The 144179-nt window shown below is 35.2% G+C and overlaps 1 protein-coding gene and 1 pseudogene across 1 annotated transcript; both read left to right on the top strand.

Annotated features, from left to right (window-relative positions):
• Positions 1–33447: 33447 nt before the first annotated feature.
• On the top strand, positions 33448–34471 carry LOC112928107 (L-lactate dehydrogenase B chain-like). Its single transcript, XM_072760434.1, has one exon. It carries the CDS (start codon positions 33458–33460, stop codon positions 34433–34435), a length of 978 nt encoding a protein of 325 aa, XP_072616535.1. The 5' UTR covers positions 33448–33457; the 3' UTR covers positions 34436–34471.
• Positions 34472–50840: 16369 nt separating this feature from the next.
• Positions 50841–142211, top strand: LOC112928098 (ubiquitin-conjugating enzyme E2 E2 pseudogene; annotated as a pseudogene).
• Positions 142212–144179: the final 1968 nt, after the last annotated feature.

Raw genomic sequence — 144179 nt, 5'->3', positions numbered from 1 at the left:
TTTTTTTTAATATTTGTCTTTTTTTTAATGATTTTATTTATTTATTCATGAGAGATACAGAAAGAGAGGCAGAGACACAGGCAGAGGGAGAAGCAGGCTCCATGCAGAGAGCCCAACGTGGGACTTGATCCTGGGTCTCCAGGATCACACCCTGGGCTGAAGGTGGCACTAAACCACTGAGCCACTTGGGCTGCCCTCCCAGGCAAATTCTTAAAGGAGTGAAGTATCGACAGCTACTTGATTTGGCTACTTTATAGTATTTATCTCAATCTTAGCTGCTTCTTGGAATCATGGGATGCTTGATTTCTGCCTCCACAGATTCTGATACAACTGGCCGGAGCAGACTGGAAATTTTTTTAAGTTCCCTTGTTCATATTCATACAGCCATGGTTAAGAACCACTGCTTTTTTGGAAAGGAGAGAGAGAAACACACACACATTCATTCTCTCTCTCTCTCTTTCTCTTTCTTTCTCTCTCTCTCTCTCACACACACACACACACACACACACACACACACACACACAAAGCATGCACACACAGACTTCTATCATTTTCTCAAAGCCCCTTATCCCTCTCTGGCAATGAACATACCAAAATCCTTTTTATTTCTGAGATTCTCTTCATTCTGATAGACTTGGAAAGATCAAGTGAGAAAGCAAGGGTATGAGACACAAAAACAAAGGGAAAAAGACAGATTATCACTGTCTTGCTGTGTCTATTTCTTTGTATTCTATTATTTTCACATTCCATGGTTTAACAGGGTAAGAATCAGAATACTAAAAGGTTCCATAAGCTCCAAATATGTTGTATTTGGTTTCTCTTAAATTTTATACATTTTTTTTTCTCAAATGTGATCTCATAAAGTTTACATATCCTTCTTTTCCTGTCACTAATCTACATTTTGTCAGCTTGTATACTTTTTCAAAATGCAAAGTGTTCTCAGCCATGTACTTTTCAAAAGTACTTTGGGCTACCTGTTGTGAGTTTAACTCTTCGCCCCCAAACACTTTATCAATAAATAGCACATTCTTTCCTTCAGGTCTTTAATATGCAAAGTGGAGAGAAGAGTTTCTTCTGCCTCGTAATTCTCAGCTATGGAGTCCTCTCACTTTAGCTAAATATTTAATTGTCTTCTAGTCTCTTATTTTTAGTACAGCAATCATAAAGGCCACCCATTATAATTCGCTTCCTATAATTGAATGTTTCAATTTAGGCATTTTTAATCTCTAAATTTTTAAAGAAAGAAACAGAGTTTTACTAGAAAATAATTCATCAGTATCAAAAGATAACAGTTCAACTGGCAGTCTCTATGGAGCTTTGAAATTACGGGAGCCAGTTCATGACTATTTTCTTACCTCTTAAATGTGCTTTCTTAAAATGTTGGCTATGATCTCTTTTCTCTGATTTCATCCTGACTGTCCCTAATTAGATTATAAGTGGCTGGGGCTTTCCCCAGAGTATCCTTTGATTAGCAATTACACTTGTGTTTTCTCTCAATTGTCAAAATTAATTTGTTGACTGCGGAGTTTTCCCAAAAAATTCTTCAATGATTCCCAATTACAGGTCTTATAGTCAATAAGAATAGTTGTTTTCAAAGATACCAAGTATATATATTTGTGGATCTTTAACCACTTTCTTCCAACCTTCAAATCTCAGTTTTTAAATCACTTTTATATCCTATCTTTGTTGAAATTAATTAGTGAAAAGTTTAAGGAATCAGACATCAGGCAACTACAGACTCTTACCCCATAATTAGCCATCACATCTTTGAAAATTTGCACAATTTCTTCAAAAGTTATGGTAACTTCCTTAATCTTATAGTCATTGATAAAATCTTAAGGAAAATACACAGGTTAAAGCATTTTGTAAGCTATAAAATACTATATAAGTAATATGTATTTTATTATCTACTTTGTTATTGGTACTGATCTTTCCTTCAAAACAAACAGGTATTTTTAAGATTCTACAATTTGAGAAGTATTTTTAAAAGACTGTTCCAACCCCACTGCCCCTTCAAAAACAATTTTTTCTCATTAACTTGAACACATGGTCAAAATCCTACCGTAAGAGGTCATTACTTGATTAAAATATGTATGTCTCCAGAGTGATGACATATATTGTGATAGTGCCATTTTGAGGTTAAGTACATGGGTACTAGGCCAATAATGCCTGGATGTAAGTCCCAGCTCTATCATTTATTAGGTTTATGGCCTTGAGCAAATTTGTTAATTCCCTACATCCTAATTTCTTTATGTCCAAAATGGGAACAATTCTTGTATGTACCTCATAGGGTTGCTATAACGATTAAATGAATTAATGCACATTAAGTGTTTAGAACAGAGCCTGGCACATAGCAGAAATTAAATAAATGTTGTAACTAACTTTGTTATTGCTGTTATCATTATTAGTTCACCGATCTCCCTTACATTAGCTGTTTCTTTTCTTCTAACTGCTGTCCACATAATGTATCCTGTTCTCCAACTATTATTATATTCAAATGTCATTATTTTCAGAGGCCTTCCCTGACTTTTCACCTCCCTTGTCCTGGAGTAAATACAAGAGACAAGTAAAATGAAAGAGGAGATTTGGATGGTCACTAAAGAAAAATTTATTTTCCATAATTTACTTTAAAAATTGCTTTACCTATGGGAAATATAAAATGCCTAAGAAAAGCACAGTACATCTCTTTGTCTATTCCTAACCCAATGTGACTCCAAGAACAGGGGATGAAGAATTACTTTCATCTATGAAATTACTCTCCACTGTTGGTGGGTTGTATCAAATCTAAAATTTCACTGGACAAAATTAAATAGATTAGGAAGATTTTCTTCAAGGCACTGTGGACTGAATCGTGTCTTCCCCCAAATTTATATGTTGAAACTCTAGTCCTCAATGTGATGGCACATAGAAATGGGTTCTTTGAGAGGTAATTTGGTCTAAATAAAGTTGTAAGAGTGGGACACTAATGATATTGCCCTTAAAAAAAGAAAACTCAGAGAGCCTACTTGACCTCTCCTCTCCACCCACCTGCTCTGGCCATGTGAGGACACTGAAAAGGCCACCATCTGCGAGCCAGTACAAAACCACTCATGTAAACTCCACCATGTTAACACCCTGGTCTTAGGCTTCTCGATCTCCATACCATGAAAAATAAAGTTCTACTGTATAAGCTACCCAGTCTGTGGTATTTTGTTATGGTGGCATAAACTGAGTAACACACATGACTACTGCAATAGAGAAAAGAGGCCAGAACTCAGAGTAAGTCTGACTCCACTCACATGTAAGATAAGAAGGATCTTAAGTGCTAGAGTAGCTAGTGGAAAAGTAATTGGAGGATGCTGAAGTAGGGTGGGAAGGGAGTTCATTAAAGGGATATGTTGAACACATTGAGTTATTCTGAGTTTGCAGTTTTCTCTATGATTTGGTCATCTGTGTTTTCTAATTAGCTCCCACCGAAGTTAGACTGGGAGACAGGGGCACTTATCTTCCTTGATGATTACACTTCAAAGGGGCGGCTCCCAGGTCCTGGAGAAAGACCTCCTGGGTTGTAAAATTAGCATGAGTCTTTTAAGAAAATTTGCATATATATATAAAAAATGGCCAGAAAAAGATTTTACCGTCCCAAGTTTTCTAAGTAAATGCTCTAAGAAAAAGGAGGTCAGGGGTCTGTCAAAGTTTAGTAAGGCTGAGGGGAAAGATAAAGTATTCTTGGTCAGTTGCTATTATCATCCCTAAGTCATCAGTCTCCCCCTTTAGCTGACTATACAGAAATGAAAATACTAGCCCTATCAAATCCACTGTGTCATTCTAAGTCTTTAAAAGTTCCTATTTATTAGAGAGAGAGAGAGAAAGAGAGAGAGAGAAAGAAAGCATGAGCAGAGGGAAGGGCAGAGGGAAAGGGAGCGGCAAACTCCCCACTGAGAAGACAGCTCAACTCGGGATCAACCCCAGGGTCCTAGGATCATGACCTGAGCCAAAGGCAGATGCTTAATCAACTGAGCATGCCTGTGTCATCCTAATTTTATTCTCAACTTCAATTTGTCTTATCATATTGGAATTTCACAATTTTAGTTTCATTCAAATTTTGATTCCAGAGTCCTCCTGCACAGAGGAGTTCCCAGGCATAGCAATGAACTGAAACATAAGATCATTGACTTACAGGAATAATATGAAAGTAATAATATAATATGCCTGTGTTTCCATGGTTGTATATAGGTAATTGTGTATAATAGACATTTTACTGTTGGAAAGAAAAAAAATGTTCATAAACAGAAATTAACAGTTTTTTGATAATTTGTCCTACTGATATCTTGTTAACATTTATTACATCAAGTAAGGAAAGATCTCTTATTACATGGACCAAATTTTTTAAAGTAGGTTCAAGTTTACTAAACAGTTAAGTCTGTGGCTCTGATACTCATTTGAGAAATTGTTTCTTTTGTCTGTTTGAATCATGAAAACTGGCGCCTTTGTTCATATGTATCAGCTTTTGCAAATAAACTGCTAATAAATAGAACAAAAATTCATGCCGCATGCATTTGTAAAAGTCAACTAAATCTTTCTTGATTTTTATCAAATCATATAGAAACTAGTGCATCAAGTTCACAAACAGCAATTGAGGACTAAGCCATCTTTGAAATGAATGAATGAATAAAGAAGCTTTTGAAAAATCCTAGAAATTAACATTAATTCTATTTATAGGGAAACAACTTTTCACAAGGTGACTTTTTTCCTTAAAAGTACATATTAAGTTCACTCAAGCGATGTGTTGCCAGAAAGTCTAAACATTACTAATTTTCTTTGCCTGGAAAGAAAAAAGGAAAGGATGTTGACTTTAAAATAGTCAGTAAGAAGCAATGTTACCAAGGTTAAAATACTGACCTTATAAGCCCATATTAAATCTATGAATGGAGGAAAGCCTATATTATTTAAATACAAAACCTAATAAAGTCAAAACTTCCATAAAAAATTAAAAAGGAAGAGAGCTTAGTGAAAAACATGCTGAAACTGAATACATCCAATAATTCTAAAGTGGTAAAGATGTAAATTACTTTCATTTTTAAGATGCTGTATAAGGTTATTTTCTAATTTTAAAGACAAATCCTTTTCCTCCTCCCTATTGGAGGACACGCTGGTGAGGGAAAAAGTGTACTGTAGGGTAACATTTATTTGCAATAATCAGAATCTCCTAAGAGAACCTAAGAGGATGAAAAACTCATTAGCAAGTTGTCTTTCGTAGTTTTGCTTTTTTTTATTATTCCAATAATGTGAAAGGGAAGACAAGTTAAATCCAAAAGAACTGATGTTCTACTAGGCTCAGAAGGAAAAGAATACCAAACCTATACCAGAAGGGAAACATTGCTCCTACCTTACTGGCTAGAATACACCCTAATTCTCTTCACACCACAACTTATTCTGAATATTGCTCCTCACTCTAGTTACACTGAAGTGCAGAATCATCTTAAAGACCATGTGACTGTCTAAATTATGCTTATTCAAAAAAAAAAGTTTACGTTGCTTCTTTTCGTCTTTAAAAACTAGTTGTTCCTTAAGATAAATGAATCTCTATTATAGATTCAAATTCATGGAAGAGAAAAAATGAAAGTACTCATTTATGGTCCTACAGGGTCTACAAGATACAAAGCCAATCTTGTCTTAGTCCAAACACTGGATAACAGAAAATAAAATGTCATTAATTCTATTCTGGTTGGATTGAAGAATGGAAATAAAAAGCATCTGTAGTGGAAAAAAGGGTGAGGGGAAACAAAAAGATTTGGCAGACAGATGAAGATGTTCTCCTTACAAAGCTCTTCTCTACATGAAAACCTAAAACTCTTGATCTTTGGGGAGCTAATCCAAACTAAATTCTACTTCATTTGTATATAAATGCCTGGAATAAACCCATGAACTTCATCCTTACCTAAATAGGATTAAAAAGGAATAATTATTGTCCTCAGGGATGAAATAGAAATAGAATCTTATCAGTGTAACTTCACTCTATTAGCTTGAACATGTCAGGAAACACAGTACCTTTTCTATAGTGTGCAAACCTTGCTAATTACTTGCATTATCTTGTTATCCAGGTTCCACAACAGGTACTGGATAAATTATAATTGGCACATCCTTAAAGATGGTAGATTAAGGAATAAACATACCAGAAAAAAATGTGTATTCCTACTTATTGCTGGCAAAATCCTCAATAAATGTGTTTAAGAAATGGCTTAAAAAGTTTCCCTTTGACAATATGGATCATTTGTCAATTGCTATTGTAAAGTGACAACAGAGTTATTATGTACTAAGTCTTTAGCACCCAATGCTGTTTTCTGACAAACATTGGAGATAAGAATGGGACTTGGTGCTGAAACAGATTCTTAATTCCGTCAGGAAAAGGCTATTTTGTTCCGAAATATTTTTCACTGACTAGCACATATCCAACAATAAATACTAGAGGTTGACAATTCTGTGACAAAATTTCATATCTAAAAATCTAAAACCTGGACCAATTCCTGCTGGTTTCCTTTCAGGAACCACAACAAAGTAAAAGCCATCAAAGGATACTAAGATTCTTAATTTTCAAAGCATTTTGGTTCTTTTTTGTTTGTTTGTTTTTTTAGCATTTTGTATTCCACATAATATTGTACTTGTTTTTCAAATATTGACACATGAACCCTTAAAATTGTGAATAAAGTTTCTTTCACAAATCTGATGGTATTCAAAGTTTGTCCATTGGTAAGGAAACTCATTATTTCTTATAAATATAGAATTTGTAATAGAGAAAAATGGGTTAAGTTCTTTTATATTATTTTCTTCTAATATTTCTTTAATAATTTTATACATGCATAATGAAACTTTAATTTTGTAAATTTAATTCTTATATCTATAACATACCCCCTATATTATCTGACAGCTAACACCTTGATTTTTTTCTCATGACGTAATGACCTAGTTTTGCAGGTTTGAGGTGCACCTCCCAAAACAGAAGGATCAAAGGATCAAAACACATTTAAGTATGACATCCATGGATACTTTTGGAACTCCTAAGAAAAGAGGAAATGCCCATTACAAACAGGACACAAGGCCCTCTATCTCTGAATTGAATCTAAGTATCAGTGTTTTAAAGTGGCTTCAGTTAAATGGCAGAATCAATCCTAATCAACACCTGTGTAAGCATTCATTTCAACTAAACATTCCTATTAATTCATGGAAGATATTTCAATGAATATTCTACATTTCACCTGATTCTTAAACACTGAAATCATACTCATTATAAAGAAACAAGGCATTTATTCCTCAACGCCTAAAATTATTTTTTAAAAAGTACAGGCAAAATGAAATTCCTTTCAGGAATTCTCCATATCAAATAGATTTTAAATTGCAGTATCTAAAAACTTAATATTTAGCTTTAGGGGAAAAACCACAAACAAAACAGCCTGCCTCTGATATATAGATGTTATTCAGAGACAGAATCTACAAATAACATATTAAAGTAACTTTGTTAAACAAAAGGTGGAAAACTCCCCCAATCAGGTTATAAAATTAATATAGCTTTGATACTCATACTTTGAAAATATAGCACAAGAAAGAAAATTAGTAGTAATTTCATTAAAAAATAAAGACACAAATGCCCAATAAAATATCATACAACTCTCATCTGAAAGTTTACTGAATTGACAACATATCATAACCTAAGAGATTTAAAAATATAGATGCCTCAATATTCTGAGGAAATCAATTCAGAGAACACATTATCAATAGTTCCAAAGTTAAAAAATACATAATTATCTCAATAAATGTTATTAAATAAATACATATTTCAATAAATTATTCAGGCTAAACATCAACCCTGGTTATTTTTTAAATCCTTAATAGGATTTTTAAAAATAAAATTCTTTAAAATTATTATGATATGTATGTGACCAAAATCTAATAGCAGTCTTCACAAATAAATAATAAAGTAGTTAAAACAAATGGAACAAAGCAAGGCTGCTATCACCACTGTGACTGAAAATACTCTAGCTAAAGCAATATATAAAAAAGGGGGAGACATGAGGCACCTGGGTGGCTCAGCTGGATAAGCATCTGACTCTTAACTTCAGCTCGGGTCCTGATCTCAGGGTAGTGACACCCAGCCCTGGCCCAGGCTCCATTCTGAGTATGGAGCCTGCTTAAGATTCCCTCTCCCGGGATCCCTGGGTGGCGCAGCGGTTTGGCGCCTGCCTTTGGCCCAGGGCGCGATCCTGGAGACCCGGGATCGAATCCCACGTCGGGCTCCCGGTGCATGGAGCCTGCTTCTCCCTCTGCCTGTGTCTCTGCCTCTCTCTCTCTCTCTCTGTGTGTGACTATCATAAAAAAAAAAAAAAAAAGATTCCCTCTCCCTTTCCCTCTACTCCTCCTCTCACCTCCACCTCCCTTGCCACCCTCCCACACATACCCACTCTCTCTCACTCTCTCTCAAAAAAAAAAAAAAAAAAAAAGGCATGGGCATGGAGGGAGGTATAACAGAAACTATATCCAAAAAGAAGACAAAATTCTCAATATTTGTACATAATACTATTATTAAAAAAATCCCACAAAAGAAATAACTGATGAAACATATGAGTTTAATGTGTCTAATATTTTTAGACATAGGAATTATAAACCTTGAAGAGTCCATTAGAAATACATTTTTAAAAATCAATCACAAAAAAATAATAACAAAATTATTTGCAGTAACTTCAAGAAAAAAAGAAAAATTTAATCAGAAACATAAAAGAAGGGGATCCTTGGGTGGCTCAGTGGTTTAGCACTTGCCTTCAGCCCAGGGTATGATCCTGGAGTCCAGGGATCTAGTCCCACATTGGGCTCCCTGCATGGAGCCTGTTTCTCCCTCTGTCTGTGTGTCTGTCTGTCTCTCTCTCTCTGTGTGTCTCTCATGAATAAATAATAAAATAAAATATTTAAAAAAAAAAAGAAACAGAAAAGAAAAAAATAGAGAAATAGTATTCCTGAATAGAAGTATAGGATACTTTAAGACTGTAATTCTCATCAAAATAATTTATAGGGAATTTTAGAAGTATTTCATTTAACAAAAACTAAAACTTATGTGGTATGTAGAGCAGAATGACCAGAATATTTCTGAAACAGAAAACTGATGCTTGGCTTCTGTATTTCAAGTGCCAAAAAACTAATTTTAAACATGAACAAGAAAAAAATGCCTACTACTAATACTACTACCCAACAGCCTATTGTCACCCCTAGTCAATGCAGGAAGAACAAAAAATGAGAAATAAACATTGGAAATAAAGAGTAAAATATCTCACTGTTTGTGTTTGTTACGGTTATTTAGCTATAAAATCCAAAAGAATCATCTGGAAAACTATTAAGATTGTTTAGTACACTAGTAAGACACAAAATTGACAGAAAAAGTTTAATAGTTTCCTATATACAAAAGAATAACTGATAAAATATTATATAATAAGAAAATGCCACAAAAGCAAAGAAAACCCACAAATAATGAAAAATAATCCTTTCAAGATGAGGGAAAATAGTAACATTCTTTTTCTGTTAAAAATGAAATGTTTCATAAAACTCAAGTAAATAAAAGAGTAGCTTATAAACTAGGAATGGAAAAACAAATACTAAAAATAGTGGTATCAGAAATAAATGCACACTTTAGGAGAATATATTCTATAAAAAGATGGAATTCCAAATCAATGTAATAATATGTAATTAATAAACAGTATTGAATCATTTGGAAAAAAATTAAGTAGAGCTCTACTGAATATATGCACTCAAGAAAATTATAGCTGTATCAAAAATTTCAATGTAAAACATATCAAATACTGGAAAAATTATAGAACAATATTTGTATAATCTTACAGAGGGAAAGATATAAAACCCAGGAATAACAAAAAAATGAGATTTAATAAAATTGTAACCAACTATATGATAAAATATACCATAAATAAAGTTAAAAGACAAGCAATATTCAAGGACAGTTTGGCAAACTTATAGCCCGTGGACTGGCTGCCAGTTTCTATAAATAAAGTTTTATTGGAATACAGCCACATAGTTGCTGTCCTACACAGGCAGACTTGAATATTGTGACCAGACCCATATAGCCCACAATTCCTAAAATATTTGCCAAGCCCTGGTCTAGGAGAAAACATTTGTAATGTACCTAACATATAAAAAGATTTTTTACTCAAAACGACCACCAAAATAAGCTATCCACCACACAAAGCTTAGTTTACTAATTATAGCACCAAAGGAAAATATTACTTTGAAAGAGTCTTAGTATCAGAAGTGGAATGAAGGGAAAATATTTACAGGGTTTTGAAGTCTGGTTTCTAGTGGTTAAGCTTAAGTCTTTCAATGAAGAGATCTGATTGTAATTGAAAAAAAGAAATGATAAAATAACAATAAAGTATAATTGGCTTAAGATAAACTACACATATCTGAAATATACAATTTGATGTTTTGACATATGTATAAACCTCTGAAACCAAAACCACAACCAAACTGAATATATACATCACCCCCAGAAGATCCCTTATGTCCCTCCCCCAAAAAACCCTCTCCCCAGGCAGCCACAAGGGATGTCACTACATTAGCTTAGATCTACTTTAATTTGTCTTGGCAACATTTTGTAGTTTCAGAAAGCAGTCTTTTGTCATTATCTATTATGTTAGCTGTATTGTTTTCATAGATACCACTTATCTCACAGTAGAAAGTGCCTTTTCTCCTAATTTGCTCATAGTTTCTTATCACGAATTAGATGTTGGATTTTATAAATCTATTTTTTTCTGTATCTACTTAGATGATCGGATGCTACATATCTGAAAGAGCAATCCTATTGACCATGATCATCACAAAAGTGGTTTAAATGATTTTTATTTTTTAATTATTTATTTATTTATTCATGAGAGAGAGAGAGAGAGAGAGAGAGGCAGAGACACAGGCAAAGGAAGAAGCAGGCTCCAATGCAGGGAGCCCAATGTGGGACTCGATCCCAGGTCTCCAGGAACACAGCCTGGGCCTAAGGTAGGCACCAAACTGCTGAGCCATCCGGGCTGCCCACAAAAGTGGTTTAATGTAGATTTCCTATATGTGTCAGTAATTGAGAGTCTTAAAAAGTTCTTACAATTTAAATATGACAGTGTCTGTCCACGTAGAGTCTAATCCACAGAAATACTACACTATAAATTATTTTCTCCCTCCTTATTTGAATCATTCACTCCTGTTACATTTTTTATTGAAGAGAGATAAGGGAAGAGAGAGAGAAAGAGAAGGGGACAAGGAGATCAGTTAAGAGGATAAAAACAATCTAATGAAATATAAGCAATGCACAGAAAAATTCAAATATCCCATTAACATATGAAAATATACTCATCCTAAATAACTACTTGTTGGAGTCTCTTATTTTATTATGTTTCATAAATCTATTTGTTCTCCTGCCAACACTACATTGCTGTATTTATTGTATCTCTAAATCATTTATTTTATTTTCTTAAAAATTTTTTTTTATTTATTTGAGATAGCATGTGAGGAGGGAGGGGTGCAGAAAGAAGGAGATAGAATCTTTAGCAGGCTCCATGCTGGGACCCCAATGCGGGGCTCAATTTCACAATTCTATGATTATGACGAGCAGAAATCAAGAGTCAATCACTTAGTGGAATGAGCCACTCAGGCACCCCATTAAATTATATATTTTAATAAAAGGTAAAATAAATTCCCTTTCATTATTTTTCCTGTTTTGGCTTGAGGTACCTGGTGGCTCAGTGGTTGAGCATCTGCCTTTGGCTCAGGTTGTGATCTCAGGGTCATAGATCAAGTCCCACATCTGACTCCCCCAGGGAGCCTGCTTTTCCCTCTGCTATGTCTCTGCCTCTTTCTGTCTCTCATGAATAAATAAAATCTTAAAAAAAAAATGAAAGAAAAGTTTTGGCTATTTTCCTTGTATATTTTTGTAAACAGGGTTTAAAATTTTCAAGGATGTCTTTTACTATATTTTATACTTTAAATTCCAAAATGTGGATGTACATCCTAAAACATGTTTATTATTTTTGCCAGAGTGGAAATTAAGCATCCACTAATGGTGGTGAATTAGGTATCTAATCACATGGGTCACTTTCATTCACTAAGAGTTTCTTTCCCTACTTCTCAGCTTTATTTAATAGTTCAATGATGATATTACCGGGTACTGGTTTTTAGTATGAGCAGAAGAGGTAAAGCAACCCATTGAATCAGCTAAACAGCACAGAGCATAACACACTTGCAACCTAAAGACAAGTTCATCTGGGCAAGAGAATTCAGTAAACAGTAGCCAGGAATGTATAAAATAAAATCAAAGTTAATTATACAAACCATTTTATAATTCACAGACCTAATATATCTTAAATATCAAATAAATACAAGACAAAAAGAATTAACATCAAAACTTACAGAGAGATAGTCTAAACACTTGAAAGAGATTTGGAAATTTCTGAACAGTAGACTTATTAATTCCCAAAGAATGTCAATGACTCCACTCTATACACTCTTTCCTTGGAAGATACCAGGAAAAACCATGTTTCAGTCTTACCAATTAAATGGTTTCTAAATCTCCCTCTCTTTCTCTCTCTCTCTCTCTCCACACACACACACACACACACACACACACACACACACACACACACACATAGTCTCATATTTCCTGGAATATGCAGGTCATAATCTACAGAACCTAAAAATCATTTTATCATCAAACCATTTCTTCCAACTTTCCTGATACGCTTACTCCTACTCTGTTACTCCTTTTACATGGGATAATAATATTTTTTTTAACCACTTCTTTCATTGTCCTTACCTTTCTCAAATCTTTACCTTCTGTCATTCCAAAGCCATAAAATAAATTCTGAGCTGCCTTTAATTATAAAATACTTACCATTGAATGAGCATCTAATATGTATCAAGTTGTAAACCACATTTTAAAAAGTAGATATTATCCTCCATTTAAACAGATTAAGATACTGAAACACATGGAAGTTGTTGTTTCCCCCAAAAAAACCCTTTGGCTAGTAAATGGCTTAGTTGGGATTTGGATCAAGGCCTGTACAATGCCACAGCTCCCAGTGTATCCATTTTAACTACACTCAATGCTTCCAGACTCTTTTTCAAGCATAAAGAAATCAGTAACAAAAGTCACTTTCTCTAAATGTTCTTGAAATGATCATTCCCCATAAATGAAGTCCAGCTTAGTTTTCAATCATCATTTATTCGTAAATTATGCTTTCCCTAAATTGCCCTGCTCTTACTTAAGTGTATTTATGTGAATTTTGTGATCTCCACTGTTCCCAAGCAAATATGCATCATCAATTGATTTAACAATATGTGTTGATTTATGTGCTGAGTTCATGTTACTATTCTCAGTCTCTTTAATTCACAACTCTATTATTTATCTCTTTTATGAAAGTTTTCTTAACATCCTAAAATAAGCCTCAAGCTCAACTATACCAAGCAGTCCAAAAATCACTTGGAATTCAGGAATATCATCTCTGTACAGTTGCAGTTCTTGAATGCATGTACTAAATTTATAGAGGTGTGTCCATCTGCTCACTTGTGTTTATTTGGCCTCCCTCTTCCACTAGTACCGCTACTCTCATCCTTTGGAATTCTCCATCATACCTGAATGTTTATACTTCACTCATCATCACTGAAAAAAAAGGTGAGATTCAGGGCATTCATAAATGCAGAGGATGGTGAAGCACAGGAAAAAAATGTTTTATCTTAATTACTCTGGTAAATGAAGCCAGAAGGTGGTATATTAGAATGTAAAAGGATACAGGATCTCAAATACATTAATTGTCTATCTATAGTCAAGCCTGATATTTTGATCACCAAAATTGTACTACACTCAGGGTATGGTAGGAGGACTACAATACGCAAATTAAAAATAGCAATACCCTACAATACACACTAAGACATAATCAGGATTGGCATAGAGTTAAAATATGATTAAGGTGGTTAGCTCTTGGGAGGCTTTCAACAAATGCTTATTGATTGAATAAGTGCCTAAAAGATTGTTGCTTTTTACTTTCAATGTTGTGATTCTGTCTATACAGAAATGGGAGGATAGAGAGTTGAAGGGAATTTTGTTTCCTGTACATCATCCACAAACTTTATCTCAGAGTTACACTATCTAAAAGACTCAGAAATCCAAATTTCACAATTTGGTCATATATAACCCAATAAAAATCCTAATGTCATGTAATAAAATAGCATATTATAAATAATCATTAATGTTTGATTTATAAGGAAAATATAAAATTCTAGTCTTATTATTAAATGTAAGTAAATTCACCAAAATATCAATACAGTATGTAATTAAAAGAAATAGCTGGCTCACTTGATTTTATGTTAAACAATAAAAATAAAAATAGGAACAAGGTCTTGTTCTAAGAAATATTAAAATCCTAATATCATGTGGTATTTTGCTCACGTTCCCACATATCCTCTCAGAACTTTACTTTTCAGCAAAAAAAAGCAATTTCCAAAGACAAAAATCTAATTGCATATTGTTAAATCTGTTTCCTGCAAAAAACATCAAAAAATGAAAATAAATGAAAGTCACTTTAGTGTACATAACTGAAAAGTAGCTACTTTTGCAGTTATCACAAGGCACTATTAATTTCAAACAAAAGTTTTATCCCTTTCTGTTGCTAAACCACCAGCATTTTATTTTGTATTTAATTTACTTTCTTTAATGTACTTTTTGAAATTCAGCATAACATTTTAAAAATAGTAATCATTTTTCCTTATGGTGACTAAAGTTAAAAGCTGCTCAACTGTTATACTAATTCTTTTGTTTTTCTCCTCAACAAGCATTAATGAGCACTGGGCACCAAGCACTGGTTATGAAAATCACAGTCACCAAAGATCCCATTTATTAAACAATGATTCTAGATTGCAAAGTATCTTCTGATTGCAAATATTGATTTGCCTGAATATGTATTACTTTTAGTTATGATAGTTTTACATCATAATTTGTAAAAGTCAAATAAGAATCTATTTGAAATTCTCTTTACTAGACTTACCAGCTTGAGTGGTTATTAATTCATCCATTTTCACTATACTGAAAAGTCATATTAATATTTTTCTTAAAAAGTGAAAATGATGACTGAGATCCTAAATTGTAAGGGTCCAACAGCCCTGATAATACATTTCTTTCCTTTTGTTTTAATTGAGATATAATTGATATATGATATTAGTTTCAGTTCCACAATATAAAGTTTCAGTGTTTATATATACTGCAAAATAATCACCAGAATTCTAATTAATACCCATCACCACACAGAGTTTACGAGTTTTTTTTCTCATAAGAATTTTTAAGATACACTCTCTTAGTAACTCTCAAATATACAATACAGTATTATTAACCATACATTTTGTTCAGAAGAGACATGTACCCTGAGTGTGTGGTTGAAATAAGGGATACATCAATAACTGAAGGGGAACAACTGGGAAAGCAATGCTTTAAGGGTCCAGCTAATGACCACTGAGGAAATTTATCACAACAGTAGACAGATCATGAACAGCCCAGGCCAACAGACTCACACATATCAAGTGCTCTACTGGAGCACAGGCTTTAAGCAAATCAGGAAGTGAAGAGGCAAATGAGAGGAGTGAGATTGGACCCAGGAGAATAGGGTAAATACATTCTTTTCCAGTTCCAGCATTCCATAACTCATTTGTTTCTCCGAATGTTTTGCCCCAACCTTATTTGTGCCGCAGGCATTCAATCCTAAAATGTGCATTTGGTTTCTTCAAATATCCCCAGGGCCACTCTCACCTTCATTCCATTTCATCTTTCTACCTGAAAATTCAAAGTATATCAGAAATATAACCTAAACATATCAAAAAATTGTCTCCTAATTTCTATCTTGCATTTTTTTAACCTCAATAATCTACACCTGAAAACAGTTACATAATACATTCACTCTAAAGTACTAATTGCAGGGGGAGGGAGTGTGAAAGATTATTCCACTCAGGAATATTTACATTTTTAAAGCTCTCTAGTAACTTAATCAATGCTTTAATGTGAGATTTTAGGTGGCACAGTGGTTAAAAATGAGGATGATTTATTTTAGTTTATCTTATTTTTTTACCATTCCAGAGCCATTGCGACATTTTCTATTGAGACTATTATTTTTCCATCTAGCTATCAAGGACTGATTCTTCTACTGAAAGTAACTGTAATCATAAACCAAATATAATTTCTATACAGACACATATGTTGTATGTTATTAGGAGAGACTATTAATAATTTGCCTGTTGTTTTCAGACACATCGAAATGCAAATGTAAAAATATTTGTGTATGTTTCCTAATATCATATTTCTCAATGGGATGGTCAATCCTTAAGTACAAAATCATCCATTTGGGATTTACTGAGGAACCTGCAACTCCTACAGGGTTATGTTCCCCAGGATCCATTTTTTTTTAAGTGATCTAACATAAGGACCTTAGAAAATTTTGGTGAAGAAAAAAATGTAAAGGAAAACATCTCACTGAAATGTTGACTGAAGTCATAACAAATATGAATATGTAAGCTTCTATGGCCTAAATAAGGATGAATCTACACAGATTTTCTCTTGCATGCTATAGTATTCTTGATGGCTTATTACTGACCTTAGGAAAGTTAGAAATTCTAGGGTCATGAGGAAGCCTACTTCTTCAATGATCAATCTTTTCCAATTGGCATAACTATTACTTTTTTAAAAAAAGATTTTATTTATTAATTCATGAAAAACAGAGAGAGAAGGCAGAGACACAGGCAGAGGGAGAAGCAGACTCCATGCAAGGAGCCTGATGTGGGACTCAATCCAGGACTCCAGGATCACACCCTTAGCCAATGGCAGACGCTCAACCACTGAGCCACCCAGGCATCCCGCATAATTATTTCTTTATCTTATCCCCAGAAAAAGCAACTACTCTTAATTATTTTCAAATGTAGAACAAAACCTAGGAAAATGTGAGCATCAAGATAAACAATAACATAATGGGTCCCCATTCATTAAATAAGAATCTGAGTCCATAGAGACTTTAATTAAAAGAAATGTACTTCTTCACAGTAAATGCTAATTACTGTAAAACAGGTGAAGTTAGAAAATCATCTATGATTGTCAAAGCTAACAGGTAAAATTTTCATGAGGAACTGCATATTTACATGGTCTCAAAATGTTTCCAATAAAGTTAGAAACGGAAAATTACTAGCTTTACAGTAAAGAACCTGGGCAACTTAATTATGTGATCAGAGTCAGCATCACGAATATTGGGACAAACCAACATCATACACCCTCTGATATACACTGAAAACAACATAATATCTTTTAACTAATACTTCTGACAAGAATACATACCTGAATCTAATCATGGGAAAAGATTAAAACAAACCTAATAACAAAATAACTGGCACTATTCAAAAATATCAAGGTCAAGTGGGCAAAGAACAAATGTGAAACTCTCCCAATTTATGAGAACTAAAGGGACATAAAAATAAATGCAATGCATGATTGAATCCTGCATAAGGAACATTACTAGGACAACTGACAAAATTTAAGTACAGACTTTGGATCAGATAATAGTACTGTATCATTGTTAAGTTTTCTGATTTTGATAATTGTACCTTTGTTTTTTAAGAGAATGCCCATGTTCTCAGCAAATACACACTGAAGTATTTAGGAAAAAAAGACACTGTGCCTACAACTTATTCTCACACGGTTTATTTAAACTATCATATAATACAGTGATTATTACATATAATACATATAATAAAGACAAAATGTAAACAATTAGTAAATCTGGGTAAAGGGTATGTGGGAAACCCTGGTACTATTCTTTCAAGTTATATGTAAGTTTTATATTGAATAAAAATATATATGTATTAAATTTCCACCAATAAACATCCTGGCCCAGTTGATATCATGAGTTAATTATATCAAACATTTAGAAAGAACATAGTAAATAAAATAAACAGTACCAGTCTTACAGAAACTCAGAAACAGAACTTATTTTACTAGGTTAATGTAATCATGATATTAAAACATGAAAAAGATATTATAAGAAATTTACTGACCTAGAGCCATCATAAACATAGACATACAAGCTCTTACCAAAATAGAAGAAATTGAATCCATCAATATAAAAAGGATAATACAACATGAGCAAGTGGATTTTATATTAGGAATGCAAAATTAATTTAACATTCAAAAATCAATGTAATTCACCATGTTAGAATAATTTTTTTAAAAAATATGTTCATCTCAACAGGTGCAGGGAACATGTTTGACAAGATTCAACACACATATGACAGGAAAACTTTTAGCAATCTATCTGTCAAAGAGAAATTCACTGATCTGATAAAGGTATCTACAAATAAAAACCTATAACTTCATACTTTATTTTATGATAAAATACAAATCAATCTCAGTGTGTAGGTTGAACAAAAACCCTTGGCAGTATTAAATTTCTTAGTAATATTTTGAAGTTCCTAAGTATTTCCCACCAGTTAAAAGTGTGACATCTGCTGTATCATTTGACGCAATTAAAGCCAACAGACATAAGAAAATTCAAATTCTGCCTCAGTTCACTGTTGCCTCTTTCCATGAAGCCTTAGAAAAAATACGTACAAAGAGCATTCAAAAAGGAAAGGAAAGTAGCATTTTATTAATTATAACTGCTTACTAGATTTAGAATTAAAAACAAAAGAATTTTGGTTAACTGAGATGGTATACACCTTTCTCATAAGAAAATTAAGTCTAAAAGTCTTCAAACCAAATCAGACAATGAGGTCTTCTCATTTATCCATATTCCCTTCCTACCTCAGTCCCCACCACTACCCTTTCCATGCTTGAAACAATATAGATACAGATATATAGATATATAGATATATAGATATATAAATATATGTCTGATCTGATTTATTACTCCTAGAAAATCTCATTTGACTGGACTTAAAGGGAGAAGTTCTCAGGGAGGACAGCCTCCCATCTCTTGGCAATCTATTCCTGGTCTTTTTCTTCGGTCTCCTTCATTCTCTTGGCCAAAAATTGCATATTCTGCAGCCTCTTCTTTATTTTTTTAGTACATTTTTTCTTCAGAGCAGTATGCTGACGTTTGTGTTGGAAGAACAACGAGACTTGGGTGTTTTGGTTCTAGGTTTCTTACCTACTTTGTTTAAAGGCTTTCTCACAACATACTGATAGACATAAGCTTCTTTAGAGAGATTGAAAAGTTTGTGGATTCTGCTAGTTCTTTTGGGCCACAGGCAACAATGCACAATAGTTATCAGTGACTCCAGGAATAGCCTCCAGCCCCCACTCCTTTTTTTTACAGTAACCAAGTTAAGAACACTGAGATTGATATCCACAATGCAACCTCAAATAGATTTGTGCTTTCTTTCTCCAGTCCTCCTTGGTCTGTAGCAGGAATGCCCCTTACTCAATAGCAGGTGGACACAGCCATGGGTCAAGACTCCCTGCTTCATGGCGGGGGTGGGGGAGGGCTTGTTTGTCATTGCCACCACTGATTTGAACCACATAACCCTTCCATTCTCTACCCAGAGCATCAACAGCAACTTCTGTGGCCATATGCTTCTCATAAAATATATGAAGTTAGTGTTCATTCATGGTCCACTTCAATGAGTTTCTGACAGGTAGTATCCAGAAGAGAAATGTTCAGTTTCATCCTAAAGCAGCCAACTATCTCTGAAGTGGCATAAAAAAGACTCATCTTTTTTTTTTTTTAAGTAAACTTTACCCTCAACATGGGACTCAAACTCAGGACCCCAAGATCAAGCGTTACATGTGTTACCTACTGAGCCAGCCAGGTACCCCTAGGAAATTGTTCTTTACATTTTTTTCAACACTCGATAGCCTAAAATGTATTGTGATGGTTTCTCTTTCCCAACTGGCTTTCTCTCAACTTTACAAAAAGACCTACCTCTCATGCAACCAGAACCTTGCTATAGTAAATTGCCCCAAGTTCTAAGAACTACCAAAGCAGCTGTTGGACAATTCCAAAAATGGATGCTAAGACAGTAAAGTAATATTAATGGAAACAATTCCATTTCCAAGGCAGGTAGTTACTGATTATTTGCTTAAAACAAAAAAGAAAAAAAGTGACCTATAACTATCAACTGGTAAATCATTAAAAATAATTTTTGATGATATTCACTCTGTGATGCTTAGCAGATATGGAAGAAGTTCAAGGTAACATTCATTTTTTATGTAGTGTCTTCAACACTACATTAATAAAAAAATAGAACTGATATTGAATTATCTCATTCTAACCATATATTATTATTATTCATTAAGGGATACATAAATTAACTGAAAAGAAGTCCAATTTATAATTCAAGTAGATTTTGATTATGAAAATTTTTAAGTTTATGTTCTTTTGATTATTTTGAACTTGTAATCAATGCAATGATAATTCAAGAAAATTTTGATGATTTACAGTTACTGATCATAAGAAATACAATTTTAATTTATATACACAGTTTTACTGCATAAAATGTATTAATGTGATCAATCAAGCATAAATATAACATTAAGGAAAATTCTCTAAGAGGAATAAAAATAACATTACAGGGAAAAATAAAGTAAAATTTCTGACTGTTAAAGAATACTCATGTTTATTTTTTTAACAGATGAGGAATATCAAATTACTACTGCATTTACTTTCTATTAGACACTTTTTAAGGGTTTTTTATTTATGTATTTATTTAAGAGTGACAGAGCAGAGCAAGGGAGAGAGAACATGAGGGGGGACAACGGCAGAGGGAAAAGCAGACTCCCCACTGAGCAGGGAGCCTGGTGTGGGGCTGGAGCCCAGGACCTCAAGACCTGAGCCAAAGGCAGCCACTTAACTGACTGAGCCACCCAGGTCCCTGTCCGTTGGACACTTTTAAAAGGATAATGTGACAGTTTTATTTTTAAATGTCAATATTTGCAATATGCTGAAAATTACATTTTTTTAAAAAAACAAACATATTAATACCCATCACCTATTTCCCAATCCCCCCACCCATACCCTCTCTATAACTACCAGTCTGTTCTCTACAGTTAATAGAGACTCTTACAGTTAACTCTTAAAGTTAATAGTTTGATTCTTAGTTGGTCTCTCTTCCCCTTAGCTTGCTTATTTCTTAAATCCCACACATGAGTGAAATCTTTCCCTGACTTATTTCCCACCACTGATTTGAACCACATAACCCTTCCCTGGTATTTATCTTTCCCTGACTTATTTCACTTAGCATTATATTCTCTAGATACCTCCATGTTATTGCAAATGGAAAGTTTTCATTCTTTTTTATGGCTGAACAATATTCAGTGCCTATATACATATATATGTATACCTATATATATATATATAGGTATACATATATATACATATACATATACGTATACATATATACCTATATATATAGGTACATACATATACATATACATATATATATACCTATATATATATAGGTATATATATATGGTACCTTTATGTATAGATATACATATATACAGGTATCTACATATCTATGTGTAGATATAGATATAGATATGGAAGCAGCCTATATATATATACGTATACATACATATACATAAACATATATACACATATATATACATACATACACACACACACACATATATAGGCTGCTTCCATATCTTGACTACTGTAAATAATGCTGCTATAAATATAGGGAGGCATATATCAATTAGTGTTTTTGTACTGTTTGGAATACAAAACAGTAGTGGAATTGCTGGACCATATATATTTCTATTTTGAACTTTCTGTGGAAACTCTGTACTGTCTTCCAGAGTGGCTATACCAGTTTGCATTCTCACCAATAGTGCAAAGAGGGTTCCCCTTTCTCTACAACCTCGCCAACACCTATTATCTCTTGTGTTGTTGATTTTAGCCATTCTGACAGCTGTGAGGTGGTATCTCATTGTAGTTTTGATTTGCATTTCCCTGGTGACGAGTGATAATGACCATCGTTTCATATGTCTGTTGGCCATCTGGATGTCTTCTTTGGTGAAATGTCTGTTCATGTCTTCTGCCCATTTTTTAACTGGATTACTTGTTTTCTTGGTGTTGAGCTATAGTTCTTTATATATTTTGGATTCTAACCCTTTATGTTATTTGCAAATATCTTCTTCCATTTGGTAGGTTGCCTTTTGGGCTTTTTTTTTTTTCTCCAAATTTTTATTTAAATTCCAGGTAGTTAACATACAGTGTAACCTAGTTTCAGGTATAGAATTTAGTGATTCACTACTTACACACAACACCCAGTGCTCATCCCAACAAGCCCTCCTTAATACCAGTCACCTAGTTTTTTTTTTTTTTTTTTTACCAGTCACCTATTTTAATCATCCTCCCACCTTCTCCATTCCAGTAACCTTCAGATTTGTTCTCTATAGTTAAGAGTTTGTTTCTTGGTTTTCCTCTATTTCCCCCCACTCTATTCATTTGTTTCCACTTATGAGTGGAATTATATGGTATTTTGTCTTTCTCTGACTGACTCATTTTGTTTAGCATTATACTCTCTAGCTCCATCCATGTTGTTGCAAATGGCAAGATTCCATTCTTCTTTATGGCTGAGTCATATTCGTGTGTGTGTGTGTGTGTGTGTGTGTACACCACCTCTTCTTTATTCATTCATCAGTCAATGGGCATTTGGGCTCTTTCCATAATTTGGCTATTGTTGATAATGCTGCTATAAACATCAGCATGAAATCAGCAACACAGGAAACAATAGGTGTTGGCAAGGATATGGAGAAAGGGGAACTCTTACACTGTTCGTGGGAATGCAAACTGGTGCAGCCTCTCTGAAAAAGAGTTAGGAAATTCCTGAAAAGGTTGAAAATAGAACTACCCTATAATCCAACAATTGCACTACTAGGTATTTACCCAAAGGATACAAAAATACTTAACCAAAGGGATACATGCCTTTTAGTTTTGCCGATTACTTACCGTGCAGCTTTTTATTTTGATGTAGTCCCAATAATTTAGTTTTGCTTTTGTTTCCCTTGCTTCAAGGAACTTCTCTAGAAAAAAGTTGTTAGAGCTGATGTCAGAGAGACTACTGCCTGTGCTCTCTTCTAGGATTTTTATGGTTTTGGGTCTCACATTTAGATATTTAATCCATCTTGATTTTATTTTTGTGTATGGTGTAAGAAAGTGGTCCAGCTTCATTCTTTTGCATGAAGCTGTCCTGTTTTCCCAACACCATTTGTTGAAGAGACTATCTTTTTCCCACTGGATATTCTTTCCTGCTTTGCCTATATAATTGTGGGTATATTTCTAGATTTCCTATTCCATTCTATGTGTCTATGTGTCTCTCATGAGACACAGAGAGAGAGAGAGAATGGCAGGCAGAGGGAGAAGCAGGCTCCATGCAGAAGCCCAACATGGGACTCAATCCCAGGACTCCAGGATCACACCCTGGGCCGAAGGCAGGCGTTAAACCTCTGAGCCACCCAGGGATCCTTATGTGTGTCTATTTTTGTATCAGTACTGTAGTGTTTTGATCACTACAGCTTTGTAATATAACCTGAAATCAGGGATTTTGATGCCTACAGTTTTGCTTTCCTCTTTCAAGATGGCTATTTGGGGTCTTTTGTGATTCCATACAAATTTGATTGTTGTTCTAACTCTGTGAAAAATGCTGTTGGTATTTTGATAGAGATTGCATTAAATGTATAGATTGCTTTGGGTAGTGAAAGTTGCATCTTAAATGACAACCTATGTTTGTGAGTATACGTTTTTTCAAAATTCTTATAATGGCTACCCAAAAAAAGTTTTAGAATCATTAGTCCAAAAAGTAAGGCTTTTTGTAGGCTGAAATTTGGAGACACAGATTTTCCTTTTTAAATATGGGATAACCTGTAGCATAAGCTTATCCATAGAAACTTTCTGTGGAATTAACTGTGAGAATTTAAAGCATTTGTACTTACTAATCAGACCACTATAAAGAGAATTTTACAGCATTTTTTGGTCTGGTGTGATTGTTCAAGTGTTTAAAAATAGAGAGAACTGCACTAAACAACCAGAGAGGGAATATTTTAATATCCATAAAATATAGGGGAAATCTTAAAGATTTGCAAAGATGAGTAAGCAACTTCCCAGTCATCAATATAGATTAATTTGATATCTTTTGTACAAACGGTACAAAAGAAATAGAAACACTGTCTCCACACCTCTATTCATCATTCACTATGATCACTGATCTACAACCTCTCAATGAATTCATTAGAATTCCTGCTTTAAAAAAAAAAAGAATGGAGGTGTATAAATAATTTACACTGCTTTACTTTTCTGATCATTACATAAACAAGAAACAGGATATCTAGATTGGTAGTCTCCTTAGGTAGAAAAATGATAAAGGCAGATCACAATCTATTAGTGTTCTACTAGAATACTTCCCAGAAAATGTAATAATTTGGGTACAATTAGATGTACACACCATAAAGTCACATACAGAATTGTTAAGATTCTTTTTCCAATTTAACCTTATATTAATAAAATCTAATTTTTAATTACATGTATGATCAATTCCTGGCAAACTAATATTGAGGGGCAAATTAAAATGAAGAGTGGAGAGGACTTCTTAAACTTAGTCTAAAACATTTCCTTGTGATTTTCTAGTTACCTATTTGAGTAAGTATTATTTCCTTAGGCTTAACCCTTTTTTATTTAACATTATTATGTTGTGAAGATAAATTTTGAAAGTGACTTTTTTTCTTTTAGTTCAAATAGTGTTCATGAGAGACAATCCATATGGAAAGAATGTCTTGAGCACACATTTATTATGAATAAACTTTGTAAGAAGACTTTGTAAGAAGTATACCATGAATATTCAATTTCCCTAAATTAGTAAGTTATCTATTATTAAGTCAGATACTAAAAAAAAAAAAAAAAAAAAAAGCTGCTGAATGCTATCAAATTGGTGCCATCAGCCTGAAGGACCAAAATTAACTTATATATCACAACACATATAGAAAGATGTCTAGTTTAAATTGTCAAGAAGATGACTATTAACAAAATACAATTTCATTATGCATATAAGGTAGATCAATAAATCTTTGATATTGAGATACTAGTAAGGTTATTCTACCTTTGCCTTTGCAAAATTGCTTTGCTGGAAAACTAAATAAAGGAAGGATGTAGAGCACTAGAAAATGAGGGCGCTTATTTTTTTGTAAGATTTTATTTATTCATGAGAGACAGAGATAGAGAGAAGTGGAGACACAGGCAGAGGGAGAAGCAGGCTCCATGTAGGGAGCCCCAAGCGGGACTCGATCCCGGATCTCCAGGACCACACCCTGGGCTGAAGGCAGCGCTAAACCGCTGAGCCACCTGGGCTGGAGGGCACTTATTTCTTAAAATTCAACTCTTCTTCAATCAAATGCCAGTAAGTTCTGACAGTAATGTTGGGTGGGAGGATCTCTGTATACACTTCTCAAAACAATCCCCCTTTTGTTATTCTCTTAGTACAATTCAACATTTTCATGGGTGATTTGCTTCAGAGGCTAAAAGGATCTCTTCAGAAGCAAAAGTTGCCTTGAAAAGCAGGCTTCTACCTGGACTGCCTCTCCTAAACTGGAGATTTTTTTTCCTCTTTATAGAGGAAAAAAGTTAGTGAATTATTGGCCAATATTATTAAAAATAGTAATATACTCAAATAATATAAAATATATATTATATATAAATATATAATATAAAATGTATTTTATATATTTTTCATTTATACTTCCCCCAATTCTAGAGTGTCCTTAATGTGAATTATGTTTGATTTCTTGTTCCCATTGGAGTGAATTCTTTTAAGCTTCACAAATGCCCTTTCCTTCTCTGGGAGGGAGCCTACTGCCTTATACACTCTATTCTTGGTGACTTTTCACCTGCTCCTTCTGTCACTGTTAACATTGACTTCTTTCTCCTAAGTAAAATCAAGAAGAGTTCACTCTCCCATAAATTTAGGGATCCATAGGATAGTCTTAATCATTCAGTTGTTTTATGGCCACTATGTTAAATAATTGATCAGGGATTAACTGGACTTGGTTGGGTTAGACTAGAATTGATTGGCACTTCTCAGTCTCCCACTCTGACAATTACAAAGTTGTTTCTCAGGATGAAACTTAGACATTTTGATTCTCTCCTCAGTCAGGTCAGGCTCAGTGGGGCTCACCCATCTTTAATCTCAGACAGCTATCATTTCTCCTTTTGATTCAAGTATTTTAATCCCTGTGTCCCAAAACCCAGAGAAAAATTGCACAGTTCTCCTCATTGTCTCCTGCAAGAGATCTCTGATCAAATAGAGTTTCCATTGGTCATTCCAGAATTTCAGAGTTTCTCCAGTAGCCATACAACTGAAGAAATCCTAAGATTCTTAATATCTTAAAAATATATGCATTTTCCAGATAGTTTAGCAACCCAGAGCTTTTTCACTTTGGCAAATTCAGCCAGTCTCCTAAAATTAGTATTATTTTTCCATTTTGCTTGTGGTCTTTAAAAGTTTGTAGAGAAATCAGGGGATCCTGGGTGGCTCAGCAGTTTGGCGCCTGCCTTTGGCCCAGGGCATGATCCTGGAGTCCCGGGATCGAGTCCCGCATTGGGCTCCCAGCATGGAGCCTGCTTCTCCCTCTGCCTGTGTCTCTGCCTCTCTCTCTCTCTCTCCATGCCTATCATGAATAAATAAATAAATAAATAAATCTTTAAAAAAAAAGTTTGTAGAGAAATCAATGTTTTAAAAATAGTATTATTACTCTCTATGAGGTAGATTTATTTAGATATAAATGTAAATAATAAAATAATCCTCAGAATTAGATTATCTTCTCAATATTTTTTCTTCATTAAAGATTGTAAAAACATAAAAGGAATTTTGATTTTCTTAGAGAACTGGGATAGATAATTCAACATAAATTCTATGAAACTAAATTTAATCCTACAAAATTTCCATTTTACTCAGCAAATGTGAGCACTTACCACTGTGCCTTGCCCTACTGCCTGACAGTAATACTTTGATTGGAAGAGTTACACACTAAGGTCCCTAGGTCATGGAAAAACAACTAATGCTACCATGAATATTGATCTGCCCGGACCTGAAGGCAATGAAATTTATTTTGCCTATACCAGAAACTTGATCTCCTCTGTGTTCTGGTGCTTGCCCTGGAAATAGCCACCAAGTGTACTACCTTAAAGACTTTTATCTCAACCCTACCTAAAAAAAGTTCTTTCTTGTATTTCATCTCACACTCTAAAGTCTTGTTTGGGTACACTTTGGTCACTCAATACCCCAGAGAAGGTTAAAATGACTGCATACTTGTGTTGGTCAGTTGAAATAAACTTCATGAGAAATTATTCCTTGTAAGTAAATAAACAATAAAGTTAACAAATAAAGAACAACTCTGGAAATGGTTAATCCCAATGCTTCTAATCAGATGAATAGATCAATGTGACAGGTAATAGAGCTGGAAGTCAATCTTTAGGATTTGTGTAAGTAGGGCAGTTAAGACCTGGAGAATTTGAGAATAGCAAGCTCCTAATAAAAGAGGATTAATTAAGAGTATTCAGGAAAAGAGAAAGAGGGCATTACCCATGGTTATATTTTAGAGTGGAAAGCAAGGCAGAAACCTAGTCATTTGATCATGTCAAATGGCAAGCTGTATTAACAAAATGTGTAGCTGCAGATAACAGATATTCTAATTAATAGAAAAATAAATAAGAGTTGCTGTTTCTCATATGAAAATTAAGAGATGGGCAGTTGCTGGAATTACTTCTCCATTCATTGAAACTACCCTTAATCCAGTGTGTTATTGCTCTGTTGCACTATCTTATGTTGGCTCTCATTCATATATGTGCTACCAATGACTGACTGCAAGATGCCACTGCAACTCCAGACAACATGGCCACATTCAAAGCCAGATAAGTGAGGTAAGTGTAGAACCATGTTCATAAATCACTTTGGACTACAAAAACTTTCCCAGAAAACCCTAGCAGAAATCCACTTATATCTCATTGGACAGAACTACCATATGGCAACTATCTTAGCTATAAGGAAACCTGGAAAAGTTAGCACATTCTACTTTGCTATGTATTTTTGTAACATAAACTACTCAATTTGTGCTTGGTAAATAAGGCAATAATGTCATTATGAAGGAATAAATACATTGTTTCATGTAGAACTTTTTCTATGCAAAGGAATCCAGAACAGCAGCAGTAATGCATATTATATTAATTGAAAGATGCAGTTTTTCACATTTTAACACTTCTGAAACCAGTGAAATCTATCATTGTGTAGAACAGGTGAAAGCCATTACAAGTTGTCATCGTCTGTGCATGCATATGCAAACTTGGTCATAGTAACATATATTATCATACATCCAAAAGAATACTATTCCGTTGCTCCATATGTCAAGCAATATAACTAAAGGCATGACAAAGTGCAAAATTCCTCAAAATCAATGAAAGACATTTCAAAACAAGCAGGGACTGGTATGACTGATATATCTATTAATCTTGTAAACCTATAAGATAGAAAACATCAGTTTGTCAGAAATTTAATACTGATTTTGAACAGAAGCTGTTTAACAACTAGTAATGCATGATTCAGTGAAGATAAAATAAAACTATAAATTAGTCAAAGAGAAAAACATGAGCCTCAAAAGTCGTAAGTTAGTAACTTGGAAGAAAATCTCCACATTTTTAAGGAATGCTACAATACTCTTAATGGCATAAACTATATGTGCAAAAATATGGAGGATTTTGCTAAGTTGAAAACTGATACAGAAGAGCTGGCCTCCAAATGTAAAGAAGTCATAGCAATCTTACCCATTCTCTTTAACTATAATTTTTAATTTTAGGTATGTACAGAGTGATTTTTTTTACAGTCCATGATCAAGTAAGTCTTTCAATGAGTAAACACCCTTCTAACTTTGAAAATAAAACATTGTCTCATTGCTTAATTAGCATATGTGACTCTTATTAGCACATAAAATAGAGTGCTTTACCTTACAATAAAAGCATTTTAATAAATTTGATATAATCAGTAGGAAAGTGGGAGAAAACAACCTTTAGATTGAGAACTATTGTAGAATCAGGAACCTTCTCTGGATAATTTTAAGAAAATTAAAAATGAGCTCATCATTTTCAGAGAAATTCACCCAAGATTTAAATGACTCTAGGCTCAATGCAGGATGTACTACCTAACTTCCTTACTTTTGCAAATAGTAGCCTCACTAGCTCAAAGCACCATTTCCATGTGCATTATTCTATATCTGCTATTCCTGGCCTGGCTAGAGTGTTGCCAGTATCTTGTCTTTTGTTTTCGTAAAATTTTAATATTCCCTATGGTAGCTTCTGTTTGTTTCTGGTTTTCAGAAATACAGTTGTTTTGTGACTACTGACCTTATACCACAATCCTACAAAATTCCCTTATTGTTTGTCATAATTCATTTAAACAATAACAAAATTTGAATTATTTTGGAATTTCTCTGTAAACCAATCACTTAATCTGCAATAGTGAAAGTTTTATTTCTTCCATCCCAACCTTTAATAATGGTTGTTTCTTTCATTACTATAATAAATAAGACTAAACATAATTATAATTAAAAGCAGTAAAAGTGTAAAATTAGGTATCTTTGCCTTGTTCCTAAACTCAATGAGACAATTTTCATTATTTTACCATCTATAAAGTTTTACTTGTGCAGTAGTTTTCAATTTATGTAATTTCTTCAATAACTACAAGAAAATTCTCTTCTATTTTAACTGTCTATAAGTTTATTTCATCTAAATTTTCAATTTTATGACATAAAAGTATTTTGAATTCCTTTGTTATCTTTCTAGTGTTTCAGTATCTATAACAATATTATTTTTTTCATTTCTAGTGTTGCTAATTTGCTCCTATTTTTCCTGGTTTGGTTTCACTGAAAGTTTGTCAACTCCTTTAGCCTTTCCAAAGAACAACATTTTTTATCCTTATTAATTCCCTCTAGTGCAAGTTGTCATTTGATTAATTTCTGCTCTTCTTTCCCTCTGCTTTCTTCAGACTTGTTTTCTTGTTCTTTTCTCCAAATTCTTTAAACGGATGCTCAGCTAATTACTTTTAGCTATTTTTCTTTTTTAAAAGTTTTTATTTATTTCATTCATGAGAGACACAGAGAGAGAGGCAGACAGAGAAGGAGGGAGGCAGAGGGAAAAGTAGGCTCCCTCTGGGGAGCCAAATGTAGGACTGGATCCCAGGACCATGACCTGAGTTTAAGGCAGTTGCTCAACCACTGAGCCACCCAGGTGCCCCTTGTAAGCTCAGCTTTAACTATATAATCTATGGAGACAAATGAAAATACAGAGAAGGAGGGCTTTTGTCTCCAACATCCCTGAGGACTTGTTTTTTTTTTTTTTTTCTTTTTGACATCAAAGTCTGCAAAATGACCTTGGCTCCATACAATACTAACTTCTCTTTATATTTCCTTGACCTCTGAAGTTTTGGAAATACTTTTTATATACTTCCTTTCTGTGAATGTTGTGATGGTGTCTCCTGGTTTTCTGACTCACTTCTCTGCCTCCTTTGGGAATTCTCAAGTCACTTCTACTTGACTTCTAAATTTCAGAGTGCCCGGTGCTTATTTTTAGACTCTTAATTTAGTTTTTAAAAATATTTTGTCCCTAGGTTACCTTCTCTAGTTTCATGGTTTGGAATATTATCTCTATCCTCATGAATCCCACACTTTTCTCCCCTATAATCCCATACTTATTTTTTTTCTTCTAGTTGGATATGTAATAGACATGACCCAAACAAATATCTTGATTTTTTTCCTGCCTACCTCCACTAAGCCTGTTTCTCCCTCATATTAGTAAATGATGCCGCCAGTCTCAAAATTGCTCAGGCTTAAAGTTCATGAATTATCTTTGTTCATCTCTTAACTTTTCATCCCAAAGTATGTATGCTCTCACATATGTGTGCACACAAACACACACACTGTGTAATACATTGACAAATCCTATCAATTCAACTTCAAAGGCATACCCAGAACTCATATATATTCCATTGGTTCCTACAAATATCATCACTCAAGCCATCGTTACCTATTGGTAAAACATTGAAGAGCCTCTTTCTTAACTGATTTATATGCTCACTTGTTTGCTTCTCTACCGTACAACCTAGAATTACAGTGATTTTTTAAAAAGAATAACATAAGTTAAATATTATTGCTCTATTTACAACCTTACAGGCAATTCCCATTGTACCAGAATAAAATTTAAATTCCCTCCCCTGATTGGTAGACACTACCAAACACTAGAAAGATAACGAAGGAAACACAATCCGGGCCCTGCCTACGTATATGACTCATCTGGCTTCATACTTCATTCTCACCAACTGTGCTCCAGACTTCTAACTGTTCCTTGAACACAACCAGTTATTTCTACTCTAGTGCCTTGTATTAGCTTTTTCCTCTGCCTGAATGCTTTTACCCCAGGTCCTTGTGGGGCTGGTCCCTTCTCTTCTTTAAGCCCTCAATTTATGCTACCCATTCAGAGCAGGATGCCAACCTAATTTAACCATGGAGTCATCTAATCACATTAGTCAATTATAAGTTTGTGAAAACACTTTATGTCTATCTTTTATTATATACCTGTCGGCTCGTCCCTTCCAGAATTTAAGCTTTTTGCAAATAAAGATATTGTCTATCTTTATTTACTGCTTTCCCCCTGGCATCTAGAAAAGTGCCTGTTACATAAGAACTTAATAAACAATTAAAAAAGTGAATCCTCACAACAAAAACAAAAAACATTTAGATTGGTTCCTAAAGTAGCTCAGAAGAACTACTGTACTAATACAGTTATTTCCATTCCAGTGTGATTTGAAGACTCAGGGAAAAAATCAGAAAGCCAAAACTTGTGGCCCCTGACACAAAATCATCTTTAGTGACCATTTTTCTGAGAGCACTCCAAAGGCAATTTAGAAGAGACCTTGAATCAAGTGGTGGGCTCAGTCTCCATTATGAAAAATCAATAAATGCCCCTCATCTTCTCCTTTAATTCTTATAAAACATATAAATAATAATACTTAGCTCTTTTTTGGGGAAACTGTTAAAAATTGCTTCCTCTGGAAATTTTTTTCTTTCTCTTTTAAAACCCTGGTTTTTGCTCTTTCTCTTACTCTCTAATAATACTTTTCAGTGGCTGATCACTTTCCTCTGAAAGGTTAAAGTTCTGCTAGTGCTGGGCTGGGGAAAATTAGGGGGGACAAAGGCATCTAGACAAGATGTCAGGTGACTTCTGCCCTGAATCTTCAGGGTGTGAAGGTATCATCACATTTCATTTGATCTCATTGCAGAGAACAGCAGGTGGGGCATAGAAAAGTTCTGGAAGCTGCCTTTGGCCAGAATGACCACTATGGACTGGCCACCTGCAGTGATGGGCAGAGTGGGAACAGAGGAAGCCCAACCTCTGTGACCACTGCCGTTTCTGCTTGTCCTTTCCCTTGAAAGGGAAACTTTAAGAAACCTTTGGCTGGAAATGAATAAAGGTTAAGAATTAAAATACTGATTATGTAAAATTTGTATTTTACTTCTGGACCTAATAAAAAAAGTTAGGACTAAGAAAAATCTGTCTGAGCCTTCCTACTAGGCCTACTGAGTCCTGTCCCCAAAATGGCCATTGCCAGATGTAAAAGCAAGTCAGCCAGGTATTTTATTAAGGAAGCCACTTCCATTTACCATCAGTGCTTAGTTAGCAAGAATCTCTTAAGGTGTTTCAACAGACAGGCTTTATGCCAATTGATATTATGTTCAAATGATTTTGCCTCCAAAAAAACCTCTTTATTAAACGGAATCTCCTCTTTTAGAAGTAGAAATTAAAAAAAAAAAATCTTACATATGTGAAGGTATAACCAGTTCTTTTTTTTCTTACAGAACTGAAAAACTAAAATTATCAACTGTGACCTTTCCAGAGCAGAGTCATTTCTGCTCTTGTTAAATTTCCTCTTTTTACAAGGTCAGGGCTCAGAGTGAGTGACCTGCTACAATCTCCAAAGGGCCATAAATTGTAGAAAGTGCCCATTGTCCTCCCTCATGCTCTTTGGTTAGAAGTACTAGAAGCCCATTCAAACTAGCTTAAGCTTGGGCAGCCTGGGTGGCTCAGCAGTTTAGCGCCACCTTCAGCCCAGAGATCCTGGAGACCCGGGATCTAGTCCCACATCAGGCTCCCTGCATGGAGCCTGCTTCTCCCTTGGCCTGTGTCTCTGCCTCTCTCTCTCTCTCTCTCTCTCTCTCTCTCTCTCTCTCTGTGTCTCTCATGAATAAATAAATAAAATCTTAAAAAAAAAAAAAAAACTAGATTAGCTCCTTGCGGATCCTGCGCCAGAGGAGACACACGCAGCTAACCTGGTCTCATTCTGGTCTCATTCACGCGACTCTTACAGCCACTAGTCTCGGGGCACAATGGCAACTCTTAAGGAAAAACTGATTGCACCAGTTGCAGAAGAAGAGGCTGTGATCCCAAACAATAAGATCACTGTAGTGGGTGTTGGACAAGTTGGTATGGCATGTGCCATCAGCATTCTGGGAAAGTCTCTGGCTGATGAACTTGCCCTTGTGGATGTTTTAGAAGATAAACTCAAAGGAGAAATGATGGATCTACAGCATGGGAGCTTATTTCTACAGACACCTAAAATTGTGGCAAATAAAGATTACTCTGTGACTGCAGGAGTCCACCAGCAGGAGGGAGAGAGCCACCTCAATCTGGTGCAAAGGAATGTTAATGTCTTCAAATTCATTATTCCTCAGATAGTCAAGTACAGTCCTGATTGTATCATAATTGTGGTTTCCAACCCAATGGATATTCTTACATATGTTACCTGGAAACTAAGTGGACTACCCAAGCACCGTGTGATTGGAAGTGGGTGTAATCTGGATTCTGCTAGATTTCGCTATTTTATGGCTGAAAAATTTAGCATTCATCCCAGCAGCTGCCATGGATGGATTTTGGGAGAACATAGCGACTCAAGTGTGGCTGTGTGGAGCAGAGTGAATGTGGCAGGTGTTTCTCTTCAGGAACTGAATCCAGAAATGGGAACAGATAACAACAGTGAAAATTGGAAGGAAGTGCATAAGATGGTGGTTGAAAGTGCCTATGAAGTCATCAAGCTAAAAGGATATACCAACTGGGCTATTGGATTAAGTGTGGCTGATCTCATTGAATCCATGTTGAAAAATCTCTCCAGGATTCATCCAGTATCAACAATGGTGAAGGGTATGTATGGTATTGAGAACGAAGTCTTCCTGAGTCTTCCGTGTATCCTGAATGCTCGGGGCTTAATCAGTGTGATCAATCAGAAGCTGAAGGATGATGAGGTTGCCCAGCTCAAGAAAAGTGCAGATACCTTGTGGGATATCCAGAAAGACCTAAAAGATCTGTGACTTCTGGCTTCTAGACTGTAGAAATTTAAAACCAAGATGTGATTAACTGTGAGCCTTTAGTTTTTCATCCATATACATGGATGACAGTTTGCTTTTATCTTCCTAAATATGTGAATCTGGGCTCACAGAATCAAAGCCCATGTTTGGTTTAATGCTTGCAATATGAGCCTTGAACAAATAAAATTAACTATTGTAGTGTGAAAAAAAAACTAGATTAAACTCAAAAATTTGATATAATGGTACAGGACTTTATTATAAACCTAAAAACAGAACACATCTGGACCTCAGAATAACTAGAACCAGGAACTTACTAGGCTGGCTCCCTGTCTCTTCACTCCATTCCACTTTTTTTTCTGCTGAATTCTCTCTCTTTCTCTGTATGGAAACTGACTTCCTCTGCTTCTCCAGTCACCTGGGTGGAAATAGAGGCATATACTTTTCTTTTTTTTCTTTTTACATTTAGGTGTTACATATATTAAAGTTTTTACAACAGCCACCTTTTAGAAACAAACAAAAAGAGTAATTATGAACCTGAGCTCAGCCATATAATAACAAATGTGGGATCTCTCCAGATCATCTAAACTACTACAAAGTTGAGCTAGTGGATCAGAAGCAGTGGCCTGTAAAATGGGGTTCAATCGCCTTAGGGATTTTCAAGATGATGCATTGAGATGCTGAAAAAAAGAGTTGGAACTTTAACTTTTATCTCTAACCTATCAATACTTCTAGGTTTTTTATATTGTATTATGTACATAAGACCATTTTAAATAGTTCATTTTGTTTTTCAGACTAAGGAGTTATCTTTTTATTGCATCTACAGCTTTAATGATAAAGAGCTAGAAATTGGACTAACATCTGGCCTGTCCCAAACCACAATGAACAAAGAATCAAGTTCTAAAAATAAAGTACCAACAGTTAATTTTAAAGCAAATATTTTATGGAACACTGACCACTAGTCCTATTATGGATTATTATGCAGAATGCTCAGTGTTCCAAAATATCTTTAGAAACTTTATTTTGTAACTTTTCAATCTGTTAATGATCTTCAGTTCCACATTGTTGAACTGGAGACATTCAGTTCTACTGACTTTGAATATTGCCTGTTGTTCCTCTGACATTAAATGCAGACCTGGGACCCCCAACACAATTTTACAGAAGAGCTGCCAATGGTAAATGTCTATAACTTATCTATAAAGAGAAAGAATTTGAGGAAGACAATAACTGCTATTTATTAATCTCTTCATAATTTATCTTTGTTTTTTTTTTTCATAATTTATCTTTGAATTAAAAGTTGTTATGATTCACATTAAGGTGACAAATTTGAATGGGAAAATCAAGGTTATTTTTTGTAATGTAAAAGAGGGTTCACTTTCAAAATGGGCCTAGAGTAGTTTTGTTGATTAGCATAATAATAGGAAGGCTATGCAGTCTCAACTCTCATATTAACCTTCAAGAATAAAATTGGAAACCAAAGCATTGCCAGTTTCTATACTTTGCAAGAAAAAAGGTGAGGCACAGATTATATGGAATCAATGAGCAAATTAGTGTTCCTACAGAACATTCATAGTTTGTGTACATGAGTGTGTGTGAGTTTTTCTTCTTCATTTCTGGACCACAATCCATGTGAAATGGATCTGTGAGTACATCTGTAACGATATTGCGGTACTTCAGTAAATATAAATAAGACAAATTAAATCAGGTAAAATCAAAATTAATACAAAAAATGGAATTTGCCCTGCATCCTGAAGGCTTAGCACTCTGTGGGAACTCAATAAATATTAAATTAGGGTCACAAGATTCAAAGCCTACTGAATCATAAGTAAAAACTATTTTCAAAGTCCTAGGCTATCTATAAAGCACCCCCTACTTCCAGGCTCTGTATTCCAATTTTAAGGTCCTAGCAGGTATGCTTTAACAGATAATGCTTACAGCAGCCTGCATAGGGAGAGATACTATTTGTGAAGTAAAGAAGCATAAAACCTTATAGAATACAATGAATGAAACTCTTGCATTGTACCTGGAAGCAAATAAATGGAGCAGATTGAAGACCCCAGGAACAAAATAACTCATCGGGTCAATTGTTGAATAATTTTCTTTACTCTCAAATTGCAAAAATTATTTGAAAACTAATCAAATCTTAAGCCAAGTTCCAATAATTTAAGAGGTGAATTGAGGCCTATGTGGCTAGAATTTCTAGAAGCAAAACCAGTGAGAACAGAAAGCTCAGGATAATCTTTCTCCACACCTTTCTGGAGCTTCCCATGGGAAAAACAGGTTTACTTAATAAACCTAGCTTTTATAATTAGCATTTTTATGTGTAAAGGTGCTCAAGAACATCTTGTATACTTTCAAGTTGCTTCTAGGTAAGTTCCATAAGAATCTTAAATAAGACCAGGCTCCTATTAAAGAATAGGTAACTAATGATATGGTGTAAAGAAACAAAGTCAAAATCCTAGCCTAGTCATTTAGTTGATATGTAATTTGAGCATGTCATTTAACTTCTTTGGTCCTCAAATCCATCACCAGTAACATGGGAATCATAGCACCGATGCCAAATCAATGCAGATTATAGAGGGAAAGTAAATGAGGAAACTGTATTCCAGAAGCATGGGATAAGGAATTATTAAATCTAAAAGAAACCTATATGGTTCACAAGATAGAACAAAATGGGCCCTGTAAGTATTGGCTGGCTACAGAATGCTGGAATGTAGCTCTAAATGCTGGATAAAAATAATCTCAAATCTCAATGGCTTATAACCATAACCACTGATTTAGCTCCTTTGTGTGTTTTTAACATTCTCCTATGACCAGGAGCTTGCAGGTGCACATCTCTTTCCTAGTGGATCACAGTAGTACAAGGCAAGCCAACACACAAACACACGTGAAGCCACCTCTGTTGCTTCATGCCCACTGACATTCCAGTGGCCCAAGTAGTCACACAGTCAAACCCACTCAGTGGGGCCATGTTATATATTTCACATATACTAGTGGAAGGCATAACAATGGCATAAGACAAAGGAGTGAAAACTTAGGATCAATTACCTAGTGTCCTATTATGCATAGTATAGGACCAATACTTTCTGCGGTCACAAAAGATCGGATTCCAAAACCCAAGTCAATAGCATTTCAATGCCCTAAAACTGCGGAATGTGAACACCAGCTACTGTCTGGAGTCATTAAAAAGCAGATTATTACCCTCAAGGTCTCTATTGAATGTACTACAGTTTAGTCATTAATTCTTGGATTTATTATACAGAGTAACACATTACATAAAGAAGTGAGACATTATTTAGTTTTACCTTTTCTATAAATGGATCTTGGCACCAAGCCAGATCTACTCCTCTAGAGATCATTTGCTTTTGCTTTTCCCATTTTTTAAACTTCCTTTAGGCATTAATCTACAATATCTGAAAACCTGATTATTTTTGTGAGGAGAAAATAAACTGTTGATTCCTCACTTGCTGACCGTGGAAAAAAGAAGTCTTCCATGGAAAAAAGAAGTTTTACTGAATTTCTCAGAGCATTTAGATGATGCACTCTAAGGCTATATCAACACAATGTAAAACTTACTCCTCTATCTCTTGCCTATATAAACAGTGAAGTTTCAACTAAAAGGTGCCTCAAGGCCCAGTGATTATTTAATTATCTCCTGGAAAATAATTTCCAAATGTGACAAGGGCATCAACAATCTTCTTGAGTCTGCTAAATTTACTTCTTCCTTCACCTTGTCTATTGTCTCCTCATATTACTCCCCTGCAGGAGCAAATTCAGGCTTTGAGGAGCTTAAGATTGATATAATTGGGGAGAAGAAAAAAACTATACAATTATAACATTAGATAAAAATGTTTCTGTAAGTAAGGGACCCTGAAAACTTAAGATTCACTAGCTTCAGGATTAATTGATCTATGTTTCTCTTACATAGGATTTCCAGATAAAATATAGGATGTTCAGTTAAATTTAACTTTGAATTTAAAGAACACATAATCTTTATCATACATATACAATCCTTGAGACATATTAATATTAAAAATGATTTATTGTTTATATGAAATTCATATTTAACTGGACATCCTGTATTTGTTCACTAAATCTGGTACCTCTGTTTAAAAGATGGAGAGTAAAGGCATATACCTAAGTCCCAAAAATAAATCCATAAATACTGACATGAATCTCTTAGGCCTTCTCTGATTTCCCAAGATAATTAGCCCCATGCTCCTTATATTAATACATATTTTAGAATTGAATTTTTACTTCATTTATTCATGAAATTAATTTCAAATGAATCCCTCAATTTAAAAAAAATTTTTTTTTAATTTAAATTTTTTTTGAAATTTAAAAATTTTTTTTAAATTCTTTCTGGAAAGGATATGGCATGAATGCATGTTTCTCATTCAAAGATAACTTCCTTTGTAGACTATGATTTGAAATAAATGCCATCAGATTTTCAAACTGAGGAAAAGTAACTTATTCACACTGAAATCCCTGAAATCCCCCAGTAATGGATTCTAGCCTTTCATAGCCTTTACAGACAAGATGCCCTTCATAATTTGTTACCCAAACCCTCCTACTTGAGTCTAATCCTCTTGCCCTTTCCTTAATTAAATGGGAAATTGCACTTATTACTATATGGCTTTCTAACCTGAATATACTAAGTCCTTCTTCTCAGGCTACTTTTCTCCAAATAAAATAATCTCTGTAGTATTTGCTCCAGGATATGTGTCTCAACACTGATAGAGCTAACTTTTTCATATGCAAAGTCCCAAATACAGATCAATACCATGAGATACCATCTTAAACAAAATGTATTAGGTCTTAAAATGGCTAAAATCAGAAAGACAAGAAATAGCAAGTGTTGGTAAGGACATAGAGAAAAGGAACTCTTGTATACTATTGGTGAGAATGTAAATTGGTGTAGCCACTATGGAAAATCATAAGGAGATTCCCCAAAAAATTAAAAATGAAAGTCTCATATGATCAAATAATTCCAACAATGGGTATCTACCCAAAGAAAACAAAAACACTAACTTGAAAAGATATATACACTCCTATATTTACTGCAACATTATTTACAACAGACAAAATATGGAAGTAACCTGAGTATCCAGTGACAGATGAATTGATAAGAAAGATGCAGTACACACACACACACACACACACACACAGGAATATTAGGCAGCCATAAAAGGCAGGAGATTGTGCCATTTATGACTACATGGATAGTACTAAAGGATATTATGCTAAGTGAAATAAGTCAGAGAAGCAAAAATATCATATGATTTTACTCGTATATGGAATCTAAAAAACAAAAAACAGAATTAGACTTACAAATACAGAGAACAAATATGGTTGCCAGAAGGATGTGGGTACCGGGATGGGCAAAATGGATAAAGGAAAGTGGGAGACATGGGTTTCCAGTTATGGAATAAATAAATCGTGGGAATAAAAGGCACAGCAAAGGGAATACAGTCAATGATATTGTAATAGTGTTGTCCAGTAACAGATGGTAGCTACACTTGTGGTGAGCATAGCATAATGTATAGAGAAGGTGAATCATTACTCTGTACACCAGAGACTAATGTAACATTGCATGTCAACTATACTAAAAAAAAAAAAAAAAAAAAAAAGCCCCTTCCCTACATATCAAGGTTCTTTAGTCTTGAGGTTATTATTTACTAAGGAAGACCTAAAGTCAATATCAAATATGATTTGAGAATAATCTTATAATCTGAATTTGTATGCTATTTTTGACAATGTTTTGGGAAATTCAAAGTGTTTTGGGATTTGTTCTCATACTGACCAGATTTGTTCTCATACTGTTCAATAAATTAATTATTGGAATTAAAAGATGTGACCTCCAAAGTGACAACTTTGAAGGAAATACACACTTTATAAACTCTAATGAAGTTTATAAAATGAAAATGCATTTTTAAAGCACAGCATAATGATGGTAATACAATAAACATTCAGTAGATGTTTCCTATTATTTTCACTACACCAAAAGTTACCAAATATATATAAAAAGGAAATATTATTTTTTCCTTTCCCTTAGTTTTATTTTTCTTCTGTCTCTATCCACATGCTTTATTTTTAGTTATTTAATAGTTGCTAGTATAAATTTAGACAACTTTAGAGAAACCATAAATTTATATTTCATCAGTATTTTTATGTAGCTCACAAATTTATATAACATATCCTAGAATCCTAATAATATTGTAGCTACATTTCTATTATACAATACTTTCATTTCAATGTGAAACAAGAGGATTTCAAAAATTATTGGTGCTAGGGCACCTAGGTGGCTAAACTGGTTAAGCATCTGCCTTCATTCAGTTCAGGCCATGATCCCAGAATCCTGGGATTGAGCCCTATATTAGGCTTCCTGCTGAGTGGGAAGTGTTTTTCTCCTTCTCTCTCTGCCCATCCTCCTGTTCGTGCTTTCTCTTTCTCTCAAAAATAAATAAATAAAATCTTTTTTAAAATTACTGGTGCTAAATAAGTAAGATAATGTTTAAAAGTCTGACCTTAAAATGAAGTGAAATATAGGCCTCCATAACTCATTGCTATTAGCTCTGCCCTCTGAAGAAGCACCCCTTCTCTCTTCCATGGAATAATCTAATATCATCTTCCTTTTGGCAGCTCTTCAAGTATCTAAAAATGTCTCTTCAGTAACTGTCCATATCAAGTCACTTTTTTTCTAGTTTAGCTCACTTTACTTTATAAAACATTGAGAATCTGGAATATACCAGGAGCTACTCTTCAAAAAAAGTTTAAAATATAACATAATCCCTGACTGCCAACAATTCAGTTTAATGGAAAGACGGATTTTAAAAAAGAGAAAAATATAAAGCAAAATAGAATTATAGAATTAATGGAGTCCTTAGAATGCCTTTCTTCATAATTATACCTTCTCAGCCCTTCACTTTCCTTAGGACTTTCCTTTCAATATCCTCCAGCACAGTGGTTCTCAACCAGGGGTGATTTTGCACCCCTGGGGACATTTGGCAATGTCTACAGATATTTTTTTGTTGTCATGCTGGGGATGCTGGAGATTTTATTGGCATCTAGCAGGTAGGAACCAGACAGGTTGCTAAACATTTGCAATGCAGAGGATAGCTGCCCCCTCAATGAAGAATTATCCAAAATGTCAATAGTGCCAAAGTTGAGAAACTTTGCCTAGCCTTTTTATGTCCTTGCTAAAATGTGGAATCCTGGTAAAAACACAAAATTCCACATTGGTCTAACAAATTTGAATACAGAGCAACCTTTATGTTCCTTAATTCATAGTTTACACCTGAATTGATTAGCGTAAAATAAAGTATTTTTTTAATAGCCTATCACATGGTTGGCTCATAAGAAAATGAGAGTCATAGGACATCTAGCTGGCTCAGTCAGTAAAGCATGCCACTCTTGATCTCAGGATCTTGAGTTCAAGACCACCTTGGACATAGTGCCTACTTAAAAAATAAAAAAAAATTATAGAAAATGAGAATCAACTAAAACTATTACACTGATCAGTTTTTCTCTATAAATTTTATTTTGTTGGTTTTAACCTATAATCCTAGCCTACTGAGAACTTTCTGGTCTAAACTTAGCTATTTTCAAGCTTTATACACCTGTCTGTTATATCTATCAAAATACTGGCAAAAATATCACAACAACTAAGCCCTATATCATTAAACTGCAAAAATAACTTGAGCGATTGAAACTGGTCAATTAAACTACATGACTAGGAATAGATTTTCAATTAAGTTATTAGGAGTCACGATATACTGAAACATTGAAACTAGCTCCCCAAAACAATGCTGAAGGAGTAGGTAGTATTAGACCCATTTAGGAGCCAAGGACACTAGGAGTACTGTTGAGATTGAGGGATGTGCTCAGGGACATAGAGCAGTAAATGGGCAAGAGAGATTTTTATAACTCCTCCCTATGTCTACAAACTTCATGAATATGCTTCCTGTTATATTATTTCAAAAAACAACATCAACTAGCTGCCATTCCTAAGTACTTACAACAAATTTTTACCTATTGTAGCTAATCCTCAAAACAATTCTATGAGGAAAAAAGAAAACACAATTCTATGAGGTAAACATTATAACATTCAACATTACAGATGTGGAGATACCCGTGGCTTAGCAAAACTGTAATTTGCCCAAAGGCAAATCACTGCTTAAGAATCAGACCCAGAATTCATACCTCATCCACATGGCCCTAACACTGCCATGTTGCCCTTCACCAGAGCCCATAAATCCACTCTGTCATCTAGTCAGCCCTTACTTCCCTGTATACACAGAAGTCTCTGGGAGTATCTTTGCCAAATGCTTTCTTTGAATAACAGTATACCTTGCTTCTCCTTACTGAGATTCTCATACTCACCTATTTGGGAAGAATTTTCATTTATGGGTAAGTGATTAGAGAAAACAAGCAAATCAAGTTCCTCACAAATCATTAAAGATTATGGTTAGGGCAACTAATTTCCATACATTGCTTAACTTTGGTAATAAGCCTTTACTTCGTTCCAGAAAAAAAAAAGAAGTTAAAATATTTTTTGCCTTTAAATGACCTATACTTACAGCTATCCATTAGAAAAAGGTAAAAATTTTTAATGTCTAAATAAAATGATGCCTTAAAAATGCAGAGCAAATTTAAAATTGAAGTTTAAAAAGTAGGTGAGGCAAATATTGCAAAATACTAATATATTTTAATATAGGTGTCAGAAATATTTTTATTTCTACCTTTGTATGGCTGAAACTCCATAATGAAAAGTAAAACAAAATATAAAGTTTATGATTTGATAATGCTTATTTTCCTTCGACAAAGTAATTTTCCTTTGAAGTATTTTCATCATTTATTAATGTAGTTCAATATAATTTACTTCAAAATGTATTTCTCACATGTAATTCTTAAAAATCATTAGATTTCAACCTTTAAAAGATAATCAGAATCCCAATTGAATCCTCACCACAAACCATAAAATCTGTCATTTTTACTTTCCAGCCTTACTAACCATGCTGCCTTTGAGTAGAGTATTAAATTCATACTTGATTTATTATCAAAGGCAGGGTGCTTCAATTTCATTTTAAATCCCTCACATTTAAACAACATTTAACAGAGCTGAAAGCTGTTGCTGAGGTTGACAAGTGTTGGCGTAACAAGTAAATGAGACAACTGCCATTTTTACATGTATGAATTATTTGGCAGTATTATGAGCCAGTCTTACCCTGAAATGATAATTATTGAGTGAGCTGTAAGTAAAGTGAACTAATGCAGTGAGTGCAGAAAAGAGGAAAAAAAAAAAGAAAAAGAAAAAGAAAAACCTACCTTTTAGTCTTTCTTTCTTTAAACCTATCCAATCTCATAATATTTTCTCTAAAAAGAAAGCCCTGCTAAAAAATATTGAAAGAATCAGACACCTTCATAACTATTTCATCACTGTAGGCTTGTCCAGATGGCAGCAAGATGTCTGTCGCTGATTCCCTTGCCTCAAATATGTGAGGCAGAGAGTAAGCTATCACAGAGCCTTGACAAAGGCACCAGCAAAGAAGTAATTATTAGCCAACCATATACTATGTGAACTTGATTCTTTCCTAAGACCAAATTGCAAATGAATCTCATTCCAGTAGAGTGTCAAAATTACTGTGTGAGCATTAGAGAGCAATGATTCCATTCTTAAGACAGAAGAGGTGGTTTGAAAAAAGTACTTCATGCAAATAATAACCATCACTTCGTAAGTGCTTACTCGGCTAAACCCTTTATGTACAGTAACTGCTATAATCCTCATCACCATCTATAATAGCTAATTTTATATCGACTGGACAAGGTATCCAGATATTAGTCAGACATTATTCTACATGTATCTGTGGGGAAATGTTGGGATAATATTAACATTTAAATTGACAGTAAAAACATTTAAATTGACAGTAAAGCAGATTGCTCTCTATCACGTGGGAGGGCCCCACCCAATCAAAGGCTTAAATAGAACAAAAAGACACAGTGCTAAGTAAGAGAGAATTCCTCTTGCCCGACAGCCTTCAAATTGGCACATTAGTTTTTCTCTTACTTTGGACTCAAATTGGAACTTTGGTGTTTCCTGGGTTTCGAGCCTGTTAGCCTTCCAAATGGAACTACACTATCAGCTCTCCAGCGTTCCTCACTTGCTGACTGTGGATTTGGGGACTTGTTAACCTCCATAATCACTGAGCCAATTAATCATACTAAATCACGAAACTTTTAAGTGTATACATATATCCTACTTATGCTATTTTTCTGGACAACCCTGATGAATATACCATTTTATGAAGAAGTATATTTATCTCCATCTTTTAGTTAAGAAAATTTAGGTTTAGAGAGTATATATATTACTTTTCCAAGGTTTTTCTCCTGCTAAACTATAAGCTCCTGAAAAATAAATGTGTTTGTCTGTTACATTTACTAATCTGTCCTATGTGCCTAGGATGCTGTGTTACATCGCTCAAATTGTTAACTAAGTGTATTGAGATGGAAAGTTAATGCAGTGAATTCAGCTGCAAAGTGGCAGAGTAGGGCTTGAAATCAGGCCACCCAGATCCATTCTTTTAATCTCTATAATGAACCATCTTTTAAAACTCCTTCATAGTTTCAGAAGGCAGTTTTTGAAAGAACAGGTTTTTTTTTAATATTTTATTTATTTATTCATGAGAGACACAAAAAGAGAGACATAGGCAGAGGAAGAAGCAGGCTCCCTGCAGGGAGCCTGACTTGGGACTGGATCCCAGGACCCTGGGATCACGCCCTGAGCCAAAGGCAGACACTCAACCACTGAGCCACCCAGGTGTCCCGAAAGAATGGTTCTTAAAAGAACATTACTAGAGTATTTGAGCTCAGTTCTGAAACTATTAATTCCTGAAAGATGATAGAATCGGGATCCAAAAGAGATTCCAAAAAGTGGAATAATGGACCTACAAGATGAAATTGAATTAGAAAAAAATGTAGAATACTTTGTTTTATTCTAAACAGCAACTAAACTTATATGGATGTCAGAGGCATAGCTTAGCAAGAGTATACATTTTTTTTAAAAAAAGTCCCAGTAGGATTAATTGACAGGGAGCTTGATATAAATCAACACTGAGTAGTGGGTGCCAAAAGAGCTAATGCAGTTCTTGGCTGCATTAATAGAATATTTTGTCCAGATCAAGAGAAATAATAATTCCATTCTATCACCTCTATATCAAACCACATACAGGCCACACACTTCAAGAAGAGTGGTAAACTGGAATATATTCAAAGGGAGTCATCAAAAAGATGAGAAGAATCAAAGCCATGTTATACAAAGATTAGCTGAAGGAAGCAAAAGATGTTTGTCAAAAGAGAAAATTCTGCAAATATCTCAGATGGCTTCAAAATTTGCAAGGCTGCTTGACGGGATGAGCACTGGGTGTTATGCTATGTGTTGGCAAATTGAACTCCAATAAAAAAATATACAAACAAATTTGTAAGGCTGTAACATCTAAGATACTAGATTTTTTTCCTCTGGCCCTAGAAGATTGACTTTGACGTAATAAATGCAAAGTTAATAATGCTCAATATGCTATTCGATTTTCCCAAAGTGAGATGTATAATATCATGGAAGTACACAAGTTCTCAATCTCTAGTGTTGTTCAAAACTGACAAATCTATAATTTATGTTTAGTTGGCAGCTAAGCTTTAGATGGATTGTTGCCGAAGACCTTTATGCTTCCTTCCAGACATAAATGCCATGATACCCAAGTAGCATATAAAAAGAGAAGAGTCAAGGTGGCCAAGAAGAATGAAATAGGAGAAAATATTTGCAAACCACATACCTGATAAATGGTTAGTATCCAAAATATATAAGGGACTTATATAACTCAATAGCAAATAAACAAATAATCCAATTTAAAAATTGGCAAAGGATCTGAATAGATATTTTTCCAAAGAAGATATTCCAATGGTCAAGAGGTACATAGAAAGATGCACAATATCACTAACCATGTGGGAAAAGCAAATAAAAACCACAATGAGATATTGCTTTATACCAATTAGAATAGCATCATCAAAAAGAAGAGATAACACATATTGGTGAGGATATGAAAAAAAGGGAACTCTACACTGTTGGTAGGAAAGCAAATGGGTATAACTATGGAAAACAGTATGAAGTCCTTCAAAAAACTAAAAATAGAACTACCATATGAGCCAACAAATTCAACTCCTAGGGATATATTTAAAGGTAACAGAAACACTAACTCAAAAAGATATCTACACCTTCACGTTCAGAGCAACATTATTTTGTAATAGTCAAGACATGAAAGCAACCTAGGTGTCCATGAATAGATGAATGAATAAAGAAGTTATGGTATGTATGGAATATTATTCAATCATTAAAAATGAGAAAATCCTGGCAACAACATAAATGGAATCTGAAGGCATTATGCTAAGTGAAATAAGTCAGACAGAAAAAGACAAATACTGTATGATCTCACTTATACATGGAATCTAAAAGGAGAAAAAAATGCTTAGAAAAAGAGATCAGACTTGTGGTTGCCAGAGACAGGTGGTGAGGAAGGGAAAGTCAGAGAAAGATGGTCAAAAGGTACAAACTTTCAGTTAGATAAATACATACAGGAGATATAATGTACAGTGTGATGACTGTGTGTATATGTGTGTATACATATACACACATACACAACGAAATATATATATAAATATGTCACATGTACTTTTGTGTGTACCTATACATATATACATATAAATACAAAGAGTATTATGGGCCATATAAAACAAGGAAATCCTGCCAATCCAACAACATGGATAGACCCTGAGGGCATTATGATAAATGAAATAAATCAGAGAAAGACAAATACTGTGTGCTATTACTTATGTGTGAAATCTTTAAAAATCAAACTCCTAGAAACAGAGAACAGATAGGTGATTGCCAGGGGTGGGGGTGCAGCATGGGGGAAATGGGTGAAGATGGTCAAAGGGTATAAACTTTCAGTTATGAGATGAAAAAGTTCTGGGCATGCAATATATAGCATGGGGACTATAGTTAATAATACCGTGTTGTATATTTGAAAGCTGCCAAAGAGTAGATTTTGAAAGTTCTTACTACATGCACACACACACACACACACACAACTGAGGAGGATGGATGTATTAACTAATCTTACAGTGATAATCATTTTGCAACATATACATGTATAAAATCACTGCATTGCACACCTTAAATTTACACAATGTTATAGGTCAATTATATCTCAATTAAGCTGGAAGGAAAAAAAAGGATAATAATAATCCCATCACAAGATTTAAAAAAATAATAAGTTGGTCAGGATGACAAGGAAATAAACTGAAATCTATTGTATACTTAACAATACCAGCACTGTGAAGGGAGCTCCAGTTAATGTGTTAATGGAATTTTCATAATATAATGTAAAAATTTTTATTTCCATTTCAGAGGAAAAAACTGTAGTTCAGGAAGTCAAGTAATTCACTCAATTGTCACAGATATGTAAATAGAATAGTTTCCTAAGATTGTATAGTTCTTTCCTCTAAAAGGGAAAACTTCTGGTTTGACTACTGTCCACACTTTTTAGTTGCTTTTATCAAGTCAAGCTCCTTTCTAAAGGGAGCTTATTGGTGCTGGTATTTATGCAGCCACCCCAGAGAGACAATGCACTTCCACTGGAGACTGTGAGGGTCACCTGCTTTAGAGGTACAGTCTGCCTCACATCATTCAGGACCCTCCATATTTTTATTCCCATCATGCCTGTTAAAATAAAGGAACAAGATTACAAGATTACAAGAGTATCTGAATATGGCGATCCTTTAAAATTTTATTACATCTAAGTTTTGTGTAAAATATAAAAAAATTATATATAATATATTTGATACTAATATCAGAGGAAATTTCATTCCAAGGAATTCCAATGAAAAATCTGATTGAAAATCTTCCTCCCTGGCTGGTTGGCTCATTGGTGAGCATCTGACTTTGGCTCAGGTCATGATCCCAGGGTCCTGGATCAAGTTCCACATCAGGCTCCACACATGGAGCCTGTTCTCCCTCTGCCTATGTCTCTGCCTCTGTCTCTGTGTCTCTCATGAATAAATAAAATCTTAAAAAAAAAATCTTCCTCCTTTCTTTAATAATTCTGTTGATTTCTTTAATAAGCTACTATAGTCAGTTACTCTAAATTATTAAATCTTACTGTATTTTCAGTCTATCTATCCTATGTTCAAAACCCCCCAGTGGCTTCTTGCCTCACTTGAAATAAGAGAAAATGTCTTGAAATGGCCAGCATGGCATTATACCATCATCCTCCTGACCTCTACGACCTCATCTTCATCTGCTCTTCCCCTTTCTGCCCAGCTACGGCCAGACTGGCCTGTGCACTGGGTGTCAAACAGCTCCTACCTCTTAGCACTTTCTGTTCTATTGCCAGGATGCTCGTCCTCAGAGAGCTGAATGGTGAGCTTCCTCACCTTCTTCAGGTCTTGAATCAAAGCCACCTTCTCAATAAAGGCTTCTTTGACATCCTATTTAAAATTACAGCACCTTTACCTGAAGCTCCCTATCACCCTTAACTTGCTTTATATTTTCCCCCAGAGATTACCATAATTTATATTCTGCAAGCTTTATTTGTTTTGGTTATCATATGTTTCCTCCCCACTAGCATACTAATTCCATGAGGACAAGGAACACTTTTATTTCCTGCTACATCTAGAGCTATATAAATGCTTGCCAAATGAAATGAATAAATTAACCAGGTGGATTTTTTAAAAGATTTTATTTTTTCATGAGACACACAGAGAGAGAGAGAGAGGCAGAGACCTAGGCAGAGGGAGAAGCAGGATCCTTGCAGGGAGCCCGATATGGGACTCAATCCTGGGACTCCAGAATCACGCCCTGAGCTGAAGGCAGACGCTTAACCGCTGAGCCGCTCAGGCATGTTGGTAGCAGTGTTTTTTATGCAGTAACTATTTTTAAATTTCTCCACTACATAAAAATTGTATAACACATTTTATGTATTTACTGTTTCTACAAACATCTCTACTAGCAGCATGTAAAGACCCCCCTAAAAAGTGTCTTAAAAACAGTAAAACATCTCTTAAAATTTAGTAATTTCTCTGAAATTTAAGATAAAAATATAACAGGTATTTTCTACATGCATAAATAACATGATGACAGAGAAATATGGTAGCTTTCTTTCTGTTAAAAAACATTGCTAAGAGGCAGATTAAATAATGCATTTACACCTTAGTATTGTAGTCTCTCCAAAGAATGAAAAAAAAAATGTCTTCCTGCTCACTGATGTGTCCTCGGAAATATCTCCATCAACATAATCACCTGTATTTATAAATTCCTCTACAAAGAACCCTGTGTAGAGCCCTATGCCAGGTACTAGGGATATAAGTGAAGCAAGCACCCAAAGAAAGTCCTGCCCTGGAAGAGCTTCTGATTATAATTGACAGAAAATGAGAGGAGAAATTGGTATTGACCAGCTGCCGCCTTAGAATCAGCAGAAATACTGCCAACACTCTTAGAGATGAATGATACCAAGAGATCTGAGAGGTTTTGGTTGAACAATCTCCTTGAATAATTGAGAAGAGATTACAACTGGATGAAACACACTGCATCAGTTATAACTTGTTCTCCATTGTTAGCTATTTCCTCTCATGCCTCTGAAGGATTAATAAGGTTATCAAGACAGACTATCACAACTGGTAGGTGTTTTAACCCTTATTGTGAACTGCCTGGCAACAAGGGTGAAACTTTAATAGTATCTAAATTGTTTAGTGCTAGAATGTGTCACTGATCTATATCTGAATACCCTATTTGATTCTTTTATTTCCTGTGACTAAAGAACTCTACAATATTTTTGACTGGTGTCACTGCAGTGATAATATTTGATGCTGCAGTACTCTGAAGGTCGATTTTACATAATTTTCAGCTCTCGACTTTTAAATCTCTCACTTAGTCATACTTTTAGATCTCCATCTAAAATTCTCACCTTCTCAAGTTCATTTCCTAGTCAATCTAGTTATAGAAAGCAAATGCTTAAAACACCATTCAATAATGCCAAGGCAGACATATTGGATTTAAGTTACATCCGCTTCTACACAGAAATATCAGAAGCGCAATTTAGAAGCAACACACATTCCTTTGTTCATGAATTTAGGTATGCATTTTTTCTTGAATTTGCAAATACTTAGTTGGATCATGCCAACAAACTAAAGTTCTACTACTTTAGGCTGCTGCTTAAAATGTGAACGATCTCAGAAAGATACCATGAATATTTTACCCCTTTATGGCTTGGAATGAGAATCAAAGGTTGACTTTTGTTTAAAGTTTTCTAGACATCCTGTATCTAGCAAACTACAGTTCCAGGAATTTAAAGATACAACTAAGGCTATGGAGAGAGAAAAGCCAGCCATTGCTGCTTATCGCCACCTGTCAGGAAATGTTACACTGCCAGCAGATATGCACCCTCCCCCCATTAGCAACGCTTGTAGAGATAAATGCAACATGAACTGTAAAGGTAATAGATGCTGCATTTTGATAAGATTTTAATGGACACAGACATTTCAACGAAGCTATAACAGGTGACAGCTTAAATTCAGTGGCTGAGAAAGACTTTAATTAAGATTTATAAGGCCAGCTATTGGAAGCAAATATAAAATGATGGTTAGACATGGTAAAAAAAAAAAAAAAAACTAAATGACTGATGGTCCCAGTGGTTTGTAACTAACCCTCATTCTAACTTAGGTGATTTAATAAAGATCCCAAATCTGTAGAGTTTTGTTGCTCTGTACCACAGGAGATAGAGAGGAACAACCTCAGAACTGCTCAGCCTGAACCAGAGAGTTAACAAGAGCCAGACTCTTAGGCTCATGATAATAATGATATTACATTGTCCCACTGGCTACGAACAATTAGGAACCATTATTCCCATCAGGAGCAAAGCCCAATAGAGTTTCAGTCTCATTCCCTGCAGTGTCAAACAAGCCTCGGACCCTGTTCCTCAACCTCTCTTATCCAAAAGCAGGCTCCTACACACCTGTGCAATCACCAACAAAGATAACACTCCTGTGGATCCAGGTAGTAATCAATGCTGTTAACCTTTGAGAAATACCCAAAGGAAAGGACCACACCCTGGCTCAGAGAGCAATTACACTACACTGGCAACAACATTAACCATACGGGGGTCCACACGCTTCTATAGCTGTAAGGTCATCAGGGAAAACATAATATGTAAACTTTTGATAGAATCATGTTGAACAGGCAGCCTTTATCTTACCTGGAAAGAAACTAATAGCAAGGGGACAAAGTAATTATAAGAACCAAGTAATAGAAAAATACTGATAGAAAATCTGTGGACTAGTTCCTACTGCTATCAAGCTAGTCAAGAAGTTTTCTTTGTGTTATCTTAGCATCATACAATCTCGTAATAGAAAAACACTAATAATTATCCAGTTCAAAGACATTTTGAATCTCAATAATTCTATAAATTGGAATCAAGTAAAATAACTTAAACCCATTTGTCACATTATAACTTTCTTCTGCCAAGGTATGGTTTCTTTTTCAAGTAAAGTGAGGGCTGTGGAAAAGATAGTACAACCACAGGAAATAGAATAAGACAAAAAAATGTTAAATTATTATTTTTTATTTCACTTCAAAGAGTTAAGAGAGTTAGATGTCTGAAATACAGAGCTTAACTTGGGCAGAAGTTAGAATTAATAAAAGCCTACTCAATATATTGTCATGTATAAAATTAAGATAAAAAGATACATATTTTTTGCTATAAAAATAATCTGATAATGAAGGCCAAATATTTGGCAAATGTTGATTCATTTTTTTACTCAACAAATGCAAATTCAACACATTTCCTACTTTGCAATGCCATATAAATTTTTCTCATAGAAGAACATTGTATTGCACTTATTTATTTCTAGACCAATTCCTCTATTAGTCTATAAGCTTGCCAAAAGCAGAGATTGTTCTTCAGCTATTTTTATATACCAGGACCTAGAGAAGTATCTGTAACATAGCAGGCATATAATAAATGTTTTTTGAATGAAGCAGAGATATATGAAAGAATGAATGGAAGTCAAGAGTTAGGCTTTCATCCAAACTGAATTACTCTTTAAAGGCCTCACCTCCTGATACCTTCACATTGGAGGTTAGGATTTCAATATCAGCTTGTGGGAAAGATGAATATTCAATCATGACAGTTGGTAAAACAAATGTAAAAGAGAAATTATGGTTCTATAGAAAGAAAAATATTTTAATAGAGATATGAAAGAAATGTAATGAGAGGGGGATCCCTGGGTGGCGCAGCAGTTTAGCGCCTGCCTTTGGCCTGGAGACCTGGGATTGAATCCCAAGTCGGGCTCCCGGTGCATGGAGCCTGCTTCTCCCTCTGCCTATGTCTCTGCCTCTCTCTCTCTCTCTCTCTCTGTGTGTGTCTCTGTGTGTGTGTGTGTGTGTGTGTGTGAATATATAAATAAATAAAAATTTTAAAAAAGAAATGTAATGAGATCATCAAGATCAGCCCACAAGCCCAGAAAAAGGAACATGGAAGATTTTATATATTCTTTTTCATCCATTTAACATGTATTTATCAGGTATCAATATACATCGGCATTGTTTAAGATGCTAGAAATGCCATGCTGAACAAGAAACACCAGTTCCTGCTCTTGCATAGGAGTTGAGATAATATTATAAAAAGCTATGTATATGTACTTGCAGCCTCTCTCTCTCTCCTTCTCCCTCCCTTCTTCCCCCACCCTCTCTCTCTCAATTCCCTCCTTTGGAGGTGGGAGGAAGATGTAAGGAAGAGACTTAAATTCAAAATTTTTGTGCCAAAGTCAAACCATGAGAACATTTTTTTAAATTAATTCTTAATATTTTAATTCCAGTGTAGTTAACATAAAGTGCTATACTAGTTCCAGGGGTACAATGCAGTGATCCAAAAGTTCCATACATTACTCAATGCTCAGCAAGACAAGGATACTCTAAATCCCCATCACCTATTTCACCCAACCCCCCATTCACATCCCCTCTGATAACCATCTGTTTGTTCTCTATAGTTAATAGTCTGTTTTTTGGTTTGCCTCTTTTTCCTTCGTTTTTTAAATTCCATAAATGAGTAAAATCATATGGTATTTGTCTTTCTCTAATTTATTTTACTTATCATTATAGTCCTTAAATCCATCCACGTTGTTGCAAATGACAAGATTTCATTCTTTTTTTGGCTGGATAATATTTCATTGTATTTATATAACACAATCTTCTTCTTTTTTTAAAGATTTTATTTATTTATTCATGAGACACAGACACACACAGAGAAAGAGAGCGAGAGAGAGAGGCACAGGCAGAGGGAGGAGCAGGCTCCATGTAGGGAGCCCAACCTGGGACTCGATGCCGGGTCTCCAGGATCACACCCTGGACTGAAGGTGGCACTAAACCGATGAGCCACCGGGGCTGCCCTAACATATCTTCTTTAAACATTCATCTGTCAACAGACCCTTGGGTTGCTTCCATCATTTGGCTATTGTAAATAATGCTGCAATAAACATAAAGGTACATTGATACAAATTGGTGTTTTTATATTCTTTTGGTAAATACTCAAAGAATATAAAAACACCAATTACTGGATTGTAGAGTAGTTCTGTTTTTAAAACACCAATTACTGGATTGTAGAGTAGTTCTGTTTTTAACTTTTGAGGAATCTCCATACTCACCAACACTTGTTTCTTGAGGTTGTTTTTTTCTTTTTTAATTTTAGCCATTCTGACAGTTGTGAGGTGATATCTCATTGTGGTTTTGATTTGCAGTTAAGACTTGGAGAGAATCTTAAGGACACTCACTTTTGCTCCATATTTAATCCAATATTTTCAATCTGTTTAGCAGGAATAAAGATATTTTTATCTCCATTTGATTATCTCTTATACCTTATGTCTCGATTGGTTCTAAATACTAGACTTTAAATTCCATAGGAATTGTGAAAATAGAGAAAAGTGAATATATGTAAATTATTTTCTCAATGTAATCTTACTGATCAACTGAACTGAAGAAAGAAAAGAAGGATGCTGCCTTAACTTTTGGCTCCAGCAACTTAGTGGATAATAATGTCATGGTAAGATGGGAACAACTGGGTAGTAGCCTAAGAGAATGATGGTTCCATTGGCTAAGATAAGAAATAAAGAGGAATAGTAGACTTGTGGAAAAGAAACAATTTTACTTTCAGACATGTGAAGGATGAGGTAAATTGGTATTTCCATGTGGAGTGTTCCAGTATATAATCAGGAACAATAGGTGCTCTAGAGCCCATAATACCTAACTTGGAGATTTTCTACTTACAGGCTATATTTGAAGCCATCAGGGCAGATAGATTGCCAGGGAATATGTATGATGTGAGAAATGGAAGTCAGACTTAGGAGATGTCAGCCCTAAGGAATGGAAAGAAGGAAATCAGCAAATGAAATTGAAGAGGTTTATTCAGAGAAAATGGAGTCACTGAAGAAATGTCATGGAAGTTAAGAGAGGAGAAATTTTTAAGAACAAAGGCTTGGTTGGCACCACTGAATACTGAGATGGGCCACAATACGAGAACCCAAAGCATCCATTTGACTTTTCAACCAAGGGGCCAGTGGTGACTTAAATAAAGGGAGGTAAGAGTTGAAGAGAGGGAGAATGATGTTAAAGGAAGTCTGGCTTCAAACAGGAGAAAATAAGAACCATACGGGAGTATTTAATACAAACATTTTTAAGAATACCACTGAAATGTCAAATGTTTTTTAAAGCACACGCTTTATATATAATTGTGCTAGTAAAAATTTGGTCATTTTAAATTCCTTAATCAATAGTATTTTTCAGGTTATTTCATAATTAAATTCATTCTGGAAAATTCTATTTTACATAAGAGGGTCTTCTTTTTTATTCTTCTTTTCCCTTCTCTGTCAATTTATCATAACACAAGATGCTTTTGAAAAACAAATCTATCTATTCACAGAAGAGTTGAGGCAGAGTTAATAATGGCAATCAAAAAATTCATATAATTGCAAAATATCAATTGTAGAAAGATATATGGCTGTAATTAAAATTAATGAACATTTTAGTCCCTAATAGCTGCAATTAAAGTAGTTGAAATTTTTTTAAATGTAAATGCCTCCTTTAAAGAGAAGTTAATATTACAATGAAACAGGCTTAAATTCTTTCCCCAGTCTCTGTGCTTTAATTGCCATCACAAGATAAGACAATTTTCTACCATAAGCAACTGGCTCAATACTGACAATTAATTTAAATTACCTTTTCATTTACACAAGTGCTTCATTTTGTTCTAATTAAAACCCTTGCTTATTTTACAAACCCACTGTTTGTCCATTTTATCTAAGTATATATGTTTATACCTTCATCCTATGGAGCTTTTAGGTACGATGTAGTTTTTGTCAGATATTACTTACTGTTCAGTTTCAAGGCGAAATTAGAGTGAAAGTTAGCAATAATAACAATGAATTAACGAACCATGAAATTGGTGCATTGAAATAAATTGCTCTAATTTGGCTTAAGATTTGAACACTGCCAAATGAATCCTCTTAACACAAACTATAAAATTATAAAAAGCTTCATTTCTGACACTGCTAAAAAACATAAGGATTCATTCTTTGGAAATGAGGTGACATAATAAAATAGAATACAAACTGTAGACGCGGAAATGAAGTTTGGTATTTGGGGAAATCTCGGGGAAAGCCCAGACCCTCTAAAGCAGGTCAGGCCCTTCTGCAATCAGTGAGGGCAGTGATCCCTTAACAGGGTGTTCTTACATTTCCAACTAAACCCTCAAAGACACTCGTTATTCTCACACACACATACAAAAATGCTTCCTGTTTCTTGCTGACCATTGTAGAAGTGAAGTTTGATTTAAACTGTCACCAAAATGAAATGCCCTTTCCCTCTTTTGAGTTTGCTTTGAAGGACATTAATGTGGACTTGGGAAAAGTCTGTGGCTGCTAGACCCACATTTGTCCCATAGATAAATAACTAATTTCATTTCTTCAGGATTAATATGTCTATACTGTTCCAGAATGTGTCATTACTGTAAGAAGTAACTCTGCATTTTGCAAGAGAATAAAAATGTCTTGTGTAGATATAGGACATTTTTTTCCTTTAAAAACACATAAAATGTGATGCTAAAACCATCTGTCCCTGCTGCCTTTACCGATTTTAAATCAGCTCTAACCCATTCAGTCTTCTCAGATGTTAAATTACCAGCTACCGTTCTATGTCTCCATCCTTAAAGCTAGGGTCATATAATTGATTCCATTTTCAAGCCTGGATTGATATTTAAACTAGTTCAGTCAGGTGGCGAATATACTTTCCTGTTCAAAAATGATATAATGTGAATTTATCCTAGGCCCTAAGATAAGCTGAACTGATTTCACATAACTCTGCAGAGCATTCCATAGAGCACTATTAGTAAAAAGAGGCTGTGGGGACATCATATGGGTTTGCCAATTACATGGCGCACACCTTGAAACAATTCAGTTGCTTCCCAAATATGGCTATGTCTCACACTTACCTAGATAGCTATTTTAAAATAGTTCTTAATATAGTGTGGCTATTTAAAATAGTCCTAGTCTATACCTACTGGTTAAGAATCTCAGAATTCTGTCTTTTAAAAAAGATTCACTGAAGATCCCAATGCCACTACCTCAGCAATAGTCTCTTGCTTCTCTAGGCTAATGGGAGAGGATTCTTGAAAACTTTCAAGGAGGAAAAACATCCATATAATCTGAGATCTTGAGGATATCTGAAAAAACTTTTAAACTAAATACAAAACTAACATTGAACAGAAGAGAAAACTCAGACCAAAAGAAGCTGAATGACTTTTAAATGGCAATAAACTGAACTAATGGACAGATGGATCATTAGAATCCAAGTCTGGTAGATGAACTGAACTGTCAATAATAAATAAGTTAGTTGAAATAATGGCAATACCCGTTGGCCCTCTGATTTTTTTGGTTATCTTTCAGTTAATGGAGTTCAGTTGTCAAGATAATTTTGAACCGTGCAAGAAATCATTTGATAAGTATTATTCAAGTTAAGGGGCACCTGGCTGGCTCAGTTGGAAAAGTACGTGACTCTTGATCTCAGAGCTATGAGTTCAAGCCCCACACTGGGTGTAGAGATTATTAAATAAATAAATGAACTGTTTCTTTAAAAAAGAACTATTCAAGTTAAAACCAAAAAAAGAAAAATAATTAAGATCTTATTTATTAATTTGAGAGAGAGAGAACACAAGCAAGGATAGGAGCAGAGGGAGAGGGACAAGTAGACTCTATGCTGAGTGTGGAGCCCAATGAGGGATTTGATCCCATGAACCTGAGATCATGAACTGACCCAAAATCAAGAGTCAGATGCTCAACCAACTGAGCCACCCAAGTGCCTCAAAACTCAACATTTTTAAAGGATAAAATGATATTGACCAATTACTATTTTTTTCTACAGCAATTAAAACTGGGTGCTTTGAGGGGGCACCTGGTTGGCTCAGCGTTTGAGCAGCTGCCTTTGGCTCAGGTCATGATCCCAGAGTCCTGGGATTAAGTCCCATATCAGGCTTCCCAGAGGGAGCCTACTTCTCCCTCTGCCTATATCTCTGCCTCTCTCTCTATGTCTCTCATGAATAAATAAATAAAATCTTTAAAAAAAATAAAATAAAAATAAAACTGGGTGCTTTTGAAAAAATTTTTGAAGAACGTCCATAGGTTTTCTATGGTAGCCATATCAATTTAAATATTTGCCAATAGTGCATAAGGGTTCCCTTTTCTCCACATCTTTGTTACTTTTTTTTTTTTAAACAAGTGCTGTGGCCCATGTTTATTTTTTTTTTTTTAAGATTTTACTTATTTATTCATGAGAGATACAGTGAAAGAGAGGCAGACACACAGGCAGAGGGAGAAGCAGGCTCCATGCAGGACTCAATTCCAGGACTCCAGGATCACGCCCTGGACCGAAGGCAGGCACTAAACCACTGAGCCACGCAGGGATCCCATCTCTTATCTTTTTGATGATAGTCATTCTAACAGTGTCATTGTAGTTCTGATTTGCATTTTCCTGATGATTAGTGATGATGAACATCACTTCATGTATCTGTTGGCCATTTGTAAGTCTTTGGAAAAACAGCTATTCAGTTCCTTGGCCCATTTTTAAATAAGATTTGAGTTTTTTGTTTTTACTAAGTTGCATGAGTTATTATTATTATATATTATTATTATTATTTTGTACATTAACCCCTTATCAGATATACAATTTGCAAGTATTTTTTCCCATTCTATAAATTACCTTTTCATTTTGTTGATGGTTTCCTTTGCTGTGCAGAAGCTTTTTAGTTTGATAATATATAGTCCCAGTTATTAATTTTTGCTTTTGCTGTTTATGCTTTTGCTGTCATATCTAAAATATCATTGCCAAAACTAATGTCAAGGTGTTTTTCCCCTGTGTTTTCTTCTAGGGAACCTATGGCTTCAAGTCTTCTGTTTAAGTCTTTAATCCACTTTGAGTTAATTTCTGTGAGTAGTATAAGATAGGTTATTCAGTTTTCCCAACGCCCTTTATTGAAGAGACTTTCCTTTTCCCATTGAGTATTCTTGGCTCCCTTGTCAATTATCATTTTTTTATAATAAATTTATTTTTTATTTGTGTTCAATTTGCCAACATACAGAATAACACCCAGTGCTCATCCCGTCAACTGCCCCCCTCAGTGCCCGTCACCCATTCACCTCCACCCCCTGCCCTCCTCCCCTCCCACCACCCCTAGTTCATTTCCCAGAGTTAGGAGTCTCTCATGTTCTGTCTCCCTTTCTGATATTTCCCACTCATTTCTTCTCCCTTCCCTTATATTCCCTTTCACTATTATTTATATTCCCCAAATGAATGAGAACATATGTTTGTCCTTCTCTGATTGACTTACTTCACTCAGCATAATACCCTCCAGTTCCATCCACGTTGAAGCAAATGGTGGGTATCTGTCGTTTCTAATGGCTGAGTAATATTCCACTGTATACATAAACCACATCTTCTTTATCCATTCATCCTTTGATGGACACCAAGGCTCCTTCCACAGTTTGGCTATTGTGGACATTGCTGCTATAAACATCGGGGTGCAGGTGTCCCGGCGTTTCACTGCATCTGTATCTTTGGGGTAAATCCCCAACAGTGCAATTGCTGGGTCGTAGGGCAGGTCTATTTTTAACTCTTTGAGGAACCTCCACACAGCTTTCCAGAGTGGCTGCACCAGTTCACATTCCCACCAACAGTGTAAGAGGGTTCCCTTTTCTCCGCATCCTCTCCAACATTTATGGTTTCCTGCCTTGTTAATTTTCCCCATTCTCACTGGTGTGAGGTGGTATCTCATTGTGGTTTTGATTTGTATTTCCCTGATGGCAAGGGATGCAGAGCATTTTCTCATGTGCTTGTTGGCCATGTCTATGTCTTCCTCTGTGAGATTTCTCTTCATGTCTTTTGCCCATTTCATGATTGGATTGTTTGTTTCTTTGGTGTTGAGTTTAATAAGTTCTTTATAGATCTTGGAAACTAGCCCTTTATCTGATACGTCATTTGCAAATATCTTCTCCCATTCTGTACGTTGTCTTTTAGTTTTGTTGACTGTATCCTTTGCTGTGCAAAAACTTCTTATCTTGATGAAGTCCCAATAGTTCATTTTTGCTTTTGTTTCTTTTGCCTTCGTGGATGTATCTTGCAAGAAGTTACTGTGGCCCAGTTCAAAAAGGGTGTTGCCTGTGTTCTCCTCTAGGATTTTGATGGAATCTTGTCTCACATTTAGATCTTTCATCCATTTTGAGTTTATCTTTGTGTATGGTGCAAGGGAGTGGTCTAGTTTCATTCTTCTGCATGTGGATGTCCAATTTTCCCAGCACCACTTATTGAAGAGACTGTCTTTCTTCCAATGGATAGTCTTTCCTCCTTTATCGAATATTAGTTGACCATAAAGTTCAGGGTCCACTTCTGGGTTCTCTATTCTGTTCCATGGATCTATGTGTCTGTTTTTGTGCCAGTACCACACTGTCTTGATGACCACAGCTTTGTAGTACAACCTGAAATCTGGCATTGTGATGCCCCCAGATCCCTTGTCAATTATCATTTGACTATATACATGGGGGTTTATGTGGGCACATAGCTTTGGAATATAGTTTGATATCAGGATGTGTGATGCCTCCAGCTTTATTCTTTCTCAAGATTGCTTTGGCTATCTAGGGGTTTTTTTGTGGTTCCATACAAATTTTAGGATTTTTTTTTCTATTTCTGTGAAAAAATATCATGGGAATTTTTATAGCAATTGCACTGAATCTATAGATGGCTTTGGGTAGTATGGATATTTTAACATCAATGTGACTTCTGGATATAAAGGAAATGAAATTGGGAAAGATATCTGCACTCCAATGTTCACTGCAGCATTACTCACAATAGCCAAGATATGGAAACGATCTAAGTGTCCATCAGTAGATGAATGGATGAAGAAAATGTGATATATATATATATATATATATATATATATATATATATATGAAATATTATTTAGCAGGAGAAAGAAGGAACTTCTGCCATTTGGGACAACGTGGGTAGAACTTAAGGGCATTATGCTAAGTGAAATAAGTCAAAGAGAGAAAGATAAATACTATAAGATATCACTTATAAATGAAATATTAAATAACCAAACTCATAGAAATTGAGAACAGATTGGTGGTTGCCAGGGGTAGGGATAGGGGATGGGACAAATGGATGAAGGTGGTCAAATGGTACAAACTTCCAGTTATAAAATGAGTAAGTCCTGAGGATATAATGTACAGCATTGTGACTATAGTTAATGACATTATATTGTATATTTCAAAGTTGCTAAGAGAGTAGACTTTCAAGAGTTCCCACTACACACATACAAAAATATAACTGAGTTGATGGATATCCTAAATCACCTAATTGTGCTAATCATTTTATAATATATGTATATAAAATAACTTCATTATATACTTTAAACTTACACAATGTTATACATCAGTTATATCTCAGTTTAAGAAAAATTGAGTGCTGTGGGAATATACTGCTATTAGGGTCCTATGGACAAATTAAGAGGTAATACAGATGCTCCCTGCTCCTAACCCCTGTGTTACACAGAGTTACTCTGGCTAGCACCTGATTCATCTTCTAACTCACTATCCATCCTGCTCCTGCCCCACTTCTAGGTCACACTACCATGAATTCAACTCCAAGGTAAATGAGAGATGAGAAAACTGGCCAGCCATTACAAGGTATATAAAAATACTATCTTGACCAGCAGTGAAACACTTTTTCCCAGAGAGAAGTGAAAATGTACAAGAATCTTAACAATATTACTTCCAGCATGCCCTTAAACATTTACTTTAGCCAAACAAAAGTATATTTGCCCCAGAGCTTGTCGTTGCTTTATAGATGAACTGAGCTTTGCATGGTATGTAATGATTCCAGGACTTAAGAAAAAAAGAGGTGAGTGTCAAGTTAAGTCTCTCCTATTTCATATTGTAAAAAATATACAACTTTGAAACATATTTTTAAGTAGGCCACCACAAAAGTGCTATATAACTGCTTAAGACTATTAATAGCAAAAAGATCAGTAACTATAATGTGAACATCTTTAACTAAAGAGCAATTCTGCTAATTTTGTTATTAGAATCAAGGACAATTATATACAACCAGGTGTGCTGCAGATTATTTTTTCCTTTTAGTATCTGAATGTGCACCAAGGGACTTTAATAATGACATATTTTAATGAAGTAAGAAGCTCTAAAATAAGTAAGTGATTTTCACCTGTTAATAGCATGGTGTGTTGAACCCAAAAACATTCACTTCAAATTCTACTTCTATGGAAACCTTATACTTCAAATCACAACCATGTTACTTTTTATAAAAACATCTCTTTGGGCATTATATGCATTAATTTTCAAATGATTCCTTTTACTTGCCTATTTAGATTCCATCTAATAAACATAATCTGGATTATGCCAATAAAACATAATATCGTGGTTTACACATGTCAAATTTTGTAATGATCAAATATAAAATCACTCAGTAAAGTTTTAATCTGTTTAATCATTATTTTATTTGATTGAAAATCTTCATTACTAGTTTCTATATTGCTTTCTATTTTCTCTTATCTCAAATATATTTGCTGGCCCCAAATTTCACTATTTCTTTTACTAATGTTTTTATGCAGAGCCACTTATAGATTTAAATGTGAAAAAATGAAAATAGTATAAAAAGTGTGGTTATTTGTACAGAGATTGTGTCTTACTCTTATTCAGAATATTCTACCCAATGTCTTGCAAACAGTAGGTGCTCAAATCAGTTTACTGAATAAATAACTAAGCTTTCAAATAATGCTCTACCAAAACTTCAGGAAGAAATCACTTTGCCAATCTGCAAAATAGATAATGACAACTGAAGACTAAAATTCTAGCTCACATAGTTCAGGGCCTGATCTAACTCCAAAGCCCATGCTATTTATGGGCTTTCCTGTTTTGCCTAGAGATGTTCCTACTGAATCTAAAATGTAAAGTATAAAACATTATCCTCTCTTTTATCCTTCTGCACTTTGCTATGACACAGTCCTCTGCAGTGTAATATTATATGGTGAGTCAACTCAATGGAAATTATCCATGAAATTTCTGTGTCTTTAGATAACTCATTTAATCTATCTGAACCACTTTCTATTCCCTAATTTGTTCTTATTTTTCATCTATAAAATATGATGCTTGAAGCAAACAACCCAGTTTTAAAATTCCACAAAAATGATAAAAATTGATAGGTTTAATGATACAACTACATTTAAAAAATAATTTATAATAAGACAAGCAAACAAGTGGAACTATTTTTAAAATATGTCTAGAAATTGAATCATGTTTCTTATCAGGCAGTTTTCAATCACCAATAGTCCAATTACTACTAAGTTTCTTCCAACACAATAAGTAATTTCACTTTCTCCCTGCTCCCATCAGGAAGCCTTTAGCTAATACAGGGTTCAAAAGGTAGCATAGAAAATAGGCATGTTAATATGTTGGTATATATAAAATGAAACTTTTTCATAGGGGCAGCCCGGGTGGCTCAGTGGTTTAGTGCCACCTTCAGCCCAGGGCCTGATCCTGGAGATCTGGGATTGAGTCCCACGTCAGGCTCCGTGCATGGAGCCTGCTTCTCCCTCTGCCTGTGTGTCTGCCCCTCTTTCTCTCTCTCTCTGTGTGTCTCTCATAAATAAATAAAATCTTTAAAAATAAATAAATAATAAATGAATGAAACTTTTTCATAGAAAGTTATTTCATGAAGAAAAAAAAGAAATGGAAAAATGAATATAAATTGTCACTGGATACAAATATGAATATAATTCCATTAAATTATCACCCCTCTATGAATATATTTGTAACAAGCAATGCTTCGTTTTGTTGCCACTTTTAAAATCCAAAAATTCAACAAGATCTCATGTGCTCACAACTGGTGCTAATAAATAAAATGTGTATTTCATCTCTGAGTGTGACTAATTTCAATATGTAACAATTTCTAACAAAATAAGAAAAAGTAAAATGATAAGAATGGCTTTTTTCTTCTCAGCATCCTCCAAAGGGAAGATTTCCCTAAGAATTCATCTTTCTAAAATTGTTTTCTATCGCCTCTGGTTATTTACTTCAAACTATGTTAACAGAGGATTTATATAGGCATACGTTATTTTACTGTGTTTCACTTTATTATGCATCACAGGTATTGCATTTTTTACAAATTGAACAAGCCTATTGACACCATTTTCCCAACATTTATTCACTTCATATCTCTGTGTCATGCTTTGGTAATTCTCACAATACTTCTAACTTTTTCATTATTATTATATTTGTCATGGTGATCTGTGACTAGTGATCTTTGATGTTACTATTGTCATTGTTTTGGGCTTCATGAACCGTGCCCAAAAAAAAGATAGCAAACCTAATCGATAAATGTATGTGTTCTGAGCTCCACTGACCAGCTTTCCCCCATCTCTCTCCCTCTCCTTAGATCTACCTATTCCCTGAAACACAATGATGTTGAAATTAAGCCAGTTAGTACCCCAACACTGGCCTCAAAGTGTTCAAGTGAAAGGAAGTGTTGCTCATCTCTCATTTTAAATCAAAAGCTAAAATGATTAAGCTTAGTGAGAAAGGCACGTCAAAAGCTGAGGCAGGCCAAAAGCTAGGCCTATTGTGCCAAACAGTTAGCCAAGGTGTGAATGCAAAGGCTGAGCTCTTGAAGGAAATGCAAAAGTGCTACTTTAGTGAACATATGAATGATAAGAAGGCAAAACAGCCTACTGCTAATACAGGGAAAGTTTTCGTGCTCTGGATAGATCAAGCCTTAAACCAAAGCCTAACCCAGAGCAAGGCCTTAACTCTCTTCAATTCTATGAAGGCTGAGAGAGGTGAGGAGCTGCAGAATTAGTTTGAATCTAGAACTAGTTGATGCGGTTTAGGGAAAGAAGCCATTTCCATAACCTAAAAGCACAAGGTGAAGCAGCAAGTGCTAATGTAGAAGGTTCAGCAAGTTATCCAGAAGATCTAGCTAAGATTATAATGAAGGTCGCTACACTAAACAACAGATTTCCAATGTAGATGAAACAGCCTACTATTGGAAGAAGATGCCAGCTAGGACTTAGATAACTAGAGAAAAGTCAATGCCTGGCTTCAAATGTTCAAAGGACAGGCTGACTCTTTTTAGAGGCTAATGCAGCTCGTAACTTTAAGTTGAAGCCAATTAAAATCCTAGGGCCCTTAAGAATTATGCTAAATCTACTCTACTTATGCTCTATAAATTGACCAACAATGCCTAGATGATAGCACATCTTTTTACAACATGGCTTATTGATATTTTATGCTCACTGTGGAAAACTACTGGTCAGGAAAAAAAATCCCTTCAAAATACTACTGCTAATTGACAGTGTACTTGGTCACTCAAAATTTCTGATGGAGATGTACAATGATGTTAATGTTTTCCCACCTGCTAGCACAACATCCATTCTGCAGCCCATGGATCAAAGAGCCATTTTGACCTTCAAGTCTTATAATTTTAGAAATACATTTCAAAAGGCTACAGCCACCATACAGAGTGATTCTTCTGATGGATCTGGACAAAGTAAATTAAAAGCTTTCTGAAAAGATTCACTATTCTAGATGTCACTAACATTTGTGATTCATCAAAAGAGGATAAAATATCAACATTCACAGGACTTTGGAAGAAGTCGATTCCAACCTTCATGGATGATTTCAAGGGGTTCAAGACTTCAGTGGAGGAAGTTACTGCAGATGTGGTAGAAACCGAAAGAAAATTAAAATCAGAAGCATAGCCTGAAGATGTAGATTCTTAAAATATCATGATAAAACTTGAACAGGTAAGGAGTTGCTTCTTATGGATAAGCAAAGAAAGTGTTTTTTATAATGGAATCAACTCCTGGTGAAAAGTAATCTAAAAATTATTGAAGTGATAAAAAAAAAAAGGACTTAGAATATTACCTAAACTTAGTTGATAAAGCAGCAGCAGATTTTGAGAAGATTGACTCCAATTTGGAAAGAAGTTCCACTATAGGTAAAACACTATCCAACAACATATGTACTCCAGAGAAATTATTCATGAGAGGAAGAGTCAATCAATGTGTCCTACTTCACTGCTGCCTTAAGTAATTGCCATAGCCACCCAGCCTTCAGCAACCACCACCCTGATCAGTCAATAGCCATCAGCATCAAGGCCAGACCTTTCCCCAGCCAAAAGGTTAAAACTCAAGGGAATTTCACATGCTGGTTAGCATTTTTAGCAATAAAGTATTTTTTTTACAAAAAGTACACACATTTTTAGACACAGTGCTATTGTACAATAATACCACAATAGACTATAGTATAGTGCAAATATAACTTTTATATGCACTGGGAAACCAAAATAGAATTCATTTGGCTGGCTTTATTGTGATAGTTGCATATTGCAGTAATCTGGAAGCAAACCCAGGTATCTCAGAGGTATGCCTGTATCTTAAAGTGCCTTCCAAATTGTGGCTAAAATGATAAGATTAGTGGCTTATTCAGATTTTCACCTGAAGTGGAGAAATGCCTGGTTGTTACTGTCGCTGTTTATATTTTTTCTAATGCATATTCATGATGAAACCAATATAGGAAAAGAAGCAACCCTGACTGCAGCTGTACTGACAAACAACAGTTAATAGGGCTGAGGCCCTACAACTTCATGAAGCCAACTAAAACTATTACTGCTATTAGAAGGCTAAGAATCTCTAGATTGGATGGCAAGAAACAGGTGTCCCAATTCATCTGATTACTTAATTTTTAACTTGAGATAACTTTAGTAGGAGAAATTATGGTGTAACCTTATTCACTTATTTTTCTAACAAATACAAACTAAGCACATTCTAGGTATCATTTATTACACAAAAAGTGATACAATGTTTATTCTGGGGGGACCACTACATGGTAAGTTCCCTACTAGGTATGGGCAATTCCCTGCCTTCAGAAATAATGTATGAAAAGCATCTGTGAAAAGATGCACAGTCCAACCATCAGGTTCCATGTTAAAACAAAGATTCCAGTACCAAAGAGCTAAAAAAATTATGAAATTCCTAATTATTTCTTTTATTCATGGTATTTGACAATATATTTCTGGCATTTTGTTGTTTTTACATCATCCTCATCTTTCTTAATTTAGGTCCAATGGGGCTAAAGATGTGCTATCCTTTCAATATGCTGATGACTTCCTACCTTCTCCCAATTATGGGGCCTATTGTTATGAAAAGCAGCATTATCAATTTTATTTTTTCTAACCTAAAGTAAAGTAAATATAATTTAAAATTCAAACAGGCAAACACTGGAATAGAATTTGGACAAAATAACAATGATTTTTAAAATCCAAGCTAGCATTGGTACCTAACACCTCAAAATGTTCTTTCCAGCTGCCAAAACTGTCCACGCTCAGCTTGCAACAGAGGTTATCATATTTGATCTTATGAAAATGTAGGTTTTAAGAAAGTCAAACCTCTGAAAGTCAGGAACTGCTTATATATGCATTTGTATTTTAGAGAAAGTTGATGGTAATTAATCAGGTAAGTTTTAGATATAATGCTGGAAAAAAGTATTTACGGAGACCATTTCACTTTTTTGGTCACTCTCAGTTATTTTAGCAGTTTTTTCATTACAACTTTTGATTAAGCATTGAAAGCCCACATAGCACATTGCTGTTCTTTTTATTCTTCCTAAATTTGTCTACCTAATCTTTAATTCTTTCTTTCCAACTCCTTTCTATTCAATCATTTAGCTGCTTACTAATCCATCATCTGTAATTAGGAATTATCTCTTTTATCTCCCTAGTATCTTTTGATAAGTTCTAGCCACAAATGTTCCCACATCCCTTTCTTCTATTTCCACTTCATTTGTTTACCAATAAACAAAACTAATCAGAAGACATATTCATGTGCAAGCATTGATAGTTTCCAAGACTCCAAATTGAAGAATGTCTCTGCCTATAGAAGGAAATTTTGAAAATTTCTGTATATTTAAAATCCCTACTGTGCTAGCTTTATCATATAGGGTACTATCTGTGGAGCAGGCAACTACCAATATAACATGATCTGGGGAAGAAAGCAGCTTCAGTTCCTTCCTATGCACTGAGCCTAAAGTGATACCGAAATTATCTATGGTTGAATAATGTTGATATTTTAACTCAAGAGGCCTGTGTGAAACATTATTATTCAAACTCCTATCAGGATTCCACCCTCAGGGGCACCTGGGTAGCTCAGTCGGTTAAGCATCTACCTTTGGCTCAGGTCTGATCTCAGGATCTCGGGATCCAGCCCCTGTTCAACTCCCTGGATCAAGTCAGGCTCTCTGCTCAGTGGGGCATCTACTTCTCCATCTCCCTTTCTCTCTGCTGCTCCCCCTTGCTCACTTTCTCTTTCTCTCAAAAAAAGTAAATATTTTTTTAAACTCCACCTTCATTTTAAGACAGAAGACCATAATAAAAATGCAACTACATCATCCAAGAGGATAAGAATCAAGTGTGAATGGAAACACTATCAAAAAAGCAGACTATAATCACAAGTTAAATTGAAATGATCAATAAAACTTATAACCATAACTAGAGAATTTTTTTAAGTCCTGTCACTAAAATTGGCTCAATTCTAGCATCAATATTACTTTTGGCTTTCTTTAACTTCCCTATGTACTCTTTTGTGAATTTGTTCTCTCAGCATTCTCCACTAGAAGAAACCAGAATTCTGCATAGGGTAACGGATTCCATGGCAAGTTTAGAATATCCTAGTGACATCTGTAAATAGAATGAGTTGTGGCTATAAAGGCAATGGAGTCAACTTAAAAGTGCTTCTTCCAGCCAGGGTTGCCTAGGTGGCTCAGTTGGTTAAGCATTGGACTCAATTTCTGCTTGGGTCATGATCTTAGGGTCATGAGATTAAGCCCCATGTCCAGTCCAGTTCTGTGCTCAGTGTGAATCTGCTTGAAATTCTCTCTCTCCCCCTGCCCCTCCCCCTACTCACACTCACACACTCACTCTCTCCCAAATAAATAAATAAATAAAATATTTTCTTTAAAAAGTGATTCTTCTAGCCAGTAATGACCATTTATATCTTTTGGTATAAGTTCTAGAACAAGATGAATCAGCAAAAGGACAGCAGTACTGTAGTACATGATGATTTCTAAATGAGAAAAAATAATATAAATTGCAGAGATAAGTAAGCAATTGTAGAAAAAAATACATGTAAATAAGTTAGGATGACTTTATCTTAATAAACAGGAAGGTTGGGGATCCCTGGGTGGCGCAGTGGTTTAGCGCCTGTCTTTGGCCCAGGGCGTGATCCTGGAGACCCGGGATCGAATCCCACGTCGGGCTCCCGGTGCATGGAGCCTGCTTCTCCCTCTGCCTGTGTCTCTGACTCTCTTTCTCTCTCTCTCTGTGACTATCATAAATAAATAAAAATTAAAAAAAAAAAAACAGGAAGGTTGTGTGTGTGTCTATGTCTGATATATTCTGTTAATTATACACTTCTAAAATATGGACCTATGTTTCTTTTCCTCTGCATAAGCAGGGGAAAAAAAGTAATAGTGAATAAATCAAACAGTTTTGTAAAAAGGTAGTAATTTACTGAGTAGAGAAAACTGATCGGTTCTGTTGGTCATATATAACAGGCAGGTGAAAATAAAAAGGAACATTCAACACAATCAGGCCAATGATAAAGCAGAGCTTCAACCATGTGTTCAAAAGTGACTAATGAAATAACTGTACTATAAACAAAGACTAAATAAACTGAGTCAATCCTTAATATACTATGAAATATAACAAAAACTAAATGGCACAAGAATTGATAAATTACATATATCTTTAATAAACTAGCATATCATAATAAAACAAAGATAACAGATTGCAAACAACTAAAACCTATGTCAAAGGGATTAACTTAAAAAAATAGTATTATTGACCTAACAGCGAAATTTTAACAATACAAAAAGAAGCTCAATTTGAAGATCAATAGCTTAATTTTGAGTCACCTTGGGAGAATCAAAGCAGACTTAGGTCCCAACCAAGAATCCAAAACGTGACTGTTCAGAGAAGATATCCTTTATTCTTTGGAGTCAATTAACATGACTACAACTCTAGAAATATATCAAAGTAATATCACCAAACCTTTAAAAGGTATGAAAATAGCTATAGTCATGATACTTGAAAGATATGCAGAGAAGTAATGAAAATTGATTAAATTATGGAATTGGTTTGTATAGAAATAAAGTAATTAGCTGAGTGATAACTGTGTTTGTCCTTTGCCTTCTATTTAAGGTAATGAATCAGGGGTAATAATTTCATAATTATATTTTAATTTTTAAATAGAATTTAAAATATGTAATCTATTTTTAAAAGATAAAAATGTCAAAAAAAGATAAAAATGTCTTAACATGCTTTATTACATTTATGTATTTAATATGCTGAGCATTAAACAAAGTACAAATAATCATGAATGTGCTTCTCCAAGTACAAAAGCCTCTCAGATATAAAAGAACCTTTTGTTTGTGAAATGGAGTGTGCCCATTAGCACCTATTGTCACATTAGCAGAGATCATTGCCTTGATAACAGGAGAGGGCAATATTCTCAGAAAAACCATTCTCAGAAAACTTTTAACAAAAAAATGGAAAGTAAAAGCCAAAGATAGTATCCAAAGAGAGCAGGCCTGAATAAGACAAGGCAGTATAAATGCTGTTTTTGTCAGTGTTTGGTAAGTCAACCATGTCTGTGGTTTCTGATCTGACATTTAACATGTCTACATCCCCAAACCTCTTCAAATGATAATACAGACAGTATAATTTCACAGCAAAAGGTGGCAATTTGGAGTCTAAGAAACCTGGATTCAAACCTCCCTCCCATTATTAACTCTGCCTTCTGGGTCCCATTTCTTTTTTTAAAGATTTTATTTATTTATTCACAAAAAACACAGAGAGAGAGGCAGAGACATAGGCAGAAGGAGAAGCAGAATTCCTGAGGGGAGCCTGATGCAGGACTCAATCCCAGGACTCCGGGACCATGACCTGAGCCAAAGGCAGATGCTCAACCATTGAGCCACCCAGGAACCCCTGGGTCCCATTATTAAGTAGCCCCAAGAGTCAACTTTTTATCATTAGTATGGACATATTTATATCTGCCATAAAGGTGAACAAGGATTATACACACAAAAGTGCCTAATATACAATAATTGATTTAAAATGTCCTGATTTCATAAGGATGAGGTAGAAACAGACATAAATAATGTCTAACCCTCCTTGGTAATAGATGTTTAACCCTCAAACATGATGGTAACCATGAAGACACACCTCACAGATCCCCCCTACGGAGAGCATAATTGACCTAGAGCCCCAGCTACTGTGCTCTGAAACCCATCACCACTTTTGCACTGAGGTCACCTTCCAGCAATGCTCCCAGCCAATGATGTACTAAGGTAAGCCTACTAAGACAGGCCTACTCCTGAGAGATAGGGAAGCTTTCATCTGTGGACTCCCCATCAGCCTTGCTAAAATTTATCAGAACAGCACTGCAGTCTCAGCCTCTTGCACCCAATCTTCCTGCTTTACTTCTCTCCTTCTGGGTGAGAGCTACAGCTGCATCAAAGTCTAATGATCACTCAGCCTCTCCTAGCTCCCTTTCCTATTTTCCTTCATGAGCACTTCCCCCTAAGAAAGTTCTTACATGTCTAATACTGTCTTAGCATTTGTTTCTCAGAGGACCAGGACTCACATAGGAACCCAGGTTCTTACAACTAATTATGGCAATAATTTATAGTATTTTAAAGCCTTTAGTAGGTTGAAGACTTGATTCTCTTGTGAAAAGCCTCAGAGGTAGGAGCAGAGCCAATAGATTTAAGGACTTAAAAGTCCTAACATTAAAAGACTATATTAAGTCCATTAAAATAATCTACTTAAAAGGCTAACTCTACCATTAGTAAAAATAATGACAAATGCTTGTGGGAATGTACTTTTAGAAATGATAATCCATGGTCAAGGCCACTTGGCCTATGCTTTAAAATCAATCATAAAATCACTTTCTGAAATATGTGTTTTATTTATTAAAACAAGTGCCCTGAAAAGGCCACAGTACCGATCAATAAATCTATAATGAGGTTAAGACTACATGTTCTAAAGGAGCATAATCTTTAATAGTGTAGGCTCCAGCACCTTATACTAACACTGACAAAAAAAAAACAAAAAACAAAAAACAAATTCTCATCCCATCCATGGGCCAAAAACTTTGAAATTTCTATTACTGAAAAGTGTTCCCATACTATATTTAGACATTTTCTTAGACTCCTTAAGGCTGCCAATATAAAGCATATCTACAATTCATTTTCATAGCTGTTCTTTGTATAGCACTTTCATTCTGATTTTGCATTTTAAAATATACCTTTGTAATTCTTATAACCATTATGGTAACACCTTTAGACATCCAGATTCCTAAAAGACCCCAAATTAACCAAGCTGAATTAGAAAATAAAAAAATCAAATTCCTTTTCAAAGCACTCTACCTGTTAAATTCATTCAGTCTACTTCTGCTCTATGGCCAAATATGAATTCAGAGGCCCTTTCCAAATATAGTCGCTAAACATTCAAATACTTATTGAACACCTGAACTGGGAACACATCACTACAAAAAGGAAAATATCTTCTTAATTATTCCCATGCCATCAACATTACAACATATCTACTAAACACTAGAAGGTTCTTTTCTGCTTAAGGAGTGGATTCAACCACATAGCCCAATAAATTACTCAGCTGTACTTCCTTTCCTGACATTTGATGTTTTCCCTTAGTTCAACTTCACAACATTCCTTTGTCCATTTACCTACTAGATACAGCTCTTTGCAAAAGTATTCATCTTTCAAGTGCTTTTTTAAATATTAGTCTTTTCAATACTTTAATCATTTTTACTAAAATATCTGGATTCCTATCATCTGATGACATTTCTCTGGAATTAAATTTGCAAAATGATTTTAAAGTATATTCATAAGATGTACATTTACATGGGCTCTTTAATACAGAAAAAAAAATTCATCACCTTGTCTTATTGTTGTTTGTTTTTCAAACCAAGGGTAGTTAACTTCAGGAAAGTCATTACTTAGCTCTTAAAAGCCAGAACTGCCAATTCATTTAACAAACATTTATTCAGTGCTTACTACTAGAAATAATTCCCTTCTAGTTAGAGATATTAATTCATAAAATTCTTCAGCAGTCCTATGAGATAGGTGTTATTATTACTCCCAATGTTGTAGATGAAGTTATTTCAAGGTCACATAACCCATAAGTCACAGGCTAGATTTGAAACCAGCAAGCTTGATCTGGAGTCCATAATTTTAGTAGTTTATGCTGCCCACAGGGTGATTCCAGTGATTGCAAGCCCTAACTTATATATTTCACTGCTATAGTAAGGAAATAATTAGCTTCTCCAATTTCCTTGCATAACAAAGGGATTTTCCCCAATTTTTCACTGGACAATGGTTGATGATAGCTACTTAGAGGTCTATGTTAGGAAGAATTTTGAACATGAGTCTGCACCTAATAGGAAAGAGTAGAGACTGACCAGGGATGTCTGACCAAGTCCCAAGTGAGATCTACTGTGGCCTCTAGATACATATTAACCATCTCTAAATCAGACTTCTCCAGTTTAAGTCTACCACATTTGTTCCTTTTACATTTTATTTATTTTTTCTCCTTCTAGGCTTTAAAATCTGTGAGGTTGCTAAAGTAAGACCAAAGGAACTGAGGAGTGAGTCACTGGAAACTTTTAGTCTTTAGTTGCAAAGGTAGTATAATGATACTTTAGGGAATCAAAAATCCTCCTTAAAGAAATCAGTAACTTTGTATACATAAAGGTCATGAAATGAGATACTATCCAGCAACAGAGATTCTTCCTCAATAATTTGGCTCCTCTTGTACCCTCTGAAATAACACTTGCTCTGGTTGAAGTGAGCACCTTCTGTGGGCATCCAGGTAACTAGTTTCCACATATAATCTAGCCGATTACTTTACACACACACATTCTTTTGAGGAAAGCATACAGTAACCTAAACCAATAATCTTCTCCTATTCACTATTCTCGGCAAATCTTTCTTTTCTATCATTGTATTTTCAAATATTTTCTCTAGTTAAGGATCTGATAAATTTTTCATTACAAATGTTTTTTTTTTTTTAAGTGTGTCATGGACAGAAATGGCTAGTTCCCTAACCAGAAACAAACCACCTAAATGAAGATAAAAATCTGATACATACATTTTCTAGCTACAGATACTATATGCGAAATTATATAGCTGCAACTGAAAAAGGATATAATGAAGATTCATTCTCATGGTACTCTGAGCAAAGTCTGATATAAAACACTAGCTGATTATAAGAGATATGTGCAAGATGTTATAATGGGCATAGATAAAAGCATATTTAACTTTTTGCCTAGGCGAAAAGAAGATTACATAATTCTTCAAAGAAATGACCTTTGTGCTGAGTGAACAAGAAACAAGGAAGGAGGAGATTTTTTTTTAAAGCATCTCACAAAAAATCATAGGGTAAAAAATTAGCATGCTGTGAAGCAATTTAGTTGTGGGGAGGGGAATAGCAGAAGGAAAGGCTAGGAAGAAAGAGAGGCAGGCATAACTGAACTCATATTCATTATGAGAAGTAGAGACTTCAGCCAGAGCATAGTAAGAAGCCATTCAGAAAGAAATATTTACTATGGAAATGTCATGGTTACAACTTCATTTTTTAATATATATTTTATACACAGATTTTTTTAATCCAATTCATTAACATATAATGGATTAGTTTCAGGTGTAGAGGTCAGTGATTCGTCAGCCTTATATAACATCTAATGTTCATTTCATCATGTGCCCTCCTTAATGTCCATCACCCAGTTACCTCATCTCCCCACCCCCTTCTCCTCTAGCTACCTTCAGTTTGTTTCCTATAGTTAAGTCTCTTATAGTTTGTCTCTCTCTGATTTTGTCTTGTTTTATTTTTCCCCTTCCTTCCACTGTGATTTTTTGTTTTGTTTCTTAAATTCCACATGAGTGAGATCAGATGATATTGTCTTTCTCTGATTGAATTATTCCACTCAGCATAATATCCTCTAGTCCCATCCACATAGTTGCAAATAGCAAGATTTCATTTTTTTGATGGCTGAGTAGTATTCCATTGTGTGTGGTATGCATGTATGTATGTGTGTGTATATTATATATGTAACATATAATATATAATAAATATATAATATTACATATATATAAACATACATCTTTATCCATTCATCTGTCAATGGACATGACACAAACATTTTTTATCTGAAAGCATGATGCAGGATAGAACAAGGGAGAAGACATATAGGGATAAAGAAATCAGTTAGCTAATTATTCAAACAATAAAGAGGATGTGATGAAGACCTGAACTTCAACAGAAAAACAAAGATTCAACAAATATCTGTGGACATATAACTTCCAATAACACATGTCAATGGGCTAGAATCTGATTTTGCATTAGGCATATTTTAATTCTACTTGATATACAGATTTTTGTAGTTTCACATATTCTTCACAACAACTTTAGGATTTGAGTCCTATAACCTCAATTTTACTGATAAGAAAATGAGATCCAGAGAAGAGGCTCACCCAGTGAAATACTGCTACAAAATAATGCAGCTAAAGGTCACACCCAAGACTTTAGACCCCATTCTTCTCACTGACCCACAAGGCCTGTAATGGAAAACTATTCATCAAAGTGACCAACAAGTTGACTTTTGTTATTGTGATTGTACTTGATATTTCAATGACTGTATCTGTAATGCTAAAGTTCAAAATCTATGATATACCATACTGTTAAAGTCACTATAATCCCTAAAGATATTTAAAATGTCAATCAAGGACTTAGAATCTGTAACAGAAATGTGAAATATATAATGATGTCCTTTATTACATAGTAAAAGAAAAAACTCTCACATAATTTCATAAATTCTCAAGAACCATTAGAAAAAACTCGTATTACTTATTTACTTGGAAATAAAGATGAAATAAAGCTTTTTGTTATAATCTAGCTACTTTTGGTTAAGATGAAATGCCTGGGTGGCTCAGTTGGTTAAGCGTCTGCCTTCAGCTCAGGTCATGGTCCCAGGGCCCTCGGATCAGGCCCTGCACTGGCTCCCTGCTCAGTGGGGATCCTGCTTCTCCCTCTCCCTCTGCCAAGCCCTCTACTTGTGCTCGTGCTCTCTCTCTCTTCTGTCAAATAAATAAATAAAATCTTTAAAAAAAAAAAAAGAAATTTGCACACAATGAAATGCACAAATCTTAAGGGTACAGTTCCAGACAAAGCTATTGTACGAAGGATTTGTCCATACCAATACTCCATTTCCTAATGGGGCATTAATCTCTTTTCCTCTTTATAAGCAGAGAAAAATCATTTTTCTTCATCCTTCATCTATGAAATTTCTAGCTATTCTTGTAGGATATATGACTCCATTGTCACTGTGTCACTCCAGAAGTAATCATACTTTGCCGAGGACAAGATGGGGTGGGCAGCAATACCTTTATTATTTACTGTGGAGTAATTAATATGAACTGTATCTCTGGGCCAGAATACCTTGTAAGAACACTCAGGAGAAAATTAATGAAGATTAATACTAAAAACTCAATATGTTAGAAACCCCATAATACAGTATTATTTATGCTTTTAAATAATGATATACAGATCAATGATCTTTTAAGATACTTCTACAATAATGCAAAAGTCTTTTATTTATCTACATACTTACCATTTCTATTTTCTTCTGGCTTTTATGTAGAGTCAACTTTCTATCTGGTATTATTCTCCTATGCTTGAAGAACTTATAAAAATTAAAAAAAAAAAAATCTTGTAGTGTAAGTTGACTGCCAGTGAATTTTCTCAGCTTTACTTTTGTCTGAAGAAAAATTTATATTTTACTTTCATCTTTGAAAAATACTTCTCTGCATTAAGAATTGTAGGTTGACAGATTTCTTCACTGATCTTTTTATGTGCAGGGTCTAATCTACCATTAATCCCATTCAGTGAAATTGTTCAGTTTATAAGCTTTCTTCCTTCAAGATTCATTATTTTCTGGAAGTTGTTCTTTTCTGGCCTCTGGAGTTGTACCCTAGGCACTCATGTATGTAATCAAATGTTTAGGGGGATCGCTGTAGATTTCGAGGTGCCTTTCTTTCCATATAGCTCCCTTCTGTCCAGTATTTGACCCCACAAATATCAGCCACCTAGGTCTCTACAAATTCGACCCTTCTCTCCTCAGCTCAGCAAAACTGCCAAGCTCAGTTTGGTTTTTCACTCCCTGTACCACAGAATGAAAACTGCCTTCAGGCAGAAAGCTGAGTTAATTTGGAGGGCTTACCTTTTTCACATCTCTTCTCTCAGGGATCATAGTTCTATGCTGCGATGTGGAGAATGAACTGTTTCTAGTTTATTTACCCTGACAAGGTAGTTCTGTAGCCTCCTATTCCCGTGGATGGAAGCTGACTTGCCTAATATTGTGTTTGAGATTCATCCATGGTTTTGCATCCATTTTTTAAATTGATCAGTATTTCATTGTTTCAATATACCAATACTGTTCATCCACTCTCTAGTTGGTAAATGTTGGGGTTTTGGTTTTTTAACAGATTTTAGCTACTGTGCTAAAGCTTCTACAAACATTTGTGTATCCGTATTTAAAAATTTTCATTTCTCCTGGATGTTTACTTATAAGTAGAATTATTGTATTATAGAATAGATGTATAATTTACTTTATAAGAAACTACACAGCAGTTTTCCAGTATAGTTGATCATTTTATACTCTCACTAGCAATGTATGAACAATCTGATGTCTTCTAAATTTGAAATTTACAATCTCTTAAATTTTAATCATTCTAGTTGGTATAAAATGATATTTCATTGTGATTTTATTTTGCATTTTCCTGATGACCAGTTATGTTAGGTATATTTTTCAGTGTTGATTGGGCATTCAAGCATATTCTCTGTAAAATACCTGTTCAAGGCTTTTGTTTTTTGTTTTCCTTTTAATTAAATTTTTAAGTAGATTAGGTCATTTTTTATTATTTGTTGGGCATTGTAAAGAATATGGATTATGTTGACTCCTTTAAAGGATGCTGAGATTGTTGTTGGTGCCAGTTAAATTACAGGAGGCTCCTTTCAATCATATTAGACTTGGTTTTATTCTTTAAAATTATCTTAAGTTTGTCCTCAATCCTATCCAGATAGTAGTATGCTGGCCTTTCTCCAAAGATGTGGCATTTCTAGGGTTTCAACTAAATGTCTGGGGAGCTCTGCAAGATGTCTTCACTCTGGCTAGTTTGAAACTCCAACAACTTCTGCTTTCAGGGCACCAGCAACTACTGTTGGTTAGGACACATAGAGACTTATCTTGTATGTCGGCACTTTAGCCTTTGGCCAACAGCTTGAAATATACCCCCCACAGATGCTTCCTTCTGCACAGTTCCCTTCTTTCTAGTAACTTATAAATAAAAGCCATTTCAGGCATCCCAAACTCTAGTATCTGCCTCCTTTGCTCACTGAAGCCACCCACCATGCTTTGCTTGGGCTCCATCCTCCTTTGCTGTACTAGGGCCTGTGTCCAGTCAGGCTTTGCAAACAGACCTGTCTCATGTTTCTCTCTTATCTCAAAGATCTTGAAAATAGTTGGCTTATACACTTTACTTAGCCCTATAGTTACAGGAAGGAGGACAAGTTTGGTACAAGCTGTTCCATTATGGACAGAGTTAAGTCATGTAACTCTATTGCACCCTAACAAAGTGCCAAGAGATCCTATCTTACCACTACCTATACAACTAGATTGCCCTTTTCAAAAGTTACTTGTAATAATTGGAAGAATTTCTATTTCCCTTCCCATAGCTTTGAGAAGTCTCTGGAAAGAGGTATTAGCAAGAATCTGTCCTCAGGATCTCAGATTCATGGTAAAACAAAAAAGCAAAATTGAAAGCATATTAACCAAGTTTTTTAATTACATGAAAACATTAGACCTCAGCTAAGATGGAAAAAAAAAGTGTGAAGAATATTAAAAGTCTACGTAGAACTACTCACTTAATCCCAGACTTTTAAAAAGCCTGAATATAGTAATAAAATGATCTCAAATCAGGTATAAAAATCTTTCACGTCAATCAAAAGCAATTTTATATATGGAGCTGACATAAAATCTGTGTATAACAAGGCATCTGACAGATGTTTGACGAACTGCAGAAGATATTAAAATGCTATTTTTAGCAACTCTAAATTTAGTTTCAAAATGCATATTATAATCCAGAACAGCAATATGTAAGAATTAATAAAATCAAAGGATATATACTATATTTCTGTTCTAAAATAGAGTGGATGAGGGAGGTGAAAATGAAAACAACAGGAAGCATCTATTCATTTTACCAATATAATTTTAACAGGATATTTCTTAATTTATTTTTTTCCAAAGATTTCATTTATTTATCCATGAGAGACACACAAAGAGAGAGAGAGGGGGGTGCAGAGACAGAGGCAGAGGGAGAAGCAGGCTCCACTCAAGGAGCCCGATGTAGGAGTCGATGCCAGATCCCGGGATCACGACCTGAGCCAAAGGCAGACGCTCAACTTCTGAGCCACCCAGGTGTCCCTGTTTCTTAATTTAAAGCCATGTTGAATCATTGCACTTTAATGAACAAAAAAATATTTACTTTATATATGATAAAACTAGAGAATCTTGTAAGAAAATTAATTATATTTACATATAGTTATGAATAAAAATATTTTATACTTTCTTACCCATTTTCTATCATCAGTTTGTATCTACACAGTAATGGCCCCTTTAAGGTTATCAGGAATCTGAAAACAGAGCACTGTTGACAGGGATGGCTGCCACCACATTTCCAGATATCCGTAATGTCACTTTGGTCATTTATTTGCAAGTTATCTGGAAAATTCTATTGTGGATTCTAACATGTTAATAGCCACACTGTGAGAAGCACTGGTGAGGATGAGAACAAAACTGGAAATTAAAGCACTTGAAACCCCCTTTGACTCACTTATCCCCATTAAAATGTTAATTTTTTTTCAATCATCTGATCCCTGAAATTCTTCTCAATAATTATGATTGCCATGTAAACAGGAATCAGAAAGTAGAGGGAAAATTTTAACAAAATGAGTTTGTACAGATGATCTCTCAGGTTCTTTTTATTTTAAAGATTCTTTTGTTCACAGAATGCAAAAATATACATATGTCAAAATTAGTTTGGTAAATGGAAGCACCCTTGAAAAGGAAATAAAGCTGCCCAAAATGATTCCTTTGAAAGTTATGACATATCCCTTGAAGGTAAACATTGCAGTTAATTAAAAATATTAGTAACTAATTTTTACTAACATTTTATACTTAGGATTCAAAAATTCTAATTGGAAATTATCTAATAATTTCCTTGAGTTATTTATACTTATTGTCTTCAATTCATTTCCCCCTATTCTCTCTTGAACCTACTGTGATCATACTTCTGCCCTCATTACTCTACCACAGTGATTTCCTCATTCTAATTCCAGTGGTCAACTGTCAGGTCTTGGGCTTACTTGACCTAGCCAGCAGCATCTAACATCCTTAAAATACATGATTCTAAATTAGCTTTTAGAAACCTTCTTTCTGGGATCCCTGGGTGGCGCAGCGGTTTGGCGCCTGCCTTTGGCCAAGGGCGCAATCCTGGAGACCCGGGATCGAATCCCACGTCGGGCTCCCGGTGCATGGAGCCTGCTTCTCCCTCTGCCTGTGTCTCTGCCTCTCTCTCTCTCTCTCTCTGTGCGACTATCATAAATAAAGAAAAATTAAAAAAAAAAAAGAAACCTTCTTTCTCCTAGCCATTCATCCTCATTCTTTGTTGATTCCTTCTCATTTTCTCTAATTCTCAAACTTAGAATACTCAAAAGAACCTCTCCATCCTTCTTTTCTAATACTCTCATTCCTTTGGTGGTCATATCCAATCTTAAATTGAATTTTAAATACCAATGTTATGGCAGCAACTGCCAAATTTGTATCTCCAGGCTGTACTATCCAAATTCCTATTTATATTAATTCCATCTAGATTAGCATAACACACATCTCAAAATGAGCTCTTGATTTTCCCTCCAAAATTACTTCTCCCTCCATTTTCCCCACTTCAGTTAATGATAGTTCTATTTTTTGAGATGTTTGGAGCAAAATCTAAGAGTCACCTTTGGGTCCTCTCTTTTTCTGTACAGAGTTGAGTCCATCAAATCCAAGGGACTCCCACCCTCAAAATCTGTCCAGAACTCTACCATTTACCACCTCCACTACTGTCAATCTAGTCCAAGCACCATCCTTCTTGCCTAGATTATTACAATAGCCTCCAAGTCTCTCTCTCCAGCCTTACCCTTGCGCAGTCTCTTCTCAACAAGGAAACCACAATAATCCTAGCAAAACTCAAAGATGGATCATGCCATTACTCTGCTCAAAACTGCCCAATGGCTCCCATTTCATTTCAAATTAAAGCCAGATTCCTGTGACACCTAAAAGTTCTCACACGGTTTGCCTTTCCAAAATTCTTCTCAAAGAAGGACAAACATTACATGTTCTCATCCATTTGTGGAATATAAATAATAGTGAAGGGATCCCTGGGTGGTGCAGCGGTTTGGCGCCTGCCTTTGGCCCAGGGCGCGATCCTGGAGACCCGGGATCGAGTCCCACATTGGGCTCCCGGTGCATGGAGCCTGCTTCTCCCTCTGCCTGTGTCTCTGCCTCTCGCTCTCGCTCTCTCTGGGACTATCATAAAAAAATATAAAATAAAATAAAATAAAATAATAAAATAATAAAATAAAATAAAATAAAATAAAATAAAATAAAATAAAATAAAATAAAATATAAAATAAAATAAAATAAAATAAAATAAAATAAATAAAATAAATAAAATAAAATAAAATAAAATAATAAAATAAAATAAAATAAAATAAATAAAATAAAATAAAATAAAATAAATAAATAAAATAAAATAAATAAAATAAATTAAATTAAATTAAATTAAAATAAAACAAAATAAATAAATAAATAATAGTGAAAAGGATTTTAAGAGAAGGGAGAAGAAATGTGTGGGAAATATCAGAAGGGAGACAGAACATAAAGACTCCTAACTCTGGGAAACGAACTAGGGGTGGTGGAAGGGGAGGAGGGCGGGGGGTGGGGGTGAATGGGTGACCGGCACTGAGGGGGGCAGTTGACGGGATGAGCACTGGGTGTTATTCTGTATGTTGGCAAACTGAACACCAATAAAAAATAAATTTATTATAAAAAAAGAAAAATAATATAAATAAATAAATAATTTTAAAAAATAAATAACTGACTAGTTAAAAAAAAAAAATTCTTCTCAAAATGATTTTTTGCTATTCTCCCAAACAGATCTTGAACTTTCTGGAGCATACCAGGCATGCTTCTGCCTGAGAGTTTTGCCTTTGCTGAGGCTTATACCCCAAATGTTCTTTCTTCAAACACCCACAGACCTCATTCCTTTCATTCCTTCTATCTTCCAAGAGATGCTTTTCATGACTCCCTTATTTAAATTTACAATAACATCCTTAATTGTTTAATTTTCTCTATGCACCTATTAGTATTTTTCAAAAAACTTTACTCCTCTTCTTATATTGGAATGTAAGCTATTTTTCAAAAAACTTTTTTACTCTCTTATCGGAATGTAAGCTTCAGGAGGGCAAAATTTTGTCTGTATTATCAATAGTTATGATTCCAGAACATAGAAAAATGCCTAATAGACATTCAACAAATAATTCTGGGTGGATAAACATTTCTTAACCAGAAAATAAATAGTGTCCCCAAAGTAATTAGTTGTTTAACATGACAGATAACACATGTTGACAAAAAACAAAGGGAAAAAAATCAATTCAGGATTTTTAATCTTGTGGCAGAATAAAAGAGGCTAATCTATTCAAATCTCTGGAAAATTGACTTAAGATGTAAGTCTTAAGAAACAAAAAAAGAAAATGCTATGTTTCTACTTACTGGATGATTATATACAACAACATGCTAATTATAACCATATCATTAGGGAAAAAATAAGAGCTATATTATATAATGAAGGCAGTAAGAAATTTAAAGCTATTTGCCAAACTTTTTTTAAAAATAATTTCTATTGAGAAGCCCAGATGGCTCAGCAGTTTAGCGCCGCCTTCAGCCCAGGGCCTGATGCTGGAGACCCCAGATGGAGTTCTGCGTCGGGCGCCCTGCATGGACTTGCTTCTCCCTCTGCCTGTGTCTCTGCCTTTCTCTCTCTTTCTCTCTCTCTCTCTCTCTCTCTGTGTATTTCTCATGAATAAATAAATAAAATCTTTTAAAAATACATAAATATAAATAAATAAAGTAGCTTCTATTTATGGGCAACCTAAATTTCAAATATGTTAAGAATGTCAATACTTCTTCAGAAACTAATAATAGTAAATATCTCCTGTTGAGGATATCTACATTTTTCATGTGCTATATTAAAAGAACTTGTTAATGACCCTGTTTGGAAACAAAGAACAAAATTAGATACATATCCATTCAGAGATAAAAATTTGAGACTTAGAGAAAGAAAAAAATATTTGATCTTCAATGTCAAAGACTAGCTGATAGCAAATCTGCTATCTTGTATATTCCTTCTATAGTCAACAATACTGTTCCTAAACTCTGTCTCTGTAATGTTTGGGCTTTTTTATTCATAATACAATCCATGTTAGCAATTTATTTCAGAAAGAAAAGCTCTCAAATTACTTTAGCAACATAAATGTCATGCATATAAAGATTAAACATATAGCATCTTTAATGCCTTAACAGCTGTTATCCTCATTTTTAGCTGAAGTTCAGGCAAATAAAATATTATGTAAGAATTCAAGTGATCTCTGTGAAAAAAAAAGAATTCAAGCGAAAGGACGTGCTTTTAAAAAAAATCTATAATATCTAAATTCAGATACTTAAATATAAGAGTGATTTGAGTTTCTTGGTTCATTATTTTATATTTCACTCTCGCCAGTGCTCCCCTCCCTAAAGTATAAACATTCACTATCTGGGGGTGATCATCTGAATTTTCCAGATAGTTTAGAAATAAAAGACCAAAGTGATCATTGAAAACCTAGAAAATCTAAAAATTTAGTAGCATTTAACATTTAGCATTTCTCTGTTCTGAGACTTCACAGAACTCTGAAGTAAACAGTAAAATTAAAAAAACTTTAAACCTCTCACTCCACTCTAAATCTAATATTTTACCTAAAGCTGAAAAAGTATTATGCAGATTAAATCAAAAAGGAAGTGAGAAATCTTCAGCATGGTAGAACCTTCTAGAACTGAATTTCCAGGTACTACACATCCAAGGTATTGCAAAATAAAAAGCTCATTAACTCTACTTGCACCTTACCATATGCTAAATTGTACTAAGAACTAGAAATACTTAGCCTTTACACTGAAGGAATGCAGTGTAGTAAGAAAGACGGGCATGAACAAATATTTATGATCAGTATGATTGAGGAATGTTATCACATTAGCCTGCAAAGGATACTCTCAGATTATGCAAGATAAACACCAACCCAGACAGGAAAAGAGAAGGAACCTTAGGAGGAAGTCAGGTAGGAAACACCCACCAAATCATCCAGAGAGGAAAGAAAATTTAGAGATGAGGATAAGAGAAAGAATAAAGCCATCACTTCTATAGCACCCAACATCGAAACCTGGAGTAATGCTTTGCTTCTTCTTATCCTTCCTACTTCATATTCTGGTTATTAAATTATGCTGATTCATTCTTCCTGTTTTTCTACTTCCTCTACATTACCTGGTCCAGAATTTACTAGATGCTTCCAGCATGACTGCAAAAGCCCCCTAACTGGTCATTTGGTCTTAATCTGGATCCCTCAAATTATTTGGGGTCATCACTTAGAAAGGGTCATCTTCTAAACTACTTGATGATAAAAAGAAAACACATATATAATAAATATATATTATATATGTGATATATCAATCTATATTATATGTATGGCATATACAATAAAATGTTAATTATCATATCACTGTGAAAAAATAGACTATGATTCTTAGGTAATTAAGACAGTGAAAAGTTTAAGGATACTTGCCAAATCTTCTTTTATAGCATTTTCTATTTACGAGCAACCCAGATTTCAAATATGTGAAGAATATAAATACTTCTTCCTAAAACTGATAATGATAACAAATATATATTTAGTGTAAAACTTAAACTTCCAAAAGAGAAGAGCAAGGCTTGCCAATAGGTTGACTTCACCCAAACTATTCAGCTTTCTTTCATAGTTAACTCCCAAGATCTTGCACTGATCTATGATTATTTTCTCCCTCTCCACAACATGTCCATAGCTGCTACTTGGATTTCTTCCAGACTGTTCCTATACACACATAACAGCACGCATATACATATATATATATATATGTATATGTGTGTGTATGTATATATATATATACATACACACACACACACACACACACACCCATACACATTCCACTCTATTTTTGTCCAAACATTAAGCATTTTTCAAGGTCTACTTCAATTTTCAGTTTTTCCAGGTTGTTTTTCCAGCTTTTCTAGTTCATTCCAATTCATTTTGCAAACCTACCTCCCAGGACATTTATAATCTACTCATTACAATTTTGTCTCTCATTCATTCAATCCAGAAATATTTATCAAATATGCACAATGCGTAAGGCACTTTGTTAAGTGCTACAGTTACAGAAATAAACACAGTAAGCATGATTCCTGCATTCATGGAGTTAAAATTCTTAATTTAAGATTGATGCCATGCTGTGTCTGCAATATTCTCCTAAATATGATGTTTTACATAAACAGTCACTTCATATATATTCTAGATCCCTATACATAAAAATTCATGAAACAGTTATTTTGTATTCTCTATAATAGTTCTTAGGCAGTATCCATAAAAGGCAGGTAGGTTAAAAAGAAAAAAGAAAGTACACGGAGCTAAATTTAAGATGAAATAATTTTCTCTTTATTCCTACTTCTTTATACTTCAAGAAAGATTAACAATAGAAAAGGATACATTTGAATTCCAGGATTCAAAACAGCATTTTTCATAGATCTCTATTTAAACTTAAAAATAAAGGACTTAAAAGGCTAATATGTCCAATAGATGGCCATTTCTCTCTAGAGAATATAATCCTTCATAGGCTTTCCAAAATTTTATTAATATGCCTCTTTGGGGAACTTGCCTGACACTTTTTCTTTCTGCAATCTAATCAAAAGACTTTCTAATGCATCCTCCTTGCAATTGAATTTTCTTAAAAATAGTTCAGACTAAATAAATAAATCAAACTAAATAAGTAAATCAAACTAAATAAGTAAATTTTACTGTGCATAGAACAAGGGTATATTTAAATAAATGATAACATATGTCTTCAAGTGTTATTTTTACAATAGCTTTAGGAACTATGACTAGAATTGACATAAACATGTTATATGCCATGGGTTAGAGGTATGAAAAATGTTAGATAATCTTCACCAATACTCTAGCCCATCAATCAGGCAAAGCTAGGTTTCAACTATTGTTCTGTGATGGGTTTTGTCCTGCCTTGACCCTATACTTTCAAACCTGCCTTCTCCTAAATCATAGTTTAAATAAAGCATACAATAATGTTCATGGCCTTGGGCAAATACTTCAAAATAGTGATATTATTTGGTACAATATACTAATTCCTTGTCAACTGTATAGAAAAGGAGGGAACATTAAGACAGTGTTGGAATAAGGTAGCTTTTGGGTATTGAAACAATGATACCTTTAGGTGTTGAAATACACATGCACACACATATTCCCATTCAAAGGAGGAAATAAATGTTGAAAACCACATATAGAGTATTACTTTAGTAAGCCCCTCATACATAATAAGCTCATTTATTTCCCATGTAATAATTATCAGTGCTCTCTTATTCTCTAAGCCACAATAAACTTAAAATATACTTATTTTTTAAAAGAATAACCCTCTCAAGCCTCAGTATTCATATTTTACTACGAAGGCACATGTACCTTTTTAATTTTCCTCTCTTATTATCAGATTCATGGGACTATCTCAGACCTGCTGATCTGACACCTTTAGGACTCTGAGGAGCCTGATTTTTTGTGTTTGTCCTTCTCTTTATCACAAGTAAGCCCATTTCTAAGAGAATAAGCAAACTAATTGGTTTTGGCCTCCTTGTAACTAGAACTTAAACATTTTTCCAACATGATTCTTCTTCCATGTCTGATTATCTTTTCTTCCCTATGTTATTTATCTAGGGCTCTTCACTAGTATTTCTACAGTAAACCACATATGTTATAGCATTTCATAAGGCTCTAGAATGTAGTAAGAAAAACACTGTAAGAGGAAATAGTAATCTCAGAACAAAGTATCAAAAGAAAATAAAGCACAAATTCAAGATTATCCTAATATACAGGGTTTCAGTATTATTTGTGTATTAAATCACCTGGAAATATCTTTGAAATCCATGCCCAGATCACAGCCCAGAATGGTTATACAAGTTTCCAAAGGATTCCATTACCCAGGGTTGACAATGACTAACCCAAACAAGGAGATAACAACCATATACAGAGATTTGAAGGAATTATCTAGTTCCTTATTGAAATGAGAGAGCAGCTAAATGGGAAAGCCATGGGATGCGCCAACTTTCTTCAGTTAGCACGAAGATCTGGGAAGCAGAGAAGAAGACTGCATTACGCAAAATTACCAAAGATTAGTGTTATGGGTTGAATTATGTCCCCTTCAAAAGATGTGTTCAAGTCCTAACCCTCATTACCACAGAATGTGACCCTACTTCGTAACAGAGTGCCTATTGAGGGAATCAAGTCAAAATGAGGCTATTAGGTTGGGCCCTGACCCAAAATGACTGTTATCCTTATAAATAAGGGGAAATTTGGACACAAAGACACATATGTACAGAGAGAAAACAATGTGAAGAAACAGGGAGAAGACAGCAAGGTGACTGTGTGGCTCATCTACAAGCCAAGGAACACTGAGGATTGCCAGCAATCTCTGACAGCTAGAAGAGGCAAGGAAAGACTCTTTCCTAAAGCACTCAGAGAGAACATGGTCCTGTTTTGTTTTCATATTTCAAGTCTCTAAAACTGTGAAACCATCAATTTCTATAGTTTTACTCTACACAGTGTTTGGTATTTTATCATAGCAGCCCTAGGAAACCAGTACAGTTGGGACTGGGAATTACAGTGTTCTGGGAAAACTATCCGAGGTGTAAGGGAAATACAAAGTAACATTAAAGACTTCAGTCTCAAAAAAAAAAAAAAAAAAAAAGACTTCAGTCTCTAAATAGTTAGAATTGGCTGGCACAATGTTTATCAGTGACTGACAATTAGTGATACATTTTCCTTTTATTCAGAATTGTCTCATTATTACTAATATATGACAATGTACAATAGCTGGTAAGACCAGCTATTTTTCCTTTTAAAATGTTTTTTTCCCGCTATTAATTAGATCAGCATGTGCTTTTCTGAGATAGTTTAAAACACCAAAATAATTGTTTTCTATAGGATGTTTTTCACAGTAGAGACACACCACTTCATTCACCAGAAGCATCTTCAATATTTTTGCAGCAAACTCAAACATTTCCATTTTATTACAGACGGAAAATAACTATTTTTGAAAAGAGTCAATAACAAAACCTAAGTACTGACAGTATAAATGTGAATGATAAAGATAAAATCCAGCAATAGTTGGTTCTTAGATTGACTACTGAATTTTACTTCTATTACTGTGATATAAATATATCTGAGTTTATATGTATGTGTAAGCATGTTACATGCAGTACATATATATATATACTATACGTATTACAATATTTTTCTCTAATTTCCCATTTAAAACATTAAAAATTAAATGCCTTGAGCTATAAAAATGAATCTAAAAATTAAAATCCAAAGGGATAAAAAGATTGTCATCCTATGTGATTAATTAACTCTTGCTTTACTTAAATACTAATTTATACTCCTAACCTCCCATGAGAGTTCAGAGTAACACATCCATTATTCTCAGCTTGGACAGAACACCATTACTGATTTTATTACTTCCCTAAGAGGGTTGGAAAAGCTCACTGATAACCTTCTGCCAAATCCTATGGAATTTATAGCTCATACCACAACACTGATATTTACAGTATTCTGTATCCTGTATGTACAACCCACGAGAGCAAGAGTCTAATGGATGCGCCCAGAAGAGAATGTTAATAGCATGTAGAGGGAAAAGAGCTAAATCAACATGCGTCAAGAGCCCTGTATCAGAAATCAAAATCTGCCACTCTTTAGCTACTTGATTTTAGACATAGTGCAACTTTTCTGAGCCTTTTCTGGTGATTAAAACTATTAGTGAAAAAAAAAAAAAACTATTAGTGGAGTAATCAATAGCTATAAAAAATTAGCAACTGACACTTTCTCTTACTTTGCCTACTTTTTAAATGTCAGAGATTCTCATATGTCTATTGTGATCCCATTTTCTTTTTACTCAACACACTCTGTCTATACAATTATATGTATTGCCAAAGCTTGTATTGTCCCCTCTAAGGTTTGATATCCAAATTTGTTGATTAAATGTATCAATTAGCGAGAAAAAAAATAACTACATTGGCAACACAGATCTCTCTCTTCAGAGTCAGACTCGTGCACCTAACTTCCAGTCACACAATCCTCACTTGGCTGTCTCAGAGATAGCCAAACTCACAATGAGCATCTACTCCCCAACCATACTTCTATTCTCATGTTCTCAATCTTTCTCACTGACCCCTTGTGGAATAACCAATCCCTGGATAGACTAGATCCATAAGTGAACTCTTTCTATGGATCTGTATATATGTGGGCATTTGAGCTCTCCTGAAGACAATGACATTAATATCACAATAATTTAATCATTTCCATTCTCAGCCCATCAGCTCACTCTAGCATATACTTTCTTCTAAGGGATGTCAATGAGTTCCCATGTCAATATGTTTGAAAAACACCAATATACAAGGTTCAACAAGTTTCTCTACTGGGGGAATTCTTGATTTTTAATAAGTTAATGAGCACTGTGAATGTACAAGGGTGTAGGGAGTTGTAATGTGCATTCATAAGTTTATTTGTTCATCCAATCCTTCCCCATTGGACATCTCACAGAGAAAATGCTTATAAAAGTATATTTTTATTAGCTCTGATGTGGCAGATCCAAGATATTCCAGATGTTATCAAAACCAGTCCCTCCATCTTGGACAGAGCTCAACCTCATAGGGCCTCACTTCACCTTCACCTTGAGGAATGGTCTGAACTACAGAAAACTAATTTACTTTACATTAAAATAGCTGCTAAGAGCTTCTTGTCAAACCAACTGAACCCAATTATTTTCTTTTTAATTCTGTAAGGTATCATTATCTTTATTTTACAAAGAAGCAAACAGGGTCCAGAGAGACCAAACATTTGCTCAATAAAATAGCTATAAACCAATCAAGTTAAGGATTTAAATTTTGTCATATAATAACTAGGCCAATATTCTCTCCCTTGTATTAAAATTCTATGATTTACGATTGTTAGCATGGAAGAAAAAGAGGTGAATGACATACTCTGGGAAAGAGTTCTTGTTTATACTGAGTAATGTTAGTTTAAATTAGTAAGTAGAAATTAACAGAAACTTCCAAAGATAACAGTTTTCTTCCTACAGTTTTAAACATGCATAAGATTAACAAGCAAATTTTTAAATTAGACTTCTATGGCTACATTAGAGCAGTTTTTTAAGACTTTATTTATTTATTCATGAGAGACACAGAGAGAGGCAGAGACATAGGCAGAGGGTGGAGAAGCAGGCTCCATGCAGGAGCCCAATGCGGGACTCGATCTCAGAACTCCAGGATCATGTCCTGAGCTGAAGGCTCAACTGCTGAGCCACCCAGGCATCCTTACATTAGAACAATATAGAATAAAAGCATCAACTATTTATGCAGTCTTTTGAGTTTATGAAGAACTCTTCCCTTAGAGTCTCTTTACATTACTAATTTTTTAAAGAAACTTTTATGTCATGGAGTCATTTCAACCCTGACTATTCTGTGCCATAGTAATAATGAGGATGATAATAGCTAACATGTGTCTAGGATTTACAATGTGTCATGTACTGTAGTGGAAGCTTCACAAAGCATTATCCTACTTACTGCTCACAACCAACATCTGAAATAAGCAGTTATTATCCCCAAGGAGGACAGTGAGTCTTATAGGAGCTATAAAACCTTCCCCAAGCCATGAGCTAGTAGACAGAGCTGGATTCAAACCTCTGACCATCTGGCTAAGAGAAACCAATTCTTAAGGAACATACTGCAGTGTCTTCTGAGTAAAATAATGACTTAATCTATTTAAGATATAGCATTAGAAATTTAAGAATACCTGAGGCTGGAGCTTGTTACATACTGTGAATAGTAATGACTCTGGCAAGACATTTTATATTGAATAGATCTGTGCACTTTTAGAAACAGGTTAAACCAAATTCTTCTGAAAGGTCTCCCCCCAAATGAACAATGTCAGGAGCATACTATCTGTCTGGTGACAGTAAAGAAGACATTACAAAACCCCCTCACCCAACAGGAAAATGTCTTATTGTGACTTGAGAGCTCCCATCCAAAATTAGTCTGGACTTCCTGGCCAAAGAGAGAAAGGGAGTAAATATAAGATGATCTTAAATCTACAGGACTGCCTCTGGGATTAGAGCTACATGTAATACACCTGTCTCCCTTGTACTCCTCTGGCCAAGGCGTGTATAGATTATAGCACAAAATTCCTCCAAATTCTGCTATTCTATGATTCTACTAGGTAAGTAAACTACTCCCTAGGTGTGAGGTAACAACTCTTCTAGGAGACACATTCCTGTTTCAGGTTCCCAAATTGCCAATTAGTGTACTAGAGATGAAGTATAATACTCTGAAAGAGTTAGTGTTCCAAAGAGCCAACAAGGTGTTTCTTATTCACCTTGAGGGCTGGGTGGTGGAAGTTACCTAAGAACCAGTACAACATTTTTGAAATATGTATCCTGAGAGTAAAGTTGGGTTCACTCACCTTTGTCTAAATCTGCAGCAAACCTACGCATGAAAAATGAAATAAACCACTCTGTTTATAAGGGAGTGACATTATCTGAAGCAAACTAATTGGAAAACTTATTTTTTTCTGGAAATTCTCTGAAGATATCATTTATTAAATAAATTTGTGTCCTGGGGTATTATACATGAGGCTCTCCAAACACTGAACTGTTAATTCACAGCCTTATCCCCATAAATCCACTCATCTTTTTTCTCATATTTTACTCTATCTTATAATGAAATGTGAAGCTGTGGTGGTTACATGTACCACACAATACCTGGTAGTCCTGGGCCCATCCACTGACTGACTTAGGTTTCTCTCTAGTTGATACTGTCATTCCCATGTTAGTGGGACCTTGTTCCTGGGTTTGGTTTCTTGCCCCTACTCTTATTTGACTTCAAGAGGACCCCTCCCTTTGTATGTCATCCCTAATTATACATACAGGTAAAGGGCACTTTTAAACTTAACTTCGAGATGAGAGAATTTCAAGGCATTAAAAGGCATGGTAATTGCAATATCTAAGTTTTCAGCTTATTCAAATTTTTAAGACCCTCAGTTACTTGCTGTCAAGGTTATTAGAATACAGGCCATAAAAGTATCAAATGATTTCACCAAGCTCTGCTTGCTGATTATTTGCAAATATTTGTTTATTGAATATCTATGCTCAAGAAGGATATGGACCTTCTCACCTCATTTCTCAGGATAAAATGAAGATACATACTAATACACAAAATTTCGATATTTTATGTTCAGTACCATGAAGGGGGAAATCAAAGTGTCAAGGATGCACAGGTAAGGGGTCCTTGCTCTTCTCCTTCCTGATCTACCTTTGACTGGCCCTCATGAGTATTAATTAAATGCAGTAACTGCGAGCTGGAACAATATTAAATGTAGTGAGTTACAGTCTCAGGACTGTCTAAAGCACTTAACATATATTACTTCATTTAATCACTCCAACAACCCAGTGAAGCTACTATTACTAAACCCTTTAACAAATGAAAGACCTATGACAAGAAAGTTTACCTAACTTGCACAAGAACCCACAGTTACTAAGTGGTAGAGACAATATTCCATTCTGAGTAGTCAGGTTCTAGAGCTTAATGCTTAATCACTCCACTCAACTGTCTATACCTTTACCATTAGAGTATTCTCTGAACTATTCCAATTATCTACCAAATGCATCCATCTGTCCAGCCAACAAGCATTTATTAGAGACTTACCAGGTATAAGACATTGTAAGGTCATTAAAAAAATACCTTACAAAGATAGTGTCTCTGCCCTCTAAGAAATTTAAAGTCAAGGTTGGGAAACAACCTAGAAAGCAAGGTCAATCCAGTTCTATCAGAGACAAGACCTAACTACCCCCAACCTTGGGAGTAGACAAGAGCATTTTCTCTCCATATCCAATCTCTTCTACACCTTAAGTTAGTCAGTGAAGTGTCTTGGGGCAGACAGAAGAACATGTCCATGAGCATGAATACAGTTTGATGTACTCTTGAAAAAAAACGAGCTGGCAGCTTGCAGAGCCTGATTGTGCTAAAAGTGGAACGGGAAGTTAAATGAGGTAGGATGGGAGAGGAAAGCATATGTAACATCATAAAAGTATGCCTTTTACTCTGAGCAAACAGGGAACCACTGAAGGATTGACAAAATTTCATCAAAAGAGTGGCACACCAGAACAATGCTTTAGGAAAGAAATTTTGACTACATTTTACTTCCCATCTTTTTTGTTTTGTTTTGTTTTTTTTTTTTTTTTTGGAATACTTCCCATCTTTTTAATATCACTATTAACCAAGTTCTCTATATGAACATAGAAAAGAATGAAACCTTCTCCCTCTTTCCCCTATTAAGTCTACAGAGTCTTACCAGTGATTCAGAATAATTGCCCTTAAGAAGGGTATTTTCTCAAAATCCTGTGATAATGTATGCTAAATTCTTGCCCCCAAACTCCTTTGCTTGTCTTTTTCCTTTGGCTTCACAAAGCAGAAATACAACACAAAAATGAGTAGAATGAGAAAACTGCTGCCTTGGATGTGATGAATGGCAGCATTATTATGTTTAATGCTGTTCTCCTGGAATGGTTTGCTTTTTAGAAAAACATTATTAAAGAGCTGATAAAACATGCCAAAAGTCAAAGTATATTAATTTAATTCAGTTCAACCACGTAACAACTGTACACAATTCAAACTTTTAATGGCCTTACAACTTCACCCCTTGACATTCCTTCTGCCTTCAATTTTAAAACACAAACTCCTACACAGTCTTTCAGTTTCAGAAACCACTCTTCTACTGCCTTAGTGACTATAATTTTTTTTGTATTTTGCTTTTCTGTATGAGCCATGTAGACAAAAAAGTATATCAAGTACATATATATATATATATATTTGTTTACATCTTAGTAAAAACTATAAAACAAATACCAGTGTATCCATCATCCAGAACAATATATAAAAAAATGAAAAACAGCCTTGAAGCCCCTCTTATACTTCTTCCTACATCCCTCTCCCTCTACCCAGGAGTAGCTACTATTCTAATATTTTTGTTAATTTCTCTTTTCTTTTCTGTATGGTTATAGTATTTATGTGGGAATCCTACTAAATAATAGAGCTTAGTTTTGATCATTTTGAACTTTGGATAAAAAAATGAAAACAGATTAAGAGTCTGCCATACAGGGCAGCCCAGGTGGCTCAGCGGTTTAGCGCTGCCTTCAGCCCAGGGTGTGATCCTGGAGACCGAGGATCAAGTCCCACATCGGGCTCCCTGCATGGAGCCTGCTTCTCCCTCTGCCTGTGTCTCTGCCTCTCTCTCTCTTTCTGTGTGTTTCTCATGAATGAATAAATAAAATCTTAAAAAAAAAAAAAGTCTGCCATACAGCTCTCCCCAATCAAGCAACAGGGCTCCTATGAAACTTTAGGGCATCTTCCCTCAGCTGTCCAGCAAAACACAAGGGAGAGAAGGGGTTATCTTAAAGCAATTTGTGGTATAGCTTTTGTCAAATGAAGTGAACCCCATGAAAGTATACAAAACACCTAGAAAGTTCTTAAGAGTGATTAATGAAGCAACACGTCAGGTTTGGCCTGGGGAGGATAGAGACAGTATAGAATCGGGAAAGGCCATTAGATCTCTAGAATTTTACTGCCTGTTAGTAAAACTGAAAGGTATAAAAGGATGAAAGGGATGTTCAGGCACACACATTTGCCACCTATTATGACAAATGAAATACAGAGATGGAAACAAGAGCCCAAAATGTAGAGGGCTCTTCCTTTTCCTCTCTCCATCTCTGTTTGTCTCTCTCTCTCCCAGTCTGTCTCTCAAATTACCTACAGAGTAACCAATGTGTTGGAAACCAAGACCTGCCAATAATCAAAGGAATGAGTTTGGAAACAGATCAACCCCTCCAATTTGAACCTTAAGATAAGATCACCACCCCAGCCAACAGCTTAACTAAAACCTAACAGGAGACCCTAACACCCAACTAAGCTTCCCACATAATATTCCTGATCTACAGAAACTAAAAGATACTAAATGTTTATTTTAGGTTGTTAGATTTTGAGTTAATTTGTAATGAAGAAACAAATACCCAGATCCTCAGACAATTATGTTCTTAGTTATCAGATTCGAAAGTCTGGATTGTTTATCAGACAAGACCAATAATTCTATAAGACTAAGTCCAAAATTTCTTAGCCAGTAGGGCTATATAATAAGACTTTATACAAAAACTGGTATCCTCAGTGATAACTAGTTAAAGAAAAGGGATTACGGCAGTAATAATAAAGTGATAATTATAATAGTGCCTTATATTTATACAGGGTTTTAGAGTTTACAGAGCAATTTCACATAAATGACTTATTTTTATTCTCAGAAATAACTCTATGAATTTGATTATTGTAATTTTAATTTTAAGGATGAATAAAGTGGAAAGCAGAGAAGTTAAGAGAGAGGCTGAAGCTCCTCTAATAGCAAAACAGGCCTTAAACTGGGGATCCTGGGTGGCGCAGCGGTTTGGCGCCTGCCTTTGGCCCAGGGCCCGATCCTGGAGACTCGGGATCGAATCCCACGTCGGGCTCCCTGCATGGAGCCTGCTTCTCCCTCTGCCTGTGTCTCTGCCTCTCTCTCTCTCTCTGCATGACTATCATGAATAAATAAATAAAATCTTTAAAAAAAAAAAAAACAGGCCTTAAACTTATGCCTTTGATTGTATAATCCACCCTTACCATGTCTCTGAAATCTTTCTCATTTGGTCTAAGTGTGGAGTAGTCTGTGGTTTTAGAGACTTAAAAGAATAATTCTAAAATGCCAGATGTTTCTTGATATAAATGACAACTAAAGCATCTCTGATAATGCACTAGCTTACTTAGGTTAAAATAGCTGATAACTAAAATGGTTCTATTGCATAACAAAATTATCAGGCTTTTATTAACAAACCAAATCATTATTACATGAGAACTTTATTTTGCCATCAATAGTCTTCATATAAAAGAAAGCAATTTCACATTCACAGCCATGATGTTTCATCTCAGGCTACAAAATTGGAGGTGTCTAAAGATATGATGAAGATCCAATCACATCTTCTCTCATTTTTTGCCACTACAGGTATTCTAAAATATTCAGGGCTCCAATTTGCCTCAACTTGCAGAAGGCATTGAAAGTAATTTCCTGTAAAGGAGGAGCACGTGGCAGGTCATCTCTATCACATACAGCAAAATAATGTAGCATTCCAATCATAAGTTAAAAGGGACCTAAGAGATCCTGTGGTTTTTGTGTAGGAAGGGCCTGAAAAATACTCAAGAAAACACACCTCAGGACATTAAAAAAAAAAAAAAAAAAAAAACCCTCAACACTTTCTTTGAGTATTTTCAAACTAAAGATATCTGCATAAAAACAGAATCTGCATTTTTAAGACTTCATCTGTTCCTCATTCTTCTTAGTTCAAAATTATAATATTCTGTTTACAACATCATAATCCTTCTCATGGAACAAAATCTGATGTCTTAAAGGATAATTATGATTTCAAGTGAGCAGTAAGTACAGGCAGCAAATAAACTTTCAAGAAAAAAAGCTTTGTTTACAAAGAATTTCACAGGTTTGATATTATAGTCAACATTTTGCACTTTTTTTTTTAGCAGATACTCAATACAGTTTACACTTCTAAAGGCAATATGCAATGTCTGTGGCTCCTGGGTGGCACAGTTAAGCGTCCGACTCTTGGTTTTTGCTCAGGTCATGATCTCAGGGTAGTGAGATGGAGCCCCATTTTGAGCTCTACACTCATTACAAAGTCTGCTTAAGTTTCTCTTTCTCCCCTGCTCTCACTCTCTCTCGAATAAATAAGTAAATCTTTAAAAATAAATAAATGAACAATGTAATATCTAAATGAATATTAGATTTTAGCATCTTGGAAGAGCCTTGATCCTTGGTATTCTAACAAAATTATTATTCTCTTTCACAACTGAAAAGAAGTATTTCTTTAATTCTTATCAAAAAGAAGTCTGCTGAAGATCTCTTCTCTTTGGACTGTTGACATTTAGCTGATTGCTGCTTTGAGCATATAGGTTAGACCACATTTTTCTGCATGTCTTTGTGAAACACGTATCGAAGCATGTCAGTATCTCTTAAACTCCAATATTTCTCCTACCACTCTCAAGACAAAGTCTGAATTATTCTGCATGACAGCATATGAACATCTTCAGATTTGATCCCTGAATATCTAGCATTGTCTTTCAACACTGCCCTCCTCCTTCTCCAATTCCCTTTCCTATCCACACACTGACTTACAGCTTTTTAACACTGCAAGCTCTGTCACGTCTTCAAGAGCTTTTAATGTTTATTGCTTGAGAAATTATTCTTTCCCTAGCCTCAATTTGGTCACCTGGCAAACACTCTAAAACTTAGTGTGAATGCCAACTTTTTCCTGAATTACCTCTTGATTATCAGGCAAAGTATGTTATTCTCCCTCCTAGATTCCCAGACTTTATGCAGTGATAGTATTCAAGAAACTGGGTTTTAATTATTTGTTTCTCTCCTTACCTCTCCCTACTAGAAAGTGAGTTTCTTGAGGTCTGTATCTCTAAGACAACAAATAGAAGATAAGAAATGTGTTTATTAATTGAATAGATAAAGGAAAGAAGAAAGGAAAGATGATATGTCTGACTTCATGTTGGAATACATCTAATTAATCTTACGTAGAGATCAGACTTATGACCCAAATTCTGATATAAAGGTAAGGAAGAAATGACACTTCATGATTTTGTATATTTCCTTATATAACTATTAAAATGAGGACTTAATATATCTCATTAAAAAAAAGAGTATGTAAAGTTCCTCAAACAGGACAGACATTATCATAGCGAACATTTAATGAGCTCATTATATGCATCAAGTATGATCGGAATTATCCCATTTGATTGTTAAAGAAACTTTACAAGGTAGGTTGGTTATCATTAGTCCTATTTCCCAGGTAATGAAACTGATGCATGAAAAAAAGGTTACAGCTAATAATTAGGGAGGAACTAGGAATAGATCCTCTGTCTGTTCATCTTGAGCCCAAGTTCTCACTGCTACACTGCAAGTCACCAGATAAGTTAGAAAACAAAAGGCATTGTCTATAGTTTATGTATCACAAAAATGGTTTCATGAATATTGCATTACAAAAGTGACAAGGTAAAATTTCCCCAAACATGGACTATTAAAGCTACATATTTTTTTTATTAATTAGAAAGACCCACAAGAAACAGCAGGCAAGCTAGGACCTCACTTACACTGTTGATTACAATGTTACCTAAAACAAACCCACCTGTCCCTACATATTGCCAGGAAAAAAACATGTATCACATTATTTGCTATTTAGTCAAGGTCATAGGATTCTTGGATAAAATGCTGAGTTCATTTTCATGAAATTTTTTAGATATTTAGAATCACATAAATATAAACTGTAATTCTTATTAGCAGCAATATTATTTTTCTTGTAAAAGAAAATGTTTGCTACTTTAACAGGAGTTTGATCCCAAAGATTACTTTCCTACAATTCCACTCAGGTGAATATTTCTTCTAAATGACTTGCACACAGACAAACCTGCTAAAGTTCAGCTCAAATTTATGCATCTCTGACATATATAAACAGACACAATAGCTGCCATTAGATGACAACCTTAAACATCACTCAGAAATTCCCTGCACACAAATATCCTCTCCAGGCAGATAAATGGCTTTTGCAGAATTTCTTTTCCAGCAGGAAAACTGCAGTGCTTATTCTGCCCCTTATGCTCATAGTGTATAAGTGTGAAGGAAATTATAAACATTATCTACCCTGGTGGTCCTCAAAGTGTGGTCTCCATGTTAGGAGCAATAGCATGGCTTGAGAACCTATTGGAAACCTTAATTCTTGGCCTTCCCCAAACCTACTGAATCAGAAACTAGGGAGTGAGAACCATTAATCTGTTTTAACAAGTTCTCTAGGTAAATGATACATGCCTAAGTTCTAGAACAACTGAATTACCCCCTGCTCTTGTTTCTCAGGTAAGGAAACAGAGTCCTTGGGTTCTTAATTAGCCAAATTAATCAGACCTAAACATAATAATTTCTTGTACAAAAGCCAGTAAACTCTCCTATTCCTGATTTCCCCCTCACTGATTACCATAGTAGTCAAGCCTCTAAGCCACAACACAGAGAAGCCATTGCTAGTTTTCTGATCCCAATGAATTTAAAGTTTTAGGGTCTGAACATACAAATGGAAAACACAACCAATAAGCACTTCATTCTTCAATTAAAAGTAGAGAGCTGCTTCACTACAAATTTACAATTCTGATAATTGGGGCAGCCTGGGTGGCTCAGTGGTTTAGCACCACCCTCAGCCCAGGGCCTGATCCTGGAGACCTGGGATGGAGTCCCAAGTCGGGCTCCCTGCATGGAGCCTGTTTCTCCCTCTGCCTGTGTCTTTTGCGCCTGTGTGTGTGTGTGTGTGTGTGTGTGTGTGTGTCTCATGAGTAAATAAATAAAACCTTAAAAAAAAACCAATTCTGATAATTGCCCCAGAAATCATGGCTTTATTGATTTATTCAAAATGTATCTATTTTGACTTCCATATAGAGCCCCAAGGAAAGATACAACTTCCCTTCTTAAAACAACCCTTAAATTTCACCATTTTCACTTGACACAACCCATCCAGAAGACCCATATACAATGGAAATACAAAAGATACAAACACCACTAGCATCATCACCACCACCACACCGACATGTGTGGGGATTTCAATATGCTGGGGCAATTTGGAACACCTAGATCTTTAGGTTGTCTGGTTTGAGCCCTTACCCCATCTTGATTCCCAGGTTCAGTGTGATCACAAGCCAATCACTCTCTCTGGATGTTTATCTAAAAATGCTTGTTCCCTTTTGAAGGGAGCAGGGGAAATTTTTTCCTCATTGAGTAACAGCATACCAAGAGTTTCTCCAATATTCTATAAAGTGTAGATCTCAAGGGAAATGAAATTTGTACTTATATAATAATTTTAGTTAAGAACTAAGATAATGTATCCTTCTACTCATTTGAGGAAGATGTTTTTTCTAGAATAAGAGATTATAATTCAAGTCAAAAGCATACATGAAATAGGAGGCTTGCTAACAACTGTCCTATGCAAGTTCCTTTTACAGATTTCTCAACTGCTTCTCTAGTCTCCTTGAATTCCTGTGTCTGTGTTCAGGTATACCATGTCCACTGTTTGATTATTTCCTATGTTGGTCAGGCATCTATTTGAAAGACAGTACTTCTTATTCTTAAGAAGACGTCATGTACTATCAAAATAAGAATTCATGCTTAGTGTTCTGTGCAGATATTAATGCTTCCAGAGGACTGATCTTTCTCTTCTAATTTCAACCACCTGGTGTATCAATATATTAACTAAATTCTTGCTAAGTCTCCTAAGGCTAATAAACATTTCCTCATCCCCAGGATTTATTTGTTTACAGTACTTTAAATTACTAGAGATCATAAAGAATAACCCTTCATCTCCCTTATTGCTATGACCTTTCAGAATGAAGAGAGCTATAAAATTAAAAGGAAAAAAAAGAAAGAAAGAAAGAAAGAAAAAACCTACCTCTGCTGCAGCATTTCAAGTCTTTATGATAGTATCTGGCTCACAGTTTCCTCAACAGCTTGCTGCTTTCCTAACTATCCCTTTTTCCTTTTTATTTCCTCAAATCCATTTATTTTCAGGTCTACAAGGGCATATCCTCTTCTGTCTCTCCAGATACATAATACCATTTTCCAGAGATTAAAAAATATCTAATCACAAATTAAAAGAAAAACATTTAGGAAGAGGTTGCCTGTTGGTAGGCCCTTACCCAACAGCTCCGCCCTCACACACTCGGAGAGTCAGCAAGTGCAGAGTCTCACCTTCCCAGACCTACGGTCAGACACAGGCTCATTTCACAGGAAAAGCACATGACAAACTCATTCTGGGAATAGCACTTGTTACCATGCTTCAACGCAGTATTAATAACTAACAGTAGCAGCCTATGTTATCACACAGTAAATTATGCACAATATGTGGAGTTGTGGTTGCTTAATTTGTTAGAAGTTATTGATAACAGAAAGGAAAGATATTAAGTGAAAATCCTCAGACCAATGGTAAACCAGGATAGCTTTAGAAATACATGATCTCCTAACTATATTCAGGTGGTTTTGTATTTTGTTCATTTGTTTATAAGAAAAACACCATGTTTGTCCTTTACTCACAGCCAATAATGACATCAAATGTGTAGGGTTTTTTCCCTACACCAAGCAATCCTCTGTAATATCAACAGGGTGTCCTACAATTTAATTCAATTCTGGCACTACCTGGAGGTAGAACAGACCATACAGGTCAAGAGCTCAGTCCCACAGACAGCTCCCCAGTTCACATGTCAATCCCAAGTAGGTCCCCAGGTTAACCACAATTTCTGCCCAAAATATCTACAAATCAGGGGCTCCTATGACCCTTTCCCTGGATTTGATCATTTGTTAGAACAGCTCATGCAATTGAGAAACACATTTATAGTTTATAAGATAATATATGATAAAGGATATAGATGAATTACCAGATGAAGAAAAACACTAAGCAAGATCTGGAAGGGTCCAAAGTGCAGGAGTTTCTTCTGTTCCTGTGAAATTGAGGTGGGTAAGTCTCCCAGTACACAGATGTGTTCACCAACCAGGAAGTTTTCTGAATCCCATACTTTGGGGGGGTTTATGAAAGCTTCATTACACAGGCATGACAGATCATTAACTTAATCTCCAGCCCCCTCCCCTTCCCAGAGGATGGAATGGTGTGGCTTAAAGTTCCAAGCTTCTAATCATGACTTGATCTTTCTAGTAACTAGCCCCCATCCTAAAGCTATCCAGAAACCCACCAAGAGACCTCATTAGAACGAAAGACATTTCTAACACTCACAGAATTCCAAGGGATCTGGAAACAGGGATTTAGATCAGGAACAGGTTCAATGACCAAATAATGGAAGAAAAATGTTCCTAATAATCTTATTACTCAAGTAACTGTAAGGGTTAGGAGCTCTGTGCCAGGAATCAGAGATAGAGATATATATAGATATAGGCATAGATGCATTTTTACAAACCACTATAAGAGATAATACATTTTTTATTTCCCAGTTTGATTATTGGAATTACCACATTTTCTGATCAATGAATTTTCTGTTTTGGATTTCTTTAGTTTTCAAAAATATTTCCATTGGCTTACATTTCTGTCAATGGGTCTGCAATGTTTCCTATGTGTTTCCACATTGGGATCAGACTATAGAAATGCTTTAGAATGCCAAGTCACTCACAAACACAATAAATTATTCAAATTCACAAAATGAGGGGTGCCTGGGTGGCTCAGTCAGTTAAGTGTTTGCCTTCAGCTCAGGTCATGATCCCAGGGTTATGGGATAGAGCTCCGCATCAGGCTCCTCACTCAGTGGGAAGTCTGTTTTTCCCTCTCCTCCCCCTGCTCATGCTCTCTCTCAAATAAATAAAATCTTTTTAAAAAATGAAACATTCATTATACTGGAGATTCTCACTATAGATATGATTCTTTTCATTCATTTATAAATATTTTTAAGAGCTTATAACATGCCATACCTTGGACTAAACACTTGGGAAAACAATAATGAATTAACCATGGAATCTGCCTTCTGCCATTGGCTACATTTTAAAGGATGAGTCAAACTTAGTATGTCTTCCATGCTAATTAGATTGAAATTTTTGCTTTGTTTCATTAATTAGAAATAAATCTCATTCTGGAGAAATGTATTTCTAGAACTATAAGATCTTCCCATCTATTTTCAGAAATGAATGGTCCCTCAAAAATGCTAACTTGCAGAATAATCCCCAAATTTCAATCATTGCACTTTGATTAAAGAAATAAATCACCAGTATCTTTTTTAAAGGAAGTTGAGGGAGGGAATCTGGGTGGCTCAGTCTGTTAAATGTCTGCCTTCAGATCCCAGGGTCCTCGGATCAAGCCCTAGTCAGGCTCCTTGCTCAACAGGGAGTCTGTTTCTCCCTCTTCCGTCCCCTGCTTCTCCCTCTCCCTTCCCTTCTCCTTCCTCCTGCCTATGCTCTCTCTCAAATAAATAAATAAAATCTTTAAAAAGAAGAGGAAGAAAGTTATAGGTATGGGTAATAGCCCTCTGTAAGAGTACTAAGTCTTTAATGCCTCACCTCTCTGTTTCTGTACTTTCCTTGGCCTTCTCAGTAGCCCCACTATGTACACTAAGGCAGAAGTGCCTCAGGGAAGCTGTCCCCAGGTACCTCCCACTCTACCTATAATGGAATCTTCCTCCTTTCCCACCATGAGCCAAATTAGTACAGACCAATTTGAACTGCCTGCTTAGGTTAGAATACACTATCTGTACTAAGGAGGCAATAACTTTTAATGTGCAAATGTGTCACTCCTCCCAAAGAATTTTTTTTTTTGCAATTTAAAGACACAATTCCTTAAAGTGAATGAAATGCTCTATGAGGAAAATAAAGCTCTCTTTCATACCAGCAAGTGATATATTAGGGGATGATGGGGTCTTTCAGTATTAGATCAGCTTCAAGAATCCTGAAAATAAGTCCTTACTCTCTTAACCTCTCCAACCTGTACAATCTTTAAACATCATCTAAAGTCCCATCCTCTCCGTCGGCTTTTCCCTACCGCTTCTGCTCTGAAATTTACAGCTCTATAAGCCCACATTCTGAGTTATGCAAAGACCACATTTTATGTCATTTATTAATTCATTCATTCAAAGATATTTGTTGAGTTCCGCCATGTGCTAGGCACTGTCTCAGGTGCTAGGCACTGTCACAGGTGCTAGAGATACAGTAATATGTACTGGATATATATAAATATATTTAATGCTATAATATATGCCCTCAAGAGCTTTCAGTCAACTAAAACCAATAGCAATTAAGCCTATGAAAAATTACAGAATAAGAACTTGTAATTCTAAACTTTGGCTACTGTACTTCACTTAAAAATTCATATTATAATGCCACAAGAGAATTAAGTAGCCGTATTAATATTTTTACTCACAAATTAAAACATTATAAGACTAGCTGAAAGTTAGCCAAAAATACATTTAAACTGAATACTGCAAAAAGCAATGCATGTAAACTGCTTAGGCCTGTGCTTGGCACATAGTAATCATTCATAGCTGTAGGTGCTAATCCAATTCTGATCAAATGAATCCAATCCTTGAATTCTATAATTCCATAGAAACTCCTGATAATCACTGTTAATTTGATGGATAATATCCATACCAGAGTAGAACTGCACCTTCCAAGAGAGGAAAACCGAGGTAAACTTTCAAAGCTTTAATTAATTAGACACACATTAAAACCATATGCCAGGAAAGGGGTTAAAGATGGTAGCATAGGAAGAACTCACCCCTTCCCACAGATATGACAAATATCAACTACATATGGAATAATTTCCTCTGACAAAGAGCAAAAAACTCAATGAACAAAGCTTCTACAACAAAGAACAATAAGGACAGCACCGAGATGAGCAGGAGAGGCAAAGACACCATCTCACCAAAAAAATCTAATGCCAAAAAAAAAAAAAAAAACAAAAAACTAATGCCTGGTACAGTGATTCACAATTGGAATGGATCTCTCAAAAACATGGAACTTTTCAAGGTAATAAAAAATATGAAACTTTCCCTAAGGAAAGTTTGTGGAGCTGTGGAGCTCCACACCAGGCAGCAATCCTTTAAATCCCGCACCAGAAAGACAAGTACTCTAAATATTAGGCTTTGAAAACCAACAAAGATTACATCTAGGCAACCACAGAACTGCAAAACAGGCAGAACAAGCTCTTAGGGGCTCCTATGCAAACCCCCCCACCACAGGATCTAGCCTAAAACACCAATTTGAGAAACTTCTAGATCATATATGAAGGGCAATGACTAATCTTAAAGTGCCTGCTGGAGAAGTGAGAAATATTGAGACATTCCCCAAAGACTGGGATACTGATGGGCACCATATTTGCCACCGCATCCTACTTTGCTAAAGTCAGCACCAGAGGCCATTATTTTGGAACAATCCCTCTAACCTGCTAGAGTTGATGAACATACTCAGCTAAGAATGCTACCCACCCTTTGCAATATATCTGCATGTCAGGGCCAGGCCAGGCCAGGCATCAGCCCAGTCCAATCTGCATCTTGGCAGAGTTGTGCTTCATGGCCAGGCTAGGTGTCAGCCCTACCCATCCACCATACCCCAGCATGACCATGTGTTGTGGCCAGGTAGGACACCGCCTACACACTGCTATGTAGAAGATATGGCCATGCATCACAACTAGGCACTAGTCCTCCCCATACCTATGCCACAGACATGGCCCACCACAGGAGATGGATAATCAAAAGTCACAGAGTAGATGAAGTATAGAGACAGACCCTTCTATATACTGCCTACTAGAAACTCACATCAGATGTAAGGACACATATTAAAGATAAAGAGATGGAAAAAGATGTTTCATGCAAAAGGAAATCAAAGAAAGCTGAGGTTGCTATATTTATATAAGATAAAATAGACTTCAAAACAAAGATTGTAATAAAAGACAAAGATGGTCATTACATAAATATAACGGTATCAATCTAGCAAGAAAATGTATCATTTATAAATATTTACACACCCAATATAGGAGCACCTAAACACATATAGCAAATAATAACAGGAATAAAGGGAGAAATTGAGAGCAACATAATATCAGGGGACTTTAATATCCCACCTATATCAATGCCTAGACTACCCAAACAGGAAATCAATAAGGAAACATCAGCTTTAAATAGATGAGACCAGATAGACTTAAGAGATATATACAGAATATGTCATCTAAAAGCAGTGTGTATACGTTCTTCTAGAGTATACATGGAACATTCTCCAGGATAGATCATCTCTTAGGCCACAAAACAAATCTCAATAAATTTAAGAAAACTAAAATTACATCAAGTATCTTTCCAGATTACAATGGTATGAAACTGGAGAGCAATAACAGAAAAAAAACTGGAAAAGTCACAAATATGCAGATATTAAACAACATGCTAATAAACAACCAGTGGGTCATCAAAGAATCAAAGAAGAAATAAAAACATCCCTAGAGACAAATGAAAATAGAAGTAAAACATACATAAAAAAATATTTGAGATGCAGCAAAAGTAGTTATAAGAGGGAAGATCACAGCAATACAAGCTTACCTTGAAAAACCAAAAGAATCTCAATAAACAGCTAACTTTACATCTAAAGGAACTAGAAAAAATTATAAATGAAGCCCAAGGTCAGTAGAAAAAAAGGAAATAGTAAACATCAAAGCAGAAATAAGTGAAATGGAAACTAAAAAAAATTGAAAAGATCTATGAAACTAAGAACTGGTTCCTTGAAAAATTTTTCAAAATTCATAAACCTTTAGCTAGACTCACCAAGAAAAAAGAAAGGGCTGTAATAAATAAAATCAGAAATGAAAGGGAAGAAATTACAACTGACACTAAAAAAATACAAAGGATCATAAGAAACTACTATGAACAATTTTACATCAACAATCTATAAGAAATTAGGAACCTACAAGAAATTAATAAATCCCTAGGAATGTATAATCTTATAAGACTGAATTTGGAAGATAGAGAATATCTGAATACACTAGTTACTACTAAGGAGATTGAATCAGTAACCAAAAACCTCTGAATAGGGGTGCCTAAGTGCTCAGTTAAGCATCTGCCTTCAGGTCAGGTCATTATCCCAGGGTCTTAGATCAAGCCCCACATTGGTCTCCCTGCTCAGGGGGGAGTATACTTCTCCCTCTCCCTCTGCTCCCCATCTACCAAATAAATAAATAATCTTAAAAAACAAAAACAAAAACCTCTACACAAAAGAAGTCCAGGACCAGATGGATTCACTGGTGAATTCTACCAAACATTCAATTAGATTCAATGCCTATCCTTTTCAAACTCTTCCAAAAAACTAAAGAGGAGGAAACACTTCCAAATTTACTTTATGAGGCCAGCATCACCTGTATACCAAAACCAGATAAGGACACCATACACATAAACACACACACATACACACACACACACAATACAGCCCAATATCACTGATGAACATAGATGTAAAGACTTCCAATAAAATACTAGCAAACCAAATTTAACAATATATTAAAGGGATCATACACCATGATCAAGTGTATAGAATTTATTCCAGGGATATAAGGATGATTTAACATCTGCAAATCAATGTAATACACCCACCTTAACAAAATAAAGGACAAAAATCATATAACTATCTCAAGAGATGCACAAAAATCATCTAACTCTCAACAAAATGGGTACAAAGGAAATATACCCAAGCACAATAAAGGTCATATATCATAAATCTGTAACTAACATCCCCAATGGTAAAAAGCTAAAAGCCTTTCCTTTAAAATCAGAAATAAGGCAAGGGTGCCCACTTTTACCAAACATAGTATTGGAAGTCTGAGCCATAGCAATTAGGCAAGAAAAATAAATAAAAGGCATTCAAATTAAAAAGAAATTAAAATTGTCACTTTGCAGATGACAAGATATTATAAATAAAAAATCCAAAATACCCCACCAAAAAAACTCTTAGAGCTAATAAATAAATTCAGTAAAGTAGCAAGAAATAAAATCAACATACAGAAATCTGTGGTGTTTATATACACTAGTAACAAATTATCAGAATGACAAATTAAGAAAATAATCTCATTCACAATTCCATCAAAAAGAATAAAATATCTTGAAGTAATTTTAACCAAGAAGGTAAAAGATCTGTATGCTGAAAAACTAAAACAGTGATGAAAAAATTGAAGATGACACAAATCAATGGTAGTCAACGCTCATATAGTAAATAAATTAATATTGTTAAAATATTCATACTACTCAAAGCAATATACAGATCCAATGCGATCTCTGCAAAATTCCAATGGCATTTTTCACAGAACTTGGACAATTCTGAAATGTGTACATAACTACAAAAGATCCCAAAAAGCAAAAGCAATCTTGAGAAGAACACAACTGAACATATCATGCCTCCTAATTTTAAACTATACTACAAAGCTATAGTAATCAAAACAGTACAAAATTAACATAAAAATAGACATAATGATGAATGGAACAGAACTGAGAGCTCAGAATAAAACCTACAAATATATGAACAATTTAATTTAAAGGATCTAGAGTATACAATGGAGAAAGGACTGTCTCTTTAATTAGTGTGATGGAAAAATTGAATAGATACATGAAAATGAATGAAACTAGACCATTGTCTTACAGCATAGATAAAAATTAACTCAAAGTAGGTTAAAGATTTGAATATCAGACCTGAAACTGTAAAATTCCTAGAAGAAAAGGAGGTAAGTTTTTCAACATTAGTCTTAGCAATATTTTTGTGCATCTGACTCCAAAGGTAAGGAAAACAAAACCAAAAATCAATAAATTAGATTACATCAAACTAAAAAGCTTCTGCATGGTGAAAGAAACCATCATCAAAATGAAAAGTCAACCTACTGAATGGGAGGAGATTTTTACAAATCATGCATCTCACAAGGAATAATATTCAAAATATATAAAGAACTCATACAACTTAATAATAAAATACAAGGGCAGAGGATCTGAACAGATTTTTTTTTCCAAAAAACACATACAGATGGCCAAAAGGCACATGAAAAGATACGCAACATCAGTAACTATTAGGGAAATACAAATCAAAAGCACGGTAAGATCATACCTCATGCCAGTTAGAATGGCTATTATCCAAACATGGGAAATAACAAGTGTTGGTGAGAATGTAGAGAAAAGGAAACCATTAAACACTGCTGATGGGAGTGTAAACTGGTGCAGCCACTATGGAAAATAGTATAAAATTTTCTCAAGCAATTAAGAACAGAAATACCAATTGATCTAGCTATTCCATTCCTGGGTATTTATCAGAAGAATATAAAGATGCTAATTAAAAATGATATATGTACCCCTATGTTTATTGCAGCATTATTTATAAATAGCCAAGAAATGGAACAACCCAAATGTCCACTGATGAATGAATGGATAAGGAAGATATGGTCTGTATGAGTGTGTGTGTATGTAGTACATATATTAGTATATAACATATATATTAGTATATATTAAATGGAACAGTACTCAGTCATAAAAAATGAAATATTGCCATTTACAAAAACATGGATGAACCTTGACAGTATTGTGCTAAGTAAAATAAGACAGAGAGGAAGACAAATATTATAAGATTTCACTCATATTTGTAATTGAAAACAAAACAAATGAACAAACAAGACAAAAACAAACCCATTGATACAAAAAACAGACTGGTAGTTAGCAGAGAGAAGGATGTGGAGGCTGAGCAAAATGGGTGAAGGATGTCAATTTTATGGTAACAAATAGTAACTAGATCTTAGTGGTAATCACCTTGTCCTTCATAGAGATGTCAAATTATGTTGTACACCTGAAACTTACACAGTTTACCTTTGAACAATGTGGGAGTTAAGATAACAAAATCCATGGATAACTTTTGACTCACCAAAAATCTAACTACTATTAGCTTACCATTGACTGAAGGCCTTACCAATAATATAAATGGCTGGGGGGTGGGGGTGAGTGGGTGATGGGCACTGAGGGGGACACTTGACAGGATGAGCACTGGGTGTTATTCTGTATGTTGGTAAATTGAACACCAATAAAAAATTAATTTATTAAAAAAATAATAAAATAAAAAATAATAATATAAATGGCCAACTAATATCTATTTTATGCATAAGTATTATATACTGTAGTCTTACAACAATAGCTAACTTTTTCTTAATTATTTTTTGTTATCTAGGCTAAAGTTCCATCTGCAAGTTTTTTTTTAAGTTGTCACAAATCTCAAAAAAATGTTCCAATATATTTACTGAAAAAAAATTCACAAGTAGGTGGCTCATGTAGTTCCAACCCAAGTTGTTCAAGGGTCAATTGTATAATGTTATATACCAATTTCACCTCAATTAAAAAAAGAAATCTAAAATAAAATTAAATGAACAAATAAATATATGTTAGACATTAGGAATATAAAAATGATTAGTTACATCCCTGCCCTCAACAATTTCAGCCTAGCTGGGGAGACATTTAAGGAAACATAATTTCAGAACCTGTAGTTGAAAAAACAAACAAACAAACAAACAAACAAAAAAACCTGTAGTTGTTATACTGGTTGTGTTCTGTGAGCATATAGAAGAGAGATTGTCTATCCCTATCCCTGTTCATAAAAAGATAAGCCAAAGTATTAGTCTCATGAGCTTTCTAGGCAGCTGGACTAATAAAGGTACAGAAGAATAAGAAAACAAGCCAGAAATGCACATGAATTGCTCAGACAAATGCTAATAGTGAATCTGGTACTCAGCCTACATGTGACTAAATTGCCTATAAAAATATATAACCTCTGAAGGCTGGGCAGGTGGGACTGTCAGATCATGAAGGGCCCATATGCCATGCTCAGAGACTTATCCAACAGGCAATTAAAAAAACAATTAATAAAACTGGTTTTAAAATAAAAGATATTTCATTCCTTGTCCTCTCAAAAATCCTCCCAAAATAATAAACGCAAGGAACAAAAATTCTACTCTTATTTTCAATGAAACTAGAAACATTTGTAGCGAGAAACTAAAGTATATGAAGACTGAACTCTGAGGAGTGGCAAATAAATTTTCACAGCAAAAGGTCAAACCAACTGCCAGCAGGAGAGAATATTTAGGAGAAGCTGGCTGGTTTACTCTGAGGAACTTAAGAAATGGCAAGGACTCCAGCAGCCAGGTACTACAGAGGTCCTGGGTGTGGGTGCAAAGCTGAAGATAGCTAGATTGTTTGAAGTCTGTATTAAAAGTACATTAAAAGTTTCCAAATGTTCACTAGGTTTGGCTACTATACCACAACTAGGGGAAAAGGGAGGTATGTATCCTGGAGATTTTGAACCAGAGAAGTTCCTGACTCTGGGATTCCATACACAGAAGCAAAAGTATCAGATGCTTATGAACAATATGAATAATGGGACAATCCAGCTCCCTTTTGCTGCCCAGCTACAAAACAAACTTCTATCACTGAACTTATTCCTACCCAAATACCCAAAAGAAAGTGATTAGGACAAGTGGCTAGAAGACACTTTTCTAGAGAAACGTAGCTTCCATGGAGGGAATAACTGCAGATCTTGATGTGGAAGTCTCCAGTGAAAAGCCTGGACACCCTACCATCCTCGAGCAAAACCAACCTTTCAAACAATCCTTGCCCAAACTCTAGGAACCTCCAATCATTTTTTCAATGGTTACTCTTAAATAGGTATAGACAAAATGATAACTAGACATTTTAGTGAAGCCTTCAACATAAAAGATAGGGACAAACATACCAAGGAACTTAAAAGAAAGAAAGGTAATGCAAGGATGAGAAGAAATAACAAATTATGGTATTATTAATATTCTTACAAATGTAAAGGAGAGAACCAGTAACACATACAAAAAATAAAAGGACAATGTAAAAGAAAGAGAAAAATAGCTCTTAAAAAAATTAGAGATCCAAAACCAAAATTTAACTAGAAAAGGCAGAAAAGGCAGAAATGGGAAATAGGAGAGGAAGAGAGAAAATTAGGGAATCCATCCAGGATATCAACACATGACAAATGACAGAGAGAGAAAAGAAGAGAAATGATGACAATTTTAATTTCTCATAATTGAAAGGTACCAGTCACCAGACTGTAAGATTATATGAGCATATAAAAAGATTATTATTTGGACCCACCAAGTTTTTGAGCAACTTTATGCCAGAAGGTAATTATTAGGTCATTATCACCCAGCCTAAGTCATGCTCTACATTCTAGCTGCCTGGGGTGGAAGATGGTCTTGCCTTCCCTAAGAGTCATGTAATATATAATTCGCTAGTTTTAAGAAGAGAGTTTGCTCACATTTCTGTAGATCAGCAATTTGGGCTGGTCTCTGCTTTCATCTCACATGCTGCTGTAATCGTCTGGCTATTTAATATTTAACTAGGAGTGGACAGTATAAGATGGCCTTCTTCAGCTCTGGCCTATGTGAGCAGCCCAGCTCTGGCTTTTTCACATGTGGTGGAAAAGTTCCCAACAGCAAGAAAGAGGAAATCCCAGGGCATAAGTATTTTTCAAGTCTCTGATTCTCTATTGGCCAAGGCAAGACTCAGGGCCAAACTAAGAATCCTGTAGGAAAGATTACATAAGGATATAATAAGGCAAAGGAGGATTCCCAGGGGATGTTACTATAACAATATATCTATTTAACCACAAAAGGGTTACTTAGAACTTTAGGTCTAGACTGAGTAACTTATAGGAAAAAGAACAGTAAATAATATTCCTTATGATATTGACTTGGCTTTAAAAAAAGCTTCCTGGGCAGCCCCCATGGTGCAGCGGTTTAGCGCCGCCTGCAGCCCAGGGAGTGACCCTGGAGACCCTGAATGGAGTCCCGCATCGGGCTCTCTGCATGGTGCCTGCTTCTCCCTCGGCCTCTCTCTGTGTGTCTGTGTCTCTATGAATAAATAAATAAAATCTTTTTTAAAAAATTTAAAAAAATTAAAAAGCTTCCCAAACTTAGCATTTATAATTATTGTCAACCATATATTTAGTCATTCACTTTCTAACAGGTGTCTCTTGCTCTAGATTGTAAGCTCTATGAAGACAGAGACCATATCTTCCCTTTTCTAAAATTTCCACTTCCACTAAGGAAGTGGCTAAATGCTTAACCATTGCTTTTTAAATGAAGAAATGGGGTAACAAATGTACACACAGAAACAGGCAGGTTCTAGGGTCCATGATAGCACCAAAGACAGGTAAAGACCAGGAGAGAGAAAGTTATTTAGCTACTTTAGCACACAGGCTGATGTTAGGAGGTCACTTGTGTATCTCACACATAATATGAATATACCAAAACTTTGTGACCTCTGATCCTAGTTAGCATTTTGCTCTCTATCCTTTTAAGAAGCTTCTAAAACTATGTAAATGTCCCTGCAACCATAAATGTTTTATTTTAAAGGGCAGTTCTCAAATTCTTCATTCTGGGACCATTTTACACTTGTAAAAATACTGAGGACCCCAAAGAGCTTTTGTTTATGTGGGTTATATCTATCAATATTGCTCATGTTCTGTATTTCAACTGAGACCATTTCAAATAGGTAATTATTTTAAAATAATAACTCATTACATGTAACATAAATAGCATATGTTTACAAAAAGAAAAACTGTTTTCCAAAGGAAAACACTTTACTGAGAAGAGTTGCACTGTTTAATACTTTTGCAATGCTCTTTTAATATCTTAGTAGAAGTAAACTGGATTCTCCTTAGTTGATGTTGTTGCGATTTTATGCAGCATAGAGCCTCTGGAAAATCCAACAGTGTATTTATTAAAGAAAGAAAGGGAAGAAAGGCAAAAAGCATCTAAGTATTATTATGAAAACACTTGTCACTTTGTCAGTTCTCTAAAAGGGTCCTGGGTGTTTGTCAGGCATTTGGCAAGTGAAAGTAGCAAAAATATTTTCCCCTTAAGTTGGTCATCTTCAAGGTAATACAAGTGCAAGATACTATTTACATAACTGAGCTATTGGTATTTCTTAGTACCAAACAAAATACCACTCAACAAGGTCTGTTAATAAGTTATGTGGTAAAAATAAATTAGGCTATCTGATAGGTTCATAATATACAATGTGAGTTGTTTTTTTGCTCTTTGAGCAAATAGGTAAACTCGGTGATTATTCATATTCTCTTCTTTCAACTGTCCTAAAAATGGAAAACAACTCTCCAGGCAGCCCTCTTCTCTTTAGATACAATCATAATCATATTAATTATGAGATAATAACTAAAACTTCTTGAGTGTTTCATATGTTTCAGGAAATGCTCAGTGTGCTTCATTGCATTATTTTATGTAATTCTCAAAACTAATCTCTGACATAGGTACTATTCTCATTATCATTTCATAGATGAGAAAACTAAAATCTACCACGATTAAGCTATGTGTGCAAGGTCATACAACTGTAAAAAAACAAATTTCCAGGGACTCCTGGGTGGCACAGGAGTTGAGCATCTGGCCTTCAGCTCAGGGCATGATCCTAGGGTCCAGGGATCAAGTCCCACATTAAGCTCCCTGCAAGGAACCTGCTTCTCTCTCTGCCTATGTCTCTGCCTCTGTCTGTCTCTCATGAATGAATGAATGAATGAATGAGTGAATGAATGAATAAAATCTTTTAAAAAAAAAAAAGAAACAAATTTCTAGCTTTAACTACTGTCCCACATAGCTTCCCTATTCATGAGAAGGGTAATAGCAATATTTTCTACTGATTTTCATTTTATCTGAAATTTTCACTATAGCTTTAAATGACTTCTGAGATCTAGTCTGGGAAACTAACTTGTTCTCAGAATCTTGCCAATGTAAATGTGTGCCCAATTCTATATCCCTTGTGGAATGAGACATTTGGACCACAATACTTTCCTGCATTGACTGCTCTGCTTCATTCCAAACAATTTCTTCTAGATCATTCTTCAAACAACACTACGTTCACTCCTGTCAATTCTTTGGTCATTCTTGCCTCTCCTATTTGAATTGTTCAGCATCACTGAAGGCAGATTGAAACCAGCCTGATAGTAATGGTGAAGAATCTTCCAATAGCCTGGTTGCCAACATTATCAAAGATCTAGGGCAATCTTGTGGCATATGTCACACCTTTACTCTTCTTTTCAGAAATCCTGTCAGCAACAACTTTCTGAAGACCCCTGTGACTTAGAAAATAGTCACTCTATAAACTGTGTAGAAATGAATAGCAGATGTGTGCTAGCAGCCCTGGGAAATTCAGAAGTGTCAGTTTAATATCCTGGGTGTTGCTGGCTGAACCTGAAAAGTCAATTCAGGTTATAAAAATTTCAGTAGATTGCCACAAATCCCCGAATGTTCTCTTCAGTTCAAGTAGAGCAAAGGTAATGGGCCACAAGAGAAAAGCAGGAGAAAAAAATAATGGATCCATCTCACTAATTGAGAGCTGGCTCTTGAAAAGGATAATGATACTAAAGTCTCTGTTTCCCCCATAACCCCTAATTTTAATACATGAGCCATCATACACTCCAGTGTTATCACATGCAAGTCAGAATTGGAATCATAGAAATGTTCTTTTATTCTAGGATAACCTTATTTATACCAGATACAGTACACATTTTTTTTGCCTCTTGGGTTATAACTCCATTGCCAAGCATTTTAATTATCAGTTATCCGTACTACAAATAGGATTATCACTGATGCAACTTTTGAGAAAGTTACAGTAGCAACTTAATTTAAATAATGGAACAATGTGCTTTTCTTTCCTCCAGAAACTTTTTTTATTTTAATCCTTAGAGCATTATACATTGTTTTTTTATCAGTTGAACCACTTACTCTGTTAATATGATTCCAGAGAAAACATCCATTTATTACCCAAGACATAACCACGTTATTTTGGCATGAATGTCCCAAAAGAACCCAGCTTTCATGAAGTATACAGAAAAATGAGAAGAGCCAAAACTATTCTCAGTTCAGTTAAGCATGATTAATTGAATGTACTGTCACTAAACTGATATTACAGTATTCTAATATAATGCAGCGTTTCAACTGATACCTACACTCAGTACTTAAAATTGGTTTATTTATTATACAATCACTTAATAAGCATCTATTCTGTAGCAGTGTGCCAGATGTTGAAGCTATGAAGATTGATGGGTGTTGGTCCTTTCTCTCCAAGAGTTCACAGTCATATCTAATAGACCTACATGTAAAGAAATTAAATACAAAGTGATATGCTTTATACTAATAGAATGTACAGATCATATGAGGCCACTGATCAAGAATCTAAACCATGCATGGAAAGATTAGGAGTTTCCAATTTTTTTTTAAATGTTCTTCTGAACTCATATCAAGTTCTTTTACCAAATGGTTTGTATTACTTAACTAATCATAAATAAATACATTAGCAATCAAAGCAGCCTGTCTGCTTGAAGAATCTATCCTAATAATAATATTACTCTTATTGTCACACTGTGTGAGGAGGTGAGAAATATCTCCATTTTACAGATAGTAAAGGACAATACAATGAGATTAAATAACTGCCAAACATAGACTTCTAATAAATGCTCTACCTGGGATGGAAATTGATTCTTGAGCCTAAGGTTTTTCTGCTTTGCTAGCTAACTACCCAGCTAACTAACCTGCCCAACAAAGCCATCAGAACTATGTTCTATGTACATTCTCAAACATGCCTTTCAATGATTTATTTAGAAGCAGAGTTGAAATGTCCACACCTCACATTTGAGCAACTGAAAGATAGTATATCACCTTAGTGAGAAGACACAAAGACGCTGGAAGCTAACAATAATGAATAACATTGGGAACTACAGCAATTATATGTGTTGCATTTAAAGCCTTACATCACTGACTTCAAAACTGCTTGTTTCCTGGTACGTTCCTGCCATATTTTCTATATGTGCATTTCCTTGTGATATAGTCTGAAATGAGTTTATTTCCAGGCAAGAAAAAAAATAGAATAAGCAGTACTGCAATTACTTGACTGTAAATGGTAAATCCATTAGTCAAGTCATGCATTACAGTGGGAAAATGAATGTTGTAATTTGCACACTGGTTAGATCATGTGTGTCCAAAGAAGCAAGAGGATTTAAGACACAGAATCACATTTTCTGTGCTCAGTCTTGGCCTCTATTAGATAACTGTTGTGTAATTTGGGGCAATCTTAACTTCTTTGTATCTTACTTTTATCATCTATAAAATAATAATAAAAGGTGATGCCCACCTCAAAATGTTATTATGAGGAAAAAAATGACTTAATACTTGTTAAAACTTAGAGTAGTGCCTGGATCAAAGTAGTGTCCCATAAATATGTGCTATTATGCTAAACATAAAGTACATTTTTATCACTACAGTATTATTATGTGGTCTAATACTATCTTGTTCAGAAAGAATATGTAATGTAAATTCAGCCTTTAAAATAGTTATGTACACTTTGAATTAATTTTCAAGGAGTACTGCCAATTCTATTTGGCATTCTATTTGAAGAAAAAAAAAAAAGAAACTACTTTAGTCGGGATGGTCCTCACAGACTACATCCTTCCATAATAAAGAGTAATAAATGGCTACACTCTATCCAATGTCAATCTGGAAAGATTCTAAAACACTGCACTTTGGATGTGCTGGACTAGATCCAGCTTTTTAGTGTATCACTTCTAAGGCTCATGCTGCGATTTCAGGATAAACATGGAGAAAATTCTGAAATGGGACTGAACTATACCCAGTTAAGGATGGTTCTTATTTCAGTCTTAGAAGGGAGGAGAAAAGAGAGGTGTATTCAGTGTAGCAAGATGACTTCATTTTACATCTTCCTGTATTTCTTCCTCCAAATGTGTAAAGACCACGATTTTTAAGGCCTTCTGCTTTTCTGTTCTTGTCAATGTCACTTCTGTCAATGTCCTCAAAGAGGTAATTAACCTTATACTGATAAGCAATTTTATCCCAAGAGCATGCTTTACTAGTCCTCTTACAGCTATTATGCCCTGAACAGGAATTGTATCCACCTCCATGTTCCCTTCAATACCTGTCAAGGCTCTGCAAATATTATTAGGTAATAACTTCTCATTAGCATTTCCTTTGGCTTTATGCTGCTAAATTTAATTTTGCCATGACGCCAGCACATAAAGTCAAGATATCATCTGCCAGGTCCTAAGTTCCTTATGATTCTAAGAGATGCAATTTCTGTATTTTCTCAATGTCCCCAGCAACTCCCAGTATAACCTGTATGGAAGGTTTTAGCACTACAAGTGTAGGGAATGGGATGCCATATCAAGGCCCAGTAGTAAGCCTAAGCCCTGGGAGTATGACATTTCCTTCCAATCCCCTCATATACCCCCATAACACAATTATCAGGGACAGGAAACATATTTTAAGGCAAAGTGGTGAAAGCATTAGGCAATTATTTAACAATGTGCCAAAAACTGGACCTCCAAATGTGGCTCCTAAAATTGTTTTCTGTCCTTTTCTACCAGCTGGTTTAACTACTCTTTTAACATGTGAGTTACTGGGTTCATGATATCTGCAATCGTTCCAATTTTATAGCTGAGATTCTGACTATTTTAATAATAATCCTTTCTTTTTATTCCTTTAGGGAGTAAAAGAACAAGAATGGAGTTTTAAGAAAGAGAACATAAATTGTATTTTTGGCTTCACTACCTAGGCATTGTACATCCTTAGAAAAGTTATTCAGTCTCTCTGAGCTTGAAGTTTCTCATCTACAAAATTTAAATAATAATAATAGCTACCTTGCCATGCTGACATGAAAACAGAATGGCTAATGCATATAGAAAATTATTTGTAAATATTAAAGACTTTCCTCCTCCCCCAAAAGGGAAGAATTCTGGTAGTGTCTTGAAACTGTGGGAACATTTGAACAGACATGAGTGATGAACCAAACACAGCAATTTAAAGCAGTAGGCCTGGAATGTAATGACCCAAACCTAGAAGCATAGGTGTGCTTACTGTTTCCACTCTATTCACCTCAGGAGAAAAGAAGCTATCTGCAAAAATTGTAAGGAAAGACAAAAAGTATTATTCAAAGTGATGCTGTGGAATAACATCTAACAGCAAGAGTAAATTATTTATTACTGAATGACAAAAAAGGAAGAGAAATTTATAAGTATGTAGATATATGTAGGTGTAATATAATTGCATCTCGTAAATATATAGATGGATCAGATAAAAATACGGGAATATTAACAGTTGTCCTCTGTAAGTAATGGGATTATGACTAATTTTCATTCTTCTTTAAATTTCTTCTATTAATATATTTCCTTCCATTAATTAGCATGTATTACTTTGGTAGTAAGATAAAACATGTTATATTAAAAATAGATTATAAAATTTTAACACAGTGCTTTTCTGTGTCACTCTAAATCCTAAAACCCAACTATTTTCATGCCAGCTTTGCCATCTTCATTTCTTTACCAGTTGCTTTATAAACATTCATGTATCATTTTGCCTTTTCCTCTTTCCCATTTCATTGCAATCCCCAAGCATTTACATTTCTGGCTTTTGATTCTCTATGATCTACTGATCAAACCATTATAAATGATGTTTCTCTTTCTCTCCTTCCTCCCTACTTCATCTCATGTTCCTGTGAGTTTCCAAATCCACCTTCCTAAGCCTTTATTTTTTAAAAAAAATTTTATTTATTCATTCACGAGAGAGAAAGAGGCAAAGACACAGGCAGATGGAGAAGCAGGCAGAGGGAGAAGCAGGCTCCGTGCAGGGAGCCCAACGTGGGACTTGATCCCAGGTCTCCAGGATCACACCCTGGGCTGAAGGCGGCACTAAACCACTGAGCCACCTGGGCTGCCCTTCCTCAGCCTTTAAACCCACCTTTCCTCATTCCCATTCTCCACAACTGGACATACACACTATCCCAATTTCAAACCCTTTAAGAACATACCCATTTCACTTGCTTATCTCTTTCTCAAAACTATTCAAGTATGGGGGGAAAATTTTTCAAATTTTAATTTAAATTCCAGTTAGTTAACACACAGTGTAATATCAGTTTCAGATGCAGAATTTAGTGATCCATCTCCCACATAAATACCCACTGCTCATCACAAGTGCCCTTGTTAAACCCTGTCACCTATTTAACCATCCCCCACCCACCTACCCTCTGATAACCTCAGTTTGTTCTCTATAGTGAGAGTCTATTTCTTGGTTTGCCTCTCTCTTTTTCCATGTTCATTTGTTTTGTTTCTTAAATTCCACATATGAGTGAAATGATATGGTATTTGCCATTCTCTGACTTATTTCGCTCAGTCTAATACTCTCTAGCTCCATTCATGTCATTGCAAATGGCAAGATTTCATTCCATAAAAAAATTACTAGAACTAATACATAAATTCAGTAGAGTCACAGGATACAAAATCAATGTATAGAAGTCTGTTGCATTTCTATGCAACAATAATTAAGCAGCAGAAAGATAAATCAAGTAATCAATCCCATTTATAATTGTACCAAATCCCATAAAATACCTAGGAATAAACCTAGCCAAAGAGTGTAAAAGTTCTATACTCTAAAAACTATAAAACAATAGTGAAAGAAATTGAAGATGACACAAAGAAATTCCATGTTAATGGATTGGAAGAACAAATACTGTTAAAATCTCTATATTACCCAAAGCAATCTACATATTTAATTCAATCACTATCAAAATACCACCAGCATTTTTCACAGAGCTAGAACAAACCCTAAAATTAGTATGGAACCACAAAAGACCCCAAATAGCCAAAGCAATTTTTAAAAAGAAAAGCAAACCTGGAGGCATCACAATTCCAGACTTCAAGCTATTTTACAAAGCTGTAGTGATCAAGACAGTATGGTACTGGCACAGAAACATATAGATCAATGAACAAAATGGAAAACCCACAAAATAAACCCACAACTATATGAGCAATTAATATTCAATAAAGCTGGAAAAATGTTTTTAGAAGACATACAGATGTCCAACAAACATGAAAAGATGCTCAACATCACTCATCATCAGGAAAATGCAAATCAAAACCATAATGAGGTATCACCTTATACCTGTCAGAATGGCTGTAACTAAAACCACAAGAAATAACAAGTGTTGTGAGGATGTGGAGAAAAAGGATCCCTTATGCACTATTGATAGAAATATAAACTGGTACAGCCACTATGGAAAACAGTATGGAAATTCCTCAAAAATTTAAAAATAGAATTACCATATGATCTGATAATTCTACTATTAGGTATTTAACCAAAGAAAACAAAGACACTAATTTGAAAAAATATATGCACTTCTATATTTATTGCAGCATCAGTTACAATAGTCAAGATATGGAAGCAATTCAAGTGTCCATCCATAGATAAACAGATAAAGAAGATGGGGGCAGCCCTGGTGGCACAGCGATTTAGCGGCCCAGGGCATGATCCTGGAGACCCTGTATTGAGTCCCACGTTGGGCTCTCTGCATGGGGCCTGCTTCTCCCTCTGCCTGTGTCTCTGCCTCTCTCTCTGTGTGTGTCTCTATAAATAAATAAATAGAATCTTAAAAAAAAAAAAGAAGAAGATGTAGGGTATGTGTGTATACACACACACATCCTGGAATATTACTTGGCCATAAAAAATGAGATCTTGCCACATGCAACAACATAGATGAACCCAGAGGGTATAATGCTAAGTGAAATAAGTCAATTAGAGAAATACAAATGCCATATGATTTCATTCATGTGTCGAATTTAAGAAACAAATGAACAAAGAAATAAGGAGACAAACACAGTAATAGACTCTCAAATACAGAGAACAAAGTGCTAGTTACCAGAGGAAAGGTCGGGGGGAGGGGAGAAAAGATGTTAAGAGTACACTTATCTTGATGGTCACTAAGTAATGTATGGAATTGTTAAATCATTATATTGTACATCTGTATACAATTGTACATTGTATATCTGTACAATCATTGTATTGTACATTGTATTGTACATTATATTATACAGTAATAGAATACTGTATGTTAATTGTACTTCAATAAAAAGAAAAAATGTATTTTTATTTTTATTTTTATTTTTTTTTAAATTTTTTTTTTATTTATTTATGATAGTCATACAGAGAGAAAGAGAGAGGCAGAGACACAGGCAGAGGGAGAAGCAGGCTCCATGCGCCGGGAGCCTGATGTGGGATTCGATCCCGGGTCTCCAGGATCGCGCCCTGGGCCAAAGGCAGGCGCCAAACCGCTGCGCCACCCAGGGATCCCGAAAAAATGTATTTTTAAAAAAATTTTTTGACCTATTTGTAACCTATTCATTCTATTTCTACCATTCCAGTGACCTGAACACCCACTGAAAATTTTCCATCTGTGCTCATCCACATCCTCATTTTCTTCTAACAGTAAAGGAAATGTATTTGGCCGCTTGCTTTCTTTTTTCTATGTCCTTTGTATTATTCAGGTTTAATGTCTCAATACCATGCCTCTATACAGTTTCAAGTTTATCTGTCCCTAGTCTCTCTTTTTCCACTAAAATCATGTAACACAAACTTAAATTTGACCATGAAATTTCTCTTACACAAAAATTTGCATTTTGTTACTGTTGCCATATTAAATATTCCCTCTACTACCTTTCAGCCCCAGCGCCATCTCAACATCATATTGTGGGGTTCTGAAGAACCTATGTTTCTGCAGTTAGTATTTTTAGTGCTTGCTAAGCAAATTTTACTAAAACTTACCTGGGCTAAAAGAAAGCTAAATTACAACTGAATTGATCATGAAACTCTGAGAGATTTACCTTCTAGGAGTTAGGTGTTTACATTTCAAGGGGGAATAAAACCCTAAACAAATCCTGGGTTGAAATGTCAGAGAGAACAGTTTTTTCTTCTCACTAGAGACCTATATTTACATTACAAAGGATAAAAATCTCAGGATCCTCCTTAAGGAGAATTTGTTTACATTAGGGAGCAAAGATTTCTCCCCATCTCCAAGAGGGATAACTGTTCCTTTTTGTTATAAGCCCTAGATTCTCAATTTAAGGCTTCCTCACCTAGAGTACAGTTCCCAATTTGTACAGGATGACACCTCGTCCTTATCCCACTACTCAAACAGAGAAATGTAGGCATAGAGGACAGGCCCAGTTAAGTAATAATCTTACTCTTCCCCAGAATTATCATATCCACTCTAAAGACAATATAGATAAATATGAGTACTGAACACTTATCACAGACTAAGTCCATCAATCAAACTCATTCCTCTGCTCCTCCCTGGCTGCCTGTCTAGTCCTTTAAATGTTTCTTAAAAGGCCATATTATGCAGAATTTATTTGTTCACACATCCTGTGTCATCACAAATTCTGATTCTCCATCTGAAAGCCTTCTTTCATTTTAATCAACTCTAATTCCTCTTTGCCATTAAAAATTTGAGAGAAGTCTACCTTGAGTAAAATCCTTCATGTTGCTCAGTTTATTGAGCCTCACCCTAGACTATATTTCAGAGCCTTACCCTAGACTAGTAATTACACAATATACAATGTCATGTTAACTCAATTTCAAGGCAGATATTCTTAACTCTGTTTTAAATACAAGGAACCAGAATATCAGAAAAGTGAGGAAAATTTTCCAAAGTCACAGAGTTAGTAAGGGAAAGGACCATGATTCAGATATATGGGTGCTTAATATAAGGCCTGGCTATGTGACGTTGACCAATGAAATATCAGAGGTGTGACAAGCCACCTCTCAGAATTGTGAAGGCACTTTGAATGTTTCCTTCTGCCACAAGCCCAAAATTTCCCAAATGGGGCCTTTTCATCATATATTAACCTTAGTGAAAAAGTTACAGATAATAGGTGTAATCAAAAAAGCATGATATGCAGATACCATAAGTGAGAAATAAATCTTTGTTAAAGCCACTAAAATTTCTACAGTCTTTGTTACTATAACTTATTTTGTATAAGCTAACCAGACACAGAAATTGTTACAAGGAATAGAACACAGCCAGAACAGTACCCTAAAATATGTAGTACCCAATATTGGGCAAAGAAACTTATTTTTGGAGAAAGAAAATAATCTATATCATGCAGAAGCAAATATTTGTTAAAATTGTCCCTTTCACTAAACTGAAGGGGACATTTTGTGACTTCAAACAAGGAAGGGGGCAAAAAGAATATTGCTAGCATGAACTGGTTGCTGTTGGCTGTTTTTTTGGCAAGGTGCTGTAAGAAGGAGATGAACACAGAAAAAAAAAAAAGGCCAATTTGCAAGAGAATTGGAAGTAGGGGGACCCAGAGGAGAGTCTAGAAATTCCAGGCCTTGTAGAAATAAAAGATGCAATTTGTCTTGATTTCTAAATTAGTAATAAATCTGAAAACAAAGGCTGATTAAAACTCAAGTTTCAGTGACTTCTTGTGCCTTGCATTCTGCCCTTTTTCAGATAGGGATATTTGTCATAGTTATCCAGTCCCTATTCTACTGAACACATTGGAGAATATGGGAGATGAAGGAGTGGCTTGCTTTTGGTTGTTTTCTAATAAACCTCCAGCTTAAGAAAGATCACACAAGAAGCTGCTGTGGAGACTGTCATATAATCCCAGACTTTGAGCCTAACAGGATGGAACTTTTAGGCTGTCTCTATTAGGAAAGAACTCTAACATTTCAGATATTTTAGGTACAGAAGGGAGATGAGTAAATTTTTGTGACCCAGTAGTAGACTAAGACAAAGATTATTATAGTTTCTAAATATTTTATACCCCTCATTATGAAACAATTGCACCGCCCTGCCCTATAGATGTCAGGCTTGCTTACGTGACTTGCCTGGACAATAAAATATGAATCCAAGTAAGATATGCCACTTGTGAGGAGAATTTTTAAGAGACATTGTAAATCCAGCAACTCTCTGCCAACAAGCCCCACAACACTCCAGAGGGTCTGCTCTGTCAGCTTAGTTCCCAGAGTAAAGACACGGAAACTGAGCCACAGGTAATGAATGACCCATGAGTAAGATGTAACATGAACAAGCAAGAAGCTTTGTTGTTGTGTAAACTACTGTAGTTGTAATTGTGAGGTTGGATGTTACTGCAGTATAACAGCCTAAGCTGATGCAGTAGAGGTAAAGAAAAATGACTAGTACCCACTGTTCCTAATAGAATGACCCAGCACTATTAAATAAATTGGATTAATTCAGTTCAATAAAAGGCTCTGACCACAGTAATGCACAAATTAATCCATGTTCATGTGTGGTTTAGAATGTATGTAATAGGCACTGAGGTTTATATTTAAGAACAGCTGCAAGAAAAAGAATCCCATGTGATACTAGATGAGCCCTAAAGAGAAAGCAATCATTTGCTTGGGGAAAAAAAAAAAAAGTAATCAAAGGATGAGATATAATCTGTGGTCCAATCTTGTGACATGTTAGAGTCACACAATTCTTCCATAACAAATGGTAGATTTCCAATATGACACAGAGAAGAAAATAAATGAGGCTTTGACATCACAGCCCATACATCACATATTTAATGATCACGTTGGGTAAATGGCTAACATCCGTGAACCAACATGACTTGCTAGCAATAGCACCATCACAAAGCCAATGAATATGCATCACCACATATTTTTAAAGCACAACCACAAAGCTAAGCCTTACCTGTTCACAGGGCAGAAGTTTGAACTTGTAATAAACAAGATCCACATATGTACATGTTAAAACCAAGGTTGTGAATATCTGGTTCAGAGAAGGCAGGGCTATAGATCATATCACAAGGAATGTTCCCTCCCTGAAACATTTGAGTAAAAAGTAAAATTATGACTACATGAACATCAAGCCTGCCTTAAAACGGAAAAATTTCCTACAGTTTGCATAAAATACAATTATGGAAGCCAAGAAGGCAGTAACCCCCTCTCATCTTGTTCATGTCAAGAGGGCAAGGGGCTGATGAGAGTCTGAGATTGTGCTGCTCTGTTACACATGTGGCTGCTGTTGCCAATGCTGCTACAACTCTTGTTGTTTTAGGTCTAGATCTTAGCCCCCCCCTCTACCCATTGTCTCATTGAGTCGCAACCCACTTTGGAGGCTTTTTTTTGTGCTTAAACAAAGGATACGGTTTGAAGACAATGAATAAGCAGAAAAGGAGCAATGACTTTTAGACTCTGGATCATATGCCTCCCAAACTCAACAACATGCCTTGGGCATTGTGCATAGTGGCTAGGAGGCATACCTTTGAATATGCAAAATGATTTCAATATTCCTTCTATAACACACCTAAGGAGGTGGTAGATGTTGAAACTTGCCTCCAAAAGCTCACCTACAGGGAAGCAACTGACAATGAGGAATATAAAAGCTGCCAAGAATAGGAAGCACAAAAGGGAATGGCTTTCATTAACGACAGAAACTTAGAGTGTTCCTTCCAACTTAATATTAGTAAGAATATTATGCTCAACCTATAATATGCAACAAGATTCCCAAATACAATACCCAATTTATATTATACATTTTAATACCATGATATGTTGCATAGATAGAAAATATTTTTATACCATTGTGACATGAAAAATTCCAATTATTTTAGGAGGTAAAATAGGAGTCACAAACTTAAGTTAACTAAACTTAAAGGAATAAGAGAGAGAACCTCAGAGTTGGGAGACAATACAAAGCTCCAAGTATTCCCTAATAGAAAATTAAGCCCAGTGTAGTCACCTGATTTTTCAAGAGAATCCAGAAACCCAGAATATTATGTGAAATTGCTTGATTTTTAAATGCTGCCTACTAATTCAAAAAAGTAATAATAACTTAAACCCTGTGAGTAGTAATAATCTGTGGACCCAACAAAACACATCTACTGGACAGACTGGTCCAAAGACCCATGTTTCCAGTCTGGGAATGAAAGGGAGGGTTTTTTTTTAACCTGAAACTAAATTTTAGATTAAAGGAAAAGTATATATTTTGTCATCAAGCACCATGACTATAAAGGTTCTTTACAAACAACATGTCTCTAATGGGTTAATCTTTTGAGGTTATTCTTAAATTTCAACTAAGAACTCTATGTTATTTTATAGAACTATTTTGCTGGGAGCATAACGTGGTAGGAAGTACACATAACTGGGATATAAGAGATAGAGATTCTAGGCGTTGGCTTCACTATGCTGCTCTCCACAATAAGCAGACAGGATTTGACTCTCCAAGATAAAGTGAAAGATACAAGTGAGGAATTCTCTTTAATTTGAGGTTTTCTCCATGTTTACTAGGTAATTGCTACTTGGAGGTTTGTTTCAGTGAGGGAGACTGCACGGCTTGGGGTAGGATAGGACACAGGATTCAGGACAATGGATCAATACAGAGTCAATAGTTTCCTTGGGTCCTATCAAATTCATGAGGAAACTATACATCTCATTGTGACTGGGATACAGTTGAGTAAATGGTGAAAATACCTAGAAAATAAGACTGAAGGCAGCTCTCAAACAAATGTTTGAATGGCTTCCAGGAGATGAAGATTTTTAAGCCTACATATGTAGTCCCAAGGGATAGAGAAACCAGGGACAGACTATATAGAAAGGTGGAGATATCCAACAGTGGATCTGAGTTGTCAGCCTCAATTCTGTTTCTATCCTGCCAAGGAAAGTACAAGTCATTATTCACAGATTCCAAATCTGTGAATCCACCTACTTGCTAAAATTTATTTGTAACCCCAAGTTCAATACTTGCAGTGCTTCCACAGTCGTCATCATTCACAGACATGCACATGCACTGAGTTGTGAAAAATCTGAGTCATCCACTGCACGTGTTCTCACCCTCAGGTGGAACGAGGAACCTGCTGCTTTTTTGTTTCAGCTCTCCTACTGTAAACAAGTATTCTTTCCTCAGTCTATTTAGTGCCACATATTTCATATCTGCATGCTTTTTGTTGGTGATTTCACGGTTTAAAATGGCTCCCAAGCATAGTGCTGAAATGCTGCCTAGTATCCCTATGCACAAGGAGGTTGTGATGTGCCTTACAGAGAAAATACACAGAATAAATAAGCTTCCCTGAGACATGGGTTATACTGCTTTTGGCTATGAGCTCAATGTTAATGAATCAACAATATATATTAAATAAGGTGCCTTTAAACATAAACACATAAAACAAAGCTATGCATTGTTTGACAAAAATGTGACCAGAGGCTGGCAGGAATCTAACCCTGAATTTCCCCCAGGGGCAGTGATTTAGTATGCACTAACTCAGCATTCAAGGTAACTTTATAAAACATAACTACCACAAATAATAAGAATCATCAAATGGCAACATTATTACCTCTTAAGAAAAATGTCATGGAAAGATTTCATATATCAGATCAAAGGACAGCAAAGAAGCCACACAGTGCCCTTTCCAGTCTCAAAATCTAGCTCTCAGTGAAGAACTGATCCATGCCTCAGATGGGCAGTTAAATAATTTTCTCCTTTGAGCCCCCCAAATTCCATCATTCTACAATTGGTCAGGGATCTGATTGAGTCTCAGATTCCACTTTTATATAATATGAATGTTGGAAAAGATAGCACCTTAGATCTCTTCCTAGCTCTAAAATTTTATTATTCAAGGAAAAGATTTTCCTAATATTCTTCTGGAAAAATACACATTTTGTCATTAAGTACCTTGACCATAAAGATTTCTCTTTTAACATCAAATCCGATCCCATTTTTTACTCTCCATTCAGTATTTCATGTACAGAAATTTTCATGTATAGAAACTTGCTATTTCTCATTTATGATCTTTTTAAGTTGGTTACTATCTTCAATTCACTGGTACAAGAAAAGACTCTCAAAGTTTTCCTACATATCAGACATTCGATACTTCTAAGAAGAACCAAAATCTCTTTGCCTTCCCCATGCTACCTTTGCTCATTCCGAAGAACTATATCCAGAATATTGTGATGGATAATGTGCCATGCACTTTGGCCTTAAATCAAATGGATAGGGCATCTGGGTGCTCAGTCAGTTAGGCGTCTGCTTTCAGCTCGGGACAAAATCCCTAGGTCCTAGGATAGAGTAGATCCTGGGATCAAGCCTTCTCTCTGGCACCCTGCTCAGCAGGGAGCCTGCTTCTCCCTCTCCGTTTGCCCCTCCCCCTGCTTGTGCTCTTAACCGCTCTCTCTCAAATGAATGGATAAAATCTTAAAAAAAAAAAAAAAAAAGCTTTAAAAAAATAAATAAACCAAATGGGTAATAAGCTTATAAAAACCTACATAGTATCTCTTTCAAAGTGAAGACAGCCTTGGAGTAACAAGTCTTGTTTTCCTGTAACCCTATTTTTAGAACAAGCCTCCTAACCTCCTAGTAGTTCCCTAAAAAACACTCAGAATTACATCTAGGACAATTGTGACCAGTTTTAAATCAATCCATAGCTGAGTTGGCAGCAGTAAACAATGAACATGCCTGAACTGGGTAAGAACACAGTCCATGAAGTGATAATACCTGGACAGCAGCCAACTTCATTCATTTTCCTTATTCCCAAGAAGGGGGGAAAAAACATATAAAAACAACCAAAAAAACAAAACAAAAAAAACAACAGTTCTGAAATGGTGTGATTATCTGCATAATTTAATATTACCTATCTCACACAAAAAGGAAATGGGCTTATAGGTGTGAGTGCCTCTAAAAAAGACAAAGCAATACACAATGAAGAAAGACACCAAACTAGAGAGAAAGGAAAAAAACCCAACAGATAGGGAATGTTGTATCACAAGCAAAATAGAAGAATCAATATAATAATTCCAATAAAGCAACTCAACTTGTTGCAGCCATGTTTGTCTTCCCCATTAAGCTCTGAGTATATTGGTGATAATGATATAATTAAGTATCTTAATGACAACTATATCATTTGAGGTAGTATGATTTAATTATACATGAATTCATAAACACAGTACCTAAAATGTAGGTGCCTGTTAATAAATGTTGAGTTTAACAGAACTGAAGGCTTTTATTATTTTGGTTACTCACATCACTGCTTTTCAAAAAATTATGACACTCTCAAAGAAAGCATCAGGATCTCTTAGATTAGAGCATGTGAATGGCCTGCTGTCTATCCAAAAAGTCTTGCCAGCGTGGGTCAAAAATACTAGTGAAAATGTAAATAGAAGAACCAAAATAAGGTCAAAAATACTAGTGAAATGTAAATAGAAATATATCATCCTTTCGTCCCCAAAATAAGATTTATTGATTTGTCCTTAAATGTACTCAAGTATATTTGCCTTTACCTAGAAACTTGACCAGATTGTTGAGAACATTGATAAGTTTAATAGATTATTAATCTAGCCTAAAATCTAAGATTCAACTATGATTATTTTATTGTCATGAAATTAAAAATGATAGGAAACCATTATATTACACTCACAGAAACCAGTAAAGTCCCCTACTTCATCTAAAACTCAGTTGTTTTATGTCATTAACAAAGTGTCATGAAATCCTTATGATGAAATTAATCTATTAATCTTACAAACAAACTGAAAAGAGAATGATTATATTGCTGTTCACATCACTGATTCACCTCATTATATTCAACATCAAACATTTACCAAATAACTACTATACTATGTGAGGGAATAGAAAGATTGGTAAATCAGAATTCCTGTCCTTAGAGAGATTACAGTTTTATTAGAACTATGAACAATTAAGTAGTGTGGATAGTATAGTCTCATAAATACTATATCAGCAGTAAGCATGCCATAGTGGGACGGGGAGGGATGAATGATTACACATGGGGAAACAAACATAACCTAGATTGGAGAAGTTAGGTAAGGAATAACCAGAAATGTTTCCCACAGATTGCTGAGCCGAATATATTGACTCATTTCAATTCTCCAAATCTGTAAACACCTTAAGTGAAAGAGGCTATATTTTTATGTACTAGGCATCATAGCAAAGTAATCTCATAAGACATTCTTTCAGTATCCCTTGGCTAAACCAAATCTGACCTTTAATGATGCATTTAATGGTCTTATCCAGAGAGAATATTTCAAAAATCAAAGTCCACTCTTGTAATATATAATTGGTCTTCAATCAAGACTGACAGCAGACTCATGCTTGCTGGAAAAGCTGAGGATACCACTCCCATCAACACTGCTGGCCTTTTCTACTATAAAAAGTACACCAGTGTACTACTACAAGGTCAAGTAAGTAATTTGCACACTACACAAAAGAAATATCACTTAGAGAGGGAAGAAACTAAAATACAGGTAAATAATTCCAGAAACTGTCATAGCAGTTTACATTACTTGATATCTGTAAGCTTGAGTGTGATCATATTTACATGATCCAGAGAAGGATTCTTCCAATTAATCTATTTATAGATATCAATGGCCACAGTGTACAAAGCTTTCTACTATCATCCTTTATCCATAATTGGTAATGATATTATGCAAAGAGTTTTAGCGAAGACTATTTAGGCCAAAATATTCACATTTATACTGACAATACTGTTGATATCACCAAGATTTATTATGAATATCTCTATTAGACCTTACATAACAGTAATATGACTCTTTAGTAGAAATGGATTGAAGTCACAGAAATCAGTTTCCAACGCATAGGTGATTCTTAAACAGTGATTCTCAAATGTTGACACAAATCAAATTACTAGAAGTCTAACCTAGACAAGGATTGCTCAGCTCTACTTCCAGAGTTTCTGATTCAATAGATCTAGGGTGAAGTCTAAGGATCTGCATTTCTAAACTCCCAGATGAGGCAGTTCTGCTAGCCTGGAGACTGTATTTTGAGATCAGCTGCTCTAAAATAACACAGCTATTAAAAATTGTTAACAAATGTATAAATGTAGCCTCTGCAACACATAGCTGGACAAACAGTAAAAGCAAATTAATAAACTTATTAATGAGCATCATGAAAAATATAACAAGCATTCACAGAAAAGACAAATGAAGACATAGAAAAGTCATCTAAATCATAATGGGGAGGGATATCAGAAAACATTCCTAAAGGGAGGTGTTTTGAAAGAAAAAATTACTATGTAGGAGAGAAAGAGTATTTTAAGTACAGAAAGCAGTATGTGAAAAGAGTCTGACACTGGGATTTGGACTTACTTCCATTTATTCTAAGCGCATCCATCATCAAGTTTTTTATCCCTCAGTAAATGTGCTACTCTTAGATTATGATGAAGTGGTTATTGTTTTGTTTTGTTTTCTACAAAACAAATATTGTTGATATTTGTCAGATGCTACACATAGATCCTATGACTAATGTGTAGGGCAGTGAATGTTGAACACAGAGAGTTAAATGATCTATTTCATGTGTAGCTTCCTATGTGTTAAAGCCAAGTCGTTTGCAAGTGATCATCAAAGTTGCAAAAGTCCATTGGAGGATTTTAAGCTGGAAAGCTGCAAGATCAGATGTACATTTCAGAAGGATCATTTCTGTTAATGTATGATATGTGAATTCATGGAGGTTAGACTATAAGCAAGAAGACTAGCTCAGTAGCCGCTGAATAGTCCAACCTAAACTACAGCAATGACAATGATGAATTTGAAGAATGAAAAGTGGATTTGAAGGCAACTTGCAATATACACAAAGAGTAAATATGGCAGTTGGGTAAGACAGATTGATCAAAGATTACTTGCAAGTTTCTCTTAAAACTGAAAAAAGAAACAAAAAAGTGTACTTTATTAAAAAGTACACTTAATGTATTTATACTTAGTGGGTCACACCAATTCTATAAATTATAAATACACAACATGAATGCAGAAAGCTAAGAAAAATGATCAAACAAATAGAAGTCATTATAAGTTTAGGAACTGCATAGAAATATCAACATTTCTTGCTTTAGAAATAAATCTTTGTAATTATATCTCCAATAGCCAGTAACAAAATGAAGTGTTTCACATATCGCTGTCAATGAACATTGAGTAACTGCACTTAAAAGAAAAACTGCACAAAAGAAAGTGACAAACCAGACCTACCCTCTCTCCCATCTTTATTGTCTTTTTCCCACCAGCCCCGCCCACATCATCACAATGAAGTCCTTGACTTCTGAATTTCTATGTTCAAGCAGTTTGGCCTATCCCTATTTACATGCATCATATAGTACTACAAACACTCTAAGAGGGACTGGGGTACTAAATTTGTATTGAAATACAAACTGTCTAATGATTCAAGTGCTTAAAGGTATAGAAGTCCCCATACGTAGAATTACTGCTACAGAGAATAGAACATAAGCACATTATAGGATGGACACATTGCCACAGGATAAAACAATACAAAAAAAGACAGACTGCTGTTATGTAGCTATATCAAAATCTTCTAGGGCAATGTTAAGTAAGGTTCTAACAATGGCTATAAGGCAAATGACTTGGAAAATAAACTTTCCAAATGTGTTTAACAACAAAATAAATTATATACTGATATCAAGTAAGAGACCAAGGAAACCCCTTGTAATAGTACCAAGGGCAAAGTTAAGTAATATGAATCATAGGTAACAGAAATTAGCCTGTGAAGGTTTAATTCTTCCTGTTTTTAGAAAAGATGCTACAAATAAAAGAGCCACAATTATAACCTTCCATAAAGATTACATTCTAAAGACTTTAATCATTAAGGACTCATTTCAAAGTACGTCTGGGGTGGAAAGAGTATTTTAGAAAAGAAATTATCATTAGAAGTGGTTCTTTTACGATATAGAATTGCATTTGCTACATATAACTAGAACCATTTCCATACAAGTCAAAGCATCACTAGAAAGAAGGAAGATAAGCACTGAGGAAAACATTCATTAATATTTATATAACTGTGAAACAACCATCAATATCTTTCCCATCCCCCTCCCAGAACATCTTCCAGAAGATGACTCAAAAGCTGCTCCTCCAATATATCTGTTTCTTTCCATCATTATCAGCACTGCCATAGTCCTCTGCTTAATTTTTTTCTGGTCTTTCATACATCCTCTTTACTAGATCACCACTCTTTGTAAGGGGTTCCGTTGGTGTAATAAGAGTAAACAGGAAATAACGAGGTAGGTCATACATATTTCCTTTTATCTGTTACTTTATTCTTTACAACATACACACAAGTTTTTAAATGTGCATCAGATTTTAGTGAAGCACTCTGCATAGATATAGGGAATACTGAAAGAGAAAAAGTTAAGTTCTCTGGCAAACATTACTGTTCCTGTAGTCAAAGAGAACAGCAGCTACAAGTAAAAAATCTTTATGAAACATTTCTCTCCTGTGAATATTCCCATTTTTAAATGTATTAATGTATTCTCCTATCCTCAATTCTATCCCCACAAATACTCGAACTATATACATAATGGCCTTTCCTCCTTTTAATCTCTGTCCTCTTTGAGCAAGCATAAAACACAGTTGTTAATTTCACTGCAACATCTCATCTCCCAAGGCCTCAAAGAACTGCTGCAGGGTCAGCAAGAGAAGGGGCAAGATGACTTGGGTGATAAGGTTCTACAGTACAATCAGAATGTGAATGTCAGTCTAGCCCACTTAACATCTCTTCACCAGTGTGGTCTCAGATAAATCTACAGGTTTTCCCAGTTGTAAAAAGCAGGTAACATATTAATCACCATACCCAGCACAAAATACACATGTGTGTACAAAAACATACAACACATGAAAATGCCCAAAATAAAGATGATTATTCCTCAGAAATAGTACAGTCCAAATACATTCAGGAAAAAGATAAGCATGTCTTTGTCCGATGATTTATATGTTTTCTGATCTCACTGAACATTCTTAATTTATTTCTACTGTGCAGGACAGTATATGTTCCTTTACTCAAATCCCTACTTTCAAACTATGCCTTCTCTGGCTTGATTAGGATAAAAACCAAGCCCCAAACCATATACTTAATGGCTACTTCCTTGATTCACAAATGTTTAACCAACATTCTGAACACTTGCAAATGCCTGACTTAAAATTATGGACAAGGCATCTTTCTTGGTCCCATTTTCAATTTAGGTATGTGTTTGGGGAATCATATAGCATCTGTGAGGTTTTCATTACACTAATATTTTTTAAATTTCATCTAGTCATTATATTTAGATATAATGTTGTTTCTTGGGATCAGCAACACAATGAACCGGAATGAGCATATTATCTCAGTGTTTCTTGTATTCAGTAGACCCTCTAGTTGTATGTGAATGTCCACATTTTCCAATGTTCTCACCTTTGAGGTACTTTATTCTCTCATCTTAATTATATCTTCTTTCTGTCATGTGTTTAGAGAGTTTGCCATCATTTCCTCTCCTCTCTTCCCCCAACTTTGCAAATCACTTCCACAAACATTAATTTAAATAAAATGATTGCCAGAGTTACTCTTATGTTCATACTAGTCTCCATAGATAAATTAATAATATTGGGCTTTGGAAAGGAAAACAAAAAATAATTCACTTTTTCCAATCAATTTTAAGTTAAAGAAAAGTATATAACTGAGGCTAGCAGGTTAATTATTTGCATAGATAAATACAGTAAGAAATAAAGAAACACAAGTCACTTAATAGTTACTAGAAATTGCTATCATAATTCAAATGGCAAGCCATTTAATTTACAGGAATATTACATGCTTAGAAAATTACTTTCTCAGTCACAAATGACTAAAATATGAACTTGCAAGTGATATAAATGAAAAGGATGTTAATAAATAAGAATATTGTCAATCACTGGAAAATCCCTGAAATGTGTTTTTATATGCAGAGACATTTCTTAAAAGTATAAAATTTCTAAGCTATTAACAGTGTTCTTTAAATTATATAATTCAGAATTGCCATATTTCACAAAAGAAAAATTAAACACTAATCAATTTTACATAAATTCCAACTTTTATTTTTATTTTTTTAAATATTTTATTTATTCAGGAGAGACACAGAAAGAGAGAAAGAGAGAGAGAGAGAGAGAGAGGGGCAGAGACACAGGCAAAGGGAGAAACAGGCTCCATGCAGGGAGCCTGCTATGGGACTCCATCCCGGGACTCCAGAATCACACCCTGGGCTGAAGGCAGTGCTAAACCACTGAGCCACCCAGGGATCCCCAAATTCCAACTTCCAGACCTATATTCTCCAAATACAATGAAGATAATTATAATCTAACCAAAATTAAAACTTAACCCTCAAGTTTCAATTACCATAAGTCAATCTTTCATGAAAACTATTTAAACATATTACCAGTTTAAAGGCAAATATTACTGTTAATTTCCAGCTTCTAAACACTAATTATTAAAAACTAACTCATCCCACATAAGCACTAGGATATTCATTTCTATTTTAAAAAGTTAATTGCTTGGCTTCCTGAATACTTTTATTTTAAAACTATGATCGTAACAATATATACTAACATACATTACTAATTCACAAAAATAGTGTCCTGAAATCCTCACCAGAAGGGAAGAAAATGCTAAATGTATAATTTTATTATTTAATTTCAAAGCAAATGAAATGAACATGTCAAAACTCCTGTTTTTTAAAGCATGTAAATGAAAAAGACACATGGGAAAATTGCTGAATGATTTACCAAGTGAATAAGCAGCAAAACGTTTAAAGGTCCAGGGGTAAATTAAATGCTAAGGCAAAACAGGCACTTGAAAGGGATGTCAATTTGATACCAGAAATACATAAATATAGGAGAAGCTGGGAAAATAAAAAGTGGCTTACATTATTTCTAAACAAGAAATTCCATGATAGAAGAAAGTTACTGAACACCAGTAAATCTAAATTACTGTACCTACACTGGTATGGCAATATAGGTCAACATTTTTAAAGAATGGAAAAGGCCAGTTCTGGAAAGACGAAATTAGAGGTCACTGTCCTAAGAGGTTATGTTAATGTATGGTAAGTCCCAGTTCCTCCAAATGGAAGGTGAGCTGTTTGTACTGAGGCATCAGACAGAGCTTTATTATTCTTACACCAACTGTGAAAAGTCTTGTTCAATTGTCCTAAAATCATTAAAGTATCAACGGCTGTTATCCAAATCTTTGGGAACTGAGTCAATCTGTGTCTACATTGCCTAAGCTGCAACTACTTGGGCTATCTGTTCCAACACATTCTCCAAAAGTAATACAGCAGCTTCTGCTGTAGCTATATGCACTGTAGATACACTGCAGTTTTAAAGAAGGGTAATAAAAAGAGTTGTTTCCTAATACCATTCTAAATTATGTCCAAAACTGCCTCTTTTCTAATCCTTTGGCTAGGTAGACTAGGCTTTTGTTGTGCTTTTTTTGTTTTTATCCATTTACGCTTCTGAGTTGCTAGTTTCTTCATCTCCACATGGGAAATATGTGAAGTGAAAAGGAAATTCAGGGGATTCACCTGTGTTGTTCTTTAGGTCACAAAGTCCCTAGGCTGGACTGCCTTCTTCTCTTAAACTTTCAGTCCTATCATGTACTGCTATATATAATGTCCAAGTTTTTTAGTTTTATTTAGTGGGAGTAATAGGTAAAAGAATGTCAACTTTATCTTTCTGAAAGCAGAAGTCTCCCTTGGATGACATTTGATGCTTTATTTTATATCAGTGTCTTATAAATGATAAGGTATAGTAGTTCTCAGCTATGATATTTCATACTAATATAATGAAGCTATAACTTGTAAATTTTGTGATAGTAGTTCACTATTTAAATTGGTTTAGCTGTTTATATTTTAATAATCTGGTTAGATTAATCACTTTCAACTTCCTGATGAACTTTAGAATTAAAATTCTCTCTCTGTCCCCCCCTAAAATAAATAAATCTTAAAAAAAAAAAGAAGTCACAAAGGAAATATAAAATTTACATTAAGTTAATAAAAATGGGAATAAAACATACCAAAATTTGCATGACACAGCTAAATCAGTGCTGAGAGGAAAATTTAAAGAACTAAATGCTTATAGTAGAGAAAAGGAAAAGTCTCAAATTAACAATTTAAGCTCCTACCTCAAGAAGTTTAAAATACAAACCTAAAGCAAGAAATATGAGAGAAACAAATTTAAAACAGAAAGAAAATAGAAAAAAATCAAGAAAATAAAGAGTTATCTCTTTGAAACCCTCATCAACATTGACAAAATTCTAGAAAGACTGACAAAAAAGAAAAGGCATATTATCAATACGAGGATTGGAACAGGAATTAACATTTCAGACCTACATATATCAGAAATATAATAAGAGAATTCTGTATGCATCTATACAAGAACTTAGATGAAATGGATCAATTTCTCAAAAAAAGAAAAACTACCACAACTCACAGAACATGAAACAGATCATTTGAATAGCCCTATTAAGGAAATTGAACTCATAATCTAAAAACTCCCAAAAGAGATTTTCTGAGAACAGATGATTTCATTGGTTAATTCAACCAAATATTTAAAGAAAAATTAACACCAATTCTATACAACTTCTTCCAGAAAATAGAGAAGGAAAACACTTCTCAATTCAGTTCATGAAGCTAGTTATCACTCTAATATAAGACTAGAAAAGCCAGTACAAAATAAGAAAACTACAGATCATTATGCCTCGTGAATACTACAAATACAAAAATTTTAAAAAGATTTTATTTATTAATTCATGAGAAACACAAAGAGGCAGAGACAGGCAGAGGGAGAAGCAGGATCCCCAGTGGAGCCTACTACTGGACTTGATCCCAGGACCCCAGGATCACGATCTGAGCCAAAGGCAGACACTCAACCACTGAGCCACCCAGGTACCATCAAACACAAAAATTCTTAAGAAAAGTATGAGCAGACAGAATATAGCATTATGTAAAAAGAATCAGACACCATGATCAAATGGGATTCATTTCAGGGATGCAAGGCTGGTTCAATGTACAAAAAAAATCAGTAAACATAATCCATCACATCAACTGGCTAAAGAAGAAAAATCACATGATTGTACCAATTGATGTATAAAAAAACATATGACAAAATCAGAATTTTTATCATAAAAATTCTGAGGAAAAATATAGTAATAAAAGGGAAATTTGGAAGAAACTCAAACACGTGGAAGTTAAAGAGCATCCTGCTAAAAGATGAGAGGGTCAACCAGGAAATTAGAGAAGAATTAAAAACATTCATGGAAACTAATGAGAGTGAAGATACAACCATTCAAAATCTTTGGGTTACAGCAAAAGCAGTCCTAAGAGGGAAATACATCACAATACAAGCATCCCTCAAAAAACTGGAAAAAACCCAAATACATAAGCTAACCTTGCACCTAAAGGAACTGGAGAAAGAACAGCAATAAAACCTACACCAAGAAGAAGAAGAGGGTTCCTAAAGATTCGAGCAGAACTCAATGAAATAGAGACCAGAAGAACTGTAGAACAGATCAACAAAACCAAGAGTTAGTTCTTTGAAAGAATTAATAAGATAGATAAACCATTAGCCAGCCTTATTAAAGAGAAAAGAGAAAAGACTCAAATCAATAAAATCATGAATGAAAAAGGAGAGATCACCACCAATACCAATGAAATACAAACGATTTTAAAAACATATTATAAGCAGCTATACACCAATAAATTAGACAGTCTACAAGAAATGGACTCATTCCTGGAAAACCACAAACTACCAAAACTGGAACAGGAAGAAATAGAAAACCTGAACAGGCCAATAACCAGGGAAGAAACTGAGTCATCAAAAACCTCCCAAGACACAAAAGTCCAGGGCCAGATGGCTTCCCAGGGGAATTCTATCAAAGGTTTAAAGAAACAATACCTATTCTACTAAAGCTGTTCTGAAAGATAGAAAGAGATGGAATACTTCCAAACTTGTTTTATGAGGCCAGAATCACCTTAATTCCAAAACTAGACAAAGACCCCACCAAAAAGGAGAATTATAGACCAATATCCCTGATGAACACAGACGCAAAAATTCTCAACAAGATACTAGCCAATAGTATCCAACAGTACATTAAGAAGATTATTCACCATGACCAAGTGGGATTTATCCCTGGGATGCAAGGCTGGTTCAACACTTGTGATAGATCATACTAACAAGAGAAGAAACAAGAACCATATGATCCTCTCAATAGATGGAGAGAAAGCATTTGAGAAAATACAACACCCATTCCTGATCAAAACTCTTCAGAGTGTAGGGATAGAGGGAACATTCCTCAGCGTCTTAAAAGCCATCTACGAAAAACAACAACAACAAAAAAAAAAGCCATCTACGAAAAGCCCACAGCAAATATCATTCTCAATGGGGAAACACTGGGAGCCTTTCCCCTGAGATCAGGAACAAGACAGGGATGTCCACTCTCACCACTGCTATTCAACATAGTACTAGAAGTCCTAGCCTCAGCAATCAGACAACTAAAAGAAATAAAAGGCATTCAAATTGGCAAAGAAGAGGTCAAACTCTTACTCTTTGCCAATGACATGATACTCTACATAGAACACCCAAAAGACTCAACCTCAAGATTGCTGGAACTCTACAGCAATTCAGCAGTGTGGCAGGATACAAAATAAATGCCCAGAAATCAGTGGCATTTCTAAACACTAACAGTGAGACTGAAGAAAGAGAAATCAAGGAGTCAATCCCATTTACAATTGCACCCAAAAGCATAAGATACCTAGGAATAAACCTAACCAAAGAGGTAAAGGATCTATACCCTAAAAACTACAGAACACTTCTGAAAGAAATGGAGGAAGACACAAAGAGATGGATAAATATTCCATGCTCATGGACTGGAAGAATTAATATTGTGAAAATGTCAATGCTATCTGGGGCAATTTACACATTTAATGCAATCCCTATCAAAATACCATGGACTTTCTTCAGAGAGTTGGAACAAATAATCCTAAGATTTGTGTGGAATCAGAAAAGACCCCAAATAGCCAGGGGAATACTGAAAAAGAAAACCAGAGCTGGGGGCATCACAATGCCAGATTTCAAGTTGTACTACAAAGCCGTGATCATCAAGAAAGTGTGGTACTGACACAAAAACAGACACATAGATCAATGGAACCCAGAAATAAGCCCTACACTCTATGGTCAACTAATATTGGACAAAGCAGGAAAGACCATCCACTGGACAAAGGACAGTCTCTTCAATAAATGGTGCTGGGAAAATTGGACAGCCACGTGCAGAAGAATGAAACGATACCGTTCTCTTACACCATACACAAAGATAAACTCAAAATGGATGAAAGATCTAAATGTGAGACAAGAATCCATCAAAATCCTAGAGGAACTTTCCAGGACTCAGGGGCAGCCACAGCGGCAGTGGCGGGCAGCAGCCTTGGGAGGCAGAACTGGAACAGCCGCGGGTGGAGGCAGCGGCACTGAGGGATCTAACATATCCACTGAGGCACAAAGAGTTGATGACAGTCCAAGCACTAGTGGAGGAAGTTCTGATGGAGACCAACGTGAAAGTGTTCAACAAGAACCAGAAAGAGAACAAGTTCAGCCCAAGAAAAAGGAAGGAAAAATATCCAGCAAAACAGCTGCTAAATTGTCAACGAGTGCTAAAAGAATTCAGAAGGAACTTGCAGAGATTACATTGGACCCTCCTCCCAACTATAGTGCTGGATCCAAAGGAGACAACATTTATGAATGGAGGTCAACTATATTGGGACCCCCAGGATCTGTCTATGAGGGAGAGGCGTTCTTTCTTGACATTACCTTTTCATCAGACTATCCTTTTAAACCTCCTAAGGTTACCTTCCGAACAAGAATCTATCACTGTAATATTAACAGCCAGGATGTCATCTGTCTGGATATCCTAAAGGACAACTGGAGTCCAGCCCTAACCATTTCTAAAGTTCTCCTCTCCATCTGCTCAATTCTTACAGATTGCAACCCTGCTGACCCTCTAGTGGGTAGCATTGCCACACAGTACATTACCAACAGAGCAGAGCATGACCAGATGGCCAGACAGTGGACCAAGCAGTATGCCACATAGGGGCCTGCTGCTTGCTGCCCCCGTCGGACCTGTGCAAGCACATTCACCAAGTGCATCAATAGCCCTACCCACCCCTCCAGACCTCGGTTCTTATTTTCTTATCTTTATTAAATTTTGAACCTTTTTCTGATGGTATGTCATCCATCCCCCCACTCCTTTCTCCCTCCCTCCTTTTCCTCCTTTTCCTTGTTTCTTCCCTCCACCCCCCTTCTCAATTTATTCCCTTTTTTGATTCCTATTAACTTGAAAGATTTGGGTTGTTGTTGTTTTTTTTTCCCCACATCAACATGGATGGGAACTTTTGTTTTCAGTGCAAACAATGTTGGATCTGTAATAGTAAGAGCTTTCTTACAAAGCTTTGTATTACTGTGTGGTTTTGTTTTTTGTTGTTTGTTTTATTTTGATTTTTTTCCTTATATGTGATCTTTGGGAAAAAAAATTCAGAATTACATCTCATTTCTACTTAAATGTAGTGCTTAGACTTAATGTTTTGTACTGAAGTCTTTATTGGTGGGTGCATGCTACAGGGAACAAGTTTTTTGTACAAAAGCTTCAATCAGAATCACCGTGCATTACTGAGACTCTGTTTATCACTAGCCTTCTGTCCCCCACACAGAAGACTGCTGGATTGAACAAAATAATATGTATTTTGATTTACTTAAAGTGCTTGTAAATTTCTTAGGGACCTGCCACTTTTGACTGTGGATCGGTTGATGAACACTTGTATTATTAAAGCACTCAATAAATCACTGTAGCTGATAAATGCAAAAAAAAAAAAAATCCTAGAAGAGAACACAGGCAACACCCTTTTTGAACTTGGCCACAGCAACTTCTTGCAAGATACATCTATGAAGGCAAGGGAAGCAGAAGCAAAAATGAACTATTGGGACTTCATCAAGATATAAAGCTTATGCACAGCAGAAGAAACAGTGAAGAAAACTAAAAGACAACCTACAGAATGGGAGAAGATATTTGCAAATGACATATCAGATAAAAGACTAGTATCCAAGATCTATAAAGAACTTATTAAACTCAACAGCAAAGAAACAAACAATCCAATCATGAAATTGGCAAAAGAAATGAACAGAAATTTAACCTAAGAAGACATACATATTGGCCAACAAGCACATGAGAAAATGCTCCGCATCACTGGCCATCCGGGGAATACAAATCAAAACCACAATGAGATAGCACCTTACCCCAGTGAGAATGGTGAAAATTAACAAGACAGGAAACAACAAATGTTGGAGAGGATGTGGAGAAAGGAGAACCCTCTTGCACTGTTGGTGGGAATGTGAACTGGTGCAGCCACTCTGGAAAACTGTGTGGAGGTTCCTCAAAGAGTTAAAAATAGACCTGCCCTCCGACCCAGCAATTGCACTGCTGGGGATTTACCCCAAAGATACAGATGCAGTGATACGCCGGGACACCTGCATCCCAATGTTTATAGCAGAAATGTCCACAATAGCCAAACCGTGGAAGGAGCCTTGGTGTCCATCAAAAGATGAATGGATAAAGAAGATGTGGTCTATGTATACAATGGAATATTACTCAGCCATTAGAAAATGACAAATACCCACCATTTGCTCTGACATGGATGGAACTGGAGGGTATTATGCTGAGTGAAAGAAGTCAATCGGAAAAGGACAAACATTATATGGTCTCATTCATTTGGGGAATATAAAAATTAGTGAAAGGGAATAGAGGGAAAGGAGAGAAAATGGGTGAAAATATCAGTGAGGGTGACAAAATATGAGAGACCCCTAACTCGGGGAAATGAACAAGGGGTAGTGGAAGGGGAGGTGGGCGGGGGGTTGGGGTGACTGGGTGATGGGCACTGAGGGGGGCACTTGATGGGATGAGCACTGGGTGTTATGCTAAATGTTGGCAAACTGAATTCCAATAAATTTTTTTTAAAAGGAATATTACTCAGCATTAAAACCAACAAATACCCACCAGTTGCTTCAACATGGATGAAACTGGAGGGTATTATGTTGAGTGAAGTAAGTCACCAGAGAAGGACAAACATTACATGGTCTCATTCATTTGGGGAATATAAAAAATAGTGAAAGGGATTAAA

The sequence above is a fragment of the Vulpes vulpes genome, chromosome 6, assembly GCF_048418805.1.
Source record: "Vulpes vulpes isolate BD-2025 chromosome 6, VulVul3, whole genome shotgun sequence".
NCBI classification, from domain to species: domain Eukaryota; kingdom Metazoa; phylum Chordata; class Mammalia; order Carnivora; family Canidae; genus Vulpes; species Vulpes vulpes.
The sequence above is the reverse complement of the archived record's forward strand: the minus strand, read 5'-3'. Positions and strand labels throughout refer to the sequence as shown.

What these genes read in the sequence shown, in the direction of transcription:
- LOC112928107 (XM_072760434.1), top strand. Translation starts at nt 33,458, where the DNA reads ATGGCAACTCTTAAGGAAAAACTGATTGCACCAGTTGCAGAAGAAGAG.